The 134,040-nt window shown below is 39.9% G+C and overlaps 1 protein-coding gene and 1 long non-coding RNA gene across 4 annotated transcripts; both read right to left on the reverse strand.

Moving 5' to 3' along the window:
- TINAG (tubulointerstitial nephritis antigen) lies at positions 23,818 to 98,199 on the reverse strand. 3 transcript variants are annotated; one of them, XM_021098515.1, is made up of 12 exons: positions 98,051 to 98,199; positions 97,108 to 97,416; positions 91,364 to 91,427; positions 90,661 to 90,750; positions 83,635 to 83,749; positions 73,112 to 73,235; positions 68,908 to 69,058; positions 65,927 to 66,107; positions 64,912 to 64,957; positions 61,127 to 61,250; positions 31,829 to 31,874; positions 23,818 to 24,407 (listed from the first exon to the last, which is right to left on the reverse strand). In XM_021098515.1, the coding sequence occupies exons 2-12, from the start codon at positions 97,406 to 97,408 to the stop codon at positions 24,273 to 24,275; spliced, it is 1,377 nt and encodes a 458-aa protein (XP_020954174.1). In that variant the 5' UTR covers positions 97,409 to 97,416; positions 98,051 to 98,199; the 3' UTR covers positions 23,818 to 24,272. The 3 variants fall into 3 exon arrangements, with proteins under 3 accessions (XP_020954174.1, XP_020954173.1, XP_020954175.1); XM_021098514.1 differs by lacking the exon at positions 98,051 to 98,199 and having other exon boundaries at positions 97,108 to 97,599; XM_021098516.1 differs by lacking the exons at positions 31,829 to 31,874; positions 98,051 to 98,199 and having other exon boundaries at positions 97,108 to 97,594.
- LOC110261502 lies at positions 102,316 to 114,555 on the reverse strand. The gene is made up of 4 exons (XR_002345637.1): positions 114,303 to 114,555; positions 113,293 to 113,399; positions 110,337 to 110,509; positions 102,316 to 102,795 (listed from the first exon to the last, which is right to left on the reverse strand). It is a non-coding gene; the product is annotated as an uncharacterized LOC110261502 (long non-coding RNA).

Consider the following 134,040-nt stretch of genomic DNA (forward strand, 5'->3'; position numbering starts at 1 on the left):
CCTGGACATAGGCAAGACGTTTACCAGGAGTCACCCAATTTTGTGTAATATGGTGTAAAGCACAGCGTTCAGGACTGTCCCAGCTAAGTTTGGAGAACATGACCTTCTTGTGTGCTCCCCTCTTGTGGTACCTTACTTGGCTCTCTCCTTTGGTACTTGCTGTCCATGACTTGTGTATGTACTGAGAGGCCACCTTCTCCTTCAAAATCTAAAAGCTGGTTTGATTGCCACCCCACCCTCTAATAACCTCACTGTGAACTCTGCATCGTTTCCTAGGGTGTATTCTCTCTCAGTTACTTCTGCCCAGTGGCTCTTCTTGGTGGACTCCTATTCCTGTGCCTCTCATCCTCTCTCCCTCTTTTCCGTGCCAACCCAGCGGAGAACTGGTCCCTTTTCCATGATACTCCTTTTTTGCCCATTTTCCTCAAAAGAGAGCATCAACATATCCCATAGGAATTTTGCAAGCAGGAGTGATGATGCTTTGGAGCAATAGAGGGGCTCACGTCAGCATCTTGTTTTCCCTTCTTATCCTCTCTTGGCAGCTCTGTTTTCCCAGAACTTAGCACCCTTGGGCTCTGCTAGAAAACCCTTTCCCTTTCCTACTATTAGGCTGGGTAGTTTAGCTCTTCACCACCTAATATGTGCAGGGTTTTTTTCTGTAGATAGAAAGATTAATGTCTCATCTAGCAAAGGGACCGTCTCGTAACAGCAAAGAAGAACTGGCAGAGACTTTTCTGTTCCCCCTGCTCCACCAGCCTCTGGATGGAAAAAAAGAGCAACAAGATTTCTTTTCTCACTGATGCACATTTCACCACCCATCTTCCAAGGCAGTGAGAGGTGGAGTAAGTTTGGGTTTTAAATAATGGATTCCTCTACAGCACTGGCGTGACAGCTATTCACCGCAGCATCTGTTTCTCTCACTGCAGTCCTAGCTGCTTGAGGAGAGAGTTGAGTACTTTGAAATACACAGTCTTCTCCCCACATAGCAAGGTGCTTTGCACATCGGATTTCTTGGGGGAGGGGAAATGAATGAGTGGGTGAATGGATGGGGGAGGAGAGAGGATATTGCAGCATTGCAAGTATGAACTGGAGTGCCTCCTGCCTCTACACGGATTCAATCATGAGCCACTGCAGCTGCTGACCCTCAACACTCCCTGAAAGAGCTCAGGCTGCAGATGATGAGTGAGGTACTCCGTGCTCTGAGAATGCAGAGCAGGTCATCGGATAGACATTGCAGGAGAAGATTTTATGAGCCCAATTATCGCATCTCCTCGCATCTAGAAAAGCGCTAAAATCCTTCATGGTGACATCTGCTCCTTATGACGAGTAGTAAACTTCGCGAGACTAGCAGCAAACTTTTATAAAATGTATGCATAGTTACATGCACCTCCCCCCTTCACCAAAAATCACATGTATGTGGACATTCCCCCCTGCCTCTTTGGAGAGTATTTCAGAGCTATCTGAAATGCTGCCTCCCAGGCTAGTGTCCTCATTTTACTCCAAATAAAACTTAACTCTCAACTTTTCGGCTGTGCCTATTTTTTAAGTGGATTCAAGTTATCCGCATGCACTTAAATATTTCATTAGCGGTCTGTGTGCGCATTAGTTTGGATGAGCAGAGTCCAAGTGGCCCATAAGCCAGTCATGCAATCTGTATGAACTCCTAAGAAAATTACCTCTTACATGAATATATTTAAGCCGTAAATATGTATAAAGAGCTCTTAGGAGAAATAATGAAGATGTACAATCACACTGAACCCTTGTAATACAAAGCATCTAGAGTTCCCTACTTTCTGCTGTAGTATAACAAATTAAGTTCATGAGATTTAGAGTAAAGCAAAACCAGATGCAAATCCTGGCCAGTCTCATGAGAGCCATGTAACTTTGACAAATAACATGGTCCCATTTTTCCTACCAACAAAATAGCTATCATTAAAGAAGAGGATCTGGGGAGAATTGAAAGAGAGATTATATATATATATATATATACATATACATATATTTCTATATATATAGAAAACCCCTAGCTCACTTCAAAGAATGTTTGCTACATAATCAGGAAAAATCATAAGCTACTTATAATAATTGCCATGACTATTGTTATTAAAAAGAAGCAACAATAGGAGCTCCTATCATGGCTCAGCAGAATTGAATCTGACTCATAACCATGAGAACGCAGGTTCGACACCTGACCGCACTCAGTGAGTTAAGGATCCAGCATTGCCATGAGCTGTGGTGTCCAGGCTGCAGATGTGGCTTGGATGTGGTTCAGGCCAGCAGCCGCAGATCTGATTTGACCCCCAGCCTGGGAACCTCCATATGCCTAGGGTGTGGCCCTAAAAGGCAAAAAAAAAAAAAAAGAAAGAATGAAAGAAAAAGAAGAGGAAGAAGGAAGAAGCAACAATAACTAGGCCACACGCTGTTCCAGAATGTCCTGGGTACCAATCTAAGATTTCCTTCAGCTTTGACTCACAGAGCTTGTTCATGCTTCTGGTAATCTTTGAACTCAAATGAAATGTTTAGTTTCTGTTTTTGTTTTTTTGGCTGCACCCATAGTGTGGAGAAGTTCCTGGGACACAGCACCACAGCAGCCACCACAGCAGTCACCCAAGCCACAGCAGTAATAATGCTGGATCCTTAACCTACTGAGCCACCGGGGACTCCTCAAATGAAATGTTTTAATTGTCCCTTATTATTCAGGAGGCACAAACCAAACCACAGGAGACCTCTGTAGTTCATGAGACCAAAGAAAAACCTCTAAAAGGTTCCATTATATTATTAGCAAAAGAAGTTGTCATATCAGTCCTAATGTAATCCAATTCATAGCACCCTTAAAACATATTTCGTTTTAAACTGTGAAGGGGAGCTGGTGGTACAGTTCATTAGAGGTTTTATGACCTGCCATTGGGGACATGTATAGACAAATTATTTCAATGATTCCTTTAACTGTCTTAGAATTATATTTGGAAAATATAGGAACTTTTTCATACTATTATATGACAAAAGATTTTGTTCAATGAGTGGGCTGTGCTCTCATTATGCGCTGTTCAAAATGACCACTGGCATTCAACATTGCTGGGTGAATTTTCATTGGGACTCAGCCATTTTTGCTGTTCCAGTGTTTGTGATTGCCAAAGCCAAGGTGATTAGTATTTGCAGGCCTGATTCAGGTTTCTCTGGGCTACGGGGTGCTGACTGCCTCCACTTTGTCCCTTTGTGCAAAGATCTTATCAACAACTGTGTGGACCTTTTAGCTCCATATAAATCCTGAGTCCAGTGAGAAATAAAACTTCATCAAAGGGCAAACAGGAGCCCATGCTGTTCTGTCTCCTCACATTTATGGGTAATCAATGTCCATTTGGTTGTGTTCTCTAATGCATGGTGTTGGCCCCATTGCATAAAATGAACAATACTTTGTGTGTATGTTAATTGCATTTGTTAAACTGTTTCTGGTTTCATAAAGCTGGAAAGGCAATTTATAAATGCAGAAAAAGAAATTTATATTTGCCAATATATATATAATTCCTTTCATACCAGGAACATAAAAAGCCTATATTCCTAAATAAATACAATCTCAAATATGTCCAGTCCCTAGGAAATCTCCATATCAGAGTTAAAGTGTAGAAGAGATGAAATATAGGAAAGAAGCTGTATTCAGAAGGTAGATAAAAACCTTTATAGGTGGCCAGCTTCTCCCTGTTAATAGTGTATCTGTGGAAGAGGTTTCTCCTGCTTTTCTTTTCCTTGTAGGAGTAACATTAAATTTGAGGCCCAGTGTCAACCTGACACTAAAGCCAGACAAAGCACTCTAAGAAAAATACAGGCAAATATCTTTGATCATCATACATGCAAAAATTCTCAACATCCAATAAACACTTGGTGAAAGAGGAAAGATTCAGGAGTAGAGAGATAGGCATAGTATTTGAGGGGAGGACCATCGAGAATATAGGAAGAAATCTGCCCAACAACTAAAAAGGAAGAAATGGATACTCCATCTTGGCACTTGGACAGATGAGAAATAAGAGGATGAGAAGCAATGTGAGTTTACACATCACTTTACATGCTCCTCCATTAAGTATTCTTGTTTTCATGGGAGCAAACAAGAGATGGCAAATAGGACTAGGTGAAGCTATATCACCTAAGCATTAGCATAGCTATCTCAGTCATCACAGAGTTACATTGGATAATATACAACGTACCAAGGAAGAAGTACAATATCATGGTTTGTCAATAGGTGTATATATATTTAATAAGAACAGCCCAAATCAGTTTCACTGTGGTCATAAATGTTTGCTAACATTAAATCTCCATTGGTTGTTGACAGAATTCCTAGCTATCCCCTTCCCATACTTCCTCTCTAAAAATGATGTATTTAAATAGTCAAAAGAAGTTCTTAGGGGTTAGGGAATGAGGAGAATTAATGCATTTGAGCGGAAGCCTCGGATTTGTTTGAAATAGGCTCAATTTCAAATATTTAGTCCTGTAGTCACTCCATGAATTACAATTTGAATTGACAAAATGTAATCAGCCAAGTGAGTCAAAGACAGAGAAACGAGTGGAGGTGGGAGGGGTAGAGGCAAAATAGTCAGATAGTTGAGTGCTGGTATTTTAGCTTTTCTCTCTGCCACATGCTTCATTCGCTAGTTCCCCTCCATCTCTTTCTCAATCTGAGGATCTCTTTTTTTTTTTTTAAATCAATACCCAGTTTACATATTTTTACTTTTATGAGTCTGACCTGGAAAAAACCCAGCCAATCCTAAACCACAATCAGTCTTCTTTGTGAACCCAGATGATATTGTTCACGTCCTGAACACTTATTTGGGTATAATCTTTGTTTTTATGCCCATCTTCAGGTTTATTGGGTCTTTGCATACCTGGTGCTTAGCGCAGAGTACTCACTCAATAAGTATTTGTTGGATAGACTAAATAAAAAGCAGTGGTAAGAAAAGAAAGGAAAAAAGGACTAAAAATGAAAGAAAGGGAGCTGAGTAAGAGAGGAATGGAAAAGAAAGATGGTGATTAGATGAGGAGATGTGGGGAAGGTCTCATATTGTCTGCTGCTCAGCCCCAAGCCTTCCCAACATTTTTAAAAAAGTATTTATTTATGTATTTATTTTGAGGGCTGTAACCTCTGACCTACATCACAACTCTCGGCAACACAGGATCCTTAACTCACTGAGCAAGGCCAGGGGTCAAATCCACATCTTCATGGATGGTAGTTGGATTTGTTACCACTGAGTCACAACAGGAATGAGCCTGACTAGTATCCATGAGGATTTGGTTTCACCCCTGGCCTTGCTCAGTGAGTTATGGATCCAGTGTTGCCATGAGTTATGGTGTAGGTCAGAGGTTGCAGCCCTCAAAATAAATAATAATAATAATAAGTAATCAAATTTTAAAAAGCAGTGGGAAGGTTTGGGGCTCAGCAGCGGACAATATAAGACCTTCCCCACATCTCCTCATCCAATCACCATCTTTCTTTTTCATTCCTCTCTTACTCAGCTCCCTTTCCTTCATTTTTGGTCCTTTTTTTCCTTTCTTTTCTTGCCATTTTTTTTTCTTTTTTTTAGCATTTTAAAAATTTCTTCCTTATTTCCTGTCATGTGATTCTTCTTTCTCTTCTTTTTTTTTTTTTTTTTTTTGCAACACCCACAGCATATGGACGTTCCCAGGCCAGGGATTGAATCTGAGCCACAGCTGTGGCAACACCAGATACATAACCCACTGCCTTGGGCAAGGGATCAGACCCCTGCTGCAGCAGAGATAATGCCGTAATCCTTAACCCACTACACTGCAGTGGGAACTGCCATTTTTTTTCTACTTTTCATTAAAGATTCCTTTTTTTATGAGACCTAAGAAAACTGAATTTTAAGTTAAGAATTAATAAAATTTAACTTTCAACTTCTTATTTTTATAGTAGAATTTTCTCTTTGATCTTAAGGATTTTAAAGAATATAAAAGAATTAATGTTTTATAGTTCTTTCTTGTTTCTATTCTCACTTTTCCTGATCCACCCTTCATTCCCAAGACTTACTCACAGTAAAATTCTAACTAAAGTTATTTCATTTTTTTTTTTCTTTTTTAGGGCCTCACCAGTGGGATATGGAAGTTCCCAGGCTAGGGTTTGAATCAGAGCTACAGCTGCTGGCCTACAACACAGCTACAGAAACCTGGGATCTGAGACGCATCTTCAACCTACACACAGCTCACAGCAAGGCTGGATCCCCAACCCCCTGAGTAAGGCCAGGGATCAAACCCACATCCTCATGGATCCCAGTTGGATTTGTTTCTGCTGCACCACAATGGGAACTCCCTCAATTTGTTTTCAAGTGAAATCAAGTTTTTCTGAATCATTGAGGAGAAAGCAACTATCAAAAGAAAATAGATTTCTTCTGCTTGTTTCTCAGAAATGCTTATTGTTAGGACCTAGGTAAGTTCTCAGTTAGTCTGGAGGATTCTTATTCCTTATAGATTAATTATATCCCTAAACTGAAGTTACCTGGAGCCAAGTATAATCCTGAAATTTTTTATATTTATGGCAGGATAATACATGAGCAAATGGAAGATTGTTGATTATCATTTTTCATTTTCTAGCTCAAAACCTCAAAATTGAAATCAAATAGGAGTATTTTAAGAACACCCCAAGTTTTATTTTTCTCATAGGCTAACCAAGTTTGCTCTAATAGATTCTTACATGCAAATGCATTTCAAAATATCCTTCTTTTTTTATTTGAAATAATGTTCCCTTGCCTTCTTAAAATATTCACATTTCAAAACCTAATATGGAGTAATTTGCCTGAGGTTTCCTATTCTAACAGTCCATTTTCTTGTTGTTTTTTTTTTTTTTCCTTTTGGGAAATAGACTTTCGTTTTATGGAGGATGCATTGCTCAAACAAAAGGTAATTTACAATATTTTTTGATACCATATACTTTGAAATACATTCTCATCACAACGTCCCAATAAAATAGGGGGGAAATGAGTTATTTTCTTCATTTTATAGGATATCACACTAAGTCTCAGGGAGGTTAAGTGACTTCCAAAGGCATGAAGCAGAGAGTAGTCTATAGAGATGTATAATTCCTAAACATACATTTTATAGAATCTTATTTCCTATTAACTCTTAAAGGCAATATTAAACTTATAGCACTAATGTTCTGCTGATTTTATTTGGGGGGGGGCATGGTTTGTTTTGATCCATACCCATAGTAAGCATGAAAGGATATCACATTATACCAGTCCAGTAGAAGAGGCAAAAAATATATACCTCCTCGGTAGAGGGGCAAAGTATATACCTCCTCCATAGAGGGGCAAAAGTCAACATTCCTGTTGATGTTCAGCTTGCAAAACCAATACTATCATCAACAGGCATGCCAAAGTGTCTGTTCCAGTGTATCCTACTACAAGAAATGTACCTCCCTTCTACTAAAGAGATGTATACTGTGTATATTTTTTGCCTCTTCTATTGGTCTGGTGTATTGTATGTTTACTATAGGTATGGATCAAAAAGAATTGAAACATAGGCATTTACAGAGTATTGGTAAAAGGGAAAACAAATCACCCGATTATGTTAGTTAAATGTGAAACTGTGTTTCAAAATGCCTTACTTCTTCCTATTGTTCAGGCTTCTTAGTTTCCATCATTAGAATTCACCTTAGCTAGTTTAAGTAAAAAAAGAATTTATGGATACATGTTGGAAGCTCAAAAGAATTACTAGGCTTTGAACTCCATTGTCAGAACATCCCCTGCTACAGAAGTGGCCTGAGAAGATGTCTCTAGACACTAATGACGTCAGAACAACTTTGGCTCTGCCACAACTGAGATTTTTAATTTGAAATGCTGTCACCTGCTGCCAGTTCCAGAAACACCATGCTGAACTGGCTTGACTAGGAATTTATCACTCTTGTCAATCAGAAACAAGAGCCAGCAACGTGCATTTTCCATGTTGAGCCGATTTCTTCATCCAGTTCAATTCCAAATCAAAGTTCAAGGAGGTTTTGATTCACTGGAGGAAACTAGATCATCTGAGCCTAGTGGAAGGGAAGCTGGAGGAGACAATCTGATGCATTCTATCTGGGGAAGGCAGCATTCAATAAGACTTTGGAAAACGGAGAGCATGCTTAAAAGATTTTGCACATCTCTGAATGAGGGATGGCCATTACACCTGTGCAAAAAATGTCACTCTTATCTGTAGATGTATGTGGAACATACAAGAAGTAATAAATACTAATTATCCACTAAACTTTTTCATGGAGATTACCCATAGTTCCTTAGCTCCCAGGTATTTCCTCAGCAAAAAGTTCTGAAACAAGCTTAATTGTAAAATTTTAAAGTTAAAGGTGTTCACATATTTAAGTTGTGGTTGTTTGGAAAAGAAATCAAAGTAGACTTCTAAAAGTATGTTCTTCAAAGAGTCAAAGCATCTCTGAGATTAGCTGAAAAAAATCTGTTTGACAATGATATAGTTAATGAAGCGTACGACTTTCTGCAATTTTAGAGCTGACATTTTCTTAGACTTAAGGCACAATGTTAAACTTTATATGCTTTCCTTTAATATAGGCTTCTGAGCTTTCACATTTCATTTGTAAAACTTTATCAAATGCTATTATCCCCAGGTAGCTTGTTTTAGAAGATATCCTTCATCAATAAAGAGATACTACTTTGTCTTGGCTAATTAATCTAATCTGTATCCAGTCTCTTTCCTACATATGGGCTTGAGCTACATAAAGTTAAGTAACCAGGTGAAGGGCAGAACATTGTCCAGATACCGTGACCATGTGATAATATGAGCAAAATCCTGTTTTGCTAGTATGTCTGCCATATCTAGAAAGCAGAGTAGGTTTCTGGACCTGCCAATTTGTACACTGTGGTCTAGTTTTGACTCTATCATTGGATGGATAACTTTGAACAAATCACTTAAACTTTATATGTTGTATTTTTCCACAGAGGCAAAAGGTAAAACTGCTAATACTCAACTCGTGCTTCCCGAGAATGTTGATAACATGGAATCAATATAATATGTCCACGTCCTATGGGTTTTTATTTTAAGGAAAAGTATGAGATAATTATAATGGTCATGTTTAAATTGAAGAAGAAGATCCAATCTTTGTGACTCCTTCAACTTTCATCCTTCCCCCTTTATTAGGTAACAGCAGTTTCCTTGTTTGGGGGAATATCTTCTTCCTCTACTTTACCTATGTGATTCTGGAGGGACTGTCAAATAGAGAATCTCATTCCCCTGGCCAGGAGTATGGACATACACTTCAGCCAAGCCAATTACAGTTTTCTACATCCTTGACTCTCGTCTTCCATCTAAGAATTTGAGACATAATTGAAGCTAAGCCAATAAGAGTCCCTCCCTGAGATTCACATGTGCTGAAAGAGACAGTCTTTCTTTCGTTTATGGCAATGTGTCTCTCACAATTTAGCATACTTCTGAGAATTATGGAGGTACCTTAGAAAACTATACATAGAACTACCATATGATCCAGCAATCCCAGGCTTGGGCATATATCTGGGCAAAACTTTCCTTGAAAAAGACACCTGCACCCACATGTCATTGCAGCACTATTCACAATAGCCAAGACATGGAAATAACCCAAATGTTCATCGACAGATGATTAGATTAGGAAGATGTGTGTGTATGGGTATATATACAGAATGGAATACTGCTCAGCCATAAAAAAGAACAAAATAATGCCATTTGCAGCAACATTTATGGAACTAAAGACTCTCATACTGAGTGAAGTCAGTCAGAAAGAGAAAGATAAATACCATATGATATCACCTATATCTGGAATCTAATATACGGCACAAATGAACCTTTCCACAGAAAAGAAAATCATGAACTTGGAGAATAGACTTGTGGTTGCCAAGGGGGAGGGGGAGGAAGTGGGATAGATGGGGTGCTTGGGGTTCATAGATGCAAACTATTACCTTTGGAATGGATTAGCAATGAGATCCTGCTATGTACCACTGGAAACTATGTCTGGTCACTTATGACGGAGCATGATAATGTGAGAAAAAAGAATGTATACATGTATGTGTAACTGGGTCACCATGCTGTACAGTGGAAAATGGACAGAACACTGTAAACCAGCTATAATGGGGAAAAAATCATAAAAAATCTGGCTATAAATTCATAAAAAAAATAAAAAAAGATTTCTAGGAAAAAAAAAAAAAGAATTATCTGGAGACTATGTTATAGATTGAGGATAGGAAACCCAGGTCTAGAGTTTCTGAGTCAGTGGGTCTGAGATGTGACCCTGACCTTTGTGTTTCTAACAACTTTCCAGATGTTGCTGATGGGCCCAGCATCAGCAACTTTGAGAACCACGCCTCTGAAGTCACTTAGTTAAGATGATGTAAGCTCAATACCATCAGTGACTACTTTTTTGTTAGGTGGATATATTCTGCTCATTTTAAAGTGCTATGGGATGAATCCAAAACTCAAGAGTTGGAGAAGAGAACAATAGAGGTACTAGATAAAGAATGTAATGTAATGGTAAGGTCGCCATGTAGGGTCTGGATCCAGTTGACCTAATACCTGGTGCCATCTCTATTTTACCCAGTTATATGAATCGGGAAAGGTTCTCTCCATCTCACTCTACTTTGAGAACAAAAATTTCAAGTTGTCAGTTTTCAAAAATAAAGGAAAATATAATCTGACTGCATTATTTAATGATCTAAGTTTTATTTAAGAAAGGGCTCCTCAAAATATATGGTACTGTGATCATGTTTAATTCTGGAGAAAGAAGTTCAGGCATCTTTATATACAATTATACTTCATTCCAAAGGTTTTAAAGAATTTTGTCATTTTCATGTGTCATATAGTATATGAGTATGGAGGATCAGTGCATTGGTGATTGGTTTCTTAAGAAATAAATACACATAATTATTTGAATTACCATTAAAGGTAATATTTAATTTCAGCACAGCTTTTTTCTCTGCTCATCATTCTCAGGTGGATTGTAAAATAGTTCATCAACAGAGTTCAAATTATAAGAATATAGGGGCAGAACAATATTTCATATACTTGTAAAATACCCACAATTTTTGGCATGTTTCCACTATCTGTTTACTATTTTTGAGTGACTGAAACCACAGAACCTATTTAAAAGTTTAAAGTCATTTCCAAAAACAAAAGTGGAAGAATAGAAGAGAAGAGGTGCCGGAAAGATGCAGGAGAAGAATTCTGATGATCTTAGTAGGTAATTAACACAGTAAGTAATGCCTTCTTTGCATGAGCTCTCAATTCCCCAATAAAGCCATAATCAAAGTCTTTTTGTCTTTTATTTCACCCCCACTTCCAAGGATCCTTTCTTTACACTTCACTGAAAAGTACTTCGTTCCTCATTAATTGATGCTTTAAGTACAAAGCTAGTTCTAGTGATGATATAATTTTCCCCAAGTCTAAATTAGGATTCATACAGAGCATTACAAAGTCAAAAGGCAGAACTCATGCTGTTCTGCTATTTTACTTAGTGTTAATAGGAATAAAGAAACACGGAGTTTCAGAAGTTTGTTTTTTCTTTCCTTTTCCTTTTTTAAATCACTTTTTTTTTGTAGTTGACCTAACAATGCTTAGTCCAAAAATAGAAGAAGTGGTCAGTTTTAGATTTTTATCTTTTCCCCCAGATTTCAAAAGGATACAGACTTTCATTCAATAGAGAACATTTGTACATATAGCCAAGGAAAGAATCATCTAAATTTTAGTACGATTTTTCTGTGTATTTGCATCATATGAAGCTCTATCATACTCAACTTCCTGGTGCTATTAAAACCCAATTTTATTGGCTTCTTGTTTTCTTGAGATTTTTATTAATCAGAATTATCTCATTCTATGGACATTGCAGATACTAAACTTGCTACTGGAATATTCACCAAAATTTTGCATCATTTTTTAAAATTGTACTTTAAAATATTGGCTATTCATCAGCAAACATATATCAAACATCTGTTTGAAACAAATATTACATTAAGTGCTATTGAGAATACAAATTCTTCTCAAGAAAATTCTAATCAACTATGAAGAGTAATATTATGCACACAGATACACACACACATACACTCTGTATATACACACACACACATACATTTAGCACAAGTTTTAGTGTTTTTATAATATTCAATTTCTATTTTAAATGTCCATCCAATATGATGGGCAAAGAAGGTAATATTGGTCACTTCCTGGTACACATACTCATTTATATTTCAAAATTAGTTGACTGAGGGAGTTCCCACCGTGGCGCAGTGGAAACAAATCCTACTAGGAACCATGAGGTTGTGGGTTCGATCCCTGGCCTCGCTCAGTGGGTTAAGAATCCGGCATTGCCATGAGCTATGGTGTAGTTCTCAGACACAGTTCAGTAGGTCACAGATGCAGCTCAGATCTGGCGTTGTGTTGGCTGTGGCCTAGGCCAGCAGAGCTAACCACATGTGTCTTTTTCATGCCCCAGAATTCACAACCATGGCAAATGACAAGAAAGAAATAATACTGTTCAGGAGTTTTCATTGTGGCTCAGTGGTTAACGGGTTCCATGAGGTTGCGGGTTCAACCCCTGGCCTTGTGCAGTGGATTAAGGATCCGGCGTTGCCCTGAGTTGTGGTGTAGGTTGCAGATGTGGCTCGGATCCCGCGTTGCTGTGGCTGTGGTATATGCCAGTGGCAACAACTCTGATTAGACCCCTAGCCTGAGAACCTCCATATGCCTCAGGTGCAGCCCTAAAAAGCAAAAAAATTAGTTGACTGAGGACATATCTCTTCCCTGATTGCTTTCTGGGAGGCAGATAATTGCCAGGACTTATTGAACCTTCATTGGAGCACTGCATGGACAGGAGAGAAGAAGCATATTTGGATCTCATCTTTAACGTTTGCCCATACTGGTACCTGCTACCATGATGCTCATTTTCTTGTCCAGGACCATCCCTCCCTACACTGAGATATCCATCTCATGTCAATCTCCAGTCTACTTCATTTTGTCCAATTCATCCAAACTTAAAGGTCGTTCTTGCTCTTTCTCTGTCCACATCTGGAACACAGGAGACTTTTGGTCCCTCCCATGTCACTTTAGGGCTATGGAAGATTTAGAATCATGTCAGTTTAGCATGTCCAAGTGTGAACTCTTGGTTTTATCTCAACTCTGCTTTTTCTGATTCTTCCACTTCTCAGTAAATGACATCACCATCAACCCAGCTGGTCAGGGAGAGATCTAAAATCCTTTCCTACATACCCAAGTCTTCTTCCATACCTCATCTCTGTATTTCTTGGTCCTCAGTCACTGCCTTGACCTGAGCCTCTGTCACCTCTCCATTCCATCGCAGGAGCTTGCTTACTGTGTCTCTTTCCTCACCTTGATTTTTCTTCAACCTATTTTCCACACAGCATTGAAAGTGATGTTAGTTGGCCAATGGCTTTCTGTAGCACTGAGGATAAAATCTAAGTTCTGTGCTATGGTCTTCATAGTCCACATGGATCTGTCCTCTGATGCTTCTCCAAAATTACCTTGGTCTGCCCCATCACATCATGCCCCAACCCACTAGGCTCTGGCCAGTTTATTTTTCTTTCAGTTATTTTATCACATCAAGAATACTCATGCCTCCATTTTGTACAGACTATTTTCTTTTCTTTTCTTTCTTTTTTTTTTTTTTTTTTTTTTTTTGGTCCTTTTAGGGCTGCACCCATGGCATATAAAAGTTCCCAGGCTAGGGGTCAAATCAGAGCTCAAGTTGCCAGCTTACATCACAGCCACAGCAATGTGGGATCAGAGCCACATCTGCAACCTATACCACAGCTCACAGCAGTGACAGATCCTTAACCCATTGAGCAAAGCCGGGAATCAAATCCACATCCTCATGAATACTAGTCGGGTTCGTTACCACTGAGACACAACGGGAACTCTTGCACAGATCATTTTCTTTGCTTAAAATTCTTTTCCCTCTTTTACCCACCTGCCTGATTTTTTTTTTTTCCTTTTTAGGGCCAAACTCATGGCACATGGAGTTTCTCAGGCTAGGGGTCGAATGGGAGCTACAGCTGCCGGCCTACACCACTGCCACAGCAACGTGGGATATGAGCCGCATCTTCCACCTGCACCACAGCCCATACAATGCCAGATCCCTAACCCATTGAGCAAGGCCAGGGATTGAACCTGCAACCTCATGGTTCCTAGTCAGATTCTTTTCCGTGGCACCATGACAGGAACCCTTGCCTGGTTTTTAATACCTTTACCATAACTTCCCCATAAAATGCTCCTTCACGTCCTCTCTATCCAGATGGATTCCCCTTTGCCTGTCTCCTTTACCCTCTCTCATTCCAGCCTGTTTGAAATACACAGTGATTCCATTTTTCTCATCCCTATACTGCTAGAACTGTTCTCAATCCTCAGCAATAGAGTAGGCACACAAAATGATCTGTTGGGTTAGATATCAAATGGGCTGGGGCAGAAAAAATTACAACCAGCACGTTTACTTTCTCCTTGAAAACAGTATTTCAAGGACAAACTCAAGGTATCCTGGAGATTCACCCTGAAAATCTCTGAGCTTCAAATTTTGCTTAATTACACAAACCTTTGGAGCCCTCCTGGAATCTCCTCTCTCCTTAGCTCATTACTATTGGTCCTAAATCATGTCCTGATAATCTTATAATCTAAACATTTTGCAAAACTGGACATTTCTTTTCTCTACTTCCTGGTCAAAATCACCACCGTCTCTAGCCCAAAGATTCATAATCGACTGTTGACCAGTACCTAAACTCTGGTCTTGTTCTCCTCAATTCCACTCTCCAGCCAGCAGCCAGAGTGACTTTTCTAATCCTTTTAAGCCTCCCCCTTCCATTGCTTCGGATATAAAGGCAAAGTCCCATAATATTATTCCTACAGTCCTTTACCATCCGCTTGTCACTTGCCATCCCAGCTCCCTCCCTGGCCCTCTCTCATGTGCAAAAGAATCTCTCCTTGACTTCTTTGAGATTGCTCTCCCCTCCAGGCCTCCCTAGAACATTATTATCTGCCATTTAGGTTTCACTTTCTCTAGCCTGCTCCTACTTTTCCATCAGGACCAATCTAAACATTCCCCCTGAAAAGCCCTTTGCTTGCCAACCTTCTGTGAATTAAACCAATTCCTCCTGCTACAGTTTCTAGACGCATGGAATTTTCCATCAAAATATCCTCATAATTTATAACACTTGTACATTTACTGTCTATTTTTTTCATACCAGACCAAAAAGCACATTTCTGAAAGTTGGGCTTAAGTCTTACTTTTTGTCCCAAATAACTCTGGTACCTGACACAGAGTCTGGTACAAAACAGACCTTCAATAAATCTCTATTTAAATAACCACTTCCAAACCTAGGCATGAAGGAGACTCCTACCTCCAAGGCTCCATAAAGACCCTGTGTGTATGTGTCTACATCTACGCACATGTGCACATATGTGCGTTCTCACCATAAACAACATGAGATTATTAAAACCACTGGCAATAAATGAAAGTTGAAACTCTCCTTCCACAGCCAGAAACCAGAGAATCCTGGAAGATGCAGATTTCCATTTCCATCTCCTAAAATGAGATGATGGATATTTACCTTCAGATTCTATCTGGAAATTGGGAACCCTCTCTTTTCTCCCCCTACCAGAGGCAGTCCTTGGAGGATAACGTGGAAACTAGAGGAGCACCTATCCTGCCTATTTAGAGGCCCTTATACACACAGTATCCTTGGGTCCTGGGTTTTCCAGAGCAGTCATTATGTCAATGAGAAGATCTCATGATCTCCCTGAGAACACTTGTAGTTCTCGGACCAGGCACCCTAATGGTTGGCTCAGAGAATATGGTTGCTGGTCTTCCACAGAATTACCCTGAGAACGAGGTGCCCACTCTTAGCCACCTGCAGGATTGGGTGTCAGGAGTAATAACACAGCTTCAAAGCTTCAGTCTGTGTTCCCTTCCCTCTGGCCTCCACTGCACCCAGCACCACCCTAGGATGGGGAGAAAGGTGTTCAGTCATTACAAAGGTCTGCACCCTCTTTAAATGATGGCTTCTGGAGCTGCAGGAACCACCTCTTAAATTAAGTGGAGACTATGAGCAGCTTTTGTCAGATCACTCAGGACATAGTGAAGCTCAGTGAATGTTCATAGGATTAATGTGTTCATTTAGGTGAACAGGACCCCCCCAAATCAATAGACATTTAGTAACTTTCCAGAGTCTTAAAGCTTCTTTACCCAATAATTTAATATTCATAAAGAGGACTGAGGCTTGGTTTTACTGTACAGTTGACCCTTGAACAACGTGAGTTTGAACTGCATGAGTTCACTTATACAGGGATTTTCTTCAGTAATTAAGACATGATCCACAGTTGGTTGAATCTATACATGTGGAGGGCCAACCATAAAGTTATACATGGACTTTTGACTTTGTGAAGTGTCAGAACCACTAAACCCTCCATTGTTCCAGGGAAAATTGTATTTCACGGTTGCCTTTCAAAACTATATTAACATAGGAAAAAAAAAACCTGCTATTTTTATTATTTCAACTACATTATCATATTAATTATTCCATAATTCTTTTAAGCTCTGTTCATATGCATGTTATATGCATATGTAAAATATTCTGACAAATAAGCAAAGTGGGGCTTTTTCCACAATGAGTTATTTCGGTTTTTAAAAATTAATATTTATTTCCAAGGAAAAGAGGTCTCCTGCCATATTAATTTGTGAATCAAAAGCATAAATTAGACAGAGTTGGTTAAATGCTAAAAAATTGGAAATGGCAATTACCAATTGTAATTGCAATGGTAGGAAGATAACTTTCTTTCTTTGAGCAACTATCTTTTCTTTACTGAGCACATATCTGTGAATTTAACATACCAAACACTAAAATACCTTAAGGAGAAATATACTACAAAAACAGAAACAGATTTTTAAATACCAAAATCATTTATAGGTTGACTTTTCTTTTACTTTATTTTCTTTGTCTCTGTAAGAAATTTGTGGGCTAAGAAGGAGTGATCTACAGGCAGTAATTCTTAAAAAAGAACATGTTATCACTTGAAATGAAAGAACTCACACTTAATGGCCTGGCCATAGCAAGTGGCTCTCCCTTGAAACATGGATTTCATAAGTAAGCCCAGCTTTGAACAAGCCTGTTGTGAATTTTCCAGTTTCAAATAAATATTAGAGATCCAAATACTAAAACATGATTTTTGGCAATGCAAAGTATACCAGTGCAACTGCTTACCAAATCTCATAGTTGATATATTATGCTATTAAATTAGTTCTACATTGTATTTGTAAACTTACTGAATAGAGATGATCTAAGAGAGTACATGAGAAGTAAAATATAACTACAATTGATGCAGTTTTTCTTCAGGTTTGATGATTTCAAAAATGTGTTTAAAAAAACATTTAAGTAATTATAATTATAAAGAGCTAAAGGAAGCAATGATTATACTGAGAGGCACAATTTAGAGAGCCCTGTACATAAATACTTAAATTAGAACACAAGAACTCTAAATTAATGAGTTCAGGGTTTACTTTAAGAAGTTAGAAAAATTTTTAGAGTAAATGCAAAGAGATTAGTTAAGATAATAAAGATGAGAGCAATCATTAACTAAACAGAAAACAAAGATGCAAAAGAGAGTACCAAACCCAAACTTGTTTCTTTTGAAAAGGAAGATGAAATAGAAAAATCTCTGATAAATTTGTTCAAGAAAGAAAAAGAGATAATGCATAAATTAGAGGAAAAATATTAGGAAGGAAAAGTGAGAAATAAATGCAGATCCAGAAAAATTAAAAGCATGTTAGTAGTAATATAATACAAACTAATGAATTATAATAATATGGAAACTTATATGAAATGGGCAGATATACATATTTTATTGCCTAAATGTTCCAAATAATTTTTCCTTTGTTTACCTTGTCTGTTTATTTTCCTTACTGTGTCCATTGCATCTTTGATGAACAGTGTTCTAAATTTCACAGGGCAAAATTTATCAAACATTTATTTCATGGTTAATGCTTTCCCTGTCTTATTTATTTCTGAAGTCACTTTGTGCTTTGGATTAGGAGGGCCAACTGTTATCATTGTTCTATGTTATTTTATACACTTAAGGGACATGAGCATCTGGATTTTGGTATTCTTGGGGGCTTCTTGGTCCAATCCTCCATGGATAGCAAGGGACAACTGTGATAAATATTGAATGAAAATGTGTTATCTAATGAGGATTTTTCAGGGGAAAATTTATCTGTGAACACATGTGAACTACTGTATACAATGATACAAGTGGTATACAATGTTATATATATTGTATACAATGAACCACTGTATACAACGGTACAAGTTGTGTAAAATAGTGTGTGTGTATTGTATACAATGAACTTGTACACCAGTGTACATTGTATACAACTGTACATGCCAATCCCAGGACCAATACCTGACCAAGGTGAGTGAGAACTGAGCCAGGCAGGGCTTTGAGAGGTGTTTCTGTAGGACTTCCCAGTGGAATCTTTAAATTGGTGGACGTAATGCAAGATATATCTTAAATTCTAAATAACTGCCACTTTTCTCCTTACAATCTCAGGAGAAAAAGACTTAGCTCCTTTTATAGGGGGTGGAGGTTACACACAGGGAACCAGGGAATGGTTGCTGGAGGGAAGAGCTCTTTCCAGCTGCTCTATTTCTAACCAATGAGGTGGTTCTCAGGAGAAATCCCACTTTATTGCGTTTACCTGTCAATGACTTTTTAATTGTTTCCTTTAGATATCTTAGCAAAATGACACACAATAGTGTTCACAGATGAAAGTGGAAGAGCTTTTTCCCTTCATTGAATCACCCCATTCCTGATAGTGTTGGACTGATTTTCTCACCTTCACTGATTTCTCTGGGGCAGGGATCTCTTTGTGTTCTTTAGGAGTTTCCTGTCTGATACAATGGCCCCTGATTAAGTGATGCTTTTCTGTCTAGAAACATTTCATAAAAATGGTAGTTTGTGAGCTAATACTCTCTTTTTCCTCCTTCTTTCTCTTTTGAATATGGAATCAACTTCCACCCAAAGAAAAATAAATGTTCTGAGGTCAGCTCATAATCCTTTTGATAGGCAGTTATGGTGAATGCCATACAAATTTCCTATAAATTGCTGCAAAGAAGTGGGGAAAAAAAACTTTCCCTACATAGATTATATTTCCTATAAGTCAAAGGAGTTGAACCAAAAAAAAAAAGACAAAACAAAACAAAACAAAAAAACAGAACATATGATAGCAAGTATTAGAGTACATAGGATGTATGTATCAACCAGGGTTCATGAGCTAATCAACCATTGAGAACTTATTCCTTTATGCAGTCTTCATTCCTAATATCTACATAGGATGAAGCAGAAATGTGTTTTTTAAGTTTTTATTCCTTGCCCTTATGTTCTTCTCCTCTGTATCTGGTAAAGGGTGGAAGCTGGTCCTGAGAGCTTAAGTTCATCACCTCCTGCATCAGTTGTCTTTTGGCAGATCCAGCCATGAGAGGCTCTGATGAGAGTTTGGAGGATGTGAGCAAGGGAGAAACTTCAGTGTTTGCCTCCCTCCCTCTATGCCTTGGGTGGTAAATTTGACAAAACTAAGTCTTTTCACAACTCCAGCTTTCACCACTCAGGCCAGGCAGGGTTCCAGCCACCACTAGGAAAATGCCAGCCTCCAGATCCCAGCAACCCACCTGTTTATTTTGTCCCTGCTGGGATGATGGCAGTTTCCTATTTTGCTCATCCCGGAACTGGTTTGCCCTCCTCTAGTACTTCTCTCTCCTCCATCACCTAAGCAACCACTTCCTTTCACTATATTCCTTCTGTTGGAAACATTTGGAGAGGTTCCCTTTTTTCCTGATCAAATATCAACTAAGAAATCATTTCATTTCATGGTCTTTTAAGAGAATTTGTGAACATGCATTTTACAAATCTGGGGAAGCCTTTTCATTGTTTAGAATAGGATGAGACTCAAACATGGAGAAGCAGGAAAGGGCATGAGCCCTGTCTTTGGGATCTTTCCTGCTTCTTTTTCCTTTACATTTCCTATACGACTGAGTGGAGCAGCCAAGCTTTAATTCCGTGTGCCACATTGGGATTATTTCCTATTTTTTCCAGGAAAAACTAGACACAGGAGCCAGTTTCACCTGGAACCCACATAAATGATACATACTCACTCTGGGTTGACCAGGAAGAAAACCAGGTCTGAGTGCTCACAATGTTACCCCATCTGAGATGTGTTATCTTGGCTGAATTAAGTGATGGCTATGGATAGCATGGTCCCTCCTATGCACTTAACAAAAATAAGAAGTCTGGAACATTGAAGACATTGGACCATATGCGTGGTCGTTCCCATTGCTCAGTACAGGCTGAAGTGAGCAGGGGACACTTTCAGGCCAAGGAAAGCCACTGTATAGGAGGGAACTATCTGGTCATCAGTGAAATGGCTCAGTCCCTGGTGTGGGCAAAGGAATACGCCAATCACTGTTTTTTTGGAAGACTGACCTAGGGCCTTTAGAGAATAAAGAGAATGAAACATGCCCTTTAAAACTATAAAAATGAGAAGCAACATCATTTGAAGCAAGATACCAACTTGACAACCTCAAGGATAAGACTGTCCTTATCCCACTGGTATATTTCTGTTCCAAGGAGCCTTTCTCTTCTTTGGGTCTTACTCTATAATCACAAAACATATATCTTATGCCTTCCTATGGGGCTTACAGTTATGATATTTTTTCTTTTTTTTTTCTCAAATCTTTGGGATCAATTTCCTCATCAGCTGGGATCACTAGAATGATAGGAAATTTTATTAAATTATGTACATGTATATATATACATATATATGTATATTCTTTTTTATATTTTCCAGTATAGTTTCTTACAAGATATTAGAAACAGTTTCCTGTGCTATACAGAACATTTTTGTTGGTTACCTATTTTATCTATAGCAGTTTGTATCTGCTAATCCCAAACTCCTAATATATCTCTTTCCCACCCTTTTCTTTTTCATAACCTTAAGTTTGTTTCCTGTGTCTGTGAGTCTGTTCCTGTTTTGTAAATAAGTTCATTTGTGTCATTTTTTTAGATTCCACATATAAATGATACTATGTGATATTTGTCTTTCTCTGTTTGACTTAGTATGATAATGTCTAGGTCCATCCATGTTGCTACAAATGACATGATTTTTTTTCTTTTGGCTGAGTAATATTCCATTGTATATATATATATATATATATATATATATATATATATATATCACATCTTCTTTATCCATTCATCTGTCAGTGGGCACTTAGGTTGTTTCCACGTCTTGGCTATTGTAAATAGTGGCGCTATAGACATTGGGGTGCATGTATCTTTTTGAATTATGAGTTTTCTCAGGATGCATGCCCAGGGGTGTAATTGCTGGATCATGCAGTAACTCTATTTTTAGTTTTTTAAGTAACCTCCATACTGTTTTTCACAGCGGCTGCAAAGGTCGGAGGTTTTTATTTTATTTTTTATTTTATTTTTTGGTCTATTTGTCTTTTAGGGCCACACCTGTAACATATGGAGGTTACCAGGCTAGGGGTCCTGTCAGATCTGAAGCTGCCGGCCAATGCCACAGCCACAGCAATGCAGGGTCCGAGCCACATCTGCAACCTACACCACAGCTCACGCCAAAGCCAGATCCCTAACCCACTGAGCGAGGCCAGGAATTGAACCCGTGTCCTCATGGATGCTAGTCAGGTTCACTAGCTGCTAAGCCACGATGGGAACTCCAAGGTCAGAGATTTTAAAACAGCAGAATCGAGGCCTGCAATCTAGACCCACAAGCTACAATATGAAAATTAACTCCAAGGATTTTCATCCATTTATATACTCAATGAAATTAATCCTACAAGTGTTTTTTAAAAGCAATATTAGTCAATTAGCATTTTTATGCATTGTCATTTATTACTTCCTCAGTCTTCAGCATCTAAGGAATGTTTCAAAAGTGTTTCAACATCCGTAGCAGAGATACTGCTGGTGCCCTGCCCATATGGCTTCACCTGTGCCATTTCCGTGGACATCAGCCTGACACCCAACTTCCAGAACCTGCTTTTCTGTGCCTGTGGATTTTTTCCTTGACATTGGAACCTGCTTTTCACACCCCTGGGCCATGTCAGAACAGTCAGGAAATTCATGGCCCCTAGGCGCAGCCTTCAAGCAATAGGTGTCTATCACTGGTGGCATTTATCTGAGAAATGGTACGGACAGTCCTCAGTAGGAAAAGAACTAGTTGCCTGTGGAGGTTCTTTGCTTGGTAACACACCCTCTACCGTTTGCCTTCGCTGCCCTGTATCACTGCATCACTCCCTTCTCGGCCTTCTCTTCATCACCCAAACAAAACCTTGTCTCAGGGCATCCAGACAAACCCAAATTATTTCTCAATCCCCTGGGGGAACATTGACCAATCACAACAAAGTGAATCAGTCTTATGCATATTTTCTAGGGGCGAACTAAGTGAATAGATGCTGCTTCTGATACAATTGCAGTGATGAATGGAGAAAATAACCATTCCAGCGACACTTCACCTTTCTGTGCTCTATTTGCTCACATTTCCAGCACATCTGGCTTATCTCGTCAGGGTACCTTTGGGCACAACCACATAAAAAAGCCCTACACTGAAAATCCAGGTGTAAGAGCACCCAGAAACTAAGGCCAGGGGATCCCACCACTGTCACTGCAATCGACCATGCTCACTTACTGATCAGCATTGCATCTTCATTTATTAGTTTGCCATTTAAGATGCCGGTGAATTACTAAAAGATCATATCCTTTCCGAACCATGATGATGATGCTATTTCTGTTTCTCTGACTATAGATAACTAACATTAAAATTAGATGCAAATTAGTGCCAATTTAGCTTACTTCTCAGAATTTCAAACAGTGAACTGTGAAATGGTTGTGATAAAAGTGTATTTATTCTTTCTGACTCATGGCATGTTTTGGGGGGTAAATATGTTATCTTTCCAAATACAGTTTTGCAGCTCATTTTAATAGACTTTACACGAAGTGTACTGGCTTCCAAAAAATAGGAGTGTTTGTGGATCAAGACCGTACTTCCAATGTCAGCCTCTAAGCCTTTCCATTACCTGTCATCTCCTCCACATCACAAGCCATTACAGAATAGCCTAAAGAGTAGTTATTACCTGCAGTGGTTGGGATTAGCAGATACACAGTACTATGTATGAAATACATAAGCAGGAGTTCCCGTCGTGGCTCAGTGGTTAACGAATCCGACTAGGAACTATGAGGTTGTGGGTTTGATCCCTGGCCTCACTCAGTGAGTTGAGGATCTGGCGTTGCTGTGAGCTGTGGTGTAGGTCGCAGACACGGCTCAGATCCTGCATTGCTGCGCCTCTGGCGTAGGCCGGCGGCTACAGGTCTGATTAGAGCCCTAACCTGGGAACTTCCATATGCCATGGGTGTGGCCCTAGAAAAGACATAAAATAAAATAAAGAAAAGAAAATAAAGAAATACATATGCAACAAGCACCTGCTGTACAGCACAGGGAACTCCACTCAATCCTCTGTAATAACCTATATGGAGAAAGAATGTGAGAAGGAACAGATACATATATATGTGTACAACTGATTCACTTCGCTGCACACCTGAAACTAGCACAACTTTGTAAATAAATATACGCCAAAAAAAAAAAAAAACTTTTTAAGTGAAAAAAAAGTGGAGTTATTTCCTGTGAGAGCCACTCTCCTTTTGAGCTCAGATGGTGAGTTCAGTTTAGGCAAATGAAAAGAACCAAAATGTTAGCTTATCGAGATAAACAATCTATTTCTATTGTTTTTTTTTGTCAAAATGTAAGCAAAGTCTAGATTAAGAAAGCATTATTTGGTGGGAAAAAACTCGTAATGGTAAATTGATGTTTTCATTGCTTTTGGGGGTCCTCATTGGTAAAGTCAGAAAACAGATCATCTCTGCAGACAAATGCTGTGCACTTTGAAAACAAGTGCCATCACACAGTTTATGAAATATCAAAGTCAAAAAGAACATTGTCCTGAGAGGGAAATAAAGACTAGCAGGGGACTTGAAAGGGAGTTAGCCACTTGCTGCCCTCTGTTAGTGTCTACATATAAAGGAAGCAGGAGCAAAAAGCCTGGGGTGAAACAAGAAAACAAGCATGTTATAATAACAAGGTGAAGAGGCAGAGATTCTGCTGTCACAGAGAACCTCACATTGCTTAACTTCAATTTAAAGGGTTACTTGAATGCATAGCCTTATGGAAATTTAATGATATGTTATGGTTCATCTGAATTTGTCAGTTGGCCCCAAGCTGCGATAATCAACTTTTCAATGTCAGATTCATTTACTCCTCGAAGAATCCTGAAATAGCCGTTCTCTCCCCATGACTTGCCCCAGGAATTGGCAGCAATCTGCAGAAAAACAAAAAATGAGAAAAGCTGAGTATCATACTTGGATATTTTTAAACCCAGCCTTTAAAATAACAGGGGACTCAGAGTTCCCATTGTGGCTAAGTGGGTTAAGAACCCACTGAGGATGTGGGTTTGATCCCTGGCCTTGCTCAGTGGGTTAAAGATCCAGTGTTGCTGTGAGAGTTGTACTGTAGGTCACAGATGAGACTCCAATCCCGCATTGCTATGGCTGTGGAGTAAGCTGGCAGCTGCAGCTCTGATCTGACCCCTAGCCTGGGAAATTCCATACGTCACAAGAGCAGCCCTAAAAATAAAAATAAAATAAAATAAAATAGAGAGTTCCTGTCATGGCTCAGCGGAAACGAATCTGACTAGTAACCACAAGGACACAGGTTTGATCCCTGGCCCTGTTCAGTGGGCTAAGGATCCAGCATTGCTGTGAGCTGTGGTATAAGTTGCAGATGCAGCTTGGATCTGGCGTTGCTGTGACTGTGGCATAGGACAGTGTCTACAGCTCCAATTTGACCCATAGTCTGGGAACCTCCATAAGCCTTGGATGTGGCCCTAAAAAAATAAATAAAATAAATAAAATAAAATAAAATTACAGGGTACTCATATGTAGTCTATATATGCCTTTGAGTTATTATAGATTGTAATTATTAAGGACCTAAATCTTTTCTAAATAAGGACAAAATAGTTATATTATTCATAAATTACATGCACACACATGTATACTCATGTTCACACTAACCAGAATTGGTGGATCCCACAAAGCACAGTGGTAACATATGCATGGGGGTTTGATCTTCTGCATCAAAAGATGACACAAAAGCTACACTATAGACTTTTTGCTGTGTGATTGATCTGGCGCCAAGCATGGGAGGATCCAAGATAAACAATATCCTGTGTTCAGAGAGCACATGGTCTCACAAAGGACAAGCACCGTAAGGTGAGTACTAAGGGAGAAATACTTGCAAGATACTACTGAGGTCAGTGGAGGGGCATCTTACTTATCTGAATGGTTCAGGAAAGTTGTCACATAGGAAGTGCCACCTGAGATGCATATTAAAGCCTAAGAGTAAATTAACCAGATAAAAACAGGAGGAGAGGAGAGTCAGGTGAAGGGAAACAGTAAAAACTTAAATATTAAAGCATAAAGCAGCACGAAACAGTGAAATGAAACAGAACAGTTGTCATTGGATAATAAAGCCGAAGTGGGTCGTCGTGTATGAGGCTAGAAGGAAAGGAAAGGAAATCCAGACTGAGAAAATAATGGTCAAAATGATAAGTTGTTGAGTTGCTTCCAGCAGGAGAGCAAGTGGATGAGTTTATATTTTGATTGCATTATTCTATATGAACTGAGATGGATGATTTTAAAAGAAAAAGGAGAAAATGGCAGGAAAGTCAGCAGCTCTTTGCAGGAAACTGCCATTTTGCCCTGTGGCTTTAGCAAAACTATATTGTAACTAAACTTAAACCAGACACCCCTGTGCTCTCATCATCCTGGCCCAAGCAAACTTCAAATCTTTTGATCACAAAATGACTTGCCTGTTCTTTCCATAGGTCAAAGAAGTAGAGATGAAGAAAAGAAATTAACAGATCACCAGATCTCTTCCCTAACTTCCCCTTGGGTAATCTCGGAAACAAACTGTGTGAACAAACTCTGTGAACAGGACAGCATCTAAAGAAAGGTCCCAAGGAGTGGACCAGCCTGCAGGCAGTGGGCCACGTCAATGACTCTGACCCTCTATCAGCCAAGTTGACTTCCCCTTTTCCCTCCACAGCTTTCATGGCCGAGCAGAATCTTTAGAGCTGCTTTTGTGGGGACACAAATCCATCTTCTCCACACATTGTTGGCTTTCTGATTTAAGCAACTTTCTTTTCCACCTTTATTTCCAGGCTCTCAATTCTGCTCCATGAATCTATTTGTCTGTTTTTATGTCAGTACTGTACTGTTTTAATTACTATAAAATTATGGTAGAGCTTGAAATCAGGAAATGTAATGCTTTCTGCTTTGTTCTTCCTTCGAAAGATTGCTTTGGCTACATGGGGCCTTTTTTAATTCCCATATACATTTTAGGATTTTTTTTTTCCTACTTGTGTAAAAAATGCCATTGGAATCTTGATAGGAATTGCATTGAATCTATCGATATTTTTTGGTAGTATTGAAATTTTAACAATATCAATTCTTCCCATTCACGACCACAGGATATCTTTCCATTTGTTTGTGAATTTTTTGATATCTTTCATCGTGTCTTGCAGTTTTCAGAATGCAGATTGTTCACCTCCTTGGTTAAGTTTATTCCCAAGTATTTTTTTTTAATGCCTTTGTATGTAGGATTGTTTTCTTTATTTCTTTTTCAGATAATCTGTTGTTAGTGTGTACAAATGCTACTGATTTTTTTGTATGTTAGTTTTGTGTCCTGTAATTTTACTGAATTAATTTATTTGAGCCAATTTGGGGGTGAAGTCTTTAGGATTTTCTAAACAGGTATAACTTGGAGATATTGCAGGTTCAGTTCCAGACTACTGCAATAAAATAATTATTAAAACAAAGCGAGTCACATGAATTTTTTTTGGTTCCCCACTGCATATAAAATTATGTTTACACTATACTGTAGTCTATTAAGTGTGCAACAGCATTGTCTGAAAAAATATCATACCTTAGTTAAGAATACTTTGCTGCTAAAAAATGCTAACCATCACCTTATTAACTGCTTATTCAGCAAGTTGAAATATTTTTGCTGATAGAGGGTTTAAAATATTGCGATCATTACCAAAAAGTAACACGGAGATACAAAAAGGGAAAATGATGTTGGGAAAATAGTGCTGACAGACTATTCAATCCAAGGTTGCCACAAATCTTCAATTTGTGTAAAAAAAAAAAAATTTGCAAATTACAGTAAAGCGGAAGTGCAATGAAACATGATATACAAATATATTACATCATGCAATATGCAAGTAGAGACAATGTTTCTGATGGCTTTTGTTTCCTTTTCTTGCCAGATGTCTCTGGAAAGAATTTCGAGGGATACATTAAAAAGGGAGTGGTAAGAATGAAAATCTTTGTATTGTTTCTCATCTTAGAGGAAAAGTTTGCAACCCTTTACCATTAAGGATAATGTTAGTGGTGAGGTTCATTCCTTTATACTTAATTTAAGAGTTTTTATCACGAACAGATTAAAATTTTGCCAAATGCTTTCCCTACATCTATTAAGATTACTATGTGATTTTTCTTTCATTCTATTAATATGAAGTATCACATTGAGGTTTGTGTATATTGAACCATCCTTCCAAAAATCACATGTGACCTGGTGAATGATACTTTAAATGTGCTGCTGAATTCGATTTGCTAATAATAAAATGCTATCTTAATTACTGTAGCTTTATATAAAGTCTTGATATCTGGTAGCACACGTTCTCCAAATTTGAGTTTCTGGGTTTTTTTTTGTTTTGTTTGTTTGTTTTTTCCTTTTCTTTTTATGGCTGCATCTGCAGCTTATAGAAGTTCCTGGGCTCAGGGTCTAATTGGAGCTGCAACTATGGCCTATGCCATAGCCATGGCAACACTGGATCCAAGCCACATCTGTGACATATGTTGCAGCTTGCGGCAACGTCAGATTCTTAACACACTGAGGGAGGCCAGGGATCAAACCTGCATCCTCACAGAGACAATATCAGGTCCTTAACCTGCTAAGCCACAGTGGGAACTTCCTGGAGTTTTTGTTTGTTTGTTTGTTTTTTAATGTTTTTAATCCATGCTGGTCAAATCTGTGGATGGGGAACCAGCAGGTAGGGAGGGATGACTGTATAGAGACTGACAATGGGATGGTTTTCCAAAGAAGATAAGCCTTTTCTTCTCCTAGACAAAAATGGTGAGGGACTAATTCCCTCAATTTAGTCAAGAACTGAGTAGGGGCAGGGACAGAGAAAAATTCAGATTAAGCTCAGTCTATACCTGGTTTCAAAGATTTTGAGGGCTATATGTATCATGCGTGCTGTAGGTTCTCTTAATGGGCCTCCTACCCCGGATTTGGCAATGCTGTAGAAGGTTTCGCTCTGCCTTTCCATCACCCCAACCTTAGCTGCTCACACTTTTCTAGCATTCATTGGAAGAAATGGCTCTGGGTTTGAGGTTCCTCTAAATTCCAAACCAGGTAGCTTCTTTCTCCTAGAAGCCTCTTTGCTTATTGAAAGTTCAATCCTCAGCTTCTGCTCAAACCTATCAAATGCTCCCAGAACAGAATCAGTTCTTTAGTTTCTTTAAAAACATAGGTGTGGGGAATTAATTGTTTTTTTTTCTATTTATTTAGTGGAGTTTATGGCTTGCTGCTCTTTCATACATTTTACTCAGTAGCAGAAGTCATTTGCTTTTGTCATAATTTACAGAATTATAGGCCTATTTGTAAATATTTTGAAACACTCATATACAATTGTGGGGAAATTAAACTTCCCTGAACTTCTCAGGGGTCTTAAAAAAGCAAAAAACAAACAAACAAACAAACAAAAACCTGGTCTCCTGACACACAAAAAGTATATATGATTAAAAAGATAGGGAATTTGATTTTACTTCTTCCAGAGATATTTTATCATCATATACCATGAGCATCTGTAGCCACTTGTCTAGTTAACTGATCTGATCCCAAAGGATAATTAAATTTTCTCTTATTTCCCTAAGAGGGGCCGAAGAGACTGGACAAGGTCCTAAACGTAGTATTATAAACACTCCAGGATGCCCAGAGGGCCGGGACATTAACTTCCTGGGTATTTACATGTTAAAGGGGATTAAGCCAGGCTTTTGGAGGTTGTCTGGTGTTTACAGGGCCTTTGGAGAGACACTTATATGCCTATGATTTAAGGTAAGAACACAGGACATTTTCCATCTCAACATAATGGAATAATTTTTTCTCTCCTTCCAGGAAAAGAAAAGGTGGTCTGTTTCTCTCCTGTATGTAGAAAATTCATTATTCTATGTCCCTCTTTAATGGGTTGTAGACTGATTCCCACATGGGAAAATTCCATTGCCCTTTTTTTTTTTTTTATTTATGTTTAAATATATATATTTTTTTATTTTCCCACTGTACAGCAAGGGGGTCAGGTTATCCTTACATGTATACATTACAATTACAGTTTTTCCCCCACCCTTTCTTCTGTTGCAACATGAGTATCTAGACATAGTTCTCAATGCTATTCAGTGGGCTCTCCTTGTAAATCTATTTTAGGTTGTGTCTGATAAGCCCAAGCTCCCGATCCCTCCCACTCCCTCCCCCTCCATTGCCTCTTAACACCCCACCTGCAAGACTAAGGTGTGTGGACCTTGCTATGACATCTGCCTGTTGACCTGGCTGTGACTACCAATTAAGAAGCCGTTTCTTCTGACTCAAATGCATTCATCAAGTGGGATAATATCTCAGACCCTTCAGCACTCTTGACAGTACAATAATATTAAAGATTTACTATTTTAATGAAATCAATATTGTTTCATACAATGAAACTATTTCAGTGATTTGACTAATTTTTCCTGAATGCATAGATTAGTGTTATTCATTTACTCATTCAACAAATCCTGTTTATATTTCCATTATGTACCAGTCACTTTGCTTTGCTTTTTGGACACATTGAAAAATACGACAAATGTGATGCTGGCTCAAGATGAGCATCATGTTTAGTGGAAGAAAAAGTCAACCAAAGTATGTAGTTTAATCTAATATGCTAAATTTTCAGTGAGATTCTTATATTCCTGCTTATTACATTAAACAATTTATCTAAAAGAGTCTCAGCAGAAAGAAATCCTGCCCCATGCCCGTGAAATAGTTACTTTTGAAAAAATTCTATAAGTAGTAAGTTCAGAATTGGAAATTATTATGACAAAGGCAGTTTAAAAGTGTAGTATGGATGCATGTGTTAAATATATGAGAATGAGTTAGTGATGAAATCAGTGTGTCTGTGTGTCTGTGTGTGCCTGTGTATTCTGCCTATGGGGCTCTAGGGTGAAAATGATGAAACTGAGGGTGAGAGGCTCACAGCAAGTTTTCTTTTGCACTTTGATTCCTATTCATTCAACAAGTTATTATTAGGTGTGCTATACTAGGTACTGTTGGAAGTGAATATATTAGTCAAAGAACTTGTTTTTCATCTCTAAATATTACATTATTAGGAAACTGAATAACAGTTTAAATTCATTTAATAAAAAATCCATACAGAAACTTAATTGTACATATTAAAATAATATATTCTCTTTCACATGTTATAAATATCAACAATTGAACACTTATGTTAATTACTGGCTACCTCAAGCTTTATTTTAATAAGGAAATGATATTTAAGAAAGCTCAGTTTAAATACAAAGAAGCAGCATTATATTCAAAAGCATAACACCTCCATAGATCAACATGACAAATACAAGTGGTGACCTCATACTTGGGTGATTGACTTTTGTCAGCACCTTGTGGAGAAATCTAATCAACAAGAGTTACTCGAATGAGTACAAGACTTAATATTTAGTATTTTATAAGATATGCTCTCTAATGCATACATTCGAATACAAATTCTATGATGAATATCATTACCTAATTTCTGGGGGGAAAAAAAGGCATATGATCTACGGACCTAGGATAATTCATCAGTTTATTGTAGTCAACCAAATACTTGAGGCAATATGTTCCAATCTTCTTCAGACAATTTCTTACAAATAACTTTCTATTATTTTTTAGACTGAATATTGGCTCTCAGTAAAGAAACATGTACTTTATAATTGGCAAAAAATGTTACTATATAGATGATACTAACATTACAAAAGCATGATCCGTAGCAAAAATGTAAGAATAGAAAGTTGCTTGACATATATGAGACAACTCAAAACAAATTTTTTTTTTGTCTTTTTGTCTTTTCTAGGGCTGCTCCTGTGGTATATGGAGGTTCCCAGGCTAGGGGTCTAATAGGAGCTGTAGCCTCCAGCCTATGCCAGAGCCACAGCAACCTAAATCTGAGCCACATCTGTGATCTACACCACAGATCATGGCAACGCTGGATCCTTAACCCACTGAACAAGGCCAGGGATCGAACCCACAACCTCATAGTTCCTAGTCGGATTTGTTAACCACTGAGCCACGATAGGAACTCCTCAAACCATTTCTTTCATTTTATTATAGATGATAATAGAACAAAAGTTTTTCTGTTGATTCTCATTTTGAAAAAAAATTATGGCTTCTCCTTTTACAATGTGAAATAAGTGAACTTGAAAACTATTATTATAACATAAATGATTCTAACGGATTTTCTGCTGGAGAAAATACCGATATTACAAACAATATTTCAGGGACTTAGGATATGATTAAATAATACAAAACAGGGGGTAGAGACCCAGATGATTCTGAAATACTCACTTCACAGTAGAAATTCAATTGGAAAGTCTTACATACCCAAAACTTTTCCTTCCGCCCCTGTGCTCCTTTCAGTGTGCCCCATCTGAAAATAATAAAAGAAAATATTGGCACAGTTAAAAATGCTCGAGTTGCATCTTGATAAAATGCAAATTATTTGCAGAATTATATCTTTTCCTGGAGTTCCCATTGTGACTCAGCAGAAACGAATCTTACTAGCATCCATGAGGACACAGGTTCAATCCCTAGCCTCACTCAGTGGGTTAAGGATCCAGTGTTGCAGTTAGATGTGGTGTAGGTCACAGAGGTGGCTCGGATTTAGCATTGCTGTGGCTCTGATGTAGGCTGGCAGCTATGGCTCTGACTCAATCCCTAGCCTGAGAACCTCCATATGCCATGGGTACAGCCCTTAAAAGACAAAAAAAAAAAAAAAAAAAGAATTATATCTTTTCTGTTTCCCTTTGCCTCACCCTGTTTTATTATGAAACTGTCATCACCGCCTAAAGATATGTGCAAGTATTGTTTTCTTTTTAACCATAACATCATTTACTTGTTCAGAATATACTCATCTACGTCCAAATGGCTAGAAACTTGTTGACCAAAGGATATAAGTCCCAGGTTAGCTGGGATACAGAGCTTGTAAAGAACTTAAAGATATTTCCTGTCCTTACATCTCACATTCTGAAACTCTGCCCTACATGGGCAAATTAAAAATCTCCACGACTACTGATCAAAATCATAATGTAAATAAAGATAGTTATCATAGGAAACAACATTTATGTCGAGATCTTCATATGCATATATTATTTCATAAAGTGGCTATATGCCTAATGTGGAAATGATCAATATACATGTACCTATGGAAGTGAAACCATTCTCAATGTAGCAGGTAACCATTAAAAAAAGTCCAAACTTATAATACTTCATTTTTCCCCCTGACTAAACCCAATGACATAGATGTTACTAACAAGCTCTATTTACCAATGAAATAACAGTATTTGTTCCAGATCACAGAGTAAGAGATATTGAGCCAGGCCTCCAAACCCCACGTTCTCCTTAAGGTGTTACATTGCTTCTCCTACAAATATACAGTCTCCAAATGCAAGGTGTCTTGAATGGCATCAGTTCTATGTGCAGAAAACATATCAACTGCTATGTTCATGCACTTTGATGAATTCTGAGAAAATAATTCTGCCCATATCTATCCATCCCTAATACCCCAAATCTCAACACCAAAGTGGTATGCCTCTACATAACAAACATCTAAAGAAGAGATACAAATTTGTTGTTCAAACATTTTCAATATGTCCATTTTCCAGAAAGCTTGTTTTTTTCTAAATTTATAGTTGATTTACAGTTTTGTGCCAATTTCTGCTGTACAGCCCAGTGACACCATCATACATGTATATAAGTTATTTTTCTCATACTCTCTTCCACCACATTCTACCCCAAGAGATTGGATATAGTTCCCTGTGTTGTAGGATACAGAATAGAAGGCTGGCACCATAGCAGAGTGATGTTGCCTAAAGATGACAGGTTTAAGGTGAGGATCTTAGGGCATTCAAGAAAACGTATTAATGCATTGGGTGCACTTGGTGCAAGAGTGAGGGGGAAAAAGTGATTTGGGAGTTAGGAAACACTAAAGAACAATTCTTTATTTTGTCCCTGATTCTTTATTATTGCCCTGATTTCCATGTCTTTTTGAGTTCCCTGCTGCACAGAGGAGTAGGCTGGAACATTTTAATGTTTCAAATATCCTGGGTGCTTTAATGTCTAAGTTCAAACTGGTCCATTTTCAAAATCATTTTGCAGTGTTATAATTGCACTTGCATCCTTATAACTTTTCTAAAAATGCTACCACCATTGAAAAAAAGTTACCAATCACACTGTGTGCCCCCAAAATCTTCAAAGCTCATTATGTATTACAAGCAATAGATCACGACACCTGGAGTTGCTCATTTTCTAGTCATCATGGCTATCATGACAATTTCGGGATACCTGTATTTCTCAGTCAAACTGACTGCTAGTTCCCTTAGCTATTTCCACAAAATACAAGACTAACTCAGAAGACTCTAAGGGACCATTTGACACTCCAAAATAATATAGGCAGGAGAAGTTCCCCTAATCTAAGGTCCCACCATACATGGTGAGAAGTTGAGATAAATCCTGCTTAAGCTACTAAGGAGCCTGGTAAGAAAGAACTTCCAATCAAGAAAGAGGTATCTGGACACAACAAGCTTGATCCAGTAAGTAAGCCTTCATCAAAAGAGAGGATTGGGAGGATTGGAATGCCTCTCGTGGGCTCGGCAGGTTAAAAACTGATATAGTGTCCATGTGGATGTGGGTTTGATCCCTGGCCACTCAGTGGGTCAAGGATCCGGTGTTGCCATGAGCTGTGGTGTAGGTTGCAGACACAGCTCAGATCTGTCATTGCTGTGGCTGTGATGTAGGCTGGCAGTTGTAGCTCCAATTTGACCCCTAGCCCGGGAACTTCCATATGTTGCAGGTGCGGCCTTAAAAAGCAAAACAAACAAACAAACAAACAAAGTATTGCTATTTATTTTAACTTTAAGATATAATATTTCAAGTACCAGTCATTTCTAACCCAAGGAGAGAATGTAAGTTATTATAAATAACAAGTTATTATAAATATTCTCACAATGGGCAGAAAAGTTAATCTCCCTCAAATAAAGGTGAGAAATGAAAAGAAAAGTAGGGCTGCTGAAGCTGCTAATTTCAGAGGCTTGGGTGCTTGTGAAAATAATTATAAACAAAATGTGTTAACCTTTATGCAAAATTTAGTTGGAAAGAAAATATCACACCTCACCGCAGAAGCTACTGTATAGTCCCCTATGTTACAGCCTCTGTGTCAAAGGACAGGCAAGGTTCATCCATCACAGGCTCTAAGGTTTGCACTGCGACCTTCAGCTAACTTTTCTTTCCTCTGTCTTTCCTAAGATGATAATCAAATCTCCCATAAATCTGCAAAGAAGTGTGGTAGAAAAACAGATGAGTCAATCTTTTTGTTTTAATATCCCACGCTCTAAACAAGTGAGAAAATCACTTGATTCCAGGTTATTTCCCACTGGTATCATGGTACATTTATGTAATGAAAACTTTTATCTAACAAAGATAAAGCTTAACTAGTACAAATCAGGAAGACTATTTATACTATTCATTTATAGAAGAGAGATCTTCTATATTTGACCTATGATTCCCTTCATGTGTTTCCCCAATATGTAATAATAATAATATAATATAATATAATTATATGTGTTATATACTATATACTATGTGTATAATATATAATGTGCTTTCCTGAATTGTGGTATTCGACTTTTACCACAGGCTGAAAATTTTAGAAATAAGCTTATTTTTTTCACGAATATCATCTCGTAGACATCAGGTGTCTTTGTGTCTCTTGTTCATATTTGCTCATTCGTATTTGTCTCTCGTTGGTATTCACGCTTGATACTCTTCTTTCCATCCCTTATCCCGCCTCGATTTGAGGACTAGTCACAAGCATTTGTTTAGATGGACCAGAGCTTTGACACTCCTCTGCCAAGACTGCTTCCTTAACCTTGTTCATCTAAAACCACTGTACCACAGGTTTATAAGCTGGAGAGACCTTAATAGTGGCTTGTTTTACCTCAAGGGATTCAACGTCATATGAACTTGCACTGTTCTTTCCATTATTTTCTACATGGTTAAATTAAATTGTTTCCACTATTTGCTCAGTGACTCCTGAGGAAATTCTGGTATTGAAAAATCCGGGAACTTCATAGTCCATGGACCACATTCCCTGGGGATGCCTGAGGACCGATAACTCCCACACTGAGCCTATGGACACAGCTCTCACTTCAAGCACATGAGCATTTGAGCCTCTCCTTCCGGATTCATCTTATATCCTCGTTTTCAGGTAGTTCTGGAATACTACTCTTTTACGAAATATTTCTTGGAGAGACCATACATTCTGCAGAGTAAAGCATTAAAGAATGATGTAAGATATTGTACGGCTAAGGTTACGGCTATCTTTATGCATCTTCATTTTTAAAAAGATACTGTTCTTTTCAGATAACTGTGCTAAACAATTGTAGACTTCTTAAAACCCTATTTTGAGCTCTGTCGAGACAGTAAAATCATTGGAACTGAATAAGTACTTCGTATAAGATTAAAAATTTTTTTTCCTCTCCCTTGGTTTTGTTTGATTTTGCCATTGAGGTCCATAGATCCAGTGGTGATCATATTAGAAATGGTAAGTAAGAGAAAATTGAATATACAACTTTTTAAAGTAATATATATATTCACATAAATAATCACTTTGGAAAACAAAAGCACAGAATCTCTAGTATATCACTGTGTATTCATCTTTTTTCATGTGCAAACTTGTTTAGTACAAAGAAAATACTTCTTTTGCCTTCAAAAAGTTGATAATCTCATGGGAGTGACATTGGAAAATGAAAAACAAACAAGTATAAAAATAATTTGAGAAGTTCCCATTGTGACTCAGTGGAAATAAATCTGATTAGGGTCCATGAGGACTCAGGTTCAATCCCTGGTCTCACTCAGTGGGTCAAGGATCCAGCGATACCATGAGCTATGGTGTAGGTCCAGATGTGGCTCGGATCTGTCAATGCTGTGGCCGTGGTGTAGGCCAGCAGGTATAACGCCGATTCGACCCCTAGCCTGGGAACTTCCATATACCATGGGTTTGGCTCTAAAAAGACAAAAATAATAATGATAATTTAAATTCTATAATTGCTACTTTTATAAAATCATGTTTTACAATTTTTCTATGGGTTGCACATGAGGAAATTAACCGGGAGGGTCAAGATGACTCCTTTCACAGAGTTGAGTAGAAATTCTTCTGGAATTGGAAACAGGAGTGTAGAATTTGAGGTACAATAAAGGCAAAGTCACAAGAGAGCCTTGGAAACCTCCTCTCAGCCTATTCTTAGAGCAGCACTTGGTCCAGTATGGCTGGAGCGATGGCAACGGCCAGAAATAAAGTTAGAGAAGCAGATTTGGCTCTGCTCAGAAAGAGCACTTGAGGCTACCAAGCTTGGTATTTACAAAGTTGTGACAGTCATCCAACCATGGGATGTAACCTGATCCAGAGAGTTTTTCATAGGGACCACTCTGGTGCTAGCACGGGGGAAGTTTCCAGGGAGAGACGATTGAAAGCTTAAGATGAATGTTGTCTGTTTTCATTAAAGCAAGACATGATGACCCTCTGAATAAGAAGGAAAGCCCTCTAAAGCAAATGCTGCTCATTCTTACAACTGCTGTGTCGCCAACCTAGAAAAGCGACGTAGGCAGCCCTCCACAGATATTTTTGAGCAAGTACACTGGCAATAGGAATGAACAAGAAGGCACAGACTTGAGAGCTTTTTTGGAGATAAAGAGGATGGCATTTATTGGCTAATTTATACTGATGGAAAGGGGGAAGGAGTCAAGGTCAACTGCGGGATTTCAAGGTTAAATGAGTAGAGAGGGACATCAAATGCAGCGAATGTTGAGACGTGCCTCACCCTGCACAGAGATGTGTCCCTGATGACCAGGTGGACTGATCACTGCCTAAGTGTAAGTACAGAGTTTATTCATCTCCTTTTGAGTTCTCTCTACTAATAGTGGTTCTGCATATTAACCTTTGAATTCATGGCTTTTCAGGGTTTCTGTCTGACAGGTAAAATACTGAAAGAACCAAGGAAATTATTAAAATAATAATAATAATAATGAGGGAGTTCCCTTCGTGGCTCAGCAGTTAACACACCCAACTAGGATCCATGAGGATGCAGGTTCAATCCCTGGCTTCGCTCAGTGGGTTAAGGATCCAGCATTGTCTCGAGCTGTGATGAAGTTTGCAGATGTGGCTGGGATACTGCGTTGCTGTGGCTGTGGTGTAGGCAGGCACCTGTAGCTCTGATTTGACCCCTAACCTGGAAACTTCCATATGCTGTGGGTGTGGCCCTAAAAAAAAAAGGCAAAAAATAATAATAATAATAATAAAAAAGACTCTCTGCCAAGTCAGGAGCTTTTCTGTGATAAGAACAATTATTATTTTAGCTCACATGTCAAGATCACATGGATTAGGAATCAAATTTTTTAAAGCATATCTCACATTCAGCTAAGGATCTGGAGTTACAAGAAGAAAAGAAAGTTTTATTTTATATTGATAGTAGGTATGTTAACACTATAGTCAAGTAGATCAAAATGTCTCCATGCTTCTGATGATTTGCTACTTCTGGGGCCCCAGTATGTGCCTGATAGACTGACAAGAATTCAAACTCTTTTTCTAGGCAGAGCAGTTCTGTGCTAGTGGACAGCGAGCCAGACAGATAAAAAGCAAAGTTTCTAAAGAGTGGACATGTGAAAAATTTTATGATAGAACAGGAAATTTTGGAGGAAAACAGGGAACAAATACATAAGAGAACCTGATATGGAACTCCAACCCTTCTTATTAAGGAAATGAAAGTCAGATAGGATATGAGTATAAAGAATGCATCAGATGAGCGTTAGGTCAATAACAATGATATGACTGCACTGGATATAGGATTTCACTTCTAAAAGTGAGACTGTAGATAGACTATTAGGTCCCCTTCACACAAAGATTTGAAAGATAACTTCATCAAAAGCAAAGCAATGATATGCAGGCTTGTGTTATCTTAGGAATGTTCTGGCGAAGACAGTAATTTCATTTAAAAAAATACTCAGGCTAAGTGAGCATAGCAGTGTTGAATAGGATGGAGAACTATCACAGAGTACTGATCAATGACAGATCAGAGACGAATGAAAATAGACTGCATGGGAAAGCAAAATGAAATGAAGCTTTCCCCATCCCCCTTCATTTTCTACTGAAAAACCATGTACATCAAAACAGAGTTCACCGAATCTAAGACTGGGTACTTTTATTGATATACGCTGCCAAGAAGCTGCAGATTTTATCACCGATTAAAGAAGATGACTATTAATGAAAGATCATTTTTTGGTAGAAACATGTCAGAGAAGATTTTGTGTATTGTGTGCCCCTCATATTAATTAATCATTGAAACAATGCAATTTATTGAGTTCTGACGTATTTCTTTTTTTTTTTTAGGGCCCCACCCATGGCATATGGAGGTTCCCAGGCTAGGGGTCGAATCAGAGCTGTTGTTACCAGCCTACACCGGAGCCACAGCAATGCCAGATCCAAGATGCACCTGCGACCTTCACCACAGCTCATGGCAACATTGGATCCTTAACCCGCTAAGTGAGGTCAGGGATCAAACCCACAAGCTCATGGATCCTAGTCAGGTTCATTTCTGCTGCACCATGACGGGAACTCCGGTTCTGGTATATTTCTTACACTACCCTATCCTAATATTTCAAGAAGCAAGAAGATTTCTAAGTATACTATCACATTTAATTTGACCTATAAAATGGATTATGGAGGAAATTGATGACAAAAGTGTAGACAGTTTATGCTCTGGTCAGAATGATTTGCTGTAAAACTGGGAATTATTCCTCTGCCTTGACTATACCAACAGACTCTGTGTTTAGATGTTCACACCATGTAAGATGTACTGGAGGGAGAGAGACTGCAGGGCCAATATTATCCATCATCATCAATGATATTTAATTAAGTGTGTCTAATGAAGATACAGTTTGAGGGTAAACTTTAGTCTTATGATTTTAGGAATAGAAATGGCTTTCTATTTTCTTATAAAATCTTAGCACTGAAAGGAGACTTCAGGAGTTGGAGTAGATGACTCACAGGCTAAATCTGGCCCGCAGCCTGTTTTTGTAAATAACATTTCATGGAACCATCAGGCTCATTCATTTACATGTTTTCTTTGTCTAGATACAGCAGAGTTGAGATCATACAGCCTCTAAAATTAAGCTGACACTAATCCAATGTCTTTGTCTCACAGATAAGGCAAATGAGGCCCAAAGAGGTTAGGTAACATTTCAAAATTAGGTGGTAAGTGGCCAAACTGGAACTAGTGTCTAAGAAGCAATTAACACAAGCGATAAAAAGTAGGACCAGGAGAAGGAGGAAATGGGTAGAATCATTAAGAGCTGTGAAGAGGACAGAGATGGTGGTCCTGGAGTAATTTGTAAACGATACCAAGAGTAGAGGGCATACTTGAGTGAAGAACAAGAAATAATGCCCGTAGCCACATCTCGTGAATTCATGGAGAAAACATGGAAAGTCTGGCAGAGGAAGAACTCTCGGCAGCCACAGAAAGAGAAAGCTCATGATGGTGAGCAAGATGGACTAAAAGGCAAATATCCTCTGATATCATTTATGTGTGAAAGCTGATAAAATATGATACAAAAGAACTTATTTATAAAACAGAAACTTGAAGATGTCAAAATTAAATTTAAGATGACCAAAGGGGAAACCATGGGAGAGGGAGGGATAAATTAGGGGGATGGGATTAACGTACAAACATGACTATATACGAAATAGATACCTAACAAGGACCTACTGTAGAGAGCAATGTTCTATGATAACCTATGGATGGGGCGGGGGGAGAATGGGTATACGTTTATCTATAAGTGATCCACTTAGCTGTAAACATGACTCTGGTGCAACATTGTAAATCAACGATACTCCAATAAAATTTGTTTAAAAACTAAATAATAGCACTGGGGAAAAATGTGTAGGATTGGAAGCAGCTTGGTCATCACAACAACATTTCAATCAGGGTTGAAGTCATCACATCCAACCAACTTGTCTGTATCCAGAAATATAATGAACATAATTCCTAGAATCATGGGGATGGAAAGAAAGAATATTGGGTACATGTATTTTGACAATGCAAATAAACCAAAGTTGTCACTTAGTATCTCAAGTAGTACTCATTCATCATCTGCGAAATCCTTTTTTCTGCCACCTTTCCCTTTTCAGTGCAACATAGACTTGGCTGGACCTTCTCTTTGATCTTATTGAAGGATTAGTCATATCCTGCATGTGTCTGTTACAGAAGACACTGTAAGTTGCCATGGCAACACAGGCTTTTGCCAAAACCTCCCAGCTCATTCATTCATCAGAATTGTCATATATATCACATTCCTAAAGCAGAAGATAAAATCCTGATCCCAGACTCCAACATGGTAAGCTCGTATTATACACTTTCTAAAAATGTGCAGTGCTCTCTATTTCCAGGAACAGCCAATCCACACTTCATTCTAATGAATGAAGTCAGAAGCTGCTATATTTCCTATTCCTGATGTCTCCTCCACCTCTACCAGACATCTCAGGAAAGTCATAAACCTACACTGCACCTCACTTCCATGCAAATTCTACTGCATTTGAAATTTTGAGGATAACGCCCATCACCAAAGGTGTTAGATTATGAAACGGAATCACCAAAAGTAATGTGTTAAGCTGAATTTGGAAGGTTGCACTGTACCAGGGACTAATGAAGCTCCATTGCACAGGGCCCCCAAATCCGAAGTATTCATAGACATTAAAACTCATCTCAGCAAGAAGGTAAAGTGTACTTTCCCCCAAATTGAAAGCCATCCTCAGTTTTGTTGTAACCCATTGCCCCAAGTTCTCCATAAATTTAAGGAATTGCCTACAATCACCTTCCTCAGTCAAAACATTTGTTCATGTACCATGTCTATCCTCAATATTTACCAACTAAGAAATTATTGTTTCAAACCTCATTGTTTACACAGTTCAGTAGAGTTAAAGTACATGTGACCAAACGCCTAACTATTTATCTGGCTTTCTTGGTACAAACAAAATCATACCATCTAAGGTCAAAAAAAGTTTTATCACATTTACCAAAGAAATTAAGTTTTTCCTCCTATGGTTACATTTCTCTTCCCTTTCTCATCCTTATTAATCTACTTGTCTTCTAAGAGTAAGCTGGATCCAACATTTTCTAAAAGGAATAGTAAGTTGAAATAATAAGCATGAAGGTGTACCACATCATAGGTAAGTACTCATTAAGACCATAAGTAGAATCAGCTCCAAATTTTGCCTTTAGAAAATAGTTGTGAAAACAGATTCAGAGTAATAAAGGAAAAAGTGAAAGAAAACACAAATTTTTATAGAAATTTTTTAAAGTGTGACATGAACAGCCTACTAGGTGGCAGATACAATGTCTCGCTTAATCCTCACAAAAGACAGTGAGGAAACGATTATTATACCAACAAGAAAACTGAGATAGAAATTAAATAACCTGCCTGAGATCACCCAGGGTAAAGGGCAGGACTAGCATTTGAGCCTAAGCGTGACTTTAAATCCCATGTTCCTGACATTCCCTTTGTGGTTCGGCAGGTTAAGACTCTATTAACCTGGGTACATTTTGGGTTTTTCCTGATAGTATCGTCTCTTCTGGAGCTTCCACTGTGGCGTGGTGGAAACGAATCTGACTAGTATCCATGAGAATGCAGGTTCGATCCCTGGCCTTGCTCAGCGGGTTAAGGATCTGGCGTTGCTGCCAGCTGTGGCATAGTTCTCAAAGGTGGCTCAGATTCTGTGTGGCTGTCGTTGTGGGGTAGGCTGGCAGCTGCCCCTTGCCTGGAAACTTCCATATGCCTCAGGTTTGGCCCAAAAAAGAAAAAAAAAAAAAGATAAATAAGTAAATAAATCCCATGTTCTTAATGCTCTTCAGTGTTGCCTCCACAATTAAGATTAGTCCTGCATAGTCCTAAAGCAAAAGAAGATGTTAGAGATCTTTGTGTGTGTGTGTGTGTGTGTGTGTGTGTATACACGTGTATGTATGTTTTATATATATATTATATATATATATAGAATGTGTATTACATATGTGCTGTATAAGGCACGTTTTTATGAATGTCAAGAGAGCCTTCTAAAAGAGTTCTTCTTAAAACAATGCTTCTACCTTGCCTTCACCTAACTAAAATTAAAACCTTATCTTGTTACAACGGTTGTTTTGTTTTGTAAAAGGCCCAGTTCATGGTAATAGCGGTTATAGAGTTAACAGACCTGGTCAGTGTTTGAAACGACAAATCAATGAAAGACCCAGGTCAAATAAGAGAAATGCATGGAACACAAACAGTGCTGTCAATTTGATTCAGTGCTGACAGACAAGGCAACATGATGCAATCAGCACTAGAGACAGAAGTAAAATAAAACCCATTTATCAGTTTCACCTCTTGGGCCCCCCTGCACCTTCTCTCCTCTGTCAATGAGGTCAGCTCAGAGGATCCCAAGAGTCTGCGGAATCTCTCAATGGCTCTCCTGAATGACTGATAGCTTTATAGCCACATCAAATCTTATATGGGTCATATACTATTATTTATCTTTTAAGGCTTCCCATGCTACCTATCCCAGTATCCCCAGTGTCTAGCAAGGTGCCTAGTACACAAGCATTGCTCCCTAAAATCTACCGAAAGTTTGAGTTGAGAATCAATTTGGGGAGCATCTACATAAACTAAATAATTGCATTTTAGGGGGCTGTGCCTGTGGCACATGGAAGTTCCTGGGCCAGGGATCAAACCCGCACCAAAGCAGTGATCTGAGCCACCAAAGTGACAATGCCAGATCCTTAACTAGCTGCGCTACAAGGGAACTCCAATAATTGCATTTTTTTTTCACATTCCAATAAGAGTCGAATCTTTTTGGAAGTCTCCCAAAGGATTCTCTTAGCTTTCATATAATCTTAGCTAATCAATTTTTTTCCTTTTACCCAGTTTAATACACACACGATAGGAAAATATGAATGCCAAGCAAACCCATGTAAGAGAAATCAAATTTGACAGGCCTTAAGATGAAGATAAAAGAATACCTTAATGTAATTTGCTCCTACAATTATAACAAACACAAATATTCAGCAAGAAGAACCAACTTCCATTTATTCTTCCTTTTTCTCCTGACTTTGCTATTGCCAAGCCTAAAGGGCATTTTTCACACTGTTTTGTGTTTTCTCAGCAACATTTCACATGGCTAACCATTCCTGCCTTCTTGGAACACTCTCTCTCCCAGGTCTGTGTTGACACCACTTCTCAGGTCCCTTTACCAGCCTCTCCTTCTCTATTTGACCTTCAAATGCTGGCGTTCTCCAGAGTCTGGTTCCTAACCCTCCTTTCCACGCCTATGGCCTTAGCTACTATGTAAATGCTGAGTCTTTCAATCGTTGCTCCCTGAACTCATAAGAGTCTATGGCTTCACTCCAGAAATACATACATTGCCTGTTTGACATTTCCATTTGTATGTCTCCAGGAATCCCAAACTCAAACATCTAAATTGGACCCTTGGTTCTCTTTCAATCTCCATCTTCTCCTCCACCATCATTCTTCGTATCAGTGAATGGGATGTCTGTGCAAACTGTTTCTCATAAAAGACACTTGGGGCTTACCCCTGACCTCTTCTTATCTAATAAGCATCCTTTCCGATAAAATAGTGAGTCCTATCAATTCTACCAGAATCTATCAATCGATCAATCTATCTATCCACATTCATTTATTCATATTTAAAACTACCAACTTAGTCCAAGCTACTATTATTTCTTGATCAGGGCTTCTGACATTACTTTACTAATTAGATTTCCTGTTCTATCTTCAACCCCATAATTTAGTTCTCTAAATATAAATTTTGTAGTTTTTCTGTTGCAAGCCCTCGAAAATAACTTCCCTAAAACTTGGGATGAGGCTGAAAACTCTAATCATAATGAACAAGGACCTGAGCACTTTGTCTGATACCTACTTCACCTCTTGGCTTTCAACCATAATATCCATGCTCTGTTTCTCCGAATCACCAACCCCCTAGTAACTCCCAGGCAAACATCAGGACGGTCCCTAAGAGGAAATAGTGAAGCGTAATCTTTAGGACGATATAGTCCTTATAAGGACAGTATAAAATTGGCTGTGGAATAAGTGAGAAGATTTGTCCCATAGCAACAAATGCTGATGGGGGTTCCCAGGCTAGAGGTCGAATCGGAGCTGTAGCTGCCAGCCTACACCACGGCCACAGCAACAGAGGATCCGAGCTGTGTCTATGACCTACAACTCATCAAAATGCCAGATCCTTAACCCACTGAGTGAGGCCAGGAATTGAACCTGCATCCTCAAGGATGCTAGTCAGATTTGTTTCCACTGAGCCACAACAGGAACTCCCTATTTTAATTTCTTTTTAATTTACTGTTTGGTTTCTCGAGTAAGTCACCAACTGTTGATTTTCTTTTTTAATTGATTCTGATACACTTTATTCTTTTTTTTAAAGAAAGCTTATGTTAATAAGCAGCTCTGGGATAACAGGACAGCTCCGTATAGAAGAATGAAATTAGAACATTCTCTAACAACACATGCAAATAAACTCAAAATGGATTAAGACCTAAATGTGAGACTGGATACTATAAAACTCCTAGACAAAAAACATAGGCAGAACACTCTTTGACATAAATCACAGCAATATTTTTTGATCTATCGCCTAAAATAAAGGAAATAAAAGCAAAAACAAACAAATGGGACCTAATTAAAAGCTTCTACACATCAAAGCAATCTATCAACAAAACAAAAAGACAACACAAGGAATGGGAGAAAATAGTTGTAAATGATATGACCAGTAAAGGATTAATATTCAATGTATATTAACAGCTAATACAACTCAACACCAAAAAAATCAAACAACCTGATTAAAAATTGAATAGACTTTTTTCCAAAGAGGAAATGCAGATGGCCCACAGGCACGTGAAAAGATTACCATCACTAATCATCAGGGAAATGCAAATCAAAACCACAAGGCAATATCTTGTCACACCTGTCATGATGGCTATCATTAAAAAGAACACAAATTACAAATGTTGGCAAGGATGTGGATAAAAGGGAACCCTTATACACTGTTGGTAGAAATGTAATTAGTACAGCCACTGTGGAAAACAGTATTGAGGTTTCTCAAAAAAAATAAAATTAACTTAAAACTAGCCCATGACCCAGCAATTCCACTCTTGAGTATATATCCAAAAAAAAAAAAAAAAAACTAATTCAAAAAGATTCATAGGAGTTCCCATCATGGCACAGTGGTTAACGGATCCAACTAGGAACCATGAGGTTGTGGGTTCGATCCCTGGCCTTGCTCGGTAGTTAAGGATCCAGCATTACTATGAGCTGTGGTGTAGGTTGCAGACGCAGCTCGGATCCCTTGTTGCTATGGCTCTGGTGTAGGCCAGCGGCTACAGCTCTGATTAGACCCCTAGCCTGGGAACCTCCATATGTCACAGGAGCAGCCCTAGAAAAGGCAAAAAGACAAAAAAAAAAAAAAGATTCACATACCCCAATGTTCATAGCATCATTATTTACAATTGCCAAGATAAGGAAACAACCCAAGTATCCCTAAATAGATGAATGGATAAAGAAGATGTGATATCTATCTACCTATCCATCTACCTATTTACACACACACACACACACACACACACATACACACAAAAACACAAAATGGAATACTACTCGGCCGTAAAAAAGAACGAAACCTTGCCATTTGCAGCAACATGGATAGAAATAAAGATAAATATTGCATGCTATCACTTATACAATGAATCTCTAAAAAAATACAGCAAAGTAGTTGCTAGAACAAAAAAAAAGCGGAATCAGAAATACAGAGAATAAACAAGTGGTTACCAGTGGTGAGAGGCAGGGAGGAACAATATAGGAGTAGGTGAGTGGAAGATACAAACTACTGGGTATAAAACAGTCTATAAGGATGTATAAGAAAAAATTAGCAAAAAAAAATGATTTAAAAAACAAAGATAAAAGAGAGATTTTGAAAAATAAGAATTTTTTTAATGCTTCAGAAAACAAATAGATTGGATATTACAATAATAGTAAATATTCCAATATTTTAAAATTATCTGAGTTCCCGTCATGGCTCAGTGGTTAACAAACCCAACTAGCATCCGTGAGGATGCAGGTTCCATCCCTGGCCTTGTTCAGTGGGTTAAGGATCCGGTGTTGCCGTGAGCTGTGATGTAGGTCACAAACAAGGCTCGGAGTCCACGTTGCTGTGGCTCTGGCCTAGATGGGCGGCTACAGCTCTGATTGGACTCCTAGCCTGGGAACCTCAATATGCTTCGGGTGCAGCCCTATAGAGACAAAAAGACAAAAACAAAATAAAATAATCTAGCTTAAGGGAGTTCCCGTCGTGGCGCAGTGGTTAACAAATCCGACTAGGAACCATGAGGTTGCAGGTTCGGTCCCTGCCCTTGCTCAGTGGGTTAACGATCCGGCGTTGCCGTGAGCTGTGGTGTAGGTTGCAGACGCGGCTCGGATCCCGCGTTGCTGTGGTTCTGGCATAGGCCGGTGGCTACAGCTCCGATTAGACCACTACTAGCCTGGGAACCTCCATATGCCGCGGGAGCGGCCCAAGAAATAGCAAAAAGACCAAAAAAAAAATAAAAAAAATAAAATGGAAAAAAAAATAATAATAATCTAGCTTAATATTAGAAAAGCCAAGAGGGAAACACAAATATATTAGCATCTTCCAACGTAAAATGAGCAATTTACACATATATACGTATGTAATATATAGAGAGTAACCTCTATAAGTAAATATAAATGTTAATGTAAACATAAATATAATCCTGGGTTTTGCAGCCAAAACCAAAATCGTATTAATAAAATGCTTTTTTTAGTTATACATATTTTAAGAATTGTTTACCTGTATCAGGAGTAGGAGAGTGGTGTTGACTTCACATACATCAAGCACTTAGAACAGCACCAAGCAACTTAAATACCATACAGAGAAGTCAGCCACACCTGCTACCACCTATAGCATCATCACATTATCATTACAACCAACTCACCAACCCTGATGAGATAATTTTCTGGAAAAACAACAATTTAATCAAGGAGGTGAAAGCCAGATTAAATAATTGAGCATAAGATAAACTAGTGAAAATAGAAAATAATAATTACCCCCAAATACCTTTAGGGACAGATCATTTAACATGAAGTTTTGGGGTTTTTTCTTTTTCAGGAAAAGGTACTTTACAAATAGCTCCAGAAGAAGCTTGAAATTTTCCCAATTTATTTTATGAGATTAAATAATGTTACTAAAATCTGAAAAGGCCATAATGTAAAACAAACTCTTACACTAGTTTCTTCAATAGGTAAAGTTGAGACTTGGAATAAAATGCTAACAATGTGCATTGGTGTGTAAAGCCAATGAACCTTTGCAACATAATAGAGTTAATTCTAGAAACATAGTTTACTGTTAGAAAATCCACTGATAAAATATCCCATTACTCAATCTATTGAAAAGCATTCACTCATCTCAACATAACACTGAAAATTTCCAATAATTATTTTAGAATCACTAGGATCAAAACTTTTAAAAAAATCAGGGTTAGAAGGATGTTTTCTGACCATTCTAAAAACAATCTATCATGAACCAAAACATAATTAAAGATTAAACCCTGGAGGCATTTAATTTAATGGAAGAAAGGGACATCAGGTCCTCAGTGCCAGTTAATGAGTTCTGGAAGTCCTGGACAATTTAATACCCATGAAAGAAGCTTTAGTTTTTCTTGAGTTATTTTGATGTGTGCAGTATAATATTTTCCATATCTGTCAATGCACCCAAGTTAATTTCCTTTTCAAATTTTACTAATTTCCTGTTACTTAATGTCATCTTTTTTTTTCCACACAAAAATCAGAGTTTTTCTTTTTTCCTTCAAAAATTTTGTCTATTTCTGTCCAGATTTTTTCCAAGAAAATCAGGGAATGATGTTTAATTAGTATCTTTGCCAGCAACCGAAGAAACTACTCTGGTTATACTTCTTAAAATATATTTTATGTCACCTATTTTTCTCTAAACTCTATATGAAATAGTTTTTTAGGTAAAAACATTTAAGGTGCTTTTTTAAAAAAAGTGTCAGAATTTGAAGGACCCAAAGAGTATCACTGAAGCTAAAATTTTCAATTAAATTTACCCAAACTTTGAAAGCTATCAAATTACAGAATGTAATCCTCCATCCCGTCCCTCAAAAAAATTCATTCTGAAGTCAATTACCAATACCAAGGGTGGCTTTCCTTGAGAAATCTTGAAGTAAACTCACACAGTTATAACTATTATAATGCATAAATTTAGAGTCTTTAAAGTATTAAAAAAGACACATCATGGTAATTTTTAAGAATTATTTAAATGACATCGCTTATTTATTACACCCACAATGGCTTTTATTTTCCATGTAATCAGTTCAATTTTCTCAGATCAGAATTTCAACTTTTATTCATGAGGAAGGACTCCGAATAATATTTGAAATTTGAAAATGTCCGGGCTCCCTCATGGCTTATTAGGTTAAGGATCTGACGTTGTCACTGCTGTGGTGTGGGTTCAATCCCTGGCCCAGGAACTTCTGCATGCTGCAGGTGGCCAAAACAAATAGATAAAAAATAAAATGGCAAATAAAATTTGAGGATGTCACTTATAACTATTAACCAACTTAAAATGTTATAGTTTGAGGGGAAACATAGCAAATTTTAAAAGTTGTTAAATATATATCTAATTACAAACATAGCCCAATGGGTCAACATTTTTGATATTATGTTATTACCAATAACAGTTAATACTTTTTTAATGCTCCCATATATCAAGCATACAAGTGCTGTGTATGCATGATCCCATTTATTCCTCACCAATGTTCTTATCCCCAGCTTACAAAAGGCTAAACACATCTAAGTATTCGGCAGCAATAGCTTTTTTTTTTTTTTTTTTTAGGGCTACAGCTGTGGCATATGGAAATTCCCAGAATCGGGGTTGAATTGGAGCTACAGCAGTGAGCCTACACCACAGCTACAGCAATGCCAGATTCAAGTTGCATCTGCAGCCTATACCACAGCTTGCAGAAACACCAGATCCTTAACCCACTGAGTGGGCCAGGGATCAAACCTACTTCCTCATGGGCACTATGTCAGGTTCTTAACCCACTGAGGCAGAGCAGGAGCCCCTGCTCTGAGTTTTTGTTTGTTTGTTTTAATCTCTGGAAAACAAATAGGAAAAATAACTAGATAAACAGTGAAAAAATTAGAGCAATGAAGCCATGTGAACACCATCTGATATTAAAATAAAGTGGTAGAAACTGAATGATAGTGTGTATTTTGAACAGGACCCCATAATAAATTTAGGAAGGAATGTAATAAGCAATAAAAAAAGTGCACTTCAGAGAGTAAGGAAGGAGTGGGTTATTCATTGCATGGCCTTGGTACTTTTAGCTAGGAGTTTGGAGGAAAAAAATTAGATCATCTCCACACATCATTCACCCAAATATCTTCCAGGTAGATCTTTGACTTAATTACTTTAGAAATAGAACTTTAAAAATCTAGAGTCAAGATTAAAGTATTGTCCAGCTCAAAGCCATTAAAAATAAATTTATGAAGCCAACAATAAACGAGGGTTTCATCAATCGTATTAAAAGTCAATGCTCTCCATACATTATGCGCTTGTACCCGTCAAGATCTTAAAAAATAAGCCTCTATTAGGAAAACGAATAAAGGGCAAGAACAAAGAGTTCACAGTAGAGGAAACGCAAAGGAATAACCCATGTGCTGGTGACCTTGATCCCAGCGTTGGTTCCTACGCTGGGGCTGACCTGTACCATCTTTAATGCACCTGCACACTCTTAAATGAATTTCCCCTCCTCTATGTTTTCAAACACTTTGACTCCATCCATTTCAAAACCAGTGCACTTACACAATGTGTCTTTGTTTTTGTTTCCGTCTTTTCTATTCTCGGAAATTAGCCAAGATGGCAGAGTAGAAAGACCCTGAGCTCATCTCTGTCACAAGACATGTTGGCAGGTCTCTCTCCACCTCTAGCACTCAGGTCTGCCAGAGCGTGCCCAGGGCAAAAGATTCCTTTCCTTTTTTGAATGCTTTTCAGTTTGTGCTTCTTCTCTTATAAGAGCAACTGAACAGCAGATCTAATTTATTGAAATCCCATTTCTAATGCTCTGGTGACAGTTTCTGCTCTCAGAGTAGAATGACCCAGAACTAGGACACTGAGCTAAACTGCTAGTAGATGTGAAAGACTTGTACTGATCTCTTTATGGGGAACATCACCTCACAGATAATGGGGTAGAGGAATGCCACAGGAACAGATGGAACTTTCACTGAAAGCCCAACAATGTGGCTGCAAAGACATGTAAATTCATGTACAGAGGATGGAGGACTGGGAAGCAAACCCAGAGACGGTGAGGCAGTCAAACAAGGCGCAGGCCAGGATAGGGGAGCGATTATTCAAAGAATGCCCCATGCCTGGGCTACCTCTTAGTCTCAATTTTCACTAGATTCCTCCTCCCTCTACACTCAACCCATTTACCCTCTCCAATTCCTTAACTATGTCATGCTGTCTCTCACTGTGAGATTGTCCGTTTGCTGCTCACTTTTCCCAGGATAGACTCTCCTCGTCCCATGTACCGTGAATAATTCCCACCTACTCTACTTGACTCCATAGCTGGTGCTACTGCCTCTTCCTGGGAGTCTTCTCTGGCCCCAGAATTAGAGTTGCCTTCCTATATGATGGAAACCCTCACTACTCAGTATAAATTCCTACCCTCTTTCCATTTCCACACTTGACATTGTGTGTTAGCACTGCTGCTTACTTTTCCCTCGTCCTCTCTGCCTCCTCCCCTCCTTCTCTGCCCTCGTCTCTTCTTCCTTCACTGCTTGAAAATAGGAGGAGGATGCTTTTGCTATTTGTATTCTTAACGTCTAGCCCAGTACTCGACACATATTACATACTCAAAACATTTCTCTTGTTGAACTAGTAGTCAAAGATCTTTATGTACAGATGAAAGACGTGGTCAAAGTAAGTGAGAATAGAATTTTAGACAGAAAAAAAGATTCATTTCTTTTTATCCTAAGGATATATGTGTCCTTATACATACATGAAAATGTAGTATGGTTAAAAGAGTAATTTGGGGAGTTCCTATCGTGGCTCAGCAGTGAGGGAACCCGATTAGCATCCATGAGGATGCGGGTTCAATCCCTGGCCTTGATCAGTGGATTAAGGATCTGGCATTGCCATGAACTATGGTGTAGGTCACAGTCGCAGCTCGGACCCCACATTGCTGAGGCTGTAGCATAGGCTGGTGGTTTCAGCTCTGACTGGACCCCTAGCCTGGGAACCTCCATATGCCACAGGTACAGCCCTAAAAAGACAAAAAGACAAAAAAAAAAATAGTAATTTTGAAGTCAGAGGACCTGAAAAGTATTCTAAAACACTCTCAGTCTCTTATTTCTGGTAAAAGGGAATAATTCCCATCTCATAAGGCTTTTTAAGTAGGAGGATTGGGTTAACAGTGCCACTTCAGTAATTGTGGATATAGTTGGTACCAAATGCATTTATTAATTGATTCAATCTTGTACTGCAGTAATTCTTAGAATTTTCCAATGAAGATTCTGTAAAAACAGAACACATAATCACAGAGAGCCTGGGAGATGCAGACCAGGTCATCTCTCAATAAACTCAAATTTGTGACTTTTTTTTTTCTTTAAAATTTATGCAAATTTGAACTATAGCTCTGTTTGTTCTGATATTATAATGTTACTACCACATCTTTTTATACTTTCCAGCTACCTTTGCAGCTGGTGAAGCCACGTGCATGAATTCTAGTCAAAGGAATGAGACTGGAATAATAGGAGCCACTTCTGAATCAAGGCTTTAGAAGAAGTGACTTTAAGAAGCCCTCGTCTTCATCTTCCATAAGCAGAAGGAGATCCCAACATGCGATCTAAGAGATGGCAGAGCAACAAGGTGGAAAGAGGTTGGGGTCCCCAAAACCATATGGAGGAGATCCACCCCAAAACTAGAATCATCCATCATCCATCTTAAACTATTATATGAATAAGAAATGAACTTCTATTAAGTTTATAAATAACTTAATATAAATATTATATTATTATATTATACTTAATATAATATTATTAAGTATAAATAAACTTCTATATTTGAACTACCAAACATTTTGAGTCTGTTTAGTGCAGCAGCTATTATTGGTCAAACCAGTGTACCCTCAGCCTTCCAAAAAGAAAGAACCAAGCATTTTCCAGTTAAAAGATATCCTGAGACCCAAAGTAAATGTTTTTGCATTGTCTATACTAATTATCACTTATTTATTTTCATTTCCTAAATAAATCCAGTTGAAATGTTCATTCAACTGTCTTAGACTTTGTTGTACATTAAAAACCTCTAATTAAAACATCTGCTCATAATTTATCAATTTGCCAGAGGTTAAACACAACATAGCATGAAATATCAGGCTTAGCATTCTGCTGCTATTCAGAAAAGAAGAAAAAAAGATGAATGGGGGAAAACAAGTGGTGGCCCCAATAAAGCTATTGAGTAATTTTTAATCGCTCTAAAACGATTTATAATCCTGGAATCATTGCTGGATATGTCTTTAGAAAATATGGGGAAATATATTAGAAATTAAACTCTGAAGCATATTTTTTGTAGTCTTTCAGAGGGCAACTATCTTTAACTGGATGAATACATAGATGGATGATAGGTAGGGAGGTAGGTAGATACATGATAGACAGACATCAAAGGTTTATGGCTACAAAGAAGATAATCAGTATTACAAGATAATTAGGCACTAACAGAAAATTATAACTTAGTCCCTCTATAGCATGTATTCATAATCTGTAAAATGTCATCTCTTTGTTATTACATGATTACTTCTTTCTCATAAATAATAAAAAAGCTGAAAAATCTAAAAGATAAGAAAAATAAATTAGAGAATGATAAAAATCACTGAGATTAGAATTATCTACGGCCTTTTAGTTCAATGTTTGTTCTATCTTCTCTGAACCCACCAACCCTCTCTTTTCATCAGGCTTATTAAGCTTTCTACCATCTTAGCAATACCCATGTCAATATTCATAATCCAAACCTTTCACCTTTCTGACTCCTCATTGCACCATCTGGAAAACTGTCAAGTCTTGGATAAACTCAACTACCCACTTCTCTTTGCTCTACCCAAGCCAGCTGATTACAACTGCAGCAAGCACACACAAGAGCACAGAATGGTACCACCAGCAACACAACTCGAGGCAATTCCTCCAGGTTCCTCCACAACCCCTTCCCCTACACATCTAGGGTTGCATGGCAAACAATCTCTGTTCTCCTCGAATTTCTGATCATGCCTTCTTCCCACCACCTTTTCCCTCTACAGATAACCTTACCTCCCACTTTCTGGAGACACAAAAAGAAGTGATCTAATAGGAATTTTCCTCCACTTACCACCACCCTCAATGCTCAAAGTTTCGTCTAAACTTCTCCTCTCTTCCTTCTCTCCTGATATCATAGACTTGCCTTCAGTCTCTAAGACCAATGTCTTCACTTACAGTTTCACAGTTTTCTCAAAATCTTACACTAGCTACTTTAAAAACAAACAGACAAACAAAAACCCAGAACTTCACTGGCCTCTCCTTGTCTTCGTAGATACATCGTTGTATAGTCAGTCATGAAATATTGGATTTTCCCATGGCTGAGACTCAATCGGTCTTCTTTTTTTTCTTATGCGATTGAGTACTACCTATCTTCAACCCTTACCTCTGCTATGACTTTGAGATCAATACACCTACCTGTATTCTCTGACCTCTATCTGCATTTTTATGTCTCAAAAAAGACATCTTGAATTCATCAGGTAAAACAGTGAACTCCTACCCCACTTCATTTTCCCGGATTGACTCCAAATCCACATCATGTCTTCCAGGTTTTTTCTTTAAATATTTCTCGATCCACCCATATCTCTCCAACACTTCTGCCATCTTACCAAGTCCAGGACTTTATCTTTTACTAGGATTACCACCATTTGCCTTTTCTATCACATTCTTTATTGTTAGAGCAATCTTACAAAAAAAGAAATCACACCACTTTCCTATTTAAATCACTGCAATGACTTCCCTTTGCTCTTAAGATTCTTAACAAAATACTTAACATACCTGACTAAATTCTGTGAACTGACCTTTAAGTCTTTAACTTCTGAGATTCAGCAAACACAACCTTCTTTGTGTTCATACAGTGTTTTGCATCCTCTTGACCACAGGGCTTTTACACAAGCTGCTCCCTTTGCCTATTGCTAAACTGCCTATAAATCTCAGCTCATTCTTTTCTTCCTCAAGGACATTTCTCAGACTCTCAAGTCTAGATCAAACATTAAATGTCCTCTTACCACTTTATACCCTGCCTATGTAACATACATTGTAACTTTAGATTTTTGTGTTTTTGTTTAATATCTAGTTGCACTGTGAGGGCAAGAACTGGTATTATTTATTTGTTTTAGTTTTTGTTTTTTTAATTTTTCTCATGCCTACTACTCAGCACAGCACCAGGAAAAACATGGATTTTCTTTTAGTATTTGTTGAATACATAGAAAAGAGAAATATATACCTCATCCTATTTGTGCCCAATTTTAAATTATTACATATTTGCATCAATATTTATAGAAATCTCTGACTTGAATTTTAGTGATTTACTCAAACCAAATGTCTTCACAATCACTTATTGGAAGCATGGCCAATTTCTATCACTTTGCAACATTTTTAATGTATTTGGAGATATTCAATTTAATTTAAAAAACTGCAATTATCATTCACAATCTACTAGAAGACATTGTTTTCTCATCTGTTCTTCTTTCCTTTTGGCTTCCCTTTCATAACTGTGTGTCTTCTCTATCTCTGAGTTACTACTTAACATTTTTAAGTCAATAAATTGATATTGTTGACCCCAGACACACACAAAAAACTTTAGCACCAAAACTCTGACTTTTCATAAAACGCAATTATATTTGCCTGACTGCTATAATCAGTTAGTAGATTATAAATTTGATGGGACCAGGATCTGTGTCTATTTTTGTTTCCTAATATATTCCTAGCATCTAAAACAACACCTGGAACATATAGGTAATCAATAAATGTTGAATAAATAAACTTTATAAAACATTATTGAATGATGGCAAAAATATGTCCTAGAATGATTTTGTTACTCTCTTTTGTAGCATATAGACTACATCCTCAATAAAATTATGTCCCATAAGCAGAATTGACAATGGTTTATGCCAATTATCCTAATTTCTAAAATGTCTAATTGCTAGATTTTTTTCCTTTTGCGTTGTAGTGATTCCTGAGAATCACATGCAAAAGTCAATGGCATTAATGCACTACTTTATAAACTTCTGACTGAGGCTTTGAAGAAAGCTCAGAACCTTTGGTGAAGAGAGATGCAGGATAAACTGTGATGCACATAGGGATGTGGAATAGGGCCACATCATAGAACATTGGCCAGGATGAAAATCTTAGATACCAAATGTTTTTATTGTGTCTTTTTCCACCCACATTTTAACATCTCTAAATTGAAATCCAGGAGTTCACATCATGGCTCAGTAGTTAACGAATCTGACTAGTATCCATGAGGATGTGGGTTCCATCCCTGGTCTTGCTCAGTGGGTTACGGATCTGGCATTGCCATGAGCTGTGGTGTAGGTCACAGACACGGCTCAGATCCCGTGTGGCTGTGGCTGTGGCTGTGGCTGTGGCATAGGCCAGCAACTGTAGCTCCGATTCAACCCCTGGCCGGAGAACCTCCATATGCTGCGGATGTGGCCCTAAAAAGACAAAGACCAAAAAAAAAGAAAAATTGAAATCCACTTATAACCAATGGAATTTATTAGTTTAATTGGTAATATTTTATTCTTTTTTTTCCTTTTTACTCCCATGGCAATTGAATTTTCCGGGTCAGAGATCAAATTGGAGCTGCAGCTACAACCCATGCTACAGCCACAGCAACACCGGCTCCAAGATGCTTCTGCCAGATCCTTAACCCACTGGGCAAAGCCAGGAACCAAACCCACATTCTCACAGAGACAACATCAGGTCCTTAACCCACCGAGCCACAATGGGAACTCCAGTAATACTTTATTCCTATTATTGGCATATAAAATAATGCCATGTTTCAAAATATATGACATGTTTAATTCAATTAAATGCTTTTATGACTAGAGTATCCACAATGGGGATACAGAGATTTTAGAAAGAGAAGAGGGAAAAGTGAATAAGATTATGCGGAGCAAAGAAAGACATTACAGGTGTTTATCTACCCACCACTATTCTGTCTTTTTATACATATGAATATGGAGCTTTTATCACCTTATCCTAGAATCGGTTGTGAAGGTCCCTGCCTTATTCCTTAAACTCCTTAAGAGCAGAACTATGCATCGATCCTTGTGTTTCCCAAGTGAGGGGCATCTGATAGAAGTTTAAATTCATTTGTCCAAGTACGTTAAATCTAATAGCTTTGTCTTTTACAGAATGGATAGCAAATAGAATTTGTTGTGATAAATTTGTAAGGTACTTCATGCAAGTATATTAAGCTCTCTGATAAGGAACATTAACTTATTTGGGCTATTTGATTACACTCTAATTCACTGATGTGTTAATTTTCTGAATAGAGTAATTACCAAATCAGGAATTACTAATAGAGAAATGAATTAAAATCTGTTGCTCCAGAGCATTTAACAAGGCCCAGGGGACCTAAGATATTTCTGAAAAATAAACAAATTCTCCAAAATTTATTTGCCTACTAGCAGAATGAGCCCTGTTAATTGTCATACATGCGAGGTAAATGTATGCAAGTCTCCATTCTCTAGGAGTTTATAAAAGTGGCTGCAACCAACACACTGGACATGGAAAACATACAAACAGCAAACAGTGCAGAGGGATTAAATATAAACACATTCATATCTTGTTCTAACCCGGCATGAATGAATTTCAGAATAGAATGGAAAAAACATGACCAGCGTGGCCAAATACTTGATAGAGATGATGAAGGATCATTTCTAATAAATCGAGGGAGGCTCCACATCAACGTTGCCATTGCCAGAGTTCTCTGAATGATAGGAAGAGTTATTTCAATCACCAAGCATGTGGGAAAAAATTTTCCAAATCATAGATGTTACAAGAGGAAACAAAAAAAAAAAATGAGAATGAAACATACACAGGAGAGATTAGAAGGAACAAGGCTTTCAAACCCAAGGGAAATGGACCTCAAATGGACCTGAATTCCCAGTTACAATGGCAGTATAAAGGCATTTTTATTCCATTTGCCTTCCTGAAAAGTCACTGAACGACTAAGAATGGAAAAACAAAATAAAACGAAACAGGTTTTAAAACCTCAGTACTTTCTATCTCTAGTAAACCAGGGAAATAGCCATAATCTTCCTTCCCCCCCCCCAAAAAAAAAGCAACTTTGAGGAATACAGGAAAAAAACACATTTTGTTCTGTATGAAAGCAAAAGTCGATGCTGAGAAACAAAACTCACCACAATCCTCTCCCTCCAGAACAGGAATGTTTACACTTAAATATAAGAAAAACAATCCAGAAATACATCCTCAGTCTCTTTTTAAGAAGGGCCATGAGCAGGACAAGGCAATCAGACCGTCAATTCCCTCCCATCCCACCCTAGGGGGTTGGGGGGATCAACTGAGGTTGAAATCACACTGGGAACCCACTGGGCTGCTCAACCCACCAGGGGCAGTGGCTGAAAGATGGAGAAGGTGAAACAAAAAGGAAGGGCAAACAGTAGCAGGTGGGAGTGCAGACCCCTGGAGGGTATTTATTGTGAGTTCCACCGAATTCTCTGGGCTGTGAAACAAGGGCAGAGTTGATTTGATGAGTGTGGGTCCAACAATTACAAACCAGTTAAAGCTAAGAGATGTCCCAGCCCTTTCTGCTAACTTATCCTCACTCTATTTTTCAAAAAAATAGTTGCCTTGTTAAAAGATGAGTATCAAAAAAAAAAAAAAAAAAAAAAAAAGTTCCCATCTTGGCTCAGCAGTTAACAAACCTGACTATCATCCATGAGGATGCAGGTTCAATCCCTGGCCTCACTCAGTGGGTTAAGTATCCAGCGTTGCTGTGAGCTGGGGTGTAGGTCACAGACTTGGCTTAGATCTGGCATTGCCAGCAGCTACATCTCTGATTCGACCCCTAGCCTAGGAACCTCCATATGGCGTGGGTGTGGCCCTAAAAAGACAAAAAAAAAAAAAAAGAAAAGAAATATGAGTATCAGAAGAGAACTAGTGTTGAGTGTGCTAAACTCATTTTTTAATAGAAAAAGAGTGATGAGTACAATGGACCAGGATGTATTTGGAGGTTTGGCTGCATCGGGGAATAGTAAAGATGCTTTCCCTCATGGAGCATCATGCTAGTAGGGAAGACAGACAATACAGAGACAACATAAAAAGCCTAATTAAATCAGTATGTTAGAAAGTGATAGTCCTTATGAAAACAGTTTAAAATAGATCAGGCAAGGGGCATTGGAGGTGCTGAAACAGAGGATAGGCAGCAGTATTAAATGGGACAGTCAGGGACACCACAATGAGATGAGATCTGAGCAAAGACTAGATGGGGACAGAAATACCAAGGAATCAGACCTCTGATGAAGGAGCTGTGGGCCGAAGGAAAGACTCTAGGGTGCAGGTTCTTGAAACATAAAGAGCCGGGAAAGCAGGAAAAACAAGGTACAGATGAACAGAAATTGAGAAAGAAAAGAAAGTTGAAGGGGTGTTGGCAAGCCAGATGGGGGAGTCCTCCGATGATGCTGGCCTTTGCAGGTCATTGTAAGGACCTTGGCTTTTATCTGAGGGAGATGGAAATTATTGCAGGGCTCTGAGCAAAGAAGTGATGAGAGCTAATGTTCTAAAAGCAACATCCTGGTTTCTCTGTTGAGAATAGATTGTCCAGGGAGTTCCCGTCGTGGCGCAGTGGTTAACGAATCCCACTAGGAACCATGAGGTTTCGGGTTCAATCCCTGGCCTTGCTCAGTGGGTTAAGGATCCAGCGTTGCCATGAGCTGTGGTGTAGGTTGCAGACATGGCTCAGATCCTGCGTTGCTGTGGCTCTGGCGTAGGCCGGCAGCTACAGCTCCGTTTAGACCCCTAGCCTGGGAACCTCTATATACCACAGGAGCAGCCCTAGAAAAGGCAATAAGACAAAAAAAAAAAAAAAAATGGGCAGAGAAGAATTGAACAAAATGAGTACAGACAAATCTTGCTAGGAATTTGCTGTACAGAAAGAATATAAATGGAGTATAGAGAAAGTGAAGAAGAGGGAAAGATTTTTTGTTTCTTTTTGTTTGTTTTGTTTGTTTTCATCACAGTTGGGAAATAATGACACGCTTTTATGGTGGGAAAAATACAATTGATTACAGAGGAGAGAACCGGAAAATTGCCTCTGCATATTCCCGAATATGGAGTGGGGTTAAGGCCACACGATAGCAGGAGAGGTTTACATAGGAGAAGGTTCATCTCTGTAAGAAGCGGTAAGAAAGGGGAGGGGAGTGAATTTTGAACCTGTTTCTTGCCCTAGCAGACCTGAACATATTTTACAAATATGAAAAATAGTTCTACACTCAATGAACGATGATCCTACCCTCTCTTCCTGCTTAGTCTCTACCATTCTTTTTTTTTTTTTTTTTTTTTTTTTTTTTTGTCTTTTTGCTATTTCTTTGGGCCACTCCCGCGGCATATGGAGGTTCCCAGGCTAGGGGTCCAATCAGAGCTGTAGCCACTGGCCCACGCCAGAGCCACAGCAACGCAGGATCCGAGCCGCGTCTGCAACCTACACCACAGCTCACGGCAACGCCGGATCCTTAACCCACTGAGCAAGGGCAGGGACCGAACCCTCAACCTCATGGTTCCTAGTCGGATTCGTTAACCACTGCACCATGACGGGAACTCCCAGTCTCTACCATTCTTAATGCTATCCAAAACCTTCTCCCCAAATCCTAATACGCTTCGGATTTCTACCCTTTCCTCGATCATTCCATATGTAGAATTTATTCCAATGATCAATTTCCCTTGCCCTCAGAACAGATTCTTAGGATGGGTAAACAAGTAGGTGAAAGACAAGACTTGGTTACCTTTCTCAAAATATTGAGTTCCTCTTCTACTGGCCTTTAAAATAATGACTAAATAGCGTCACATCTTTTCCGAATTTTTTTTTTTTTTCTTTTTAGGGTTGCACCTACGGCATATGTAAGTTCCCAGGCTAAAGGTCAAATCAGAGCTGCAGTTGCCGGCCTACACCACAGCCACAGCAATGCAGGATCTGAGCCATGTCTGCAACCTACACCTTAGCCCACGGCAACGTCTGATCCCAGGCTCACTGAGAGAGGCCAGGGATGGAACCTGCACCCTCCTGGATGCTAGTCGGGTTCATAACCCACTGAACCACAATAGGAATTCCCTCCAATTTTTAATCTGTATCGGCAGCTCTCATACCAAGAGGAATTCTGGCACCTAAATCTATGGCATACTCTATTTTCAGTTTTATTTTCCAAAAGCGTTAAATGAAGATTCTTTAAGAAATTGCCTTACCCAGTGAGTTTGACTGCATGTGTCCGAAGCTTTCGATATTTGTCTGATTCTTCATTTGTGCTGGTAACATGTCTATATATCCCTGTCTTGTAATGGAAGAAATCTTCATGGACTTGCATTATGGCTAAAAGAAAACCCAACAGGACAGACAATGTAATTTTAAACTGTTATCTTTCAAAACCTACAGAAATTCTCCTAGAAGAGGTAATGAAGACATTGCCAGGAATAGACTCTAAGAAGGAAATTTGCAGTTCTGCTGAATTTCTTTCCTGCTTAATTTAACTGGCCGCAATATTTTCTGGTTCTCTGATGAAAACAACGTTGTTGGCTATTTAGAATATTACTTAAGTACACATTACACATTGATAACACCATCTATTCTTAATTGACAGAAGCACTAGTGCCAGGAACCAAGCCCTCGTAGGAAGTCCATTACAGTTGGCTGGTGATCGCTATTTCTCCATTAACCTTGGGCTTCTCCACAAGCCTCTTAAAACTCCAATTAAGCTGGGCAAAGGGTGAACCTGGCAAACAGGGCTTAAAATGATTGCCCTTAATCCTCAGAAGTAAATACAAAACTTTCCTCGGTGAGTTTGAATAAAAAGCAAATGCCTGGCAAAAGAATCCTCGGACAAGATTTCATCCTTCCAGATCTGGAAAGCTAAGCCAATAGTGTATTCTTTAGAAAGTAAGAGCTTATCCTTTATAAAGCTCTCCATTCCCTCACCTAGATTATTTTTTTTCTGCACTGTGTGCTGTTTTGTTGAAGGGCTTGGGCCGTTCGGGGTAAAGGCTTCTCTTCTAGAAGACATGAATTGAAAATATTTTCAGTTGGGACTAGTTAGGCATACCTTGTAATTGTGCACAATGCTTGTCTTAGTTTGACATGCATTTTAAAGAAGAAATGAAGTCACTAGCAATTAATAGATCCTAAAATAAGGCTTCTCCTCCAAAGACAAATACTACTTTCGATTCCACTTTTTATTTCATTTTTTAATGTTCCATACCTTTTCAGATGCCATCCAAATATTCCCCAAAGATGTTACATCTTTATTTACTTTAAACCTCATTCCTGTGGGATTTTAGAAATTTATATAACTGTACTGTATGCAGATCTTTGCTTTTGTTCTCTTTCTAGCACCTAACGTTATTTTGAATTCTACAGATTTTAGAAGAATGCACACAATGCTATTTATTCAGCATCCTATTGCCTTTCACATTCTTTTGTACCAAGAAGGGAAAATGCTATATGTCAGCCCAGGCAACAATGTGCAGTCAACCACACTGCACCTACAGCAAGATGAGGCAACCAGCAATTACAAACGTGTAAAGATATTGCTAGTGGTTTTCTCTTCCATGGAATGAAAGTTTAGCTCTTCTTAATTCTAAGCACCATGAATAAAATATACTCGACAATGTGGAAAACACTGCCAGATAAAGAAATGTGGGTGAGATGTCATCACAATTCACATGAAAGTGGCTCCTTCCTTCAGTTTCTGACACCAAAGCAGATTAACGAACCAATCAACATATAACTACATAAGCCACTACAATGCGGTTTTACTTTTGGAAAACTGCACCAAGGAGTTCCCGTCGTGGCACGGTGGTTAACGAATCCAACTAGGAACCACGAGGTTGCGGGTTCGATCCCTGGCCTTGCTCAGTGGGTTAAGGATCCAGAGTTGCCGTGAGCTGTGGTGTAGGTCGCAGACAGAGCTCGGATCCCTCATTGCTGTGGCTCTGGCGTAGGCCAGTGGCTACAGCTCTGATTCGACCCCTAGCCTGGGAAGCTGCATATGCCACAGAAGCGGCCCAAGAAACGGCAAAAGACAAAAAAAAAAAAAAAAAAAAAAGAAAGAAAAGAAAAGAAAAGAAAACCGCACCAAACTTATTACACAGACTTATAACATACATGAGGGCATGTGGTAACCTCAATCCCATGCTCCTGGTTCAGGCTGGCAGGAAAAAGGTTCTCAGCAAATATTTGTTACATGGATATTGAATAATTTGAACTTCAACTTTATCATTTTCAAATTTTATCTCTTTATTTTTGATTCATGTAAAATTCATGAACGCTTTAGTATCTGACCTTAAAACAAACCTAAAGTGTTCTTAATTTTAAGTAATTATGATCCAAATTTCTCTTGACTGATTAAAAGGATGAGAGAAAGAGAAACTTGAAACAGTAATACAATGATTTGAAGATTCAGAGAGGTTTAAATAACTTGACCAAAGTCATTTAAGTAGCAAATGTCAAAATTGGAATTTCAAATTCAGCCTTGACTTCAAATGCTTGTGCTCCTTCAAATTTGTCCCATAAATTCCAGTTAATGATGCATATATTTAAATTACACGAGTTCTCCTACTTTTTTGTCAGCCTTTGAAAATTACAAACCTCTAAGGAGAAAAAAATTTTCTTTTTGTTTCAGGTTTTAGGTAAGGTTCCAGGGTTTTAAAAATTAAATTCAGAGCATGTTTAGAGTTAGGTTTGCTTTCTCAATAAATGTTAAGTGATGATAAAGATCAATAAAAATCCTTCCAACACAATTTTAAAATCAGTGGTTCTGCTAAGTATTGAATCGATACTTATTAGAAAATACTCATTCAGGAGTTCCCGTTGTGGCGCAGCAGAAACTAATCCGACTAGGAACCATGAGGTTGCGGGTTCGATCCCTGGCCTCACTCAGTGGGTTAAGGATCCAGCGTTGCCGTGAGCTGTGATTAGGTCGCAGACATGGCTCAGATCTGGTGTGGCTGTGGCTGTGGTGTAGACTGGCAGCTGTAGCTCCGATTAGACCCCTAGCCTGGGAACCTCCATATGCTGCAGGTGCAGCCCTAAAAAAAGCAAAAACAAAGACAATACTCATTCAGAAAAACAAAAATACATATTGGCTGATAGTTCCTTAGGTATGTATAAACTGTTTTAATTATGGTTCATTTAACCAAATTCTTTAATTTATTTATCAATTCTACTACATTGGTAATATATTCTGGGCCTTTCAGTGTTCACTCTCTGAATTTCTATTTTAGGCCTCGCTGGATTTGTTCTTCCAAGCATTTCAAGGCAATGTTTAATGCAGGGAATATAAACTGTGAACTTATTTTTGTTCATGCCATTGGTGCAAAATAAAATCAATAGGTAAGCAGAGGAACTATGTATTAGAGATAATATCTTCGTATCAAAACCAAAGTACAGAAATTCAGTATATTATTTCCTCATTTACTGTTAGTTTTCTATCCCTAACACATTTGCAAAATTGATCAAAATGGAATGTATCTTCTAAAGCACAAAAATCAAACTGGATTTATTTGATTTATTTTGAGCTCATAGAAAAAGGATAGTGTCTACTTTGTTTTTACAGCTAAGTCTTGATTATTTTTTTCAATTTATGACTTAATCCACTTAACTGAAGTGAGAAAACTTCTAACACTGTAGGAGTCTTGAATATAACTAAACAATTAAATGAGTTCTGTCAGTTAGCATCTCATGTCTAAATGTCTTTTTGGTCCATGATCACTTTGGATAGGCTTAGCAGAATTTCATCAAATGTGTCACTAATATTTATTTAAGAATTTAATTTCTGAGTCTATCTTCTTCAAATAAAATGGCAGCTAATGAAGCTATGAGGTGAGCATTCGAACCATTGAACCCTTGAGAATATTAGAATATTAGAAAAATAAAAAATAAAAATTTTCTTTCAATTATTAACTTTTATATGAGCTAAAATGTAATGCTGTGTATTAAACGAATGAATAAGACTCAGTCATACTTCATCCAAGCTTACCTTGAACTGGTCCATTTTGCATGATTTCTCTCATTATCTCAGTTTCCTGGAAGGGAAAATGCCAGTGAGAACAATGAGAACACGTGGAGTTCCCATTGTGGCTCAGTGGTTAATGAACCCAACTAGCATCCATGAGGACATGGGTTCGATCCCTGGCCTCGCTCAGTGGATTAAGGATCTGGCGTTGCTGTGAGCTGTCAGACGCGGCTCAGATCAGGTGTTGCTGTGGCTCTGGTATCGGCCAGAGGCTACAGCTCCAATTCGACCCCTAGCCTGGGAACCTCCATATGCCACTAAAAGAGAAAAAGACCAAAAAAAAAAAAAAATCAAAGCCCACGAACCCTATTGTTTGGCATGTAATGTTAGGTGTTGTGCTGTCAGTTTAGGAATTATGTAATCCAGTGGTCAGAACCAAATCATGTAAGGCCTGTATGTTATGGTAAGAATACTAAGCTGTATTCTGTAGGTGACTGGAGGCCATCGAAATTTCAAATATGCTGAAAGTGAGAATGTCTGCATGGTGCTGATATGATGAAGTAAAATTTTCCCAGGCTTTTAACATGATGCGCTGGAATCCAAGGAAATCTTTTTCCCATTATGACTATGTCTACTTCAATTACTTTGTGAAGCAAGGCAATGTGATAAAATGAGCTATCACCTCAAAAAAGTCTGAAAAGCAGTTTGATTTAGCTTTTGTCATATGTGTGTGTGCCTATATATACACACACATATACATAAATATATAATAAGACATACTTACAAAACTCTATTCCCATGGGCATTTTAAAATTTAATGTAAAAAAAATTTAATGTAATTATTTGTACGGCTAATAGTACAAAGATCAGAAATTACAGCCAAATTGAAAGTCTTTAACAGACACTTTAAGAATATCAAAAAATTATACTTGAAAGCATAGCACTATTTTAGAATATACTAGTTTTTAAATAGTTTTAATAACAGGAGGACCTATTTTTGAGAAAGTTAACGATGCTAATTCCCACGATTTAGACCTACATTGGAAGAGACTCTGTATGGAGGGGAACATTGATAGATCCTGTTGGATTTCTCGAAGTTGTTGGGACAGGGCTTCGTGGCATGCCGTTTTCCCCGCCCATCAGACCGACTTGCCATGGCGCAGCCGTTATTGGTAGCATTTTGGTCCTTGAAAAGTGGATAACATGCATGGGATACCAACCTATGAAGAATAAGTAAAGAAGTAAAAGTGATATTTAGGAAAATGCCACCATCACTTACTTGTAGGCAATTTTAGGGAATTAAATATATAGAAATTATTCTGGCTACTTACATGTAAGTTCAGCGACATTAAACACAGTGTTTCCATGACATTACCCTTGTCCCTGTCCCATTCCCACTTCTTCATTACAGTTTTTTAAAATCTTGCTTAAATCTATTGTAATAAACATTTCTATTACAGAGAATTTTCTGAAGGTGACATATGACCATCAATAAAATCTGCGGTAATATTAATGGGGAAAGACTCCGTAATTCTGCATCTATAATTATCATATAGAAGGGCCACATTTGGGGTTCCTGTCGTGGCTCAGTGGTTCACGAATCCAACTAGGAACGATGAGATGGTGGGTTCAATCCCTGGCCTTGCTCAGTGGATTAAGGACCTGGCGTGGCCCTGAGCTGTGGTGTAGGTGGCAGATCCGGCTTGGATCCCGTGTTGCTGTGGCTCTGGCACAGGCCGGCAGCTACAGCTCCGATTCGACCCCTAGCCTGGGAACCTCCGTACACTAGGAGTGCTGCCTTAGAAATAGACAAAAAAAAAAAAAAAGAAGAGCCAAATTTAATGTGAAATAAAATGAATTTTATCATACTCTTATGAGGTTATTCTGATAAATTATATGAGTTTTAGAATTAAGATGGTGTTTTTACATTTTTATTGAGTATAGACACCTCATAAGAATTCACTTATTATTTGTCGATAGTTCACAATGCTTTGGAAGAAATTGTATATACTAATTTACCATTAAAGTTAATAAAGTAGAGAGTAATCAAATAAATACATTGTACAAATGATAAAATAATTTTGATTGCTGGTTATGAAGTTGAACATGGAAAAGTACAAATTATTTGGATCCCAGTCTAACATAACTCACTGACTGACTATAGAAGCAGATGGTAAAGAAAATGAAACAATGGGATTGATTTTAGGAATAGTCAATGCTCAGATGGCCATGGAAGTATCCAGTAGGATTACCTTAAGAAAATTCAATAGTGTTCAACATTGTAAGAGAATCTGAACAAGGAGCATGATGAAGCAAAGTCATTTCCAAAAAAAAAAAAAAAAAATCTCTCATTAAATGCATTACTTGGGAATAATGACTACTGAGGATTGAAGTGTGTCACCCCAAATCCATGTTTTGAAGCCCTAACAGGCCATGTGGTGGTATTTGGAGGTGGGGACTTTGGGAGGTAATTAGCTTTATGTGAAACCATAAGGGTGGGACCCTCCTGCTGGGATTAGTGCTCTCAAAAGAGAAAGAGACACCAGAGCGCTCTCTCTGCCTAGTGAGGACGGAGCAAAAAGGCTAGCCAGCAAGAGGGTTCTCACCTGGAACTGAGCTAAGACCCTGATCTTGGACTCTGCCTCCAGAACTGTGAGAAATAAATGCCTGTGGTTTCAGCCACACAGCCTATGGTATTTTGTTATGTTAACCTGAGCAGACTAATACAATAAGACTTCACTGGCTCTCAATGTTAATTTATGTTTTAAAACTCCTAAAGGGCTTTAATTTTTTTTTTTTTTTTATAGTACAGAGCAGAAGCCAACAAAGCACCACTATGTCAGGAAGGTATTAGGCCAAGTTGTCCATTCTAAGCGCCATATTATCAGGCAAAACATAAGAAGTTTTAGGAGTTCCCATCGTGGCGCAGTGGTTAACGAATCCGACTAGGAACCATGAGGTTTCGGGTTCGATCCCTGCCCTTGCTCAGCGGGTTGAGGATCCGGCATTGCCGTGAGCTGTGGTGTAGGCTGCAGACGCGGCTTGGATCCGGCGTTGCTGTGGCTCTGGCACAGGCTGGTGGCTACGGCTCCGATTAGACCCCCAGCCTGGGAACCTCCATATGCCGCAGGAAGCGGCTCTAGAAAAGGCAAAAAGACAAGAAAAAAAAAAAAAAGTTTTAACAAAGCTTATAAATAGCTAACACTCACTCCCTCTTAGCATCTAACCGCTCGGTAGCAGACCCAGAGCACTCAGTGGATGAGGAAAGAACAAGTGGGCAACACATGCATAAACTACCAGTTATCACCTACAGCTTCCTGAGCCAAATAACTCAGCTTTTAAGTAGATTAGCTCTAAGAGTAGACACAAGGATGCTGTGTGGGTGTCAGACTACATGAGAGTAAAGACAGGCAACCTGCTTCTTGTCATCAGATGGGATGGTGATAATGTTGTGTATGCATTGAGGCAAAAATACAGCATGTCTTTAGGTTATTTTCTGATTCTTCATCTGATTTTTACCTGGTATTATCAATTCACATCCCTGGCTAACTAAAAGTCTCAAGAGGGTTATCAGCAATATCAGCTACTATACACCCTCCAAGGGGACCATTTGGCTCAGAGCAACAAGACAATGCTTTTTTGACTCTTCCTATTAGTTTAGCTAAAAATGTGTACATTCTTCAAATGATCATTTCCAATAGCTTATAATCTCAGTAGATACCAAATGTAGTATGTATTGAAATAAATATGTGTGTTGGAGTTCTCTGGTGGCTCAATGGGTTAAGGCTCTGGCTTTGTCACTGCCGTGGTACAAGTTCAATCACTGACCTGGGAACTATTGCATGCCTCAGGTGCAACTAACTAAATACATATAATACATGTATTTATACAGATGTGGCATATATATCTGTAGGGGTTTTTTTTGAAAACTCTCAATCTCTCAATATATCTTTTTTCCTTATTGTAATCCTAAGCAGCACTCTTAAGAATCCTAGAGATGCATGTTGGGCAGCTATTTACCCACGTTTTCTCAGGTACCACCAAGCCCTATCAATGCTTCCACTGTTGCATCCATGACGGTTCTTGGCACAGCAGGAGATCAAATTCTGAGGGGATAGGTTGGCTGTGTATCGACCTTCGGACTGAATTGCTATGCGATCAGCCGCCACACCTGTTTCAAAGAGAACATTGATTAATGTTCAAATGACACGTGGTCTTGCCAACCATTTACACAGTCCTTCCTGTTTGAATACTAAACTAGTCTTCAAACCTTTACATAATTTAAAATTAAAGCCAAAGGTCATGACTGTATCCATGTATTCCAACAAGTTCAACCATGCCATCATTCAGTCGTAATGTTAGCCCAGTTTTGGCATTGCTTTACTATCTTACCACCTTCAAAGATTCTTCTAGTTCCTTAGTTCCTTCGCGTTCTTTGTACTTCTAAATTCTCCACTAAAAAGATCTGGCAAGTGAAACTCCTTGAGGGCAAGAGCCATGTCTCACTATCATTTATGTCTCCTGCAGCTAGAACAATGTCTTACATACAGTCATGGCTTAGAACACATGTTTTTGAATTGAATATAACTAAACTGAGGTAATCAGGAAAAAATTGATCACAGAAATATTAACTGGAAATGCACCCATATGAATCTGATATATTGGAATAAATTGAATCTTTGGTTTATAAACTAATTGAGACTGATATGAATCTACACTATAAACTATCAAAAAGCTACATAGCATACTTTTACACTTAAAATTCTCTTGAACATCGTGATCCAAATTTTATCTGAGCAGGTGTGGAATTCACCTCGTTATATGTACACGCATGGTGGTTGTTAACCAGTTATTCCTTTCCCCAACACGTATTTGTGGACCCTTTTTTAGGTGACAGGCACTGTACGAGGCACTAGAAATTGCAACAATGAACAAAATCCAAGAGTCATAATCCAGACCTCATAGAATACTAGATGGGGGAAACTAATCCACCAGTAGCAACAAATTATACATGTCAGCAATTTGATCCAGCTACCATGATAAACTGATATGTATACTGAGATCAAGAGAAAAGTGGGGTGGGTGACATTTTGATACAGCTATTTTGTTCTTGTTGTTGGATACCTGGTATAGTCTTCTTGTTTGATCTCTCACTTTTGATTAAAGGCAACAAAGTCATAACCTTTCTTCTGTCTATCCAATTTTCTCAGAAGTTATAGTTTTTGCTCATCAAGATTAGCTGTGGACTGAAACCCCTCAAGGTACTAGTTTAGATTTATTCTAAAATAATTCAGTTTCAAATAATTCATTTACATATGCATTTCTGCATGTATGTGGTTTTTATGGAACTATAGCACTTGTACAATTATGTACTATTATTTCTGGCACATTTTAGATGTTCAATGTGTATTGAATCTATAAGCTCCTACCTCCTTCTCAATTCCCATCTATTTCTGTGCTAGGATATATGTCACAGGACCAAATGCCATTATATCAACCCCTCGCCTATTCTCAAGAAAATAATTCCCTATTTCATAAAAGAAAATAGAAATTCTCTGATGCTTTGATTTTCAGCACAAGTGCTCAGAATCAAGAATCTTTTTTTTTAAGTGTTCGTGTAACCACTCTTTGGTTCAGAAAAGACTTTTACAATGGAAAGAAAACAGTACTGAAGCGTGGCTTCCAGAGTCGCTGGTGAGACTTCCCTCCTTTCGCTTTGCACAGGTCACTTCCCCTATTTGTTCCTCTTTTATAAAATCAAAGGCTTGAAAAAAGTGACCTCTAACATCCCTTCCAGCCCCATGAATTTCTGTGAATTTCAACTAAAGGCTGCTTTAAATTCTAATGATATGCAATATGTTGTTCTCACACAGACATTTCTGAATCTCACTGAAGGTTTAATCCAAATTCACTTGAAATACTTAGAAAAGGTCAGAAGATTTAAGAGTGACTCAGTTCAGCAAATTGCTTTCCATGCTCTTTCTGAAAACTTTCATTGGGCTTTACCTCTGAGACACATGCTATTATTTTCTCTGCTTATTTTATTCTGTCTCCAAGTTTGCTCTGAAGCATGTATCACTCCCACCACTTCAAATTCTTTTATTTCTTAGCTTCTGAATTGCTTGAATTTTATTTGTCTGCATAATTGTTTCTATATGCGTATATTTTTTTCTTTTTCTTTTTCTTTTTCTTTTTTTTGGTCTTTCTGTCTTTTCTAGGGCCACACTCATGGCATGTGGAGGTTCCCAGGCTAGGGGTCTAATTGGAGCTAAAGTTGCTGGCCTACACCACAGCCATAGCAATGCTAGATCTGAGCCGAATCTGCACCCTATACCACAGCTCACGGCAACGCCAGATCCTTAACCCACTGAGCAACGCCAGGGATCAAATCCTTAACCTCATGGTTCCTAAGTCAGAATGGTTAATGACTGCACCATGATGGGAACTCCTATATGTGTATATTTTTTAAATGTCTTAACATTTCATTTTATAGGTTTTAGCTTCTTTGAAAGATACTTTTTCTCATTTTAATGAACACTTCCTGACATTATTTTCTAGATCTTTAAGAGAACCTAGATTATTATTTTCTTAACACATGCAAGAAAATAGCATCAGCCTGACTTGCCATACTAAATACACAGGATATAAAACTATGTCCTTTGACAGGTAGTGGGGCAAAGCCAGACCTAGGCCTGCGTTGAGGCCACGTATGGCGGGCTATGGCCTGGGGACACCAAAATACATAGTCCAAATCAGCCTAGCAAGTTACTCTCTATTTCACCACTAATGTCTTTCCTAAGACATCTTCATAAATGCTGGTCTAATTTATATGTAAAGTAAAATTCTGGAGTTCCTGTCGTGGCTCAGTGGAATCAAATATGATTAGTATCCACGAGGATGCAGGTCCAATCCCTGGCCTCGCTCAGTGGGTTAAGGATCTGGCATTGCCATGAGCTGTGGTGTAGGTGGCAGATGCATCTTGCAACCCATGTTGCTGTGGCTGTGGCATAGGCCTGGGGCTGCAGATTCGATTCAATCCCTAGCCTGGGAACCTACATGTGCTGTGGATGTGGCCCTAAAAAGCAAAAAAAAAAAGTAAAATTCTTACATATCCCCTAGAAAGTGTAATACATGAACCTAAAACCACATGAACATAAAATGACAATTTGATTAACTCTCTCCCAACCCAGCTGAAACAGAGCTCAAAGAGGTCCCCCTGCCAGAGAACATTTACATTTGGGGAGCAGAGTTAGCATAGAGTTAACAGATAGAGACGCTCCAGAGGTGAGCTCAGCCAAATGCATCCTTTCTAGAACAAACTAGCTGAATCTATGAGAGGATGAGATTTGGACAAAGTCTCAGCCCTCCTCTGTCCCAAAGAGTGACGTCTTTGAGAGCTGGCTTCTCTAAGAGTCTATGAATTTCTTTCACGATGCTTTCAGTACTTAGCCTGGTTTCGAGCACACTTCTAGAATTACTTTTAAGCCTAGAGTGGTTTTATGAAACTGATTTTTAATATCAGATAATCAATGCCATGTGAGGTTTAATTGCCGTAATACAACCAACATTCTTTTGAGGACAATTTAGACATCAAATCTTGGGATTAACCTGGATATTGATTTATGGGACTTGTGAAAATATATGAAATTTGCTGTAGTAGGAGTAAGTATTCTTTACATTGCGAAGGAATAGGACCACTGGAATTTGGAAGCTACTCTCAACTAGAAGATTGTTACATCATTTTAGAGTCAGAATCTACATATTTGATTTTATCTAAACTGAGATAAAATCCACTTAATCCATAATTATTTAGGTGTGAGGTCTTACTTTACATCAAATATACTAGTTGAATAATTAAATATGTTCTTTCAGCTCTTACCAAGAGGAAAGAAATTAAGAGTTATATGTTTGTGTGTGTGTGCATATTAGGATTAAAGACAGTACTATGGGTAGAATATAATACTCTTGTTATGTAGCCTTAACTCTCAAAAAAACAAATAAATTTTGGATCCCTTTCTTTGTTGCTCTTTTGATTTACTCTGTTTAAAAGTGGACTGTAAACGTGAAGTTTCAGAGTAAAAATGAATTCTTATGTAATCATCAGGTTGCCTTCTCTGGCCAGAGTAAGAGTTTATTTTAAATTTTAAAAACCTTCTAATTACTGTCCCAGGATTTAGAGTCAAAGTGAAAATGTATAAGGAAGTAATTTAAATGACTTTATTACTTGCAGTGGAAAAAGCCCAGGATGCAGCACAATTTTTTTGATCCAGTGGGCCATGGGTCCATCCAGGCCACTTATAAGAAGCTACAAAGAACTCTGGAAGATCAGTTGTTTCAGGTAAAGAAGCCTAAAGAAGAAAAAGAAGTAGATGTGTCAGTTTTCCCAATGTATCCCAGTAACACCCATAAGGAAACATCATGCCCTTTTATAATGTTTGCCACCGTTTTTTATTTTATGCTTTCAAGTTCCTAGCCTAGGAACTTCCATATGCCACAGATGCAGCCCTAAAAAGACAAAAAAAAAAAAAAAAATCAAGTTTTCTGAATGGAATTCTAGAAGAGTATTTATTTATGCAAGATATCTATTTTACTCCATGTTTCAAACATGAAAGTTCAATGTGGGAATAATAATATAGTACTAAATCGTAAGAGTAATACATAGAAGGTCTTTTCTGGGTTACCATGCAGGGCAATAATTTCAGCCAATGTTTCTGTTATCTCGAATCAGAGTTTTGGTTCATCCATATGGAAGACCATATGATGGTATTTAAATCTGGCCTCATAAACAATGCTTTACTTTTATGTCCCTTCTATGTTGGAGTGCTTCTGATGTGAAATTAATTTTGAAGCAATGCATTTGGGGCAACTATGCATGAATACACGTGGAGCCCCAAGAAATACCAGCCATTGGGAAACAAGACTGGGATGAATTGATGGATATCTGTAAAATCCTTGAAGGAAAAACAGACCTTCAGAAACCTTCAGAAACTGTGTAATGCCAAATGTACAGGCCATGATGTCTTCAGAGTCTATGTTAAGGTCCTGACAGAGTCAATTTCAACTGCTCTTTTTCCAAGAAGGAAAATTAAATGTTATGGACCTTGCTCTGTTCATGTCACTCAAAGAAAATCTAAAACATATACTCTGTTGTTGCTGGGTTTTTTTTTTTTTTCAAACCCCTAAAGAGTGACATTTCGCTTCCGTGAACAATCAGGACCCTAACCAAATAAGGATTTGTTCATTAATTTTTTCTCATTTGTACATACACATATTCACATACACATCATTTTTGAGAGTGCTTTAAAGTTTTCCAAGTGTCTTAATACTCAGCATCTTATTTTATCTTCTTAATAGTTCTATGTGATATAATTGGGGCAAAAATTATCCACTTTATTTTATGAATGAGGAAACAAACCTCTAAAAGTTAACTTATATACTAAAGCCTCTAAGTTAAATAAGAAACATCACTGAGACCAGAGCCAGGTTTTAGATTTCTTAACACTATATTCCACTTATCATTTTACTACTTTATCAGAAATAAATGGATACTTTGCAACAGAAGTAAAGTGTCTACACAAGCTAAAATTTTACTAATTAAAAGTTTTATAATTGTTCATTGAACAAGCCAGGCTACCGATCCAATACCTTGCCCCCAAAATTTACTTTTGGCAAGTATAAAATAGCTTCAGAGACTAAAGGAAATTTAGAATTTACATGTCAGTTTGAAAGATATCCATCTAAAATATTTATAAATTTGAATTTTAATTGGGGGGTTCAGTTACTATTTAAAGAACTCCTATATCCTGTTGGGACAACTCTATGATAATTCTGTGAAAATCTATGTGGGAAAAGAATCTGAAAGAGAATGGATTGTGTACATGTATTACTGAATTACTTTGCTACACAGCAGAAATTATTACAACATTGTAAATCAACTATACTTCAATAAAACTTTAGGAGTTATCATCGTGGCACAGTGGTTAACGAATCCAACTCAGAACCATGAGGTTGAGGGTTCGATCCCTGGCCTTGCTCACTGAGTTGAGGATCCGGCATTGCTCTGAGCTGTGGTGTAGGTCACAGACGTGGTTGGCTTGGATCCCACGTTGCTGTGGCTCTGGCGCAGGCCGGTGGCTACAGCTCCGATTAGACCCCTAGCCTGGGGACTTCCATATGCCACAGGAGCGGTCCTAGAAAAGGCAAAAAAGACAAAGAAAATTTAAAAAATTAAAAAATAAATAAAACTTTAAAAAATGGAATAAAATAAGTTTTTTTTCATTTAGTAATAAAACTCAATGAAATCTTGAGTTTCATTACTAAAAACACTGCTGTTTAGATAATAGAAGAAAAGTGTCAAGTTCTGAAGCAGATCACTGTGGAGTGACTGCACGATAACTTGAAGAGCAGGATCATCGAGATATGGAGGATTTTAGATTCCTGTGCCATCTGACTGGTCACTCTGCTGAACCTTAGAGCTGCCAAAGAATAAATGTATTGCCCTGAGTAATAGTTTCAAAGACACAGACTCACTCTCCAATGGAGTCTTTCTAACTGGGACAGAAATACACGCATGTCATGCATTACTCATACCTTCCAACTGTATTGTTATTGACCTATCAGGATGCTTTTAGGAATTTATAATATTATATCACCTCATGTTCCAGAAAAATAGGTGGAATATCCGCTGTTATTTCAATTTGCAACTTTATAATTCCAATTTAATAGCAGAGCTAAGCTATTTCCCTTTTGCTCCGTGGAAGCAATAAAAACATAACTATGACTTCAAACACATATTTAGCAGGGTTGAGCTATTCAGAATTTGACTTCTGCATTCCAAAACCTACCAGAGAACTTTGCACATGGGATGTATTCAGTAAATATTTGACAATAATGAGGAAAGACATAGCTCTCTGATAGATTTCTTCACTTTAAAAATCATTCTCCCAAGGCACATTAAATTAAAATATAATAACAGTATGCATTACTAATGATTATTGTTTAAAGATAAAAATATACGAATGGGTAATCCTTCTCAGTAAGACAAGGCAATAGAGAAAAAACAAGCATGTTTACCAATCCACTAAGCCAGATCAATTCATGAGGTTCATCTCTCAGCTCTTTCAAAACTTAACAATTATTATTGCTTTTCCTAAAAAGAAGTCCATGGGATTTGAAGTCCAACAAGCACATATTACCTTGAAATCTTATTTAATTTAGGATATCAGATGATTTGATAAAATAAACAGAACAAATTTGACATCTCATTACTCCATAATTATTGCATTCCCCTATAAAGTTAGAGTGTTTTTAGGAGCTTATAAATAAAAGTAATCCCCACAGAATAATAGCTTTTAGGAATTGGGAATTGGTGGTAGAAATTTGGCTTCAATAAATGATTATTTTTTTAGCCAAAAGATAGCTTAATAAAGCAAAAAAGTCAAGAGGATCATCTGAGACCAAAATTCCAAAATGACAGTGACTTAAATAAGATAGAAATTTAATTTTTAAAAGATTTATACTATTTTTATGGGCATTTTTAATGATTTACATTGTAAAAAAAAAATATATGCAGGACCCAAAGCAAAACATTTTATTTTCTTCCCTTTTATTTCATATCATTTTTATCATCCAGCAGATCAGAGGACTAGTGTTTCAGGGAACACATTTTGGGAAGAACCACAGCATAAATGAGATAGACCCAAATTTGGGGAGGCCAGAGAGCAGGTGCCCATGATATCAACACACCAAATGACCCCAGGAATTTCCTTTTTAACGGCCCCAAACAAGTGTTCACAGAGAAGAGAAGAAATGAATTTCAACATTTCATTTCAAAGATTTGCCCTGTGGTGATCAAACTCAGCCCCACGGTGATATTCGTGACGTTCGTGTCATGTTCAATGACGTCAGTGTTATACATCAGACTCCAACTAGCATCGAAAGATAAATTGAAAGCCGAAAACTCCTAAACTGATTTCAAGGATAAGACATTCATTCTGCTACAGGTTCCACTAAATAAGGAGTGGGGCCAGTGTATATTTTCTAAAGTTTGGGGTTCCATTCTGAGGAGAGAAAGCCTGGAGGAGACATAAGGAAAGGCTTTGATGCTCTTCGAAATTAAAAACTTCATTCAGCGACATCTGATTCTGTCGCTGGCTCTTGACCCACAGAGCTGGGGCGATTCCGAGATGCCTCAACAGCTTAAACAGAATCCACCACAACATCTGGCTGTGAAATTTTCTGCAGCATCACTGGCACCCACTATACATTATACAATTATTATGCAAGCCAGATGCCATTTGCCTCCAAACTTCGTGTGGAGCTAAACATCAGTTTTTTGGGAAAGAGTCGTCATTTTCCTCAATATTATACAAAGAACATATATAACTATAGAACTATTTTTTCACTTTTCTGATCAATGGTTTGGTTTTCAAGATGCTTTACACAGGGGACAAACATTACTGATATTAAGTGGGTACTTGCTCAGGCAGGGTTATTACTAATTAAATTAAAATATTCAATAACCCATGAACCTAGTAAAAACTAAACTTAGTAATTGCCGCTCTGATTTTTCCCACAGGTACCTCTCATCCCTCAGTACTTGCTATCACTAAAATATATTTCAGAAAGGAAAAAACAGGAGTTCCCGTCGTGACTCAGTGGTTAGCGAATCCAACTAGGAACCATGAGGTTGCGGGGTTCGATCTCTGGCCTTGCTCAGTGGGTTAAGGATCTGGCATTGCCGTGAGCTGTGGTGTAGGTCACAGACGCAGCTCAGATCCCACGTTGCTGTGGTTCTGGTGTAGGCTGGTGGCTACAGCTCCGATTATACTCCTAGCCTGGGAACCTCCATATGCCATGGGAGCGGCCCAAGAAATCACAAAAAAGACAAGAAAAAAAAAAGAAAGAAAGAAAAGAAAGGAAGAAACAAATTCCCCCTGTTATAACTAATGTCTAGGAGAAAGAGATCCAGTCAACCAAAGACCACGTCTCATCTAGGTAATGACAAAGTATCCAAATGATGCAATCAATTTTCCTTTCTCACCTCAATGAGCGGTGGCTTTAAAAGTTATTATATAATGCAGTAAATACTACTTTATTTTAACTCCTAACAAGCAGTGGAAAAAACATTTTTTTTGTTGTCATTGTTGGTAATGCCAACTTGAACACTAAAATCATCTGCATTGGGTGACTGAGAAAAGATGTACTAGTAAACTATGAGGTTGACCAAAAAAAATTAGTAGAACATTTTTACCTATGTCAATCTGACACCATATGCTATAGCAAATCTACAAAGTTTAAATGTTATACCAGCCTTCTTAATGTTTTAATATTTTCCAAATAGCTCTGCCTAAAGTGCAATATTTATCTGTAATAGCTTTGTTAACTTTATTGTTCTCCCAGGGGAATGAACCACGAAACTATTAAAAACATTTTTTTTTAACTAAGCTACATAGAGAAATGGCCTCTACATTTCCCAATTTCTTTTGAAAAATAGTATGTTTTATTTAAAATATTTGCCCTATTTTGGATTGGCTACAACATAGGAAGCCTCTTGAAGTTATCTCCCAAATTCAAAAGCACTTGAACATGAAGCCTGGACAAACAATCAGGTGCAGAGTTGTTGATTTGGTTAGATTTGATTTGATGTGATTTGATTTGATTTGATTTGATTTAGGGGCACAGTAGAAGAACTTTCAGGTTCACGAGAAATGCATCAACTCTGTCAGGGCCAATAAATCCAGAGCTACACCTTTCTTTCTGAAATAAAAGGTTTCAGATGATGAATCCTTGAGTGATTTTGTTCTTACAGAATTGACCTGTTTCAGAAAACTGCTATTCTCCCAAGGTTAATCCACGGGAGAAAGAACAACTTTATACGTTATACAATAATGTTTCTTTAATGCGTTACTACAGCCTGAGTGCTGAGCACTTCTTACTCATCATTTCATGGACTTCTTACCGCCTTGGGAGCTGGATACCACCGCTATCATTTCAGCCAGACGGAGACCTACACACACTGGCTACAGAGTTCACAGGGTATGTGGAATTTGGCCATGTGACCAAATTCACTGCCCGCCTGAGCCTGTTGACAGACCTCAACTGCGATGTTTCTGCTGGCTCCGAAAGCCCTCAGCCCATGACAGTTTTACAGACAGCCATAATCATTGTTTTCTTTCTGAAACACTGAGAAAGTTCTATTTTATCCCTGAATATACCCCTGCTCTCTCCAGGACTTCTACTTCACTACGTTAGCTTACGTTAGCATTTCCTAACCTATGCTCTGTGCAATCTAAACCCTGGGGAATATTGCGAATCATTATAAACAAAGACTCTCTCATGTTATGAATTTAAGAAACAATGGGTGAAAAAAAGGTAAAGGGGGCCCTCTTCTTGGGGTCTTCAGTATACTGAGGAATAGTGACTCTTTGGAAGAAAGATACAATACACCATTTCACAAACATATTTGACCATAGATGGGACACCTTAATTCCAAATCTTGCAGGATTGGCGGCCCATGGAGCAAATGTTGAGAAATAGAGAAATAAGGTCTTAAGAATAACATAACCTGTTTTGTACAACAAAGAGACAAAAAAGATCAACTGGCAGGATGTAAAATTCCTGTGGGAAAGTTCCCTGGTGGTTCAGTGACTCAAGGATCCAGTGTTGTCACTGCCATGGTTTGGATCACTGCTATGGAGCAGGTTGATCCCTAGACCAGGCTTGGCCAAAAAAAATTTTTTTTTATTAAAAAAAGATAAAGTTGCTGTGGGGAGCTATGGTCTTGCAAAGGCCAGCTCCCATTGTGACAACACACAGGATTCCAAGGGACTGACAGAAAATAGCTGGTTCATCTAATTGTGTAATGCCTTTTTAGTGTAGAACAATTTGGAACAGTGCTGTTCACTCAAGACATTACTGTGGGAGTTCTGGTTGTGGCTCAGTGGTTAACAAACCCCACTAGTATCCATGAGGATGTGGGTTAGATCCCTGGCCTCACTCAATGGATTAAAGATCCATCATTGCTGTGAGCTGTGGTGTAGGTCACAGATGCAGCTCAGATCTCATATTGCTGTGGCTGTGGTGTAAGCCGGCAGCTATGGCTCCGATTGGACCCCTAGCCTAGGAACCTCCATGTGCCGCTGGTGCAGCCCTAAAAAGACAACAGACAAAAAAAAAAAAAAAAGAAAACGAAAAAAATTGCTTTGAACAATCTCCAGGAAAAAGTTAGGCAAACATTGATTAGCTGGCATGTTCTGACCTGACACTAGACGTAATTCCAAAGTGGGTAAAATGAGTTTTCATACAAAACAAGTTGCTTCCTGGTCCAGGCAGGACCCTCTCAGCCTTCTTTCTTTCTGTTTTTTCACTTCCTCTCATCCAGTCTGCTTGTGCTCAGAGAAAATAGTAAGTTTGCATTTCTTTTTGTCTGCCCCACATAGGACTGCCATTCAAGAAGGACCCCCAAATCCTTAAGTTAGTGTTCTCTAATCTTCCACTATCAGTGTTTTTTTTTTAAGGCCACACCTGCTGTATATGGAAATTCCCAGGCCAGGGGTTCAATCAGAGCTGCAGCTGAGGCCTACACCACAGCCACAGCAACACTGGATCCTCAACTCACTGAGCGAGGCCAGGGGAAAAAAACCCACATCCTCCCAGAGACGACGGTGGGTCCTTAACCCACTGAGCCACAACCAATATTTTTCTCCCTACCAATATTTTTCTATTCCCCTCTGTTATGAGTCACACTCTACAAAAATTCGTCTGAATTGAACCAATTCATATGGCGTCAACAGACTTTTCACATTTATATGCTCATGCAATTCTTTGTACAATACCTGTTGATATTGCTCTAACTCATGCTCAGTAGACACATCATGAGAACCAGTGACTTAAGCCAAGCAATGAGGCCAGGAAACCAGCCCGGGAACAGCTCTCCCAGGAGCCAGGGATGACACAGGGCTCATCTCTCCCACTCAAGAGAAAGAACTCGAAGAATCTTGGTTTTTATCCAGGAAATGTGGTCAAGGAAGAGGAACTGTCTTGGGGCTGGGGCTGCAGTGAAGTTTCTCAGAAAAATCATTCCCACCGATGGCAATGCTCTGTCCTAACTGTAGACACACACCATCCTATGTTGAAAATGGCATTGTAAAAAACTGGGGGAAAGTGGGGGGAAAGTTATCCAGAAGCATACCCCCACAAAATAATTCGTTTTCACTGTACTCAGAGGCAATATGATGTATTAAAGGATTTTTAATGCAGTCACCAGGCTAAGAACGAACCTGTTTTTTTAAGCTCTTCCTACAGCGACTGAGTGAACTCAGTTCATATTGACCCTATGTTCTTCATTGAAGTCAATGTTATCATTCTGATTTTCTGATATCTGACCAGATATTAGGACAACTCCAACACTCAGAAACTTTTTAAAAGGCCCTCGGCTCTCAAGCTACTGTGCCCTAGAAATGGGAAGCTCTTTCCTTGCATTTTATCATAAGTGGGTAATAGAACGCTTACATATGAGCCAAATTTTCCTTGTTGCTTTACTGGAATTACTTGGCAATTTTATTACATTAATTCATATCCCTGGGTAATTTAAATCCCCCCCAAAGTACAAGTTATTAAGATTTTTTTAAGTTAAATGTCATGGAGTGACTTTTCTGCAAACCAATCCCCAGGAGCCAATACGTGATTTAGAATTAGATTTCCTTTTTCTAGGCTGTGGTGAATGGCAACCTGGGAAAGAAATGTACCTCATTTTCCCCAGAATATAAAATACTCTAAATTGCAAAACAAACAAACAAACAAAAACCACAAAACAAAAACAAACAACAACAACAAAAAAACAAACCAAAACAACAACAACATTTCACAAGGAAATCTTAGAAAGAATCCAGAGAAAATGTATATTGACATCCAAATGAGTATTTGGACAACTGGAGCCCTCACTAAAAGCAAAGGAAAGAGCAATCCTTATAAATGGGTGAATTTATTATATTCTTAAACAATTCTGCCTCTTTTTTTTTTTCCAGGTAAGGATAAAAAGATGAAAGAATTTAGCCATAAAAAAATAACTCTTTTCCAATTGATCATAGAATTAAGTCACTAAAAGCTATGAATCTGAGCCATACCCCTAAAGCTGCTTCATCTTACTGATTGTAGGAAAGATCCCAAAAATATATCTAAGCCGATCATTTCAGAAAGTTAGCTCTAGTTCCAAAATGAAAAGGCTTTTGCTATTTTCCACCTGTCTTGGCCAAAGCTAACTGAGTCTACTGGAAATGTAGGGACCATTTAGGGGGGCAGATCTTTTACAGTCCTGGCTCTGTCATCTAAGTAATCCTGTGGTGCCTTTTCACTCCCCTCCATCTCAACATGACTTGGCTTCTGTTCTTATCTTTAAAAGGTGGGTAATTACAGTGCCCACTACGTCAAGCTGCTCTGAGAATTTGATGAGATAATATAAGAAAGTCCTGATAAGAGAGCTTGGCCCACCACTACTCATTACATGGGAGCTATTACTATCTTTTCTGACACTCGTTATAGTTGAGCGGGGCCCTGCCACCAGACTTGAAATTGGAATAATAACTCAGGGGATTACATCTTTCTAAAGCAAAGCACGTTAAGCATTTAATGAGAAACCTGTGGATTTACGACTCATCCAACAGCAAAGAAAAGCCCTGCTTGCTCTGAGACACGGAGGGCTTCCGGGCAGTCAGGACCTGACATCTTCATTGCAGTGAAGAGACAGCTCTCCAGCAGCCTGGGAGCCCCGCTCTGCCCTGAGCATTTGCAGCAGGTCTTGAATACAGTCAACAGCTTAACTAAGAGATACCACACATGGGTGGTAAAACTGCAACTCTGCTTAGAAGTCTGTGATAACTAGACCAGGAGAAGGCTTTTTATGCAAAATACAAATTATGAGAGGATAACACCTCTTCGAAAGGAAAGGGAGAACCAGTACAATAGTACAAAGCATGACAGTATGAGGAAATGTGGAAATTTCACAAAGGAGTTTGAGGGGTCATCAGGTCCCATCTGAAGGTATTCTTTAAATGGAAGATGTGAGCATTTTTGTGGATAAACCTTTCCTGATCCTCATAGCATACATGTCTGCAGTTACTGGCATTTATTTTATCTTCATTTCAGAATGGACAGTCCAAGAGCCATCAAAATTCTGGATGAATTCACAAAATAACTCAGTTTACTTGACAGAAGAGAAATAAAGATGTCCTGCTGTGGTGCAACAGGATCAGTAGTGTCTCGGGGGTGCCAGAGCACAGGTTCAAATCCCTGGCCCCACACAGTGGGTTAAGAGATCTGGCGTCGCCACAGCTGCAGCTCAGATCTGATCCCGGGCCCAAGAAGTCTATATGCCACAGGGCAGCCAAAAAAGAAAAAGAAAAAGAAGGACAACAAATGACTTGCTTAAAGCATTGGGTCAGGGAACAGCCAATAATCAGAAACACACGCATTTCTGTTAAATGACTAGCACAGTAAATGATAAACAATCAGTCTGAAAGAGAAGAATCTATAATTGACATTAGTGAACTTTCAAAGTTTCTATGAAATTTTGGGGGGATGTAACAACCATTTGGAAAAAGCTTTTCTTTTTTTAATTTGTATGACAAAATTATATAACTCTGAAAGCTCAAAGCTCACTCATTGGGTTTTTTAAAATTGCTTTAAACACCCTACAAACACACTTATACAAACCCACACGTACGTGAGTTAAACAGCAGGGATACTTACTGTCACTTCATTCATACTCAGAAGCAGGGGGCTAGGTGGCAAGGTACCAAGGCGATATTTGAAACCCTCCTCTAGGGTCATTCCCCAGAACTGGCTGTAGTTCTGGGCTGTCCATCTGCCTTACAAATGAAAGAAAAAAAAGATGTACAGCCCATATAAAATCACTTTTAGCAATACATGTTCATCTAAATTTCTGAAATTACATATAACCAAACATCACAAAATTGTAACTGCTACTGCAAGCTAGATACTCATTATATGAATGATGCATTATTGATTATTCTTCCGGAAAGCATAGCACTCTTCCTAAATTAGGTTTATGCCAATTATTTTAATGACTCATATGAGGAAACTAAGGCTATATCAATATAGGCTAAATTTAAGAATATGGGATTGTCACACACTGTAAAGGGATTTGGGTGGTAATAAGGTCAACATATGCATCTTCTTCCAAATGTCAATAAATGGATTTTCGAAAGAAGCTTGGGTGTACGGAAATGTACTTACAGGTTAAATAGGGCAGTCTGTTTTATTTATAATTTGCATTTGAAAAGAAGTTGACCATGTAAAATGCAATATCCATGAAAAACTGAGGATAAAATAGTTATACTTAAAAGTGTACATCAATACTAATTAACTTTATTGAAATTTTATTGAAATATTGAAATATTCTATGTTGAATGAGTTAATTAGTGTTAAGTGCTCAACAATCTTTGTTATCATTAATAATAATATAAATTCAATCGATATGAAATTAAATAACAAAAAGGTGCAGCGTTCCCATTGTGGCACAGCTGAAATGAATCTGATTAGTATCCAGAAAGATGGGGGTTTAATCCCGGGCCTTGCTCAGTGGACAGGGATCCGGTGTTGCCGTGAGCTGTGGTGTAGGTTGCAGACATGGCTCTGATCCCACGTTGCTGTGGCTGTGGTGTAGGCCGGCAGCTGTAGCTCCAATTGGACCCCTAGCCTGGGAATTTCCATATGCCATGGGTGCAGCCCTAAAAAAGCAAAAAAAAAAAAAAAAAAAAAAAAAAAAAAAAAAAAAAAGTGCATATTTTTCTAAAGGCGTATTTTGTGCCCTTACATAGGAAAGAAAGCTTTGTTTTCAAAACCCAATACTGAGATTTGAAAACAACAGTTCTTCAAAAGATGCTAACAGATGAAAAATGAGAAAGAGGATAGTAACTTAAATATGGCTTGTTTGAATTATCTACAACTTAAGGGCAATATATGTTCCATACTTAAGTCAAATCTAAACTTTATCCTGTTGTGTTCATCACCAAATTTTTTCTAATGTGACAAGCTCTTATGAATGAGTGAAGATACAACTCCATTTTCAATAATATGCCTGGTAAGTTAATGCTTCTCTTTTATACAGTCTGTTAGTTCATAAAACCTTTAGCAACTTTGAGCCACAATTTTGAAATGTAATCTCCATCATCCAGGGAATTTCAATAAGGAAACTTCTGAATATATTAGCTATTATGGCATGAATTAAGAGAATAGCAGGACCAGTCTTGGGCAAAATCCTGACATCAGTCAAGTATGTTTTTGGTGACCTACACTAGTAGTTTTCAAACATTCAGAGATGTGTGTGGGCATCCTAATTAATCACTAAATTAATTATTTGACTTAATGAATTGGCATTTGTATTTCAAAAGATAAAATAGAATACAGGAAAAATAATAGGAAATATTAGTGTTTATTGCACATAGTGAGGGTGAGTACCATTTACATACATTTCGGTATATGTACAGGTGCACGTGTGTGTGTGTGTGTGTGTGTGTGTGTCTACCAGGTCGTAAAGTTAAAGATATGTTTTACTGTGGCTTATGCTCAAAAAAGTGTGAAAAACACGACTACCTTACATCATCCTCTTTAGCCCAGAATCCTCACTTTTCTTTCGATGTAATTTCCATTTACTGAACATTCTTAATTTATCTCTCATATTCTCCCATAAACACTGGGAACAGAGAAATAAATAAATTTCTCTACCTTCAAAAAGCTCACACCCTAAAAGGGCTACAGAGATGGAAATGATTTCAATATGTGTTATTTATTAGCGGTAAGTCAAAGTATGATCAGAGTGGAAGATGGAAACATAACTCTGCCTGAAGGAGTTAGAACAATTTTTTACAGAAAGTGACTTTAGTGCTCAGCCTGAAAGGATGAGAATGAATTTGGTGACCAGATGTAAGAGAAGAGAGAATTTATGCTAACCAAAGACAACTCTGGAACAAAGCAGGTTTAAAATTGAACAGCACATTTAGAGAATAGCAGATAAAGAAAACACTTAAACTATGAGAGGGACCAGAGAGACAGAGGCTGGAAAACGCATAAAAGACGATGCAGTAAAGCATATGGGCCAGACTGTTTTATGCTGGGGAGTGTAATTATATTCTACAAGCAATGTTGTGTCTTTGAAGATTTTTAAGAACATGAGCAGCAGAATCAAAGAATAACCACAGGGAGTTCCCATCGTGGCTCAGTGGTTAACAAACCCCACTAGTATCCACGAGGACTTGGGTTCGCTTCTTGGCCTCACTCAGTGGATTGAGGATCCGGCGTTGCCATGAGCTGTGGTATAGGTCACAGATGTGGCCTATGCTGTGGCTGTGGCATAGGCCAGTGGCTATGCACTACTAGAACAGATAACATAGGAATATAAGAAATAAATTTCTAAAAGGAGCTTTAAAATAAATAAATAAGAGCCCTGGAGTTCCCGTGGTGGCGCAGTGGTTAATGAATCCTACTAGGAACCTGCGGGTTCGATCCCTGCCCTTGCTCAGTGGGTTAAGGATCTGGCGTTGCTGTTGCCTGAGCTGTGGTCTCGGTCACAGATGCGGCTCAGATCCTGTATTGCTGTGGCTCTGGCGTAGGCCGGTGGCTACAGCTCCAATTAGACCCCTAGCCTGGGAACCTCCATATGCTGCAGGAGCAGCCCTAGAAAAGGCAAAAAGACAAAAAATAAACAAAAATAAATAAATAAATAAATAAGAGTTCAGTGACTGAGAGTGAGGAATAAAGAAGCATCAAACTAACCTAAAATTTTCTAGCTGAGGAGTTCCCGTCATGACTCAGCAGTTAGGAACCTGACTAGTATCCATGAGGACCTAGGTTCAATCCCTGGCCTTGTTCAGTGGGTTAAGGATCCAACGTTGCTGTGAGCTGTGGTGTAGGTCACAAATGTGGCTCAGATCCCACAGCATTTCTGTGGCTATGGCTTAGGCTGGTAGCTGCAGCTCCAATTCCACCCTTAGCCTGGGAACTTCCATATGCCATAGGTGTGGCCCTAAAAAGCATAAAAATAAAATAAATAAGTAAATAAATAAATTTTCTAGCTGAGTTGACAAGGAATGAAGGATAGGTCAAAGAGGTTAATTCTTTGGGTTTGGGGTATTTTTGATTTTGAGAAACTAGTAAGAAATCAGGACCAACTTATTCAATAGACTAGACGTTGAGTTCATAAGAAAATTCAGAGTTAGAGGAAGGATAGATTAAAAATGGGCACAAATTCTTTGTGGTTCTTTCCATCAAGAGACAAGTCTGTTTCCCCAGCTGCTGAGTGTGAGCTGGCTGGGTGACTTGCTTTGCTCCCTAGAAAGCAGTGGAATTGACGCTGTTCAAATTTCCAGCTTCGACCTCAGGAGAGGCCATTTCCAGCCTCCAGTCATGTCCTGTTCGAACACTGCTGTCCTGTGAAGAAGCCAAGGCTGGTCTGCTGGAGACACGTGGTCCCCCCTCCCCAGCAACCAGCATCAGATATGAGAGTGACAGTTCCCTGAAGCTAGAGTTCCAGATGTCTGTGGACACATGAGTAACCCCAGGAGAGACCAGCAAAAGAGCCTCAGCTCAGTGCATCCCAAATCACTGACGGGAACAGATAAAAGCTGGTGGGGGGTTTTTTGTTTTTGCTTTTTAGGGCCACACTCGCGGCATATGGGAGTTCCCAGGCTAGGGTCTAATCAGAACAATAGCTGCCTGCCTACACCACAACCACAGCAACTGCGGATCTGAGCCATGCCTGCGACCTTCACCACAGCTCACAGCAATGCTGGACTCCTAACCCACTGATCGAGGGCAGAGATCAAACCCGCATCCTCATGGATCCTAATGGCGATCGTTAACCACTGAGCCACGAAGGGAACTCCCCAAAGCCTGTGGTTTTAAGCTCTTAAATTCTGGAGTTGTTTGTTGCACAGCATCAGATAATTGAAACTGTATTCCATTTCCCTTGGTCCCACGTACTTACTGATCACCGCTGGGCGCTTGTAACTGTCCAACCATTAAAAATCCTTTTATAAAGTTATGACATGTGGACTCCTCAGCTAGATTGTAAACTCCCCCAAGACAGAAATTATTTATTATTCTGTCTTTAAAATAATATTTACAAAATTATTTATTTGTATCCTCAGCAGTGTCACAAGGGAAACGCATACGAACATCAATTGCATTAAAATATAATATAAGGAATAAATAAGCACTAAAGAATAAATAAAGGCTTGGATCTAAAACACTACCAAGATGCCAGAAATAAGTGTTTCAAAACAAAAGTTGTATATATTTGCATGTAGACTTTTTTAAGAAACAACTAAAATAGACATTGAATGAGATCATGATTCTGTTCTCACACATTAAAAAATGTTAGAACACCAGGAACAGAAAATATCTGAGAATTAAAACTTTTTTTTTTTTGTCTTTTCTAGGGCTGCATCCACAGCACATGGAGGTTCCCAGGCTAGGGGTCTCATTGGAGCTGTAGCCACCGGCCTACGCCACAGCCACAGCAACGCAAGATCCGAGCCTACACCGCAGCTCATGACAACGCCGGATCCTTAACCCACTGAGCAAGGCCAGGAATCAAACCCGCAACCTAATGGTTTCTAGTCGGCTTCATTAACCACTATGCCAAAAAGGCAACTCCAAGAACTTTTTTTTTTTTAATCCAGACTTTCTATACCCTCTCCTTATTTTCTTTGGTGAAGAATTTTAGTTTTACTACTTTTTTTCATAACTCATTTCTTTTTACTTAACTTTTTTTCCTTGGATTTGTGTATGTGTCCTTTTGGTGCATTTATACTTCACATTTTATTTTTTTTATTTTTTTAAGTTATCTATGATTGCTACTAAAAGGCAAAGCCCATGCCCCTTAAGTGGTCCTAGATTTCTCTCACGATAAACAAATAATGGACAGAAAATTCTTTCTCCCAAGGAAGGCAGCATTCCCAACAGCTTTTGTATTCTTACATGCACTTTCTTTCCATATTGCTTTAGCCTGTGGTTTCTCCTGGGTTCTGTGAAAAGCAAAAAGGTTGGATGCTTATCGTGGTTCCTTAGAAGTGTGTGCTTGTTAGGTCAAGCATTGGAATCCTTTTAAGAACCTGATTCGGATAATCTCTCATGATGACACATGCTCTCATGTTCTTTTAATGAGTTAAATGTCACTTCATCACAGAAAATTATAATTGGTTGTCCCTAGAAATATTTAAAATGTCATCATATTATCACCTAAAATATCACTGAAACACAGAATATTCATGTCAACAAATGGGATTTCTCTCTTTTGTGTCTTCCAAGAAAACACTTTGAGGACATTGCAAATTAGTGTTCCCATTGTGCTAGGAAACATAAGTCTTAGGTGTGGAAAGAAATGACCTTTCTACTGGAATTCCCATTGTGGATCAGCAGAAAACGAGCCTGACTAGTATCCATGAGGATGAGGGTGTGATCCCTGGCCTTGCTCAGTGGGTTAAGGATCCGGCGTTGCTGTGAGCTGTGGCGTAAGCCAGAGGCTATGGCTCTGATTAGACCCCTAGCCTGGGAATTTCCATATGCCTCCAAGTGTGGCCCTAAAAAGCAAAAAAAAAAAAGAAAGAAAGAAAGAAGGAAAGAAGGAAAGAAGGAAGGAAGGAAGGAAGGAAGGAAGGAAAGAAAGACAGACAGACAGACAGACAGACAGAGAGAGAGAGAGAGAGAGAAAGAAAGAAAGAAAGAAAGAAAGAAAGAAAGAGAAAGAAAGAGAAAGAAAGAAAGAAAGAAAGAAAGAAAGAAAGAAAGAAAGAAAGAAAGAAAGAAAGAAAAAGAAAGAAAGAAAGAAAGAAAAAGAAAGAAAGAAAGAAAGAAAGAAAGAAAGAAAGGGAGGGAAGAATAAAAAAGAAAAGACCTTTCTACTTTTTAAAAATGCATCTCAGGATGACTTCACTATTATAGTTGCTGGACAGTAGATTTTTTCATGTGAAATCTTTTCCAGAAGGTGGAAAAATGTTCTTGAGAGTATATAAAGATTTGATCCATGGCAGTGGAGAAATCCAGCCAGCCCATCCCTCCTTTCAGTTCGGTAAGAAAGCCAGGAAAGAAAGCACCTACATCTCCATTCCCTCAAGCTGATTTTTTAATCCTTTGGAGGGCATCATCAAACAGTTCTTTCCTATGATGAAGTGTCAATCAGCCCTAGCTTTAGTTTGTTATCGAAGCAAAGTGGCTCTCCTTGTCTCTTGACTCAAAGGTAAGGGAAACTGGCTAGATGGGGAGTCATGTCAGTGAGGTTATCTAGATGGACCGATCATTTGAGGGATCATTGAGGTAAAATACAGCCCTCTTAAGGTCAGATCCTAATCAGGGCAGCTGAGCACGTGACTGGCTGAGTCAGGGCAGCAGCGGAGGGAAAGGTGGTTAACAGGAATAAATCAATTTGCCTCCTTTCTGATTTTGCCTGAATATTTATTTCAACTGAAGCTCCCTCTACTCGCCTCACTCACCCCTTGACACTGCTCCTTCCTAAGCAATTTAAGACCATGCTCTGTATTTCTTCCTTGTGAATTTTAATGTTCAATTATTTAATATTTACCTCTGTATATTCCAATTTCACATGCCTCTCTACCTCCCTTCTCAGATCTCTCCCGCGCTTTTTTTTTTTTTTTTAAAGAATGACCATTTTCAGAAGTGATAGGAACTACGATGCTTGAAATCTGAGGAATAACAACAGGTAGGGCCAAAAAGCCTAAAAAGCAAGATTTCTCTCACCCAAAATCTCCTTCATTGACGTGTTCAATTAATCCTGGTTGAACAAGGCATACGTGCTGGGAACAATTCCATTGCTGTCCTGAGCATGTGCTGTAAAAATACAAAAATTACAAAAGTGGCCTGACCTTTGGGAAGTACATTAACAAAATTAGTAAGCAGAGTTGTACATTGTTAAGGCATCAAACACGTCTGTGATTAATGTTAGCCATATGACTATTTCATTCTTGGCAAAAATACATCATGACACATGCATTAGCTACCACTCCAGGCAATTAATCAATGAAATGACCACACATTCACTGAGGTTTGAAAATATAAGACAACTAGGACAGTAGAGTCAATGCATTTGTAACTGGAAACTTTCTGCAGGATAATCTTTGTAAGGCAGCCTGTTTTTATGAATAGTTGCTGTGTTCAAGGAAACATAATTTGCCTGTAGTGTATCAGTATTTATAAATAAGAGGTACATTTAATGCAGACCCACTGTCATAAACACCAAACTCAAACATTAAAAGAAATTGTCATGATTAGATTTAAGCGTTCCTTAAAATTAAATATGCATATAAAAAACTACAGATATGTGCTACCTTATGACTTATGATTCTGTCTGTTTGCATTTAAATATATGCTTTGTTTCACAGACATCCATTTTACAACATACACAGGTAGTAGAATTTAGTTCTGTGTCACTTAAATTCATTACCAGGAATTGCAGTTTTCTTTAATTACTGATCCTTCTTCATAATGTTGACCATCTCTGTGGCAACCTGTCAAGATAACACATACACAAATAAAAATTCTAAATTGGGTAATAAAGTGCACTCACATAACAAGTCATCTAAAATTGTGTTTAGTTTTCCAAATATGCAAAAACATTTGGTGCCCATCTGATGGAAATCCACATCAGGTTCATGTCAAGCTTTATATATCAGATTTGTTTGGGTTGGTTCCATGAGCGTCTATCTTTATTGAGAGGATTCACAAAGCATAAAAACTAGATTACCAAGGTATTAATCACTAAACATACTCAAAGAATAATTAATATATTTAAATAGGTAAGCAGTAAAACAGTTTGAATTAATTTATGACATTTCTCATTTTAAAAGTCTAATCAAGTCTCATGTGAACATGATTGATTGCATATGATTAGAATAAGGAGCTCAAAGCATTGGGCCAAAATAGGAAGCTATTTCATTGAATTCACCTTACAAAGATAAACTTTTTTTTTTCCTTCAGAATTTGAATTAAGAGAAAATTTATAAGGTTGTGGCCATTTGTGTTCTAAATCCAAACGTCTCTCAACTATCAAAGCCTTGAGACTAAATAAGAGTCCACTTGAGAGAGTATATGAAGGTCAAAGAAAGACATCCAGGACTGAGCCCAAACAGTAGAGACAACAGATGTTCAGAAGAGGGGAGAGGGAGGGAGTGATCTGTGAGGAAGCAGGGAATGCATGGGAGGTGGAGTCCTGCAAAGCAAGAAGGAAAAGTATTCAATGCAAGCGGAAGTGGTCACTTGTGTAGAGTATTGCTAAGAGGTCGAGAAAAGAACGAACATCTGAATATTGCATTTTAAACGTGGGCATCTTCAATAACCTTTCCATGATGGTAGAATAGCAGAGAATGACATCCTGTCGGAATGAGCTGATGAGAGATTTGGAAGTCAGGAAGTGAAACGTTTCAGGTATTTTTGCCATTAAAGAAAAGACGGGAGTAATAGTCGGTTAAGGACGTGGAGTCTAGGAAAGACGTTTTCAAATTGAAAAGCTACAAATACACATTTTGTAAATATGATATTTGATCCAAGAGAGAAGGGGGGGATGATTCCTGGAGAGAAAGGGAGGGAGAGGAGAGAAAAGGAGAGTGAGGGAGGGACATTTGTCAGGGTGAAGATCTTGAACCCCCAAGGTGGGATTCAGAGCTTAAGAGTAGGAATCTTCTCAAGGTAAACAGTAACCAGGATGGAGGAAGGTTGAAAATTGTGATGATGGGGAGATGAGAAAATGCCTAGCGCCTTTATTTTCTCAGTGAAAAATGATAAAGAGTGAGTTAAACTGGTTATACCTTGACATACATACATAGATACACTGATATATACATACATACATTAAAAAATTAGTGGCTTTTGGGAGTTTCCTTTGTGGCTCAGCAAAATGAATCTGACTAGGATCCATGAGGGGGCAGGTTTGATCCCTGGCCTCACTCAGTGGGTTAAGGATAAGGCATTGCTGAGAGCTGTGATGTAGATCAAAGATGTGGCTCAGATCTGGTGTGGCTGTGGCTCTGGTGTAGGCTGGCAGCTACAGCTCTGATTCAACCCCTAGCCTGGGAACCTCCATATGCCATGGGTTTGGCCCTAAAAAGACAGAAAACAAATTAGTGGCTGTTGAAGTTGAAGGAGTTTTGCAACTTTAATAGCCATTAATAAAAAATTAGGCAACTTAGATGTTTGGAAAGTGAAATCAGTCTACTGATTTGAGAAAAGATGATAATATGATGTAATTTATTTAAAAGTACTTCCTCATAGTATGTTTTCATATCTGCGCTGGTCTAAACCTCGCTTTAGGGAAGGCAGCTGTGTGCTCTCATCAGGAACCCACATTCCAGAGGTGGTCAGACTGAGGTGGTCAGGGGAACCCTGAAAGGCCAGACTTCAGGGCAACTGTGACAAGTGCCTCCATTATCCATCTTTAATGAGCACTAGACTCTCAGTGTAATGAACGTCAGATATGGGCTTTCTTTGATAAAATTAGTGGCTTGTTAATCAGCATAATGGATGTAAGTAATCAGTTCTTATTGGTTATTGAATAGTGTTCAATTGAGGTAGATTAGCTAAAATATTTTAAAGTCACATCCCACTCCTGTGGTCCACAGTTTTTATGCATCTCTTAAGGTCACCAGCCTTCACTCTTAATCCCAGAGCCCTAGGATTGATCTCTAAAAGGTCCTGTGTCCAGCTACTGGGAAGGAGGGTTTGTCATTCCCTGACACTCTCTATAATATTATCACATGGCAAAATTCCAATAAACTTTTCAAGCAAGGTAGATGTGGGGACATCTACCAGGACAGACACCTGAGACTTCATGAAGCTTTCAGAGGTTGTGTGGACTGTTGAGGTCTCCTTACCAATGTGTATTTTTGTCACTATCAGTACACATGGCGGCGTTTGGACTGATTTATCTTCATTGAGATGTGGTTAAGGAGGGTGAGAAGGAGCAAATCACCCTCATTCAATTCAAATGCAAGTCAGCAATTTGCATCCATTTTTTAACAATTTGAAGGTAAGAGTTGTGCATAATCAAATTAACTTAGGTCTGTTCACCTCCGATGGTGCACTAGACTCTTTCCTTAAAATCTGCTACACCAGAGATGCTGTCTGGAAAATCCACTCTGGTTCTGTTTCAAACTCTACCACTTGTTTTCTCTATTTGACTTTGAAATTCTCCAACTACTGGAAATAACCAACAGAAATGGAGAAAAAAAAAAAAAACCCACAGAAGGAAGATGTTTATTGATATGTCCAACCTTTAGTTTATGCAAAAGAAATATATTTTTTTAAATCTTAAGTTTATATATATACATATATACATATATATATATATATATATAGTTTTAAGTTCCATGTTTAAAAAGAGTTGCTGTAAAAGAAACTAGACAAGATCATGAAACTAGATAACTGAAAAATATTTAACAAATCAGTGGACAAACAACTTAGCATTTCAGAGGAAAGATGCTTTACCCATGCAAAAAAATATATATATAATATACCATTGTCTATTTATTCTAGTTAGTTTTGTACAATTTTTAGATATTGCATAGTGCTATTTTCTTTCAACCAGGTACTTGCATAAGGAAGATAAAACAAAAGAAAAAAATTACCTTCATGGGAGCAATTATAGTCTAATGTGAACTTTTTGCTACTAAGTAAAATGATGAATTGCTTCCCTTTACAATGAATGGAGTAAAACCTATACCAGGAACATAAGTTCTACCTAAAACACGACCCTAAATTAAAGTCTTAGCAAAATCCTAGCTTTCAAGCAAAAACGGACATTTAAGAAGTAGCAATTTCTTTTCTAAATGGGCTACATGACTCAAATAAGGGAAAGCTCAAATACACTTTAGTGCATCAAAAGTGTCACAGCTTGAATGTAATATTTATACTCAACATCCATGAAGCCAACCCTATTCCTATTTATCATCTTTCAATGAGTTCTCATAATAGAATAAAATCTTTTTGTTTTTTTCCTGTCTTTTTAGGGCATATGGAAGTTCCCAGGCCAAGGGTTGAATCGGAGCTGCAGCTGCCAACCAATACCACAGCCATAGCCATGCTGGATCCAAGCCACATCTGATCTGTCATCTACGCCATAGCTCGCAGAAATGCCAAATCCTTAACCCACTGAGCAGGGCTAGGGATTGAACCCACAACCTCATGGGTACTAGTTGAGTTTGTTACCACTAAGCCACGACAGGAACTCCCAGTATAAAATCTTAAATCCTTAAAACAGCCTATAAATCCTGGCAAAACATGACCTCTATTCACCTCCCAAACTTCAGCTCTTCACTCCCACCCTCCGCTGAGCATGACTCTCCGGATATGGTGGCTTCTGTCCAGTTCCTGGACATGCCACATTCCTTGCTCCCAGATCTCAAAGGCCTTTCTCTCAGCTTCTCCGCAGGTCACCTGGCATCTCAGCTGAATATCTTCCCCCAGTGGCCTCCCCGACCCAGGCTGAGGTCATGTATTCCTTTCCATGTTAATGTGTATTCTGATAGACTTTTTCACAGCACCTTAAATGTTTCCTTCAGAGAATCACACAATTTGCAATTGTACACTGTATGCATTAACTATCTCACCCCCCCCACACACACACACACACAATGTGATTGTCACTCCAATAAGGACAAGATTTTGTTTTTTTTTCTTTCCCGTTTTTGCCCCAGCAAAAGCACAATGCCTGGCTTGGTGGACGTATTCAATGAATATTTTTTGATGAATGGCAATATCTCCCATTTCTAATAGACTATCTGCCACTTTTTAGGGTGAAATAAATATTCATTGAGTTATTTATGGATAAAGGCAAAGCCCTAGCATGAATGATCATATGGAAATTTTAACGTGTAATATATATGTGTTTTAAGGAGAATTTCCTCAATTTTACAAATAGTATGACATTATTGAGAATGAAAGCAACAATCAATATCTAGATTTTGATATCAGGATACCAAATCATTATTCTTATCTAATTGTAATTTCCACCCACCATCACCTATTTATAGTTATGTGACAGAGCTCTGATTAAACCTGCATTTCTGAAAGAGGCACAGTAGAATTGTGGGTTTCTGTTTTGGTTGGTTTTGTTTTTGTCTTTTTGGGGCCACACCTGAGGCACATGGAGGTTCCCAGGCTAGGGGTCGAATCAGAGCTGGAGCCGCTAGCCTACACCACAGCCACAGCAATGGCAGATCTGAGCCACATCTGCAACCTACACCACAGCTATTGGCAATGCCGGATCCTTAACACACTGAGCAAAGCCAGGGATCAAACCTGCATCCTCATGGATGCTAGTCAGATTCGTTTCTGCTGAGCCATGACAGGAACTCCCCTAGAATTGTGTTTTGTGGGCTTTTGTTTGTTTGCAAATTTGGGGTGTATTGATTGCTTAGAACTTATAGCCATTCTACTATAATTGGACCAGTAGAATCAATTGCAGCATTCTCCTTATGAATTATTTGTATTTACTCAGTCTTGGTGTTTTAAAACTACCCTATACAGATCACTCTTTTGTTTTTAGTACCCCAGATCATTTTAAAACCCGAGACTGGCAAAATGAAAACAAAACAAAAATGCACATGAAGACTCTATTTGATATTACTTACCTAGGGACCGTGGCCAACCTTATCCTGCTTTTGCACTGGTTTAAATGGCATTGCTACAGGGTCCATTAGTCCCATGAAATAATAGGTAAAATGTTACATAAATCTGCAGAGGATCAGGTCTGTGACTTAGACGAGGTTTTCTAAGGTTACATTCAAAACAGTGTGAGAGTTTTTTGTCAATACATTTTACAAGGAAAAAAAAGAACTTTAAGTAACCTCTGTATAAGTTGAGTGAGATTCAAAACAGAGTCTAGACCCGCATTTGTGGCTGTCACACCAGAACTTGTCTGAAGTGTTAATATGATGCAAGTGTCTTGCTTCTAAATCAAACATGTTAACAGTCTGAAGAAATTTATCCTGGTGATTAAACTATTTCTCATTTCAAATTAATATAGGGAGGAAGGAAGAAAGGAAAGAAGAAGGAAGGAGAGAAGGCAGGCAGGCAGGCAGGCAGGCAGGCAGGCAGGCAGGCAGGAAGGAAGGAAGGAAGGAAAGAAGGAAGGAGAGAGAAAAGAGAAAGTCTGACAGCTCTAGGATCGTGCTTGAACACATCCCCAAAGCCTACCTTCTGGATACCAAGGCTTCGTATGAGGACGCCATTCTTTCTCTTCACGGCAGAATGACTGGTAATCAGGACAGCAATCAGAATTTTCCCTTTCACAGAATTTATCACAGTAACACACTGCATTTGCCTCATAGAACGGAGTGACACAGCTGTCATCTCTGTCTTCACAACAACCAAAACTTCTACAGTATTGCCCTCGGAAAATGGCTCTTTTAAATCGAGTCCCTTCCAAAATGGTGTGATTCCTAGTGAAATCAGCTCTTGGGTCCACTTCTCTATGAGATAAAGACTGCCTCTTCATCCAAACTCCTGTGGTAAGATAAGCAAGGATTAAGAGCATAGATCCGGTCCACATTCTCTAGAGGTCAGGTGCGGCTCCCACTTTCTGTTATATTTGATAACCTTGGCCTTGGGGCTTCTCTTTGGAGCCTGAATTCGAATCATCAAGACAACTCAGCTTGAATCCTGAAACTGATCCTTTACTTGAACTGAGTGTATTTCTTGTAGTTAAACATTAATCAAGAATTTCAACGTTTGTCCAAGATAATATAAGTGTTAGAAGTAGACCATTGCTATTCCTCCAAAGTTAAAAATTTATATTTCATAGCATGGAAAAAAAACGTCCATCACCATGAAAATAAATACATAAACTTGCAGGCATATATAATACGTGGAATATCGCTTGCCTCCAGAACAATCCCGATTCCTAAGTCAAAAACCTTTCCAGAATCCACATGGCCCAAATTATGCAATACTCTACTGGCAAGGTATAAGAAATTCGAAAGTCAAAAACACAGTTATTCACCTCACCTACTTGCACGGCAACCAAAATCCATTCTCTCCTGAGGTTGCCTGCTAGGATCTGTCATATCAGTAACAGTTGCTCTAAATCATGCCCAGTCACACAGTGGCTTGATTTCCCATCTACACTCCATTTACTTACCAAAAGCATTTTGATTTCAAGGCTTAGTGGAACCTAATTTAGCTAGAAATTCCCTGAAGGTGACCTTTGTTTTCTCCCACTGACTCTCTATTGGACACCAGTTCAGGAACCTGCAGTATCTGGAAGGCAGTTTATCCTCAAGTCAAGTCAGTACTCTGTGCTAAAGGGGGGCGGTGAAGGAAACTCAAAGGTCAAGATGCCATTCGTGTTTCTGTGGATCTCTGCCTTTACAGTGGGCTTTGCTATCCCGTCTTTACTCATTAACTAGAATAACTCCCTTTGAGTGGGGGATAAATAACCAGCAGGCGATGATTCAGCAAGAGTGGCAGCATTGCCTGGTGGAAAGGACTTGTCTTGAGGATCAAAAACCTGGACTCCAGTCCCTGAGCTACTCTTTAATAGGCTTTATGATCTTGGGTTTGCAATTTGCTTCTCTGATCCATAGTTAGTTTCCTATAAAATAAGATCTTCCCCCCCAAGGATAATCTGCAATTTCAATCTTGCAAACTTGTTCCCTGACTTTGCTCCATAAATTACTTGACTCACAGTTTTATCTTCATTGTTTCCCTTTCTTCTGACGCCTTCCTCCCTCTCAGGCTATAAGCCAGTTCAAGTCTCTCTTTTGTCTCAATTTTGCCTCCTCTTGGTGTCACTCTCCATAATCCACACCCCCATCTCTCAAATCCCCAATCTTTTGCAATCACTTCCTTGCCACCCACGGAGTCACTAAACTACTGCTAAGTGCTGTCTCCATCCCCAAGGACTATCACCAATATTGTCCTAACATCAGATTCCCTTTGACCTGTGTCCATCTCTTTCACACCTGAATCTTCGGCAGCAATTATCCCTGTGAAACAAACTGATCAAGAACCGGGGCCAAAGACTTAAACTAATGGAACTGAAATCCTAGTTTCACCACTGACTAGCAGCATGTCTTCCAGCAAGTGTCTTTATCTCTCTAGGCTTCAACTTCTTCATCAACAAAATTTCTTGTGATGATTGCTGTACAACTATAAATGTAATAAAATTCATTGAGAAATAAAAAAATTTAGATAATATTTATTACCATACCAGGTAGGGTGGGAAATTTAAATGAGATAATACATAAAGTACTCAGCACATCACAATGCTAAATAAATGTTAGTTATCACTAAAATGTATATTCTCCACCTAAAAGCTCTTTCCTCCTTTAAATTCTGTGCTTTCTTTCATTCTCTCCTGCTTCTTTTTTTTTTTTTTTTTTTTTTTGTCTTCTCTGGGGTTGCTCCCGCAGCATATGGAGGTCCCAGGCTAGGGGTCGAATCAGAGCTGTAGCCGCTAGCCTACGCCAGAGCCACAGCAATGCGGGATTCAAGCCACGTCTGCAACCTATACCACAGCTCACGGCAACGCTGGATCCTTAACCTACTGAGCAAGGCCAGGGATCAAACCGGCAACCTCATGGTTCCTAGTCGGATTCGTTAACCACTGAGCCACGACGGGAACTCTCACCTCCTGCTTCTTGTCTAGTTTTCATAAAGCTCCCAATTTATCTGCTTACTCTTGGACTCACTTCCTTCCCTTCTCTGAGGTCATTTAAAATATGTTTTCAGCAACATTCTCAATCCTTTCCTTCCCTGGTCCTCACATATCCTCTTTCCTCAAAACTCCCATCGTTGAATCAGTCAAAGCCATGGGGTACAAGATCTTATGCAAGGTGGACTTCCAATCTTGGTATCTCTTTGGCTTCAATTTTTTTTTATTTTTTTATTTTTTATTTTTTTGTCATTTTGCCATTTCTTGGGCCGCTCCTGCAGCATATGGAGGTTCCCAGGCTAGGGGTCTAATCGGAGCTGTAGCTGCTAGCCTACACCAAAGCCAGAGCAACGCAGGATCTGAGCCGCGTCTTCAACCTACACCACTGCACCATGACGGGAACTCCATCTTTGGCTTCAATTTTAACCACTTAACCTGTCAGTCATATTGGTCCAGTCATCCCACTAACCTGGCCTGTCCTCACCATGTCATGCACATGCTTCTTAATACCCTTGACCTTGCTAGTCCTTCTCCAGAACCATGCTTCCCAGATATTCACATGGCTCAGTCTCTCATCTCTTTCAAGTCTTTTTTTCAAATGACACCTTCTCAGAGAGACCTTGCCCATATTTCCTATCTAAAATGATATCTTGGAGTTCCCATCATGGCTCGGTGGAAAGAGTCTGACTAGCATCCATGAGGATGAAGGTTTGATCCCTGGCCTTGCTCAGTGGGTTAAGGATCTGGCGTTGCCGTTAGCTGTGGTGTAGGTTGTAGACATGGCTTGGGCTTGGATCCTTCATTGCTGTAGCTATGGTATAGGCCAGCAGCTGTAGCTCCGATTCATCTCCTAGCCTGGGAATTTCCATTGGCCACAGGTGCAGCCCTAAAAAAAAAAAAGACCAAAAAAAAAATAAAATAAGATGATATTCTGTCTCCAGCCTCAACTCATCCTGTCCCCATTCTCAGTGCTTATCACTAATATACTATATTTTATTCATCAATCTTATTTATTTTCTATATTTCCTCTCTGGAAAGCTCTACAAAATCATAGAATACTGTGTATGTGTAACTTTTCTGTTAACTATTTTATGTTCAGCACTTAGTGCCTGACATATTTTAGGCACTTGATAAGCATTTATTCAATAAATACATGAATCCTACAAATTGCACTTTTCTACCCCTGTACTATGTCTATTAATTATTGTTGGAGTTGATCTACCAGCTCACAGAATTGGTGCCACCACAAATTTTTGGATTCTTGTCTCAGCTAAGCTCTTAAATGCTGCTGTATTTCTTTAACTTGCTCCCTTAGAGACTATTACAAATCCTGCTTTTCTAACTTCCTAGAGATCATCACTTTCTAGGGAAGACATTCTCTCAGAAGCCACCAAGAAACAAAGATAGAAAAAAGACAGCACACATTCATCCTCTGTCTCCCTGTCATCACACCCATAAACCTATCCACATCTGCAGCCACTCTTTCCGTCCTCCTTCCAGACTCGGAAGATGAGGTGTCATTCTATTCTCAGGCAATGCTTCCCCCTATGATTTCTAGATCACCACCCTTTATCTTATTACCTCTTAGTTCCTGCACATCTTCAACCCCTTTCTCCTCCAGTTACTTCAGTCCATTCGTAGGATTACAGCTAGGCTGTTGTCACTTTGTCCATAGTCCCATCATCCTTACCACGTGAGGACAAGCTGGCCGAAACGCCAGCCATGTGAGTTATTGACCATAGCCTATTCCTTCCCCTGCCCCGTGCATAACATTCCAGAAGTGCTGAGAACCACACCCTCCCTGTGACCCAGGAGCAGCCTTTCAACAATGCGTGGAGGAGTTGTTCTAGAAACACCCGACTCTCCTTACTCTCTGATATATTATCTTTGACATGACTCTCACCCCGAGGTAAGAGTGAGAGCTCCACAATGAGAAGGGACGGACGGCAGTGCCCTAACTTGTTTGTTTACTTCACATGGTTAAATATTGCAGTTTACCCCATCTGGTAAGTGTGACTACTGATTATAACATCTCACTTCAATCAAGGCACCCTCTCAAAAGCTTTAAACTTCACATTGAAAGTGACCTATTTGACACAAGTTCTACTACTGATAGTTTCTTTAAGACCAGGAGTTTTCAACAGGGGGTGACTTTGCCTCCCAAGAGAAGTTTAGCAATGTCTGGAGACTGTTTTCATTGTCCAGACCACAAGCATCTGGTGCGTAGAGGCTATGGATGCTGCATAACTTCGTAGAATACAAAGGACAGAATCTACAACAAAGAATCATTTGCCCAAAAGTGTCCATGAAGACACCATCAATAATCCCTGATTGACACATATTACAAAAATTTTTAGGAGTTCCCTGATGGCTCAGTGGGTTAAGGACCAAATGCTGTCACTGCTATGGCTCAGGCTCCATCCGTGGCCCTGGAACTTTCACGTGCCATGAGCTTGACCCCCCCCCGCCAAAAAAAAAAAAATTAAAAAAATTTTTTTAAACTTTTTTAATTTTTTAAAAAGTTTTATTAATTTTTTAATTTTTTGTCTTTTTCCCTTTTCATGGGCCACACCTGCAGCATATGGAGGTTCCCAAGCTAGGGGTCTAATCAGAGCTGTAGCCACCAGCCTACGCCAGAGCCACAGCAACTCAGGATCCGAGTCACGTCTGCGACCTACACCACAGCTCAAGGCAACGCTGGATCCGTAACCCACTGAGCAAGGTCGGGGATCAAACCGGCAACCTCATGGTTCCTAGTCGGATTTGTTAACCACTGCGCCACGACGGGAACTCCTTAAAAAGTTTGATTGAAGTATACCTGATTTACAACGTTTTGATCATTTCTACTGTACAACAAAGTGATGCAGTTTTGCATATACACACTAACAAGAACTACCAAGAAATCACACAAAAAAAGATCATGTTTACCTGCAATTTGGACTTATATAAAGATTGATCAGATGAATGCCCATAAATGGTTGCTTTGAGATAATAACCAATAATGCTAGGGCATATGAACTGGGGGTGCCAGTTCAAAAATTGGGGGTGTAGTGTATGCATAACTAGAAAGGTTGGAGTCCACCATGTCACATCTTCTTCCAATATGACCACGCTCCTTGAGTGAGCTACCTCTCAGGTGAGAAGAAAAGTGCTGCATCCCCTCTTCTTGTGATTTTCACAGCCTTCATTACACAGGAACAGTGGAGGGAATTAGCACCTTTGGATATTTCCTAGGAAAGAAGGACATCGATCAAACAACTTTCTTTCTTTTTTCTTTTTCTTTCTTTCTTTTTTTTTTTTTTTTTTTTTTTTTTTTTTGCTTTTTAGTGCTGCACCTGCAGCATATGGAGGTTCCCAGACTAGGGGTCCAATTGGAGCTGCAGCTGCAGGCCTACACCACAGCCACAGCAATGCCAGATCTGAGCCGCAGCTCATGGCAATGCCGGATCCTTAACCCATGGAGCGAGGTCAGGGATTGAACTTGCAACCTCATAGTTCCTAGTTGGATTTGTTTCCACTTCGCCACAATGGGAACTCCTCAAATAACTTTCTTAACACTAGCTCTTAGCCAGATGCGGTAAAAATGGACAGGACACTGGAAATTTTCGTGATGTTTAAACTATAGTCCCCTCTCACCCACAGTTTCCCTTTCTGTGGTTTCAGTTGCCCACAGTCAATCATGGTCTGAAAATATTAAATGGAAAATTCCAGAAATAAACAATTCCTGAGTTTTACGTTGTGCACTGTTCTGAGTAGTGTGAGGATCTCTCGCCCTGTCAGGCTCCTTGCCATCAAGGACGTGACCATCCCTCTGTCCAGGGCCCCCACACTACGTACACTACCCGCCCCAATAACACTCCACTGAGTTCACTAAAATTTCAGAATAAAGGATTTCAATGAGACATAAAGAAAACTTCTGCCCACAAGGTGCTGCTCTCTTTGGATTGGGCAGCTGAAGAAGACAGGAGGATTTTACACATTGTAATTACAATATATGTCTGGTATTTCAGAGCTGTCTGAAACACTGCCTCCTGGGCTGTAGTTAAGTGGACCAAACAAAAGATGTCTTGGTCATCTGTGAATGCAGCCACTCCCAAGGTGTGGACCAGTGAGCCCTGAGGGAATTCCGGAAAGAAAAAAGGAATATTGTCCTGTAGCTGAGGTGCATATCAAAGCAGTGATTCTAGTAAGCCCAGAGCTTTACATCTTCACATAGAAACTGCTTTTCTATAAATCTTTTGTTCCTACTACCTTCCCTTTCTTGCAAAAACTCATATATTCTAGCTCCCCCTCACTTCCTTAGAGCAGTTTCTCAGGGCTTCCTGAGATGCTGTCTCCCAGGCTTAAGTCCTAATTTTGCCCTAAATAAAACTTAAATCTCAACAACAACAAAACAACAAATACATGTCTGTATATGCACATCTATATGTCTATATAATACATAATACATACTATGTGTTTGTGTGTACACATAATCTCTTTGGATCCTTGCAATCGTCAGTCCATGATGGTAGAAATTGTAATTATTATCCTGATTTCTGTTTTCACAGATGAAAGACTGAGACTCAACGAACTATGCAAGTTCACAGTCAAGGATGAAGTGGTTGACCCCAAGCTCAGGGCACACATCCCTCTCTATCCAGCCTTCTGTTCAAGTGTTCATCACAGCATGGATATTCTTTCCAGCTCCTTTCCACTCCACTGATTCCTGAGGTGAAGAGAATGTAGGAGGAGCTGGAGAACTAGGGAAGGATCACAGGGTTTTTTCACTGACTGGTTATACATTGTAAAAACACTCAAGGGAAACTCCACTCTTCTGGGGAAATTTACCAGTTAACGCAGATTTGGTCTCTAGTCATACATTGCTGAAAAAATTGAAACAAGTGAAAACTTAGCATTTCCACGAAATGGAAAAGATGATCTTGCAATAGCTCCCCCACTGGTAATAGTTCAGGATGCTGGGCCCAGGTCTAGGGATGTATTAATTATGCTCAAAAGCTTCTAATCTCTCCCAATAATTAAACAGGAACTTTGGTTTACTTTTCCCTTGGTTTTTTGTTTGTTTTGTTTTTTTTACTTTTTTTAACAGCAATTTCGACATCATTTTCATTTTCCAACATAGAATTGCATGCACAGCTATTTATATAGTATGCATTAGCCGATTAAGACATAGTAGAGAGAGTATTTGGTTTAGACCAATAGGCACCAAGAATCCTCTAATGGGCCAAGAGAATGCATCCAATTTGAGCCTGGAAGGAAAAGAGAGAGAGGCCCTAACAAAGGTTTCATTTTACCTCCAACTTGGTCTACACTCTAGTTCAAGAACTTCCTACAGAGGTTATGCTGCGAATAGGCAGGGGATGGGGTGGGGTGGCCAAAACTCAGCCTTTGTTGCAGGTGCCAAATACAAATACGGAGACAGAGTTTTGGGTGAAGGAGAACAAGATAGCTTTATAGCTTTGCCAGGCAAAGGGAGCCACAGCAAGCTAATGCCTTAAAGACTGTGCCCTCCTTGGGAAAGATTGGAAGGTGATTTTATAGTTTGGGAGTGGAAAATAGAGCCATTGATAAGGATCAGGGTAGATGAGAGCTTGCATTGTTTTTCAAAGCTGGTGTTTAGGTGGTCCCAGGATTGGTTCTGAAGATCTTTCTTTTAGAGTGAAAAGTGCTCCATCAACATCTTCCGTTTGTTGGGGGTTTCTGTTCTGTGGAAGAACTCAAAGGTATTGTTATATAAGAGTTCCTGTCATGGGTCAGCGGAAATGAACCTGACTAGGATCCATGAAGACGCAGGTTCTATCTCTGGCCTCACTAAGTGGGTTAAGGATCCGTGAACTGTGGTGTAGGTTGCAGACATGGCTCAGATCTGGCATTGCTGTGGTTGTGGTATAGGCCAGAGGCTACAGCTCTGATTCGACCCCTAGCCTGGGAACCTCCATATGTCACAGGTGTGAGCCTAAAAAAAAAGACAAAAAGAAAAAAAAAAAGATATTGTGATGTATATTCCATGAGGGGGGAACCAGGACCCTGCCCCAAGGCTGCACTGTGGTCTCTTGACTGCTCCTCACAGGCCTTTGCATCCCCTCCCTTCCCTGATTAGCAACTGTTTGAACCTGCTTTTTGGAACTCAGGGAAAGCCCATTCCCCCAAAACAGGAAATGGTGGATGCAGAAAAACTCTTGTGCCCAGGAACCCCACAGGGCCCTGCTTGGTTTTCGGGGGAAGGGGGTCTTTGAAATCTCATAATGATAGGACTCAAAAGAAACCCGCAAAACCAAGAAAATGCATGAAAGCAAAGAAGATCATAAAAGACTACAAGGGAGAAAAAGCTAACAGCAAAAGCTTATTAGAGGAAAAAGTTGTGCCTATGAATAATAACAAAATTTTCTTTAACATCAAAATTCTAATTTAAATATTTAAACAGGAAACGATGGGGAATGTGAATAGTTACCTCTAAAACTAATAAAAAAAATTTTAATTAATGCTTTATTTTACAAGAGGCACTTGAAAATAACAACTAGGTCTTCCATCTCACTCTCTTAGCATACTTTTAATAGCAATTCTTTGAGAAAAGGCAGGGTTTATGTTTTGGTTTGGGTTTTTTTTTTGTCTTTTTAGGACTGTAACCATGACATGTTGAGTTCTCAGGCTAGGGGTCTAATCTGAGCTGTAGCTGCCGGCCTACACCACAGCAACAGCAACTTGAGATCTGAGCCACATCTGTGACCTTCATCACAGCTCATGGCAATGCTGGATCCTTAACCCACTGAGCGAGGCCAGGGATCGAACCCATATCCTCAAGAATACTAGTTGGATTCTTTATGGCTGAACCACGATGGCAACGCTGAGATAAGGCAGTTTTATTCACTCGTTATTTCACTCAAAAATATATATATTGAACTCCAAATATATTCCAGGCACTACTCTATTGGTGGAATGCAGAGATTGATGACACCTAATCCTTACAGAACAATCCAGTATAGTCAGGGAAGCCAGCTTGTAAAGAAATCATTGCTATGGGCCTTGATAAACGTTACTACAAAGAGGCTAAGGATTAATGAGAGCAAAAAGAGTGCAGTGGCCAGCGCTTCCCAGTGGAGTTGATAGGGATGGAGTAGGCACAGGTAGCTGTAGAAGTCCCACATGTAGAGAGGGAAACCTAAGGGACTTTGGGAGAGCACTGTAAATTAATAATTGCTCAAGAAAGCCATCAGAACAAGGAAGGCTTGCTGGACTAGTGGAGGTGTGAGAACTGCCTCATGTCATTGGGTGGGGGATGCAAGGAGACCTGCATTCAGATTCAGACCAAGGGCAGGAGTTTGAGGACTGCCCTTCTGCTCCTTTGAATACACACCTTACTGGATACCAAGGAGCAGCTACTACTCTATCTAGAAAGAGGAAGAGGGGGTCTTTTCCACCCCCCATCCCCCTTGGATGATAAAACTGTAGCCCACCTAACCCTTGGGACAGAGACTCCTTATCTGCCTGCTTCCATCTCTCACTAGCATCCTGTCTTAATAAATCTATTTCTTGCCTATCACTGTCTCTCGCTGAATTCCTTCTGCGTGGAGGCATGAAGAACCTAAACCTCAGTAGGTCCAGACACCAGGTGAGTGATTCTAATTTAAAACTGTGGGTTCAAGTCCCAATCTGGCTTTAGGCTGGGTTCGAGTTCCCAGCACATGGGTTCAAGTCCCAGTCTGTGTTCTGACTAGGTTCAGGCCTTTAGTGCTGTCAGCTTCAGCATTAGGAAAGACGTTACTAAGCAAGTAACTTGTCAGCTGAGTCTTAAAAAAGAAAGTAGGATTTTGTTGCATAACGTAAGTAGAATTCTGGACTGAGAAACAAGATATAACACTACATATTTGAAAAACTGGTAGGGGCCAGATAATTTTGGATACCGAATGACAGAGACACACTAAATATAGACTTACCTTTAAAAATTAGAAAAAATAAATAAATCCATTGTTTTTGCTCACCCAGGGTTTGCTTTTTTACTTTTTTTTTTTTTTCCCCCCCTTTAGAGATTTGCTCTTTCTCCAGTCCATGGATTCTTGGTGAAAGGTCTCATAGGTCTCCACCGTTACCATATTCTGGAACTTTCCTGTGATGTAAACCAAGCCCATCCATCACTGTCTCCCCTGAGAACTGAATCTTGGGTGCAGTGACTGCTACGTAGAACAGGAGGGGCTGAGTGACTCAGGTAGTGACACCCCTGCGACTGAGCAGGAGGTACTGACCAAGCTCCTCGGTCCGTCAGCTTTTCTTTAATTTCTGGAAAAACCAATATCTTTCAAAACACATTTTTGGAGGGACCATCTATTAACCCTAGTCAGTATGGTTCTTTTGTACCTGTCATTTGCAACTAATGAATTTGGGGACAGGAAGTTATTCTAGATTCACAACAAGAGAAGGATATGGCCAGGATGGCCTTTGTTGATAGATCATCATGCTGGCAGGACAGAGGATAGATTAGATGCAATTGGAGACTGGAAGATGAGTCAGGAAACTATTGCATGAGTCTTGGCAAGGGTGATGAGAACTTGTCCTTGAGAAGGACAAGTTTGAAATAGAGTTAAATAAGAAAGATTGGAAGGAGTAATACTTATAAGATGTCTAGTGGGAATGTGGAGATAAAGGAATAGGGGTAGCCTATTCCAGATTCATGCAGAGAAAATTGAAAAAAGTAAAGCCATACCTCGCCTGACTATGTAGGAGCATTAGCTACAGAAGAAGCAGTTTGGGGCCAAAATTAAGTCAGTTTGGAATCTATTGTTAGGTATTCTAATAGGTTCTCCAGAGGGAGACACCTGATGACAACTGGCTTCCATTTTTGCTGGAGTGTAGATTCAGAAATCATCAGCGTAGATGATAGAGCCACAAACGTGAATGACATGACCCATCGTCAGCCAGGGCTGAAGTATGACTCTGTAAGGAACATATTTGAATAGTCTAAATGCGTTTGGAAGTGCATTTGCAAAGAATTGTATTTTAGAACTTTATGGGTTATACTGAAAGGTTTTTTTGTTTTTTTTTTTGTTTTGTTTTTGTCTTTTTGCCATTTCTTGGGCGACTTCCTCGGCATATGGAGGTTCCCAGGCTAGGGGTCCAATCGGAGCTGTAGCCACCGGCCTACACCAGAACCACAGCAACACAGGATCTGAGCCGCATCTGCGACCTACACCACAGCTCACGGCAACGCTGGATCCTTAATCCACTGAGCAAGGCCAGGGATCGAACCCCCAATCTCATGGTTCCTAGTCGGATTCGTTAACCACTGAGCCACAACAGGAACTCCAGGTTATACTGAAAGTTTTTTAAATCTTTTTTTCATAAACTATATGAAAATTCCAAATATTCCTCAGGTATTTGTTTCCTGAGACTTCATGGTGTATCAGAATGATTCTTAGCTTTGTATTCAAGTCAAAATTATGCTGAAATTCCTTACTAGTCATGTGACATTAGTCAAGTTATTTTATCTTATGTGCTTGGTCAACTCAAATATCAAAATAGTGAGTTCCTATTGTGGCACAGCAGAAACAAATCCAACTTGGAACTATGAGGTTTCAGGTTCGATCCCTGGCCTCACTCAGTGGATTAAGGATCCGACATTGCCATAAGCTGTGGTGTAGGTGGCAGACGTGGTTCGGGTCTGGCATTGCTGTGGCTGTGATGTAGGCCGGCAGCTGTAGCTCTGACTGGACCCTTAGCCTGGGAATCTCCATATGCCGCTAGTGCAGCCCTAAAAAGTGGAAAAAAAAATCAAAATAGGAAGCATAACAGCAATTTTATAGAGTTGCTTTGCGGATTAAATAAAATAACCTGTGAGAAACATGCAGACACTCTTTTACTTGCAAAGGGTCAGTTTGCAAAAGGCTGATCTCAAGCCAATGTCTTTACAATCCAAAGCGACTCCAATGTTTTAGCTTGTGGTCCAAATGCATTCCCTAAAATGACTTAAAACCAGAGATAATCTTATCCTCTTTGCTGATATGTATTTATGTAGAAATCTTTTTCAAAACCTGACTGCCTCATCTATGTGAAAATGTGTGAATAAGGTCAGCCATTTTCTCAGTGACCTCTTCGCAAGTGAAAGAGTCATTGTCAGCACCTGGCAATAGCACTGACTGGCTCATCGCTGGTTTTAATAGACCAACTGTGAGAAAGCTTTGAGCCTGTGCAGCCTCCACCAGCTTGAGGCAATCATCCTAAATATACAACACGAGCACACCCAGTCTTCAAAAGCCCTTTCATTTACACACCCATCACTTCATTTCTGAACTCCTCAACCAATGGGTCACACACTGGCTGCAGAACAGAATCAACTGAGAGGTAAAAATTATAAAAAAAGGAAAGTCAGCCAGTGTCTAGGTCTTCTCCCAAGAAGAGAGGATGCCACCATTATGGCATGAAATATGGTTTAGCTCAAAAACCCCTGCTGGAGGTGCTTCATTTTTTTGGTTTCATTTTTTTGGTTTCTTTTTTTTTTTTCATTTTTTGTTTCATTTTTTTGGTTTCATTTTTTCAATACATATATGTAAGCTATGTTCTAATATATTGGCTCATGTGATTATGAAGGCTGAGTGGTCCCACCAGCTACCATCTACAAGCTGGAGATGTTGAAAACCTGGTGTAGCTGAAAATGTGGCCTCTGTACACTGGCATCAATTAAGTCTCAGAGAGAGAATGTTGAGGAAGAGAAAGAACAGCTTTACTGCTTTGCCAAGCAAAGGAGGACACAGTAGGCTAGTGCCTCAAAACTACGTCCTACCTTGCGAGGGGATAGCAAGGAGGTGATAGCTTTAGCTCAGGAGACAGGGTTGTTGACGCAGGTGTCTGTATTGTTCTTCGTCCGTAGATCATTTCAGAGTCATCAAGGCAGCACCAGTGGGTCCGGGGATGGTTTCTAGTTGTCTTTGGAGTTATTGTTCCTTGACCTTCTCTCTGGAATGAAGATCGCTTATAAGGGAGGGGTGTTAGGGAGGGTCTCAATTGCAAAAGAAAACAGCAGGTGCAATATAACTCTAGAAAGTAACCATTAGTAAAAGAAAGCAGAGGTCTTTTGTGAGAAGCCAAATGCTAGGTGTGATATAATGCTAACCAGAAAGTAACTATGAGTAACAAGTTAATGGGCCAAGGCAGGACATCACATAAAGGAGACTGTTTTAACTAGTTTTTAGTTGCAACATTTCCTCATTAGTAACTCTTCCTCAGTCAGCCTTTTGCGACTGAGGAGTGACTAAAGGAAAAGTCTTTTACTTCAAAACATTATGATTTAGAGTCTGATACATGGTTTCACTGGCAGTCAAGTTTGAAAGGGTAAGACCCAGTGGGGGAGTGGGGGATTTAGGTTCCACCAGGAGTCTGAAGGCTTAAGAAACCAATGTCAAGGAGTTCCCTTTGTGGCGCAGTGGTTAACGAATCCAACTAGGAACCATGCGGTTTCGGGTTCGACCCCTGGCCTTGCTCAGTGGGTTGAGGATCCAGGTGTTGCCCTGAGCTGTAGTGTGGGTCGCTGACTCGGCTCGGATCCCAAGTTGCTGTGGTTGTTTCATAGGCCGGCAGCTACAACTCTGATTAGACCCCTAGCCTGAGAACCTCCATATGCCGCAGGCCCTAGAAAAAGGCAAAAAGACAAAAAAAAAAAAAAAAAAAAATGTCAAAAGTTTAGATAAGCTATTCCATGGCATTACCATCCTGGTATCCATTTTATTTGGCCAAGTGGTCTGTGGGAACCTTGAACTGGCACCAACCCCTTCATCCAGCACACAACCTAGATAACAGCTGCTGAGTTATGAGAAAATATACGCTCCTGATAGGACTTCCCAAATGTCCTGATGATCAAGAGTCTCCTCTGCCTGGAGTTCCCGCTGTGGTGCGAAGGGATCAGCCACATCTCTGGAACTCTGGGATGCCGCTTCCATCCTGGCCCAGCACAGAGGGCTAAGGATTTTTTTTCAATCACTTTCCCTCATCTCTTGCTTATTCATTTCACTGCTACAGACCTAGGACCTTCCTTCAAGTATTTCAGGATTCGTGATATATCCTTTGGATTCGGTCTTATTGAAAAATGTGTCATTCTATACACTTGTGCAACACTCACCCATTTCTTTATCACTTTTAACTTTAAAAAAATTATCTCTATTATCCCCCCCCCATCATGTCTTTTCATTTCAGCACTTATCCCGTACTTATCTACTCTAATGGGGTTAATCATGACCATCAATTATCTCTGTCTTGTGTGGCAGACTTCCTGTCTATGACTCAAGAAACACAGTCACCAAAATGACCTAACGTTACTATTAACCCCCTCGATTGGTAAAATACAGGGCTTTCATTGTAGCGTAATTTCATTCATCTAGTGAGAATCCATGAATGGAAAAGTTGAAAAGGAGAAAAGATTCTGTACCAGATTTATAAGAGGCACTCAATACAAATTAGTTTCCTCTCTGAGTTATGCCCTTGCTCTGCCCCTCCCTTCACTATCATTCACCTTTGGATAATAAATGCATTAGCCAGATCTTACCTAATCTTAAATTCTAATCTCTCGTGGGCTATTAACATTCAGCAATTGTGTTTCCTCTTTTTGTAGAATAGAGGAGAGTTTGTATTCGTGAGTGGGGGTCCTGGTGGTGTTCACCCCCTATTTCCTCACAGAGATGGTGATAACCAGCCCTTCGGTAAGGAAGGTGTTCCATCAGAACAGAATGAGGAAAAGGAGATACAGCACCAGATGAGATGGATGTGTGAGGGTTGAAGGCAGGATGGTGGTTCCGGACAAAGACGGGGCTTCTTCTTATCAGAAATGACACCTTTTGGTGTGTTGTACAGGGACGGTAAGTTATGGGTTCTTCCCTCCCCACGGTGAGGCAGAAACCACAGCCTACTGGAAAAGCTGAGTCATTTTGAGCAGCTGCTTCAGTGAACACCAGAAGAGAGAGAAGGGAAGCATTTCCACGCTCACAGACACACCAAGAGGAGATTGGAGACTAACAACTGTTTCTAAAATGTTTCAAAGCTCTAAGGACCAAAAAAGAAAGAATGGGAGAAAGAAAGAAAGAAAGGAAGGAAGGAAGGAAGGAAGGAAGGAAGGGAGGGAGGAAGGGAGGAAGGGAGAAAGAGGAATGCATCCCTTACACAACATAGAGGGATGTAAATAATAGCCCTGAAACAATCTCATTTAAAACAGTGTGGGCTTTGGAACCAAAGAGAACCAAACGTGGGTTTTAGCTTTGGCCCTCGTAGTTTGGGGTATTTTTTAAAAGGTCACTCAATCCTTCTGCAGCTCAGTTTCTGAAATGATAATAAATACACCAGTTCAGCACATTTTCTCCCGTAAAGCTTGTCGGTGTGCAGGACAACAACTGTGTAGAGCCTGAGCCAAGCCGAACCCACTTCGTGTCTCTGCCCTCCTGGCAGCGTGGTGGAAATGTTATGCCCAGGCATTTTTTGCTGCTGAAATCAGAGTCAGTTTCAGCATCTTAAGAGAGTGCAGGCTGAATTCATATCAGATTCTGCCTTGTATTTCTAGCCCCCTGAAGCAACACTATATGCAGCATTATCAAGTCCAGTTACATTATGTTAAATTTCATTACCAAGTAGCTCTGCTAGCTTTTGTGTCTACAATAATGACATTCCGATTACCTCACAGCTGCCCACAATATTATATTGGTACATATTTGTGCAATCAAAAGATCCAGTTTGAGTTTGAGACAGACATCACTTACGGAAAAGCTGGTTGCAGAAGGTTAAGAGTAATCGTTTGGCTTTCCTGCCTATCAGTGAAGTGGACGATGGCTCTTCCATTTACATTCAAGCCCGGGGCCCCAGAGGCCTACAGTATCACGAAGTAGGGGAAAAAAAAGAAAATAATTTTCTATCGTATTGAAAATAATTTTCTATCGTATTGCTTGCTCGCTGCCTCTGTGTTCACGAAGTTCATTCTTCGACTGCCGTTAGAATGACTTATGTAATCCTAAAAGTAAAGGGTAATGTTTTCTGGAATTCTGTTGCTTTCTCTAAAGGACCAACCAACAAAGACCATTCCCAGGAAAACAAAACACTCAGATGGTTTACAAATCTAATTCCTCACACAGCTTCACTTATTGGCTCCGATGCCCAGTCTAGATTTTGCTGCAAATTCCTTACCCATGTTGTCACCGTACACTGGACATGTCCACTTAAATATCTCTGTTATCTTTAACTTGACATTTGTAAAACTCAGTTTATATTCTGCCTTTTCTACTGCCTTCTTTTTGTCTCCAGCCCAACACACACACACACACACACACACACACACACACACACACACACACACACTCTCTCTCTCTCTCTCTCTCTCTCTCTCTCTCTCTTTCTATGTCCCAGTATTTATCAGGATAGGCTAGCTTTATTCTGCAAGAGTAAACAGCGCCTGGCACAAAAGCCTATGTCCCCCATTGCTTTTTAGGAAATAGGCCTCACTCAGCCTCTTTGACCTTTCCTGAGTTGCTAATCAGGGCAGGGGATACAGAGAACAGGGAGGAGCCATCAAGAGATCATAGGGCAGCCTTGGGGTAGGGTCCTGGGTCCTCCTCAATGAATAAAGCTATCAATATCTTTGAGCTCTTCTGCAGAATGAAAACCCCAACAAAGGGAAGATGTTAATGAAGCATTCTTCATTCTGGAAAGAAGAGCACCAGACCACTGAGCACCAGCTTTGAAAATAATACAACCTTACCTCTACCCTCATCCTTACCTGCTGCTGTTTTCCACTCCCAAACTAAAAAAACCAGGGGAAGAACAGTCTTTAGGGCACTAGCCTGCTGTGACCCATCTTTGTCTTGTCTGGCAGAGCAGGAAAGCTGTCTTTTTTCCCCTTCACCCAAAACTCTGGCTCCACATTTCTATTCCACAAAATCTGAAGAGGCCGAGTTTCGGCCACAAAATCTCAAAGCACAACATACACAGTTTCTTTCCAGCTCACACAGAGTTCTCCTCTCTTGACTGGGCAACAATCCAGAGCAGCTGTCCTCCATGGCATTGAAGCAGAATATTAACTCAGGTGGTCAGTGTAGGAGCATGGGCTCCCATGCATTCTTTGCTATGGCCATTGATTAACATTTGTAGCTTAAGGGCTCCAGGGAGTAACATCCCCACAGGCCTTGTTTATTAAAGGGAGTGTACCTGTGCCCAGATGGACATTAATCCCCTGTGACTCAGTTTACAGGAAGAAAAGGACAAAGAAACTGAGACTTATAGGATATTTCCAACCCTAGGACCCTATTGGACAAGGACTCATGTGGGTAATTGAACAAGGCCAATGGGAGAAATCCACAACTGTCTGGACCCCATGTTGGTACCCACCCCCCAACTTTAAGGAATAAAACCCCCTATAGGACAAGAGAGAAAGGGGGCTCTTCTCCCCCTCTCCGGGGAGCTATCTGCTTTTCTTTAATAAAGACTTTACTTGCTCGCTGCCTGTGTGTTCACGAAGTTCATTCTTCGACTGCCGTGAGCAAGAACCCGGATTCCAGTACCATCTTTCCAGTATCAGCATAATTAGGCCTCTCTGTTGCTTTGATTCTGTGCCTCTACCATCTCCACACATGACCTCCCTGCAGCACCGGGCATCCTATGGCTTCATCTTAGAAGTAGAAACCTCCACTCCTATCTCATTCGCAGTGACGCTGACACGGTCTCTCCTCAGTGCAAGGTATTGCCAAGTGCAACTGTCTGTGTGGCAGAAAGAAGGGATAGGAAATGGAAACCATCCTGCATTGTCTTTAGCCAAATTCCTTATTTTAGATTCCCAGACCAGAAACTGTGGCTTCATCCATTTTTCTCCATCACCCCCAAGTTCCATCTATCCATAAGTAGATACCATTAACTTTGTTTTTTCTTTATCTCATTAATTGATCCACTTTTCTCTTTCCCACCTCCACTTAGTTGTTTATGGAAGGCACTTGCCATCAGCCTCTACATGGAGTAAAACATGAGCCACTGCAGGTGCCGACCCGCAGCACCTCCGGAGAGGAGCTCAGGGTGGAGACCAGGAGTGAGGCCCTCTGTGCTCTGGAAGAACAGATCTTCAGATAGCTATTTTTAGGAGCCCAATTCTTGTGTGTGTGTGTGTGTGTGTGTGTGTGTGTCTTTTTGCCTTTTCTAGGGCCGCTTCCTGCGGCATATGGAGGTTCCCAGGCTAGGGGTCGAATCGGAGCTGGAGCCACTGGCATACACCACAGCCACAGCAACACGGCATCCGAGCCATGTCTGAAACCTACACCACAGCTCACGGCAACGCCAGATGGTTAACCCACTGAGCAAGGCCAGGGATCGAACCCGCAACATCAAGGTTCCTAGTCGGATTCGTTAACCACCGAGCCACGACGGGAACTCCAGGAGCCCAATTCTTTCATATCCTCATATCTAGAAAAACACTAAGATCTTTCCATGATGACTGATGTGTGTGACTAGTAGCAAACTTCTGTAAGATGTGTGCAGGCCGCATGCTCCTGCCCCTTCACCCTTAAGACTTCTATCTTGATATTTCTCCTTTCCTCTTTGGGGCAGTATTTCAGAGCTATCTGGGGCAGTAGTTAGCAGACAAAGCAAAAGATACCTTCTGTGAGAACAGCCACTCCCAAGGGTGGGCCAGTGAGCCCTGAGGGAACTCAGAAAAGAGACCAAGCCTGGCCCACATCAGAGGGCCTATCAAAGGAGTGATTCCAGGAAGCCCAGACCCTTACATCTTCCTACAGAAACTGTTTTATGTTTTGTTTTGTTTTGTTTTGTTTTGTTTTGTAAATCTGGTTATCTGTTAACCTTTTTATTTTACTTTATTTTTTTTAGGGCCGCACCCTAGGCATATGGAAGTTCCCAGGCTAGGGGTCAAATCAGAGCTGTAGCTTCTGGCCTGTCTGCAACCTACACCACAGCTCACGACAACACCAGGTCCTTAACTCACAGGCTGGTGCCAGGGATCAAATCTGCATCCTCATGGATGCTAGTCGGATTCTTTCCTGCTGCACCACAATGGGAATTCCCATCTGTAAACCTTTTGTTCCTACAACCTTCCCCTCTTTGCAAAAACTCCTATATATCCTAGCCCCCCCCCACCCCCATCACCTCCTTGGAAGTTTTCTCGGAGGTGCTGTCTTCCAGCCTTAAGTCCTAATTTCACCCCCAATAAAACTTAACTCTCAACTTTCAGGTTGTGCATTTTTAAGAGTCAACATAGTAAATTCAAACTCTTATCACGTCTCTCTTTAGTGACTACAGCCACTTCCTCACAGGGCTCCCTGACTCCAATATTCTCTCCAATCAATTCTCTGCACAGCAGCCATGATGATCCTTTTAAAATACAAACATGGTTGTATTGATTTAACCTCCAGCTTAAAATCCTTCAGTAGCTCCCCGTTGTTTAAAAAAAAAAAAAAAAGATGTCCAAACCTATAAATACTGTTTATAAGGCCATGTATCCCCTGGTAGGTGCTTACCACTCTAACTGCATCTTTTACAAACTCACTCTTGACGGTGGATCTGTGCTGTGCTGCCTGAAACCCCTTCAAGTCCCAGGTCTTTCTATCTTCAGTCACTGGAAGGCGGCCGGTTGACAACTCACAGCAAAGCCCTTTTCCAGATTTGCCTTCTATCAAGGTTACTCCTTCATCCCTGGTTTATCCAAGATCAGTGGAAAATACAAAGACTTTTTTCTTGCTTCAATCTGTGACAAGTTTATTTATTTATTTATTTATTGCCTTTCTGTCCTTTTAGGGCCACACCCACAGCATATGGAGGTTCTTAGCCTAGGGGTCTAATCAGAGCTGTAGCTGCAGGCCTACACCACAGCCACAGCCAGATCTGAGCCGCATCTGCAACCTACACCGCAGCTCATGATAACGCCAGATCCTTAACCCACTGAGCGAGGCCAGGGATCGAACCTACGACCTCATGGTTCCTAGTCGGATCATTTCCGCTGCGCCACGACAGGAACCCCTGTGACAAGTTTAAAGAGCCATCCCAGGTCTAGAACTCACCATGGGACAAGCTGAGATCCCTATTGTAACTGTATCACAGCCTGATTTCTCCCACTGCCAAGTCCTGCTTCCCTCTCCCTGAGAGATGCCCTCAAGTGAAAGCACTTTCCAGGAACTTCTTACCTTGACATCTCTGCCCTAGAGTCTGTTTCTGGGGGAACTGAAAACGTGCCTCAAACTCTGTGCTGCAGCCACTCGAAATACGCTCAGCACCCAAAACATGTTCTTTCTCCCTTCAGACCTTTGCTCACATGATGTCTAAGGCCTGGAATGCCAGTCCCAGCTCCCTCATTTTGCCTGAGTAAATCCTCCTTATCCTTAAGGATGCGAGTATCACATGGGTACTGCAGGTATTTATATATATATATATATATATCCTCCTGCCTCAAAACCCCACCCAGACTCTGAACAATGCAATCTTATGAAGTTGCATCAGTTGCATCATTGTCCCCTGGGTGGGGTTATGAATGCTCTCAGATACACAGTGAAAATCATTTTGGTGACAGGATAGACCTAACAAAAAAATCTGGGATCCTGGATATTTGGCTCTGGGCTTGATGTTCAAATAGATTGTTTGTTTTGTTTTTTGTCTTTTTGCCTTTTCTAGGGCCACTCCCGTGGCATATGGAGTTTCCTAGGCTAGGGGTCTAATCGGAGCTGGAACCACCAGCCTACGCCTCAGCCACAGCAACGTGGAATCCAAGCCACATCTGCGGCCTACACCACAGCTCACAGCAATGCCAGATCCTTAACCCACTGAGCAAGGGCAGGGATCGAACCTGCAACCTCATGGTTCCTAGTTGGATTCGTTAACCACTGCGCCACGACGGGAACTCGTTTGTTTTTTATTCTGAACATAACCCTTGCTGGCCCTCTGGGCTCTTAGCACCTCTTCTGACCTGGGAAGCTCTGAATCCCCAGAACTCGGCACAGGGGGCCTTGGGGAGACAAATCGTTCCCCAGATTCCTCCCACTGCACCTCCACCTGGTCACTCACAGACCACGTGAATGTGGCAGCAAGCTGAAGGCTAGGATGCTTTCAAGGACATTCAGCCTCTCCCACATGACCTCTTTCCCACCTCTTCTCTCACCAGCTTCAAAGAAAGCTGCTGGCTCTTTCCATCCTCTCCCAATACCCTGAGATCTACCTTGGCCATAGGCTTTCGCTTACCTTTGCATATGCAAAGGGTGTAACTGAGCAGGACCCTAAGGGGCCTTCCTGAGGCAGACCCTCCATACAGGTCCTCTGCTGTAGCTCCTCTCAGAAGGACCTGTTTAACAAGGAACAGTAGCACATTTGCGGAGTTGTTTTACAGATGCTAAAATGCCCACCAAATGGAAGAAATTAACTGTTTGATGACCATGAGCATGTAGCTCCCCATTTACTGGAGCCTGAGGATAGGTCACGTTAATCCCTGTGACTCGGCCCTTTTCCCTCACTGTCAATCAGAGAACTGTGCAGGAGCTGATCGCACACCTTGGGACACCTAGCCTTTAAAATACTTTTCTGAGACAGACTCAGGGACTTAAGAACAGACTTGTGGTTGTCAAGGCGGAGGGGGTTGGAGGAGGGATCGAGCGGGAGGTTGGGGTTAGCAGGTGTAAGCCGTTGTATATAAGAATGGATAAAAAGCAAGGTCCTACTGTATAGCACAGGGAACTATATTCAATATTCTATGATAGGCAAGTAACAGAATGCAACCTGAACTAATTAAGGCAAAAATAAGAACATTATTGGAAGGGTGCATGGAGAGCTAATGTAAGCAGGGGGGCAGGTGGCCCTTTGGTATCAATGGGACCAGGGGCTGCAAGGTTATTCCCTCTCATCTACGTTTCCCTCCATGCATTTTCTTCCTCTTTTTTTTTTTTTTTGTCTTTATTTTTTGCCTTTTCTAGGGCCACTCCTGGGGCATATGGAGGTTTCCAGGCTAGGGGTGAAATCAGAGCTGGAGCCGCCAGCCTACACCAGAGCCACAGCAACGTAGGATCCAAGCCGCATCTGCAACCTACACCACAGCTCACGGCAATGCTGGATCATTAACCCACTGAGCAAGGCCAGGGATCAAACCCGCAACCTCATGGTTCCTAGTCAGATTCGTTAACCACTGAGCCACAACCGTAACTCCCTTGCATTTCCTTCTTTTGACTCTCATTGCAAATCACATTTCTGTGTCTACCTATATCTGGACTTACCAGAGTATTTATGTGGACAATAACTCCGAAAACTTATGAAACTCTTCAAAATCCAGCCACCTATAAAAAGAGGTGAAATTAGTCTCCCAAGGCAAAAGCCAAATTTCTGGGGAAGAAAGTTATTAGTCCTGAGACATGGGCCCATGATGACCAATTAAACGTGGATCAAGCTTTGTTCTTGAGCTGCTGTTTCATTTCTTTATAATTGAACTGGGGACCTGTGGGAGTCACAACAGCTATATGTGCACCAAAGCTCCACAGTGACTGTATAGGTAGAAGGGCTCAGGAGGTCCTAGGAGAAAAGAGTTGGTATTGAATAAATTAATAAGTGTTCACCTCAAACAAGAAAGGAAGCATGTACAGCTCAATTTTCAAACACGCTTATGTATGTTGCAGTCGTTGAAGGTGTAAAAGAACAGTATTCTAACTCACAACCTCAAACACCCAGGGGTGAGCATACACGTGATGTACCCTGTCCTTCAGCTGAGTACACTTGACACTGAGGAGGTGTCTGAGTTTGAGTAAGGCTAAAGGAGAAATAAGGGATAGACACTTACTGAGGCTTGTTCATGGCAATCTGAAGGCTGGCACAAGAAAACTAATTTTTTTTTTTTTTTTTTTTTTTTTTTTTTTGTCTTTTTAGGGCTGCACCTGCAGCATATGGAAGTTTCCAGGCTAGGGGTCCAATCAGAGCTGTAGCTGCTGGCCTACACCACAGCCACAGCAATGCGGGATCCATAACCTGCTGAGCAAGGCCTGGGATCAAACCTGCGCCCTCATGAATACCAGTTGGGTTCGTTAACCACTGAGCTGCGATGGGCACTCCAAAAACTAGCCTTTATTGTGTAGGGTACAATATCAGCTCTCATCATGTATTCTCTTCTTTAATCCTCACAGAAATACATAAAGTGGTCCCTAGTTTCTGCATTTAGCCTATGTGAAAACAAATTCACTTTCCTAAAATCAATACTAAGTTAAAAAAAAAAAAAAAAAAGTGGGGGGGAATCTAAACCCAGGCCTGTCTTAGTCCAGAGACTGGGCTCTTTTGTCTTTGGACAAAATGCATTTTGGAATAAGAAAGGAAAAAGAAAAGAAAGAAACCTCTAGCTCTGAAGAGTTTTGGTAGCAAAATATAAAATACAAATAATATAGTAAATCATCTAGATGAAGAAAAGATTAGTAGTATCAGAGAAAGAAGGAAGGGAGAAAAGCCCCAGGTAATAAAGCTCATGGACTAGGAGTGAAAGGCCAGGCCGACCATGCAGGTAATGTGAGCAGTGAGGGGTCCAGTAAGGCCTGCTTGTTAACTAGGTCAGAATTTCCATTGACCATTGCCTAGGAAAATCATGTCATATAACTCAGGACCTGGACAGCCCAGTTAATGAATAGTGTGCTAGTGGCCTTTGAAGCTCTGGTCAGAGTCCCCTGGGCCTGCTAGCCAGGGTTAACAACCTCATTCAATCATTTTTGCTTAGCGAATCATTGTTTGGTATCTATTAATCAGAGAATCTCAGAGAAGACATTCCAAGAAGATTCTAAGATATCACTCAGGGAGGGATCGGGTGGGAGCCTCCCTCCAGAGACAAAAAAACCAGAGCCCAAACAGAACCAGTGACTCAGCCACACTCACACCAACAATTGGGGTAGTGACACTATCCTACCATCTACCCGGCCCACCAAGAAGGAAAAGGCTGTCAGGTGTTGGGACTCGAGCCCCAGCCACAGTCAGACCTGAGCCTAAGGCAGGGCCAGTATGTCCCCAATAGAGGACAAGTCCATGCCAGCAGAGGTGGGGGCCCTGGACCTGTGGTCAAGGGGGACGTTCCTCAAATCAGCCACTCCAAGGTTAAAGCAAGTTGTCAAAATACAGCTCAGGGCCTCCAGATGTCCTCAGCTTTAGTGAAGTTGCTGTGTTCAACTCTTGTTCATCCTGAGAATAGCGTAATGTTCTAATCTTAGGAAAAGCAGTTGGAAAGAAGCTTTCGGTTCACCAAGGCTCATCTCCCCAACACAGAGGCTGTTTCCCTATAGTGATCCTGCCTCCCAAGCCTCTCCTGTGATGAAGCCTTATTATACCTCTTTTCTGAAACTTTTTTTGATTTAAATTTGTTATTCTTTAATTGAAGTATAATTGATTTACAATGCATGTTATTTTAAATGTACAGCAAAGTGATTTTGGTTATACACACACATACATACATATGTATATATGTGTGTATATCTATGTAAATATCCTTTTGAGATCCTTTTCCATTATTGGTTATAGCAAGATATTGAATATAATTCACTGTGTTACACAGTAGGACTTTGTCGTTTCTTTATTTTATATATAATAATGTGTATATCTGTTAATCCCCAACTCCTAACTTATTCCTTCCTCACGCCCTTCCCCCTTCTCTTAGTAATAATCATGTTTGTTTTCCTTGTCTGTGATTCTATTTCTATTTTGTAGATAAGTTCATTGTATCATTTTTTTAGATTCCACCATAAGTGATAATATATGATACTTGTCTTTCTCTGTCTGACTTACTTCACTTAGTATCATGATCTCCAGTTCCAGCCATGTTGCTGCAAATGGCATTCTTTCTTTCTATTTCATGGCTGAGTAGTAGTCCATCATGTGTATATACACCACATCTTCTTCTTCCATTCCTCTGTCAATGGACGTTAAGGTTGTTGCCACGTCTTGGCTCTTGTGACTAGGACTGCCATGCAACTTTTAAGAGTCCAATGTTATATGACTCAGTGAACACCCTTGCACTGGCACTAGCCCAGCCCTCCACTTCACACCGAATAAGTGGGAATGTAGTTTGGTTTCCACTCAGGTTGATTCAGAGCCTTCAGACCACTCTCCTGAATTTATTCACTCTGAACATAATTCAGTCAAAAGGAGAGACAGAGAGGCAGAATGAGAGGTTGTCATTTATTCCAAATTCATCTCATTCCAGGTTCACATTGGATGTAAATGCTTGGTTTCAGCTTCATTTTCCTTTAGCTTTTCTAAAGTCACTAGACCTTAAATAGGATCTACAAGGAGATGGCTGAAGTTTAAATACTAGGAAGACTCAGAATCCCTTTCCACAGTTCCTTGAATGCATTCTCCTCGTCTGTGCCCCCAACACCTACACCTGCAGTTCCCTCTCTGCTAACACATTCAGCCTCCTTGGCCTTGATGAACCATACTTCATCCTTTAGCCTCAGCCTCCATTCCTCAGGGAGACCCCATGCCATCCCACTGCCACACACTCCATGGTACCTTCTGTCCTTCTGCAGGAAAGCTCTGATGTAACTGCAGCCCAGAACACAGTACCTGGCATGGAGCAGATGCTCAACAACAAAAAAAAAAAGTGTGAAATGAGTGCATGAATTGATTAATTAATAAACCCCAAACTGAGCCCCCTTGAAAGCTACTGTAGCTGTCTGAGTTAGCCAGAAGTCTTTCCATAAGTGAGCAACAGTCAACTCCAAGGAAGTCTAGTAACTCTGTGAATTTAGCCATGTTACTTAACCTCTTTGCGCTTCAGTTTTCTCATCTGTAAAATGAAACTAACAATAGTAAATGGTAACATAATGCAATAAATAACTTGGAGCGATGCTTGGGTCATAATCAGAACTCATTTGAAATATTCCTATGAATGTGAGGGTAGTGGTATATCCAGGGCCAATTATATGGGTGATATATTTAAGGTGGGTGGAGTGTGGGTTGTGGATTTTGGATTGTGAAGCAGCAGCACACCACCCAGCTCTTTTTTCCGTTCTCAGCAGCCTCCGGGCATCAAAGTTATGCTGGTTCCCACACATTCTCCAAGACATTTGAGACAGAAATTAGTGCTTTGAGCAGCCCTCCCAAAAGTCAGAATATTGGCTGCCGGTCCGGTCTTCTCTTTCCTTCCCCAGGGAGAAGCCAGGAGTTGAGTTCTGCTCTCAACCACATGACACTATGCCAGGTGTGGGGAGTCTCGTGAGAAGGTGCCATGAATTTTCCTACTGGCTTTGATGCACCTGGTTTCATGCTTGCCTGGGGTGCAGAAGCCTCTTAACTGACTTCTGGATTTCTCACAAAGAGAATTGATCCCTGTATTGCTATTGAATTGATACCTCTGTGGGAGGAAGGATGAAATGGGGCTTCCTATTCTGCCATCTTCCTGATTTTACCCCTCCCCCACCGCCACTATTGTGTTTTTTTTCTAAGAGCTAAGAAATTCTTACGAGAAGACCCTGAGTAGATGGCCTTTTAAATCTCATTGAACAGAATTAGGGCCATTCAGACCCCACCAATACCAGTGGGTTCCAATGGCACAAGGAACTAGGACAATTAAGTTTCAATTTTAGAAGCAAAATATTGAGAGGAGAGTATTTATTTTCTGCAGGAGAAAAAAATAGTGGTTTTTAGTAATGGGTAGAAAGGAAAGATGCAGTAAAACAAAAATGGTGTTAACACTGCAGGAAGACTAAGTTTTCTGAAGCCTCTGCTCATAGAAGAAATTTGAGTCAGCAAAAATCAGCACATCAGCACCATGCAGACCCGATCTTGCATGATTCTGTGAAAGAAGTAACACAGGGGGCAGCCAGAGTGATCTGCTCACCAGACTCATTTCCTAAAATTGGGACTTGACCGCAAGACCATGGAACAACTCTCTGGGCATGAATCTCTGTGCATCTTAAGAGTATCTGGCTACCCCAAGCATGAAATAGAGGGTTGACTTCCCCTGAATGGGAGAAACAGGGACTGGGGGCCCGTTAAAGCTCTTGTCCAAACTCACCATGCCCCAATTGGGTGGTACTCTTGACCTTGACTCATTCTTTTTTTTGTGCCCCATTTGGGTGGTACTCTTGACCTTGACTTATTCTTTTTTTTGTCTTTTTGTCTTTTTGCCTTTTCTAGGGCCACTTTTGCAGCATATGGAGGTTCCCAGTTTCGGGGTCTAATTAGAGCCACAGCCGCCGGCCTATGCCAGAGCCACAGCAACCCAGGATCCGAGCCACATCTGTGACCTACACCACAGCTCACGACAACACTGGATCCTTAACCCCCTGAGCAAGGCCAGGGATTGAACCCGCAACCTCATGGTTCCTAGTCGGATTCGTTAACCACTGCGCCACAACGGGAACTCCATGAACTTGACTCACTCTGGCCACTAAAGAGGGGCTCACACATTTTTGAGGAAAGCACCCCAAAGCTCAGGGACCCCTGAGGGGCAGATCCCAGATCATAGGCCCCTCTTGCCCAGGAATAAGGGACGATTTGGGGATATAACCGAGCAGGACCCTGTGAGACTTTCCCAGAGTGACCCCGCCCCCCCCAACTCATGCCCACCATCAACCTTTTTATCTATAGAAAAACTTTAGTCAAAGAACCAATTTAATCAGAGATGTGAAAAAAAAAAAAAATACGGAGAAAAAAGAAAATAGTAATTACCATCCAGCCATTCACCAAAGTCAAGGACATTCAGTTCTTCAAAGACTATAGGTACTATTCTGAGCCTTGTCCTTGAAGCTGTTTTGCAGGTGCCGAAGCCCCCACCAGGTCGAAGAAGTCAAATGTATGCAGCCCACAAGCAGATAGACCCCAGACCGGCTGGAATGAGAAGGTTGATCACGGTGAGTCCCAGTTACCTCACCACCCACCAATCAATCAGGAAACGTCCAGGAGCTATCACGCCCTGCTCCTCACGCCCTGGAAGACTCCTCACTACCCCCTCCAAGGGGAGGCACAGTCCTCGCAGCACTAGCCTGCTGTGTTCCCCTCTTTGCCCGGCAATGAAAGCCGCTTTTTTGTTTCCTCCAACTCTGTCTCCGCGTTTCTCTTTGGCATCGCTGTACAGACGTAGCCGATATTTCGGTAACAAGAATCTGGGTTGATTTCGCCAATCCAGGAGCATGCTCCCTAGGGAGGAAGAAGAGAGCACGGAGGAAAGGGTCCCCGATAGGCAAACTTGCAACTCCACAGGGGCAGGGAGACAATAGGTGTCATCTTGAACAGAAACTGCAATCATTTGATGACGGCTGCCTGGAACTCGGAGTAGGAGATTCTGATCCCAAGCCTACACTCCGTAGCTCAAGCTACAGTCTGGAAAGGATTCTTCATGTGCACAGGATGGCTTGGGGGAGACTGACGTTAGATGTTTACCATTCTGGCTGAAAAGAGTTGTCTCAACCCCTTACACCTCGGATCTGTATAAAAGCTTACATAAACCCCCATGTTGGTCTTCATTGGTCTGTATTGAAATAGCCAAAAGGAAATTTCGATTATTCTAGTGCAGAGAGAAAAAAATAAAAGGAAATGGTTATTATTTAGCTGCTTGTGATGAAGAACGGGGGTGCATCTATTTGTGTGTGTACAGGTATGTGAGGCAGAGAAAGCAGTGGGGGGTGTTGTGTGGGAAAGTGGCTGGGAAGCACTCAGAACCTGGGGAATCGGAACTGGAGTAAAAAGGAAGGATTGATTTGACAGCCCATCTGCTTTGTTCCTGGGGCCACCCCACTCCCATCCTTGAATCTGGTGAAGGTGCTAACAGGCCGTGACACTGCCAAAGCCTCGACATGACTGCCTCATCCGCTTTCATGCTCTGAGAGTTGACATGGAAGTGCCTGCCAGGAAAACCTTCACTTAAGGTTTTGTCTGGACTGGCCCTGACAGCAAAGGATGCTCTTTTTGTAGGGAATATCTGAAACTCACTCCCCAGGCAGTTCAACAAAGCAGAACCTTATCAGGTGTACCAAGCCTATTTTCTTAGTTAAATTCTGGCTCCAGGCATCCATGAAAGGAGAATGCAAGCTGAAAGGGCCATTCAGGCAACCGCTGGTTTCCATTTATATTTTCTATTAATTGTAGAGATAAAGCACTTGCTATTTAGGAAATGGCCTGACATGAAATATTTTTAATAAGCCTAAAAGGGTGTCTAGTAAAACAAAAATGACTTTGGGTTTTGGAGCTGATATGCAACCTCAATTTCACATATTCTGCTCCATTTAAATCTTCTAAAGTTAGCACAGCGCTCATGTAGCCAGTCAATAGAAAACGAAGAGTTTTTCCAGGCATTTTTCCAGAAAGTCGGGGGCATTTTTCATCAACAGCATTTTTCTACTCTTTCTCCCAATATTACCATCTACCTCTGAAATAGAGTGAAAAACACAGGTCATCTTGAACATAGCTTATCATTCAATTCATAGCTGCAAATTGAAACTCCCAAATGGTTCAAGACTATGGTGAAGTCTCCCCAATGCCTCGGGCTGTATAGGTTGGACCTGGGGCCTGAGACCTCCAAAGCAGCACCAGAGATTTAGATACGAAAAAAATTTCTAGAGAAGAGGTCCATAGATTTAAGGGATCAGCCCCTCAAATCAGAGCTTCTGATGCAGTTCAAATTCAAGTTGCTAATCTGAAGGGGGCCTCACTCAGGGCAAAGACGTCAGGGACCAAGAGGAGCTGAGCAGGTGGAATGAGGAGGTGAGAACAGATGAACACCAGCCTGTTGTGGAAGCCCCATGCCCATGACAGCTGCCCAGGGCAGTGGACGCCCACACAAACAGTAATTTTGGTTTCATTTTTATTTGTTTCACTGGGATGGTTCCAATTTGCTTAAGTGTCATAATAGTTTCACTTTCTATAAAGTAGTAGAAGATTGGGGGGGGATCTGTAATAGATTTTTTTTTTTAATTTTATGGCCACACCTGCAGCATACAGAAGTTCACAGGGCCAGGAGTGGACTCCAAGCCACAGCTGCAGCCCCAGGTGACCTGAACCACTGCAGTCGGGCTCTTAAACGAATGTGCCACAGCAGGAACTCCTATGACAGATCCTTTTTTTTTTTTTTTTTTTTTGTCTTTTTGTCTTTTTGCCATTTCTTGGGCCGCTCCCGTGGCATGTGGAGGTTCCCAGGCTAGGGGTCCAATCGGAGCTGTAGCCACCGGCCTACACCAGAGCCATAGCAACATGGGATCCGAACCGAGTCTGCGACCTACACCACAGCTCACGGCAACCACCGGATCCTTAACCCACTGAGCAAGGGCAGGGACGGAACCCAAAATCTCATGATTCCTAGTCGGATTCGTTAACCACTGCGCCATGACGGGAACTCCCAGATTTTTTTTTTTTTAATGAAATGTTTAGATACTACTTCCTGGAAACTTATGGCATGACGTGTTATGACTTTACCTCTTAGAAAGGACTCTGATGACAGAAACTATTTTTATTCAAGGAAATCAATACGCTGCTTGGCAGGGTAGGAATAAGAGCTGAAAAAGAGACATTAAAATAATTGCATAAAAAATTAAGAAGCAGTCTATGTGGAGTTAAGGAATTAAGGAGACAGAAGATGGAAGAAAGAGCCTGGCCCGCAAGGTAGAAACCGAAGACATCAACCTGGCCTAAAGGGTTCATTCTTTTTTTAAGAACAAGGAAGTCTAGAATCCAATTTAAATAGTCTGCTATTTGGCATCATTCTAGAAGACTGCACCTCTCATCTCTCACCATTCCTCACGGATCTCCGGGAAATGTCTATGCCACACCCTGTTGGAAGGCGCTCTCAGGAGAGGGTCCTCAAGTGAGCAGGTGATACCCATCCTGAGGACACCCTCGGAGTGTAGCCACAAGATATTCCATAGGCGCTGGCAATGTCTTCTAGGGGAGGGAGGGAATGTTTAAGTAAGTTCTTGGGAATTCACAGAAATCTTAGAGAGGGCACTGGATTTCTCAGCAAATGGGTACGTGTTCAAGCCAGCCTTAACTAGAGCTAGTACTCCATAAGCCAGTCTTTTTTTTTTTTTTTTTTTGTCTTTTTGTCTTTTTGCCATTTCTTGGGCTGCTCCCTCGGCACATGGAGGCTCCCAGGCTAGGGGTCTAACCAGAGCTGTAGCCACTGGCCTATGCCAGAGCCGCATCTGCAACCTACACCACAGGTCAAGGCCACGCCGGATCCTTAACCCACTGAGCAAGGCCAGGGATCGAACCCACAACCTCATGGTTGCTAGTCGGATTTGTTAACCACTGAGCCACGACAGGAACTCCCTCCATAAGCCAGTCTTAACTAGAGGTAGTACTCCATAAATGCCATTGAGATTGATCCCGCACATGTGTTCTGAAATGGCAGATAAATCTCTGGGGTTCTCTTGAGTCTTCAGTGAATTGCACGGGTGTAAGAGCAGTTTTCAACATCGAGGAGATAAAGGCCTCTAGAAAAAGGCATGAAGGACAGCTGGCATCTTATTGCTAAATCCTCTTCCATCATCATGGGATGCCATGTGAGGCAGGAGTTTTCAAAAACACATTTGTTCTTCTCCATCGTTCAAGAAACAAGTTAGTTTGAGGCAGTTTTTTTTGTTTGTTTGTTTTTGCTTTTTTTTTTTTTTTTTTTTTTTGTCTTTTTGCCTTTTCTAGGGCCGCTTTCCGTGACACATGGACGTTCCCAGGCGAGGGGTCTAATCAGAGCTATAGCCACTGGCCTACGCCACAGGCACAGCAACACCAGATCCGAGCCAAGTCTGCGACCTACACCACAGCTCACGGCAACGCTGGATCCTTAACCCACCGAGCAAGGCCAGGGATCGAACCTGAAACCTCATGGTTCCTAGTCAGATTCATTAACCACTGTGCCATGACGGGAACTCCAAGGCAGTTTTTGTTTATTCGGGAAGACCTGCTTGAGCAGTAAGATGGCCATCAAATTGGCTGAGGGGGAGTTCCCTGGTGGCTCAGCAGGTTAAGGATCTGGCATTGTAATTGCTGTGCCTCGGGTTTCCACATGCTGAGAGTGCAACCAAAAAAAAAAAAAAAAAACCCCAAAACCAAAACAACAAAAACCCAAATCCCCCCCAAAGATATGGAGTTCTCTTGTGTTGTGGCAGGGTTAAGTATCCAGTGTAGTCACTGAAGCAGCTCAGGTCGCGGTTGTGGCAGGGGTTTGATCCCTGGCCTGGGATCTTCCACATGGCCAAGCAAAACAAAAGAAAACAAAAAAGACAAAAACAAGAGTGGCTGAGGGAAGTGAAGCCAAGGTCCCCAGAGGAGAGTTCATCTTGCATATCAGGGTCTTTGGGTAGGGGGACCAGCACCATGTCCAGAGGTGGCCATTCAGGCTCCCAGCTCACAGGGCAAGTGAAGCCTTAGACTGAAAAATAAAAGCCTTAGACTGAAAAATAAAAGCCTTGGAGCCCTTTGCCTGTGGAGAGGCTCCAACCTGCTGTGATCTCTGTTCAGTAGCTCCTGGTGATATGCCCTACAGGCAAGGAAATGTTCTCTGTCCAGCATGTGGCAGAAGAAAAAAAATTGGAAAAAAAAAAAAAAGCATGTTTAGCGTGTAAAGAACTTTGGGGCAAAAAAGCCCAATTTCAAATCCAATCCTGTTACATCCTAGCCTTGGGATTTAATCTTCCTCAGTGGGACAGCTTACTTTTCAGTATTACCAGGGCACTAATGCCTACCGTGTATGATTTTGAGAAGGATTAAATCAACAGGAGCTAACATGTGGAGATGACGAGTCTTTCTCTGATATTGGGACTTTCTGGGGCTCACCATAGATGCTTTCATTCTCTCTTTCATTCTCTCTCTCTCTTTTTTTTTTTTTTTTTGTCTTTTTAGGGCTGCACCCACAGCATATGGAGGTTCCCAGGCTAGGGGTCAATTCAGAGCTGCAACTTCCAACCTACAACACAGCCACAGCAACATCAGACCCGAGCCATGTCTGCAAACTACACCACAGCTCATGGCAACCCGGGATATTTAACCCAATGAGCAAGGCCAGGGATTGAACCCCAGTCCTCATGGATACTAGTCAGGTTTGTAACTGCTGAGCCACAGCAGGAACTCCCTAGGCTTTCATTCTTTAGCCTCATTTGCAGTGGGGAAGAATTGTACCTATTTTCTGTTCTGTATATCTGACTTGAGACCCATTCTAAATTATTAATTTTTACAACCCAAACAACAATGAGTATCTTCTGCAAAATTCCCTGGTATGCTGCCAGCGCTAGATCAGTTGTTATTTCTATCATATACTCTGCCTACCTGCCTTCAGTATAATGACATTATGCACCTTTATTTGATATAAAAACATTTAATATAGGTTCTCTCTTATTCCCTCCTGCTGCTGAAGCCCGGCTTCTGTGCACCAACCCTGAATTGACTCTCAGAGGCAGAGTTTTGGGTGAAGGAGAAAAGAATAGTTTTATTGCTTTGCCGGGCAAAGGGGGCCACAGCAGGCTTATACCTTCAAAACTGGGAGGATGTGGTGAGGAGGTTGATAGCAGTGGTTCCAGGGCGGGGATGCTGAGAAGGCTCAGGGTGTGGGGGGGGGGGCCTGTTTTCCTTTAATGGGGGTCTCAGGAAGGGTCTTCTGATTTGTTTCTGGGGTTCCTTTAATCCAGCCTCAGGGGCTCTCCTGATGAGCATCTGTGGTTCTCAAGATTATCTGTCTTCTCTCTGGAAAGAAGAATGCTTCATCAAGCAGTTAACATCTTCCACTTGTTGGGGGTTTTCCTCCTGCAGAAGAGCTCAAAGATATTGCTACGTGTATCTGTGTCCAGGAGACTCATAGGATCCTGCTTGGTTTCAATAGGATTGGACCTCAGAGAAAAACATGCGCTTTCATTTTCTCCCTCTTAAGAATATGTCAGGAGTTCCCTTTGTGGCGAAGTGGAAAAAAATCCAACCAGGATCCATGAGGTTGCGGGTTTGATCCCTGGCCTTGCTCCGTGGGCTAAGGATTCGGTGTTGCTGTGAGCTGTGGTGTAGGTTGCAGATGCAGCTCAGATCCCTCGTTCCTGTGGCTGTGGTGTAGGCTGGAGCTACAGCTCCGATTACACCCCTAGCCTGGGAACCTCCATGTGCCGCAGGTGCAGCCTTAGAAAAGATAAGATGACCAAAAAAAAAATATGTCTTTAGTTTTGTGCAGGAAAACAAACAAAAAATGATTCTGGGAAAGAAATTTTCTTCTGTAAGAGAAGGAATATGACTCACCATCCAGTCCTACAAAGATTAAGCCACTTGTCACTCTAGAGTCACTGTCGTCACGGACCTACGGACACCCTGAAAAGGGTTCCGGACCAAGAATAGGATGAAGCACTTTTTGTGCTTTGGGGAAACAAGCAAAACAGACACTCAGATAATTATATTTCAGAAAAAAAACAAATGTATAAATCTGGATTCTTGCATCTCCCCATATTTAGAGAAGCAGTGAAATCACTAGCTGAGATATCTTAGAGTTCGCACCGTGGCACAGTGGGTTAAGGATCCCAGCATTGCTGCAGCTATGGCATAGGTCACAAGTGTGGCTCAGATTGGATTCCTGGCCTGGGAACTTTCATATGCCATGAGTGCTGTCAAAAAAAAAAAAAATTTAACTGAGATATCTGTTCCTTATGACTAGCGTACCTGCTGCTGAGATGTGAACAGGATTGCATGTCTTCCTTCACCAAAATCGCACATATCCTGGCCTCTCCTCCCCAACTTTTCAGAAAAGTTCTGCAGAGCTATGGAGGCTGTCTCCCAGGCTATCATCCTCCATAAGACACTGAGTAAAACTCAACACAGAGCTCTCACATAATGTGGTTTTTCTCAGTCAACACTGCCAGGATTACTAATCTAGACTAACTAACAAAAGCTTGAGTTCTTGGTGGCATAATTTCCAAAATTCTGCCAAATATATCAATGTTTTTATGACTGAAGACCAATGTAAGAAAATTCAGAGCACGATCTGCAATGTATTTCTCAAAAGTAGTGGGGTTTTTTTTGCTTTTTAGGGCTGCACCCATGGCATATGGAGGTTCCCAGGCTAGGCATCTAATCAGAGCTACAGCTGCCTGCCTACACCATAGCCACAGCCACACCAGATCGGAGCCGTGTCTGTGACTTACACCACAGCTCACGGCAACGCTGGATCCTTAACCCAATGATCGAGGCCAGGGATCGAACCTGCAAGCTCATGGTGTCTAGTTGGACTCATTTCTGCTGTGCCACAAAGGGAACTCCTCAAAAGAAGTAGTTCTTTCTCTAATTAAATGAATCAAATAAAGTGTTTTATATATACTTTGTTTATTAGGAAAAACATGACACTATTATCTTTAGTTTCTCTGCGATTTCTACAATTTTTACCTAAACTGGTATTGATTAAAAATGAATACACGGGGAGTTCCTGTCATGGCACAGTGATTAGCGAATCTGTCTAGGAACCATGAGGTTGCGGGTTCGGTCCCTGGCCTTGCTCAGTGGGTTGGGGATCCAGCGTTGCCGTGAGCTGTGGTGTCAGTTGCAGATGCGGCTCGGATCCCGCTTTGCTGTGGCTCTGGTATAGGCCAGTGGCTATGGTTCCCATTAGACCCCTAGCCTGGGAATCTCCATATGCTGCAGGAGCAGCCCTAGAAAAGGCAAAAAGACAAAAAAAAAAAAAAAAAAAAAAAAGTAAAATACACTGGAGTTCCCATCATGGCTCATTGGTAATGAACCCGACTATTATCCATGAGGTTGTGGGCTTGATTCACCCCTTAGCCTGGAAATTTCCATATGCCTCAGGGGCAGCCCTATAAAGACACAACTGTGACAGAGTTCACAAAAACAGAGTTGGCAAAAATCATTGGACTGTCCACTTCCTTTGAGTGATTTAATTCAGCTCAAAGTTATTTGAAAACACCTTGCAAATCCTGTGAGGAAGGTTTTTCAGTGCCATTCCTATCATTATCCAACATTTTGCTTCTCTCTGTTTTTGTTTGTTTGTTTGTTTGTTTGTTTGTCTTTTTCTAGGGTCGCATCTGTGGCATATGGAGGTTCCCAGGCTAGGGGTCTAATCAGAGCCAGGGCCACAGCAACACTGCATCCGAGCTGCATCTTCGACCTACATCATGGGTTATGGCAACGCCAGATCCTTAACCCACTGAGTGAGGCCAGGGATCAAACCCGAAACCTCATGGTTCCTGGTCGGATTCATTAACCACTGAGCCATGATGGGAACTTCCAACATTTTGCTTCTCTATTAACACTTCCTCAAAGCATGCTTCCGGCTAAATTGCACAGGGAATTTCTTTGTTGTGTTGAGCTGAATCTACCATTTTCATTTTAGAGGTTCTGTTTAGTACCTGAGTCACCAACCTTAGTCCCTTGGAAATTTTTGCCTTTTTTTACGTTATTTACTAAGCTTTCTCTGCTTGTTATATAGTTTCTTTCCTTTTTTTTTTTTTTTTTTTAAGTTTATCCCCAGAGTTTTCAGTTAAGGAAAGTCTGGACTCAGGTGCTTAAATGATACTGAACAACTCCAAATAAATCCATTAGAAAATCTT

Source organism: Sus scrofa, chromosome 7, assembly GCF_000003025.6.
Source record: "Sus scrofa isolate TJ Tabasco breed Duroc chromosome 7, Sscrofa11.1, whole genome shotgun sequence".
In the NCBI taxonomy this organism is placed as follows: Eukaryota; Metazoa; Chordata; class Mammalia; order Artiodactyla; family Suidae; genus Sus; species Sus scrofa.

Coding starts and splice junctions, on each gene's coding strand:
- TINAG (XM_021098514.1), bottom strand. CDS start 97,462: ATGTGGACCGGATCTATGCTCTTAATCCTTGCTTATCTTACCACAGGA. Junction 90,751..91,363: donor AAAGAAAACTGCAATTCCTG/GTAATGAATTTA, acceptor GTATTTTTACAG/CACATGCTCAGGACAGCAAT. Junction 61,251..64,911: donor GCAAAATGGACCAGTTCAAG/GTAAGCTTGGAT, acceptor GTTTTCTTTTAG/CCATAATGCAAGTCCATGAA.